The sequence below is a fragment of the Mixophyes fleayi genome, chromosome 2 (assembly GCF_038048845.1).
Source record: "Mixophyes fleayi isolate aMixFle1 chromosome 2, aMixFle1.hap1, whole genome shotgun sequence".
Taxonomy (NCBI): Eukaryota; Metazoa; Chordata; class Amphibia; order Anura; family Limnodynastidae; genus Mixophyes; species Mixophyes fleayi.
In genome coordinates this window covers 244,676,346-244,820,524 of record NC_134403.1, presented here as the reverse complement: position 1 = coordinate 244,820,524, position 144,179 = coordinate 244,676,346, and the positions used below count along the sequence as shown (strand labels likewise).

General features: G+C 41.9%; 1 protein-coding gene across 1 annotated transcript; it reads left to right on the top strand.

The window, feature by feature from the left end:
- The first annotated feature begins 36,058 nt into the window (after positions 1-36,058).
- BAK1 (BCL2 antagonist/killer 1) lies at positions 36,059-83,575 on the top strand. Its single transcript, XM_075195725.1, has 6 exons — positions 36,059-36,152; positions 52,339-52,447; positions 68,268-68,397; positions 71,310-71,453; positions 76,939-77,119; positions 82,941-83,575. The coding sequence occupies exons 2-6, from the start codon at positions 52,390-52,392 to the stop codon at positions 83,037-83,039; spliced, it is 612 nt and encodes a 203-aa protein (XP_075051826.1). The 5' UTR covers positions 36,059-36,152; positions 52,339-52,389; the 3' UTR covers positions 83,040-83,575.
- The last annotated feature ends 60,604 nt before the right edge of the window (positions 83,576-144,179 follow it).

The window sequence follows — 144,179 nt, the reverse complement described above, 5'->3', positions numbered from 1 at the left end:
GGGGGTGGTGGTGTGCATTGTTGAGCAGGAGGGACATTGTTGAGCAGGGTGGGGGTGATGTGCTGCGGGGGGGGGCAATGTTTAGCAGGGTGGGGGCTATGTGCTGCGGGGGGTATATTAAGTGGGGAGGGCAGGTGTGCTGCAAGGAGGGACATTGTTATGCAGGGGAGGGCTGGTGTGCTGCAAAGGAGTGGCATTGCTAACCAGGGGGGGCGGTGTGCTGAGGGGGGCATTGTTAACCAGTGGGGTGCTGTGGGGGCCACATTGTGATGTAGGGGGAGAAGTGTGATGAAGATACATGTCAGGGAATAATACATAGAAAAGAACTCAATTCATCACAAAAATTGTATTAATCGGCTTATTTTTTCAAGTTTTTTGTTCCGAAATCTAATACCTGTATACCTCTCCTCTAGAAATCGTGTGCTTACCACTGGGCAGCATAGGAGTCTGGACAGTGTTCTGTATGAAACATCACTGCATTTGGACCGTTGGTGGAGGTGAGGCTTATCATTTTTTTTTTTTTTTTTTTACAGAATCAAGTTTGTGAGGGTCTGGGAAGTGGGTATATGGTGTGTGTTGGGGGGGGTGGTAGTTTGAAACTTTGCCTAGGGCGCCGAGACACCTAGCACCGGCCCTGAGTAGAAGAGATCCTGGATGAAAAAGAGAAGGGAAGGAAATGTCAATAACCTGATAATTTGATTCTGACAACCACATTTGATTCTGACAACCACTATTTTTAAATCTTTTTTTTATTTTGAACAAGAAGAATAGTTCAGATGACAAATAAATTAAATCAGACATGACATTCCTGTTACACATTCTGATGTTTTCAAATACAATTGAGATATTCATGACAGTTGACAGTTAGGTATTAGTGTTCAGCATCAAATATTAACATTGACTGAAAAATTGCGTTGCTTAAAATTCACGAAAACATTGTATATATTCCTGTACACATATATTCATGAATGTAACTGTTTGTATGAACTATAATCAACAGATGAATACAACTGAAATGGGGGAAAAAAGACAAGGGGGGGGGGGAGGGTAGTTGTCTTTTAGCAAAATTCAAGTTAAAAGGTATTAGTGCGGCCTTCATCTAACTAATGGACCTCTGTGTCCTTAAGAGTATTAGAAGGGTCGTGCTGTCCACCCAAGGTTTTATTCACTCAGCATTCCTAGAATCAAAATAAATTTAGATTTTTTGGTTCCAGAGTTTTAGGTTCGGAATCCAATCAAGTTGGAGTCATCACTTTTTTTCAGACTAAGTTTTTCCTTAACTTAAGTCCCTAAGTAAATACCAGGTAGTGTATTCAAACAATTTAAAGATATTCTGCTGAATCGAGGGGTCCAGTGATTCGATATATATGCCCCATTTTTTCTGAAACCTCAGCCCACCTTTTTCTATATCTGGGAGAGTGGCTCTCCTGTCCAAACATATAATGTCTAAAATCTCAATTTTGAGCATACCCAGAGTCGGTGGAACTAGCGACGTCCAATATCGTAAAATCAATTTTTTTGAAATTGTAACAATTACAATCAGAGCTGCTAGGACATCAGAGGATGGCATGAAATCTTTCCAGTTGCCAAAATCAGCCAGCAGAAGAGGTTCTGCGGCTAATGTAACCTGTGTTTTTAAAGTGTAATTAATATAGTTCACCATCTTATACCAGAACCTCTTAATCTTCCTACAGCCCCAAAAGTTATGTAACCAATCCGCTCTTTGTGATTTGCATTTTGGATCCGACTCCCCTTCAACCATAAAGCAGCGCCTTGTTTGTGGGATGTACGCCCTATGAACTACCTTTAAATGTATTTCCTGCAGACGAGCGGTAGATAGTGACTTCCAAATGTATTTCGGATTTTATATTTAAAGACATCAAAAACGTGCTTTTATTACTTATGTTTTAACATCACCATCTTTAATTCCCATCAGGGTGTAAATGCTACTTCTAAGTATACTGCTTACTGTAAACATTTGAATATTGCAGGGAAATTTTGGATACAATGCTATGTACTCTTTTTGGTATGTTATTTGCTTACAGCTAAATATATGCGGCCTGTCAAAATGTATGTGATCTTTATGCTAATGAAACTACCTGCTATGTTTACCATATTCACAAAATCTGTTGTACATCTCAGTAAGATAAATACTGACTATATCTGCTAATGCACTTAGGGGTAAATTTACTAAACTGCAGTTGGTTCAAACCTCATGTTGTCATGAACTTTGATGTGTGATTTGTATACCATGCTGTTTTCTAACTGCCATTTGGAATACAAACAATCCCATTTATTAAGAGGTGGTTGGCCAAACCACATTGCAAACTGACACTTAATAGTTAAAAAAAACTAAGCAAAAATTTGAATCTAGCAGAAGAGATAGCTCGAACAGCATGTGGTTTGAGCTATCTGACCTATTTGAAAGGATTCAAATAATTTTTAAAAATGCACATGGACGCAAGCACTTGTAGTGCCACAACTGTGCTGGCACAAGAGCTTGCACTATATTTTGACACTTTTACCTAGGTACCTAATGACCAAGGGCACCAGGAAGTGCTCAGTGCTACTCAGCATTAGGCTTGTACTGTCTTGGTGAGAGAGGACTCCCAATACAGGACCAGGTCTGATACAGAGTAGGCTGGGCTGTTATTGAATGTAAGGGGTAAAATCATAAGTTTCATCTAGTTGTACTATGAAGTTTGGGCCAAACCGTATACAGTTTAGAGCTTTGCAAACCACCAAACATTGAATGCGGTTTGAGTTTTCACCCTGTTAACCACAGGAAAATAAATCGGATGGTTTGGATGCTGTCTGAAAACGTGCATTTTATCTAGAGATGAGCGCACTCGGATTTCTGAAATCCGAGCCCACCCGAACGTTGCCGATCCGAGTCGGATCCGAGACAGATCCGGGTATTGGCGCCAAATTCAAATCTGAAACTGAGGCTCTGACTCATAATCCCGTTGTCGGATCTCGCGATACTCGGATCCTATAAATTCCCCGCTAGTCGCCGCCATCTTCACTCGGGCATTGATCAGGGTAGAGGGAGGGTGTGTTAGGTGGTCCTCTGTCCTGGTAGATCTCGTGCTGTGCTGTTTAGTTCTGTGCTGTGCTGTTTAGTTCTGTGCTGTGCTGTGCTGTGTTCTGCAGTATCAGTCCAGTGGTGCTGTGTCCTGTGCTCTGTCCTGCTGAGTTCCGTAGTGCTGCTGGGTCCGGTGCCGTGTCCTGTTCAGTCCAGTGGTGCTGTGTCCTGTGCTCTGTGCTTCTAAGGGCATAGTTATTTCCCCATTATTCCCAAGTTTTTAAAAAATAAAAAAGTAAAAAAAAATTAAAAATTAAAAATTAAAAAAAAATATATAATTATAACCAAATTTGCAAAACCAATCCAGCAGTATAAGTCCATTGGTACTGCAATATTACTAAGTTCACACATTCAGCAGTATCTTGTGCTACATATAATGGAGACCAAAAATTTGGAGGATAAAGTAGGGAAAGATCAAGACCCACTTCCTCCTAATGCTGAAGCTGCTGCCACTAGTCATGACATAGACGATGAAATGCCATCAACGTCGTCTTCCAAGCCCGATGCCCAATCTCGTAGTACCGGGCATGTAAAATCCAAAAAGCCCAAGTTAAGAAAAAGTAGCAAAAAGAGAAACTTAAAATCATCTGAGTAGAAACGTAAAGTTGCCAATATGCCATTTACGACACGGAGTGGCAAGGAACGGCTTAGGCCCTGGCCCGTGTTCATGACTAGTGGTTCAGCTTCACCCACGGATCTTAGCCCTCCTCCTCCTCCCCCCCCTACAAAAAATTGAAGAGAGTTATGCTGTCAGCAACAAAACAGCAAACAACTCTGCCTTCTAAAGAGAAATTATCACAAATCCACAAGGCGAGTCCAAGGATGTTGGTGGTTGTCAAGCCTGACCTTCCCATCACTGTACGGGAAGAGGTGGCTCGGGAGGAGGCTATTGATGATGTAGCTGGCGCTGTTGAGGAACTTGATGATGAGGATGGTGATGTGGTTATTGTAAATGAGGCACCAGGGGGGGAAACAGCTGATGTCCATGGGATGAAAAAGCCCATCGTCATGCCTGGTCAGAAGACCACAAAATGCACCTCTTCGGTCTGGAGTTATTTTTATCCAAATCCAGACAACCAATGTATGGCCATATGTAGCTTATGTAAAGCTCAAATAAGCAGGGGTAAGGATCTTGCCCACCTAGGAACATCCTCCCTTATACGTCACCTGAATAACCTTTATAGTTCAGTGGTTAGTTCAGGAACTGGGGCTAGGACCCTCATCGGTACAGGGACACCTAAATCCCGTGGTCCAGTTGGATACACACCAGCAACACCCTCCTCGTCAACTTCCTCCACAATCTCCATCAGATTCAGTCCTGCAGCCCAAGTCAGCAGCCAGACTGAGTCCTGCTCAATACGGGATTCATCCGAGGAATCCTGCAGCGGTACGCCTACTACTGCCACTGCTGCCGTTGCTGCTGTTAGTCGCTCATCTTCCCAGAGGGGAAGTCGTAAGACCGCTAAGTCTTTCACAAAACAATTGACCGTCCAACAGTCGTTTGCCATGACCACAAAATACGATAGTAGTCACCCTATTGCAAAGCGTATAACTGCGGCTGTAACTGCAATGTTGGTGTTAGACGTGCGCCCGGTGTCCGCCATCAGTGGAGTGGGATTTAGAGGGTTGATGGAGGTGATGTGTCCTCGGTACCAAATCCCGTCGAGATTCCACTTCACTAGGCAGGCGATACCAAAAATGTACAGAGAAGTACGATCAAGTGTCCTCAGTGCTCTAAAAAATGCGGCTGTACCCACTGTCCACTTAACCACGGACATGTGGACAAGTGGTTCTGGGCAAACGAAGGACTATATGACTGTGACAGCCCACTGGGTAGATGCATCCCCTTCCGCAGCAACAGCAACAGCTGCATCAGTAGCAGCAACTACAAAATGGCTGCTCGTGCAAAGGCAGGCAACATTGTGTATTACAGGCTTTAATAAGAGGCACAACGCTGACAACATATTAGAGAAAATGAGGGAAATTATCTCCCAGTGGCTTACCCCACTTAGAGTCTCATGGGGATTTGTGGTGTCAGACAATGCCAGTAACATTGTGCGGGCATTAAATATGGGCAATTTCCAGCACGTCCCATGTTTTGCCCACACCATTAATTTGGTGGTGCAGCATTACCTCAAGAGTGACAGGGGTGTGCAGGAGATGCTTGCGGTGGCGCGCAAAATTGCTGGACACTTTCGGCATTCAGCCAGTGCCTACCGCAGACTAGAGGCACATCAAAAAAGCATGAACCTGCCCTGCCATCACCTCAAACAAGAGGTTGTGACGCGCTGGAACTCCACCCTCTATATGCTGCAGAGGATGGAGGAGCAGCAAAAGGCCATTCAGGCCTACACAGCCACCTACGACATAGGCAAAGGAGTGGGGATGCGCCTCAGTCAAGCGCAGTGGAGACTGATTTCCGTGTTGTGCAAGGTTCTGCAGCCATTTGAACTTGCCACACGAGAAGTCAGTTCCGACACTGCCAGCTTGAGTCAGGTCATTCCCCTGATCAGGCTGTTGCAGAAGCAGCTGGAGAAAGTGAGGGAGGAGCTGGTAAGCCATTGCGATTACACCAAGCATGTAGCTCTTGTGGATGTAGCCCTTCGTACGCTTTGCCAGGATCCGAGGGTGATCACTCTTTTAAAGTCAGAGGAATACATTCTGGCCACCGTGCTCGATCCTCGGTTTAAAGCGTATGTTGTGTCTCTGTTTCCGGCGGACACAAGTCTACAGCGGTGCAAAGACCTGCTGGTCAGGAGATTGTCCTCTGAAGAGGACCGTGACATGCCAACAGCTCCACCCTCATTTTCTTCCACATCTATGGCTGCGAGGAAAAAGCTCAGTTTTCCCAAAAGAGGCACTGGCGGGGATGCTGATAACATCTGGTCCGGACTGAAGGACCTGCCAACCATTGCAGACATGTCTACTCTCGCTGCATTGGATGCTGTCACAATAGAAAAAATTGTGGATGATTACTTTGCTGACACCATCCAAGTAGACATGTCAGACAGTCCATATTGTTACTGGCAGGAAAAAAAGGCAGTTTGGAAGCCCCTGTACAAACTGGCTCTATTTTACCTGAGTTGTCCCCCCTCCAGTGTGTACTCGGAAAGAGTTTTTAGTGCAGCGGGGAACCTGGTCAGTGAGCGGCGAAGGAGGTTGCTTCCTCATAACGTTGAAAAAATGATGTTTATAAAAATGAATAATCAATTCCTCAATGAAGTACAGCACTGCCCTCCAGATACTACAGAGGGACCTGTGGTTGTGGAGTCCAGCGGGGACGAATTGATAATGTGTGAGGATGAGGAAGTACACACTGTAGGGGGAGAGGAATCAGAGGTTGAGGATGAGGACGACATCTTGCCTCAGTAGAGCCTGTTTAGTCTGTACAGGGAGAGATGAATAGCTTTTTTGGTGTGGGGGCCCAAACAAACCAATCATTTCAGCCAAAGTTGTTTGGTAGGCCCTGTCGCTGAAATGATTGGTTTGTTAAAGTGTGCATGTCCTATTTCAACAACATAAGGGTGGGTGTGAGGGCCCAAGGACAATTCCATCTTGGAACTTTTTTTTTTGCATTATATGACCAATCAACAGTCGTTTGCCATGTTCAAAAAGTAAAACCAAATTTAAACAAATTCAAGAAATTAAACCAAAAGTAAAATGCCCTGTCATAATTTAAAACAAGAGGTATTGACGTGCTCTAAAACTACTGTATTGTTGTTTATATTTTATAAACACTACACTTGAAAGCTTGAGTCTTTCAATAAAAAAGTAACTGTCCATTGCACGAATATTTGCAACAGGGACAATTTTAGGGTTAAGAAAGTCAACTAATAACACTTCGACGCTGTCTGTCTTTATAAACACTACACTTGGAAGTTGGAGGAGGTATTGTGGCCCCGGCCCCAAATTTACTACCGGGGCCACTCCACTGTGCAGTCCATATTTAGGTGTATCAGATATTAAACAACGGTGACAGTTGATGCCCAATTTTTTAATTATATTGTGGCCTCGGTACCAAATTGTGTACCGGGGCCACCACACTACGCAGTCCATACCCTTTTTTGGTGGAATTCTGACCCGTGGAGGGTTTTTTAATTATATTGTGGCCTCGGTACCAAATTGTGTACCGGGGCCACCACACTACGCAGTCAAGATAGATAGATGCGTATTATAGATAAAGTACATTCAGTGGTGTGGGGCAAATTGAAAAATATTCAAAATGCACTGACATTATCAAAAAAAGAGGTTGTCACACGCTAAAACTCCAACATGTATATGATGGAGAGGATGGAGGAGCAGCCGTATGTGCAGTGTAATGCAGACCTGTTGAAGGTTTTTTATATATTTTATTGTGGTGCCCAGTGCCCACTCCTCTACGCAGTCCAGGTACATTTATTGGTGCGAATCATACAAGTTCAGGGTTTTTAATATATATTGTGGTGACCCACTCCTCTACGCAGTCCAGGTACATTTATTGGTGCGAATCATACAAGTTGATGGTTTTCTTATTATATATATTGTGGTGACCCACTCCTCTACGCAGTCCAGATACATTTATTGGTGCGAATCATAAAAGTTCAGGGTTTTAATATATATTGTGGTGACCCACTCCTCTACGCAGTCCAGGTACATTTATTGGTGCGAATCATACAAGTTCAGGGTTTTTAATATATATTGTGGTGACCCACTCCTCTACGCAGTCCAGGTACATTTATTGGTGCGAATCATACAAGTTGATGGTTTTCTTATTATATATATTGTGGTGACCCACTCCTCTACGCAGTCCAGAAAGATACCTCGTTGCAACGTTTTGGACTAATAACTATATTGTGAGGTGTTCAGAATACACTGTAAATTAGTGGAAATGCTTGTTATTGAGGTTACTAATAGCATAGGAGTGAAAATAAGCCCAAAAACTTGATTTTTAAACTTTTTATGTTTTTTCCAAAAAAAATCCGAATCCAAAACCTTAAATCCGAACAGAGACCTTTCGTCAAGTGTTTTGCGAGACAAATCCGTACCCCAAAAATAATGAAAATCCGGATCCAAAACACAAAACACGAGACCTCAAAAGTCGCCGGTGCACATCCCTAATTTTATCTTTGGTGGTTTGCAAACCACAAACAAATCCACACTTTAGAAAATTTCCACCTTAGACTCTATAGCAAAAATATGAGAGGATTAAGCTGGTGGATTGAAATATCATTAGTCCTAGGGGTATATTTATTAAACTGTGCGTTTGATAAAGAAAAACTCTTGTCTATAGACACCAATCAGATTCTAGCTGTCATTTTGTAAAATGTACTATATAAATCATAACTAGAATCTGATTGGTTGCTGCAGGCAACACAACCAATTTTTCAAATCTGCAGTTTAATAAATATACCCCCTAGCCTTTGTTAAGGGGCAATCAACAGCTATTATATGTTTTTATCTTATATTTAGAAAGTTCCAACATATTATGTAACTCTGTAGATAAGAACATACAAGAGCATGAAACAATAAGGAAAATATGGCCCTACCCAAATGAGTTTACAACCTAAAAGGTGTGGAACATAAGATCATGGAATAACAATTATAGCTGTTGGTGGTAAGAGTATGTGGCTATTGTAAGGCATTGTCAGCCATTGTAAAAATCTTAAGACTGCTGTCCATCATCCATTTTAACTAAACCTCCTTCCTATTCTAGTACTGAAGAAGGCTTTCACTTTTGACCTGGGTGGACTTGTGATCATCCGTCAGATTGGCGTAGCTGTGTGAATGGTATTTTTGTTTGGCATCATGCTCGTGGCTGGGCAAAGAGACAGGAGATTGTTCCACATGTACACAGAAGTTGTGGTGCAGCTGCAGCTATTAGGAGCTGTAGAGATCACCAGAGGAGAAAGAGATGGCAATAGTAATGACAGTTGAACTCACTGGGTCCAGCAGCTGAACTGAAATTGTATTCCAGTTGATCTCCGAAAACAAGCTATTGGTACTACTCTATATTTCCCACTGTCTTCACAAATTTTTAACAGTTAGATTTGTGAAACTATATGTGGGAGGAAGGCCACAAAGCGGACCTAATGTGTAGCCAACTGTAACTGCTGTCTACATGCCATGTCTTCAAAAGACACACATTTTCAGTAGTAAAGGCAATGCATTGCAACTGGGCTGCTTGGTATACGCTTACCATGCCCCCCTCTCACACTGTTCAAGAGAAGTGTCCATATCAATTAAAAGAAGTTAGTAGTTTGGATTCTGGTAGAAATACACAATCCATTGCTTTAAGGTGTATGATGTCTGGAGTCAAAAGCAGCATCGTTCACAGCTTACTTTGTGTCATTCTATCTATAAAACTCTTAAATAGATTTTGCTATTTTGCCAGATGCCTCCTTCCCCTGATTATTTATAAGAAGTTCTTTTCCAGGTCTGTTTCAGACCCTTACAGAAAAGACTGAATTTGCTGTGTTAAATCCAAAAGGACATTCAAACAAACTACATAAGGAATACAAGCCCCAAAAAGAACAGACTTATAAATAAAACAGACAGCTCACATTGTCATTATTGCAAACAAATTTATTTAATTCTTTTGGACAATAATGACAATTAGCGATGTCTTATTTTTTGTTTTATTAGCCACTAACGATTATCTTGATCTAGCCTTCTAATGTCCCAGTAATCTTCTGGAAACTAAACCTATTTTGGCTGACCTTCTTGACCACCGTGTCAACCCTGAGGACTTAGCTAAAAAACCATTCCACTGCACAAAACTTGGTGTTGTGGGTATTCTACAAATTAGATGGTTAATTTTGAGAGAGCAATACAATACAATAAAACCAGTGACAAAATAGAAAGAGAGAGCAAAGAAACATATTTGCAAAATCCACTATGTTTTAAACTACAGACATGGGACCTGATTCATTAAGGAAAGTTAAGCAAAAGTAAGTAAGTAAAGCAAAACATGTTACATTGGAGGGGGAGGTAAATTTAAAATGTGATGGCAGATTTATATTTGGGGTAGAACATGTCCTAGATTAACTTTAAATTTCAGTGTACAAATAAGCTATCAATTATGTGTGTGCTACATGAAAAAGCAGACAGTATTTTTTTTTTATGTGCAAAATAAAAAAACTCGTTTGCACCTCTTGCATTGCAACATGGTTTTGTCCAGAAAACTTGAGTAAGAAAACTTACTCAATATTTTGCTTAACATTCCTTAATGAATCAGGCCCATGGGGGTCAGCTCAGAGGGATTATTTAATTTTTTTATGCACAGCACTAAATATATATATTTTTCTTAAAAAACAGAGACTATTTCAGCAGAGGGGTTCCGTAGGCTCATTGCTAGCTTCTCTAGGTGAGTTCCCTCTAGCTATACCATCTATTAATTTAATGATGGATGAACTGATAAATACACCTGAAGCATTTGAGCAATATTATCAAATGCTGTATGCTTCAACTGCACATACATCCCAGTCATATTTAGAAATGTACTGCATCTAGCAGAGATAGTGCTGACATGATTGCTGTTCAACGTCATAGGCTTGAAACCTCACTTACATTTCAGGACTTTAATTCACCTATTTCATCATTTTCAAATAAGAACATCCCTGGTCCTAACAGCATTCTGAATATCAGGAGAGAATATCCAATGCTCCAGGACAATTTGACGAAAGGTTATTGTTTTATTTTAGATCTGGCTAAAGCATTTCACTATGTCGGATAACCAAACCTTAAAGCTACACTGACTGTGTTTGGATGTGTACAGGGCTTTATCCAATGGACAGGGCCGGACTGGGACTAAAAATCAGCCCTGGCATTTAAGGTACACAGGCCCACCTCAGTTCCAGCAGGAATGAAAATATGTGCCGCCGCGTAGCGGTGGCGCTGAACACGGCGTGACCTCATTGTGTTGTGGGTGTGGCCAACATGGGGCATTGATACATACATTATAATAATACATTACATTTAGCATTTTAGACAAATACACAGGCCCTACTGTTAGAAGCACACAGCGTTGCCTTCACAAGCAGTACGTTGTGAAGCGGGACATACCTCCCAACTGTCCTTGCAGTCGGACCAAATCCTGACTAAGGGAGACAGTCATCCAAATTCAGGACTGCCCTACCAGATTCAGGACAGTTGGCAGACTGTCCTGCTCTCTCCTACCTGTCTTGGTCACTTTCACCACTTGTAGCAGATGGTTTCTTTAGCTCAGTTCATTCTTGTCTCGAACCTGGAATATTGGATGCCCTATTTTGAAAAAAAAAATGGGTACATGAGATTTAGAAAACTCCAACCAGCCCCAATGTTAAAACAATAGCACTCACGTTTTATAATTAGGCCTCCCTCCAGTCCCCACAATAATAATATTCACATTAATTAAGTAGACCAATTTCCCTCCAACCAGCCCCAACATAAAATTAACAGTATACCCATTTACTCAAGACATATTTCCCTCCCTCCAAACAGTCCCAGCAATAAATTAAATAGCATTAAAATGTAATAAATATAGCCATTTTCCACAACCAATCCCGACAATAAATAATTTATATTCACATTCAATAAATAGCCCTTCTCCCCAAAATCAGCCCCATATTCAATTGATAGCCCTAAACCACCCCAGCATTAAATTAAAGGTTCTTTCACCTCACCTTAAATAATTAGCCCCCACCTACACTCCACCATTAAATAGCCTACCTCCCACACTATATTAAGATCCTCCCTTCTCTCACATATTATATTAAAATACTGCGCGCACGCACACACATGCTATATTTAAAATACTGCGCTCGCGCACACTATATGAACATGGCCAAACACGCACGTACACTATAGCAACATGGGGCCACACATGCACAAAATTAGCCCCACAGCCACACTGTTAGCCCCACTGGTTGTTAGCCCCACTGTCTGGTTGTTAGCCCCACTGTCTGGTTGTTAGCCCCACTGTCTGGTTGTTAGCCCCACTGTCTGGTTGTTAGCCCCACTGTTTTTCCTCCACTGTTTGTTAGCCCCACTGTTTATTTGTTAGCCCCACTGTTTGTTTGTTTGTTAGCCCCACTGTTTGTTTGTTAGCCCCACTGTTTTTCCTCCACTGTTTGTTTGTTAGCCCCACTGTTTTTCCTCCACTGCTTGTTTGTTAGCCCCACTGTTTGTTTGTTAGCCCCACTGTTTGCTTGTTAGCCCCACTGTTTGCTTGTTAGCCCCACTGTTTGCTTGTTTGTTAGCCCCACTGTTTGCTTGTTTGTTAGCCCCACTGTTTGCTTGTTTGTTAGCCCCACTGTTTTTCCTCCACTGCTTGTTTGTTAGCCCCACTGTTTGTTTGTTTGTTTGTTAGCCCCACTGTTTGTTTGTTTGTTAGCCCCACTGTTTGTTTGCTAGCCCCACTGTTTTTCCTCCACTGCTTGTTTGTTAGCCCCACTGTTTGTTTGTTTGTTTGTTAGCCCCACTGTTTGTTTGTTTGTTAGCCCCACTGTTTTTCCTCCACTGCTTGTTTGTTAGCCCCACTGTTTGTTTGTTTGTTAGCCCCACTGTTTGTTTGTTTGTTAGCCCCACTGTTTGTTTGTTTGTTAGCCCCACTGTTTGTTTGTTAGCCCCACTGTTTTTCCTCCACTGTTTGTTTGTCCCAGTTTGCCAGCCCCACTGTTTGCCACACTATTACTTACTTACACACACACAGACACTTACCTTTTTACATCCAGCAGCAGCAGCACCCTGCGCGCTGGTCAGCCAACGGAGAATCAATGACTGCCGACTATGCAGTAATCACATGGGACGGCGCCTGTGGCGTGGTGCCGTCCCATGTGATTACTCACATAGTCGCCAGTCACTGACTCTCCGTCCGCCGAGCAGCGCGCAGGGTGCTGCTGCTCGGCGGACATGCGGACCGGCCCTTCTGGCCATCGGCCCTTCTGGCATTTGCCAGAAGTGCCAGATGGCCAGTCCGGCCCTGCCAATAGATATGGATGTTGTGCAAGACGCCTAGAGCTAGAGTATGTATTATTTCAGATCACGGTCCTTCCAAGAGAGGCACTAGACTGGCATGTCCTATATTGTGCTTATTATATTGTTATTATTACTTATTTATAAGGCACTACAAATTCAGAAGCAAGTAACAAATAGATGAGGTAATAAATGTCAGTAGCAGAGATGAGTGTGAGTAATGCTATAGAGACTCAGACAGAGTGCAGCAAAAGACGTGATAGGACATATGAGGGACAGTAGACAGACGTGGGACAATAGGTAGAGAGGACCCTGCCCGTGAGGGCTTACGTTCTAAAGGGAGGGTTGGTGAGAGATAGTAGGACCAACTGGGAGAAACATTAAGATGGCAGACAAGGAAGAGGAGGTGATGGATAGAATGGTTGGGAGGGGGCAGGGTAGGCGAGCTTCAAAAGATGAGTGAGTGTTTGTCACGGGCACTAGGAGTCTTGCCCAGGAATTCACCAGATGACTGGGCTTACCAGAGTAGTGAAGCTCACACAACGGTCCTCTGGTAGCGGGGTGACTAGCGGAACAAATATCACAGCAGATGGAGAGAGAATGCCAATAAATAATAGGAAAGTCAGTGACTTGCAGCAATCTTTGGTCAATGAATCAGCGACTAGCTGATATAGTGGAAAGGCAGATTTGAACACGGAGATCAGGATGGACGTGAGTAGATGCAGAGAGGTAGCAGGGAAGTCAGTGGTCTGCGTACAGCAAGTTGTACCACTACTTATGGTGAAGAGACTTGTCCAGGTGCAGGTAGGTAGTGGGGAAGTCAGTGGTCTGCGTATAGCAAGTTGTACCACTGCTTATGGTGAGAAGACTTGTCCAGGTGCAGGTAGGTAGCGGGGAAGTCAGTGGTCTGCGTATAGCAAGTTGTACCACTGCTTATGGTGAGAAGACTTGTCCAGGTGCAGGTAGGTAGCGGGGAAGTCAGTGGTCTGCGTATAGCAAGTTGTACCACTGCTTAATAGGTGAGGATGTGTACAGGTGTTGATGAGTGGAAGCATACAAAGATAATAGGATGCAGACACTGAGAGCACAGAGGAACTTGATCCCCATAGGTATGCAGCGTATCCAACAAAGTCTATATAACAGTATGTGTGGCGCTGCTTGGTAGAGACTTGCTCAGCACAGATATGCAGGCCAATAATGGATAGTCAATCATAGTTATGCATATAACGACTGAGTAGTACGGTAAATTCCAAACAGGTATGCAGCGTAACAATAACAGTCTATAGCGGGTATGGATACCGCTGCTGAGCATGGAAACTTGTCCTAGCGGATATGCAGAGTAAACGTAGAAAGTCAATAACAGATAGGCATACCGCTATTCATTAGAACAGTCTGTCCACAGGGAGATGCAGGAACTGCAGAAACGCGTGTAGGAACCACAGGTGAGTAGATCCGGTAATCAGAGTCCAGCTAAAGACACTAGTAGTACACAGGAGATAGTAGCGGGTATGGAAACCAGCGATGAGTAGATCAGGAATCAGCAGGAAACTGAAGACACTAGTAGAACACAGGGGACACCTTCAGAGACTCACAGGGAATGAGACTCCAAGATCAGGCAATGAGGTAATGCACACAGGTGCCTTAAATAGGGAGTTGTCTGATCAACCAATTTGGATTAAAAGCAACAGTTACAAGAGTTCTTGGGAGCTGCGCATGCGCAGAACATCAGGATGGCGGACGGCTTGCGGTTCAGGATAGGTGCCGGCAGGAAGGCTAGGGAGCCACGCACCAGCGCAGAGGCACTCACGGTCCGCTGAGTGACAGTGTTTGAAGGACTGAAGGTTGGGAGAGAGTCGAGTGAGACGGGGTAGGGATTTCCAAAGATTAGTGGCAGCACAGCAGATGTCTTGGAGGTGAGCATGGGAGGAGGTAATGAGAGGTGAATTAATGCGGAGGTCAGAGGAGCAGCGCAGAGGCCAAGTAGGTATGTATCTCAAGACAGGGTCAGAGATGTAAGGGGGAAAAGTGTTGGTAAGGGCTTTGTAAGTGAGAGTAATGAGCTTGAACTGAATTCTGAAACGGACAGGAAGCCAATGAAGGGATTTGCACAGAGGAGAAGCAGAAGAGGTGTGGTGGGAGAGGAAGATGAGCCTAGCCGCAGCATTCTGTATGGATTAAAGGTCAAAAGTGCAAGAGCGAGGATGGCCAGTGAGAAGGTGGTTTCAATAGTGGAGATGAGAAATGATGAGTGAATGGACAAGGATTTTGGTTGCTTCCTGAGAGAGGAAGGAACGGATTTTTGCAATGTTACAGAGGCAGAAGTGGCAGGATTTGGTGAGAGGCTGGATATGACGGGTAAAGCTGAGTGCTGAGTCAAGGGTGCAGGATGGGTGACAGGAGAAACAGTGATGTTGTCAAACAAGAGGGAGATATTGGGAGAGATAGCAATATTGGCAGGAAGAACGATGATGAGCTCATATTTGGAGAAGTTGAGTTTCAGGAAGCACTGTGACATCCAGGTAGTTACAGTAAAGTGACAGCTAGATACCTGGTTAGGAAGGCGGGAGAGAGGTCAGGGAAGGAAAGATAGATTTATGTGTCAGCATAGAGGTGGTATTGGAGGCCAAATGATTGAATGAGTTCACCAAGAAAGATGGTGTAGAGAGAGAAGAGCAGAGGGCCAAGGACAGAGCCTTGTGGGACTCCGATAGATAGGGGAAGAGGGGGAGAGGAAGAGTCAGAAGCAGACACGCTAAAAGAGCGGCCAGAGAGGTAGGAGGCAAACCAGGAAAGAGCTGTTTTGCAAAGAGCTAGGGAGTAAAGGGTGGTGAGGAGAAGAGAATGATCGACGTTGTCAAAAGCAGCAGAGAGCTCAAGGAGTATGAGAAGGGCGAAGTGACCATTGAACTTAGCTGAAAGTAATTTGTTACTTTAGTGAGGGCAGTTTCAGTTGAGTGAAGGGAATGGAAGCCAGACAGGAGAGGGTCAACAAGAGAGTGGGAAAAGAGAAAATGGGTTTAGACGATTGAAGACAATTTGTTCGAGAATTTTAGAAGCAACGGAAAGTAGAGATATGGGGCGATGGTTGGACAAAAAGAATAGGTCAAGTAAAGGTTTATTGAGAATAGGAGAGATGAGAGCATGCTTGAAGGCAAAGGGGAAGATACCATTGGAGAGAGAGAGAGAGAGAGAGGTTTAAAAGGTGAGCAAGGTGACAACAGGCATTGGAAGAGAGGGAAAGGAGGAATTTGGAGGGGACAGGATCGAGAAGACAGGTTGTAGAAGAAGAGGAGGAGAGAGAGAGATCTCAGGCACAGTTACAGGTGGGTAGGAGCCAAGGGTGGCAGAGTGAGTGATAGAGAGTACAGGGGAGTAGACAAGTCTGACGAGAACAGATATTGTGGATAGAGTCAATTTTGTCTTTAAAGTAGGTGGCAAAGTCAAAAGTGGCGATGGTCAAGGGGGGAGGAGGTAGGGGAGGATACAGTAGAGATTTAAACAAACAAATTGAGTGGCTTATCTTTTACGCAACTCAACCGAAACAGAACTCATATTGCTTTCATTTAAATGGGGGAGAGGAGGGGTTATGACCCATGATTTTATGGGTATCAAAATCTAGTATATGTGATACTTAAAGTTAGTAAGTAACTTCCTGGACACTGTCCTACACCATGCCTTTAAAATATGGGTTCAGGCTAAATCCATGATAGTTGAGAAGGGTGTAATTGTGTTATAGTTTTATACTGATGTTAAGGAATGTAATAAGTGGTAATATTATAGACAGGTCAGTTATAATCAAAGTGATGTCTCAAATTTTCTGAGTATTTGAAAGCAGAGTTTCTTATCTTTGATTATTAGTTTCATAGATATCACCAACTTCACCATGTCCATTAGGTACAATGCCAAGAGGACCTGCCGTCACTTGCTTCTCACCAACATCTGAAGAGACACCATGCCAGAGTCCCCTAAAAGTCAAAATCCAACTGAAATCTTCTATCATATGATTTTGATATGTCTTGGGTTGTGGCCTTCTAGAGAACTTTAATTTACATAAATGATGTGATGGCTGCTCTGTCCCTTTTGGATACAGAGTCTGTCTGCTTGATTGCATAAACAAACTTAACCTATGTATGCAGCACTAAATCACTTCTTGAAGTACTGCCCCTGGTCATAAAAGCTGCTTCTCTTATCGCTCCTGCCCCAAATCTGTGAATGACAACCTCTCACATAAAAAAGGTAAACTATGACAAACCTGCATGAAAAAAATCTTATACTGTGTAACCCTCTTTATGAGTTGAGTACCTCCATTTGTATTCTTGGAAATATCAATATATCAGAAACCTTATTTAGAATTTTTCTGCTCATAAATAATACTTTATTTATGGTAGGGTTATGGTGAAACTTTGATTTGTTTGCTAAAACTAATAAGCATGCTGACATCATGCCACACAACCCTTACTATCTAAGTTATCAGAACCAAACTTGATGAGAGCTTCACTTATAGCAATTTCCATTCCAATGGAGCTAAATATGTTTGCCGGTACTTGCTCCTTCCCAGGATTAATCAGTTGTAGGTAGTCTGAGTAGGATTAAGTGCAAAGATAATAAACTGACCTGAGAGTATCACTTTGAGTACCTTAACAGCTGGGATGGATGATGCACCAATAAGATATTGATGTAGTAGGTACGAATGATGGAAAAGGAAGGAAGTAGTACTCAAGTTCTCCCAGTACTACTCTTGGCAGTAGAGAGTGTTAAGTATTATCGAGAGCCACAAAGTAATGTGCAATGCAGTGTGCAATGCAGTTCCAATATTTTTCCAGTACTGATCTGGTAGTGTGGAGCAGCACTAGTACTGATATAACCAAACAACCTAACAAAGACGGATTCACCGCCCTTTATTATAGGAAATTCAATCAGTCCCTGTTCCCCATGCTTCTAGGCCTGTTTAATGCCATGATTGCCAGGGAGAAATTCAATGGGGTTACAACTAGAGCAGGGATAGAGGTGATCCCTAAATCGGATTGGGACCCCACAGATCCTGGTTGTTATAGTCCGATCTCACTCAGTGGGATTTGTGTCCAATAGACAGGCCTCAGGTAACACCAGAAGGATTATTGATTTAATTCATTTTGCTTCTCATTCTGCTCTGATGGTGGCACTAGGCGAGTTTGACAGAGTGGCCTGGCCGTTCATGCAGCGCTCTTTGTAAGTATGGGGATACAGGATAGACTGAGCCTTCTTCAGAGGAATAACGGCTCTGTATCACAGTCCCTCTGCTGCTGTACTGGGTAACGGGTTCACTTCAGCCTCATTCACTATCTAAAATTACACCCACCAGGGTTTCCCCACTATCACCTCTGCTTTTCGCCTTAATAATGGAGCCCTTAGCAGCCTGCATTAGACTGAACGCAGATATCACAGGAAATAATACAGGTACCTGTAACCATAAAATCGCATTATATGCAGATATCATCTTAACTATCACAAACCCCCACATTGCCTTGCCAAACCTTTTCCAAGAAATCCAAAAGTATAGTGAATTGTCTAATTACAAAATAAAAGCAGATAAATAGGAAATTCTGGGCCTAAACATACCTCCCTCCCGCATACAGATTCTCAAGGTAGATTACACTTTTTAATGGCAAGCTCAGAAGCTTAAATGCCTAGGAATATACTTCACTAAATCCTACTCCCAGCTATATGCAGCCAATATCTCTCACCTCATAGACTCTATCAAAAGTAATTTAAACCACTGAACCAGGCATCACATCTCTTGGTTTGGGCACATAGCCAAAGTTTATTTGGGCAGGGCAAAGCCTCGCATACATATGTGGATCCTCTATAAACACCAGACAGCAGGGGGACTGGGAGCCCCTCATTTATGGAACTATTATCTGGCTACTCGCCATTCTCAATGTATGGTTTGGCTGTCCCCGCCACACGAAAGAGGGTGGATATATATGGAATCAGACTTGTTGGCTTACTACTCACCATTTTTCCTCCTGTGGACACCTCCAAACTAGAAACCTAAAGCAGTCAACCACATTCCCACAGTCAAATACCCCCTCTCTATATGGATGTAGCCACACGCACCTACCAATTGTGCTCCGGCTACACATTGCTCGCCCCACTCTGGTACACACCTGCGTTCCCCCCCGAGATGAGAGCACCAACTCTTCCATCACTGGCCACGACACAACCTGCTCTTTGTACGAGACCTGACCCTCAAGCGAGCCTTTCCTACTTTCACAGCCTTCAGCAATACACTGCAACTCCCCAAACAGGTAATTTACCAACATATCCAACTCCGACACTACTTTACTTCCCTCAAGCTCCCTTTAGTTTCAGAGACTCTATTGCAGTTCCTTTTTAACCAAGGGCATTATTTCCACCATATATCAGGTTTTGCTCCAACAAAATCAACCCCCAAAGGACACCCACGAACTGGCATGGGAGCGTGACACAGAAGAGGTTCTGGACCCCAAAAAATTGGCCAAAATCAAACTTAATCTGGCAAAATCATTAGTTTGAATCAAAGAGAACTATCACAAGATTTTTAACAGATGGTACTGGGTCCCCATCCGCATTCATTCAGTTTTCACCAATTCCTCGGATCTCTATTGGCAGGCCTGTGGTCAGAGAGGCACCCTGCTGCACATATGGTGGACCTGCCCAAAAATACGCCTTTACTGGCAGGAAATCCACCTGCACATATTAACTATGACTGACGTCAACATGTCGCCCTCGGCATTATACACACTATTGCCCAGGCCTATCCCTGATACCCCTCGCCACTCACAAACATTAATCCATCACATAATAAAAGCAGCAACATGCCTCATAGCAGTGGACTGGAAAAACAACTTCCCACCTTCTCTTTCCAGTACCATCCAGAACATGTGGGCCACTTATTGCATACATAGCATAGCAGCCAAGCTTCACAATACCCCACTACCTTCCAAGTGGTCTGGTCACCCTGGACCACTCACTACGGAGCTACCCCTCCTTTAACCAAAACATTCCCATTTGCTACGCTCTCCCCAACCGCCCTCACAATATTGGACACTCACTGCTGATCATCATTACTCCTCCACCCTCACATTTGTGAATTAACCACCCCCCTTTGTTCCCTTTCCCCCTCACCCCATTGTACATCTTATCCCTATAAACTTTGGTATAGAGCTATACCTTGATAAACAGTGATCCCTCTATTTTGATACTGTCTCATTGATAACCACTGTACCTCAACACCAAGTGACTTATTTTTGATTTTCCCAAGTGCATGGAAAAAAAAAACAAACTGACAAGGCTGGAGCAGTAAGAAAAACAGCAGCATCAGTAAAGTAATGTCCAGGCACAGTATACCTTGAAGTCTATTGACGAGGTGTGCAGAGTAATGTTGCACAGAATTCCAAGAACAGAACAGAGATAAACATGCAATAGGCTAAATCCAGTCCAGGAAGCAAACAGATTAACGAGGGCACAGACTAAGAATCAATCAGCAAGGGCCAGATACCAGGAAACAGCCACTCATGTGAACACTATAACCAGCAACTACTCACTGACATAGTTGGCTATTTAAGGTAACAAGAACCAATGAGGAACACCACTGATCAGCCTCCAGGTGATATACAGGTAAGTACATGAATGCTTGTTAACAGCACCAGCAAGGCAATTAACCACAGTGGTTGTCATTTGTGAAATTGAATGTGTGGTCTCTTTGCTACACTTTTTGGGGCATATTTACTAAACTGCGTGTTTGAAAAAGTGGAGATGTTGCCTATAGCAACCAATCAGATTCTAGCTATCATTTATTTAGTACATTCTACAAAATGACAGCTAGAATCCTATTGGTTGCAATAGGCAACATCTCCACTGTTTCAAACCTACAGTTTAGTAACTATACTCTTAGAATACATTAGTATAAAAAACTTTAGTGATGTGTTTGCCACAAACCCATCATAAGACTGGTATTCATACCACCAGCGATAGGATCTGGACTGTAGGAGGTGCTATCAGTATGATTACTAGTATCCAATAAGCTCATATGTTGTTAGTACTAGAGATGGGCGGGCTCGGTTCCCCGAGAATCGAACCCGCCTGAACTTCAGGTATTCGAGTACCGAGCCGTCTCCCGCCGATTCAGAATTCAAAACGACCAGTGTGGGACCACTGTGAATGAAGGGTGGTCATTGGTTGCAATTTGATGATTCATCCATTAGTTTTACTTGTCTTTCCCTGAAAAATTATTTTAATATTATGGTATACATCAATTTATACATAGCAAAGTGATTAGATGTAGTGCTCATTACTCAGGCAATGAGATATATACAGGTGGTTATCAAGAATAATAAGTAAAGACAAAATTGAAAAACAGTGATATTTTATTGACAATATAATAAAATGCACATAGCGAGGCTGGTGGGAACTCCTACATTTTAAGTCCTTTTTTCTTTCTTTATTTTGCACATTTCTTGTTTCTTGCTGCCTATTAATCTAGATAAAGTGGGAACTCCTTTTATTGAATTTAATAAAGTAGTGATTTTAACAGTATTAAGGACATGATTAAATATTCACAGATTGCCCTGTATAGAACATTCTTTTTTTCTTGTTTATATACATTATCTAATGTTCTAGGTGCACCACCACATGAATGGTAAAATAATTATTAAATGTTAAAGTGAATGAATCTGGGATGTCAATTCTTGGTGCGGTGATATCATCTTTTTTTGTTGACAAAAGCAGGGGAACATGCAGCAGGGGGTCTGTCAGCAATGATGTCCACCAGCCCTAGGCTGGTCAGCACGGCTCTGTATTCCCTAGGGAGTTGTGGTCTGCCCAAGAAATTGTGGGCCTGCTCCCTAGGGGTACCCAGCTACATGCTGACAGTACTAGGGCTCTTCCCTCACCCGTGGGTGTGGGTCAGGGGTAATGAATGGGTAAAAAAAATGAAATGCTATATTAGATTGGTGAACTACAGGCCCCAGCAAGCATAGGCTGCCATCAACAGTCTGGCCATGCTGGTGCTTGTATTGCTATAAGCACCAGAATACCCATGGCTGCCAGGGCATGCTGGCACTTGGGGAACCACAAGTACCAATTCTGTTCTTTTTCTGTACAATCTAAGCTTTTAATCCAAATTGCTGGACCAGCTGGGATTGCTGATTTAATGTCAGCATTGTGACTGTCTGCATTTTCACTGTCAACAATCACAATGTCTGTATTTTATTAGAGTTGGACAATTTGAAATACTGGCATTTAGCCTCTTGGCATTTTTTATGTAAGCAGGATAAATGTTGGTATTTCTTTTGTTGGGAATTCGTACCCAACCCAATTAGATGGAGTGTCCACATACATCTGGCTGTGTTGTGTATGGCATCCTGGGAGAGGAAGGTTCTGAAACGAGCGATGTTACGGAGCCAGAAGCGACAGGATTGGGCAGGATGTTGAATGTGGGGGGTAAAGAAGTGGGAGGAGTCAAGTATGACACCTGTCACACATCAGAGTCTTAGACACACTTACAATGTCCACCGCTGTTATATCACCGCTATCCGGGTTCCTCCTGGTCGCCTGCGGCAATCTTCAGCACCACTTCTTCATTTGTAAACAAACACTTTATGTTCTGCTGCATGGGCGTGGCCATCTTGAATGCTTACCTCAGTAAGAACGTTGCATTATCTAGTGCTTACGCTGTGCCTGGGGTTTTGCTGGTAACAGCGGTTCTTTAGTTAAGGCTGGTTCTGAGTCTCTAGGGCTCATTTCCAGTTCTGTGTATCTGTGTGTGGTTCTCTAGTCCTAGTCACAGTTCTGAGTTCCCGTCTCCAGTTCCAGCTCATTTCTGTTCTGAGTTTCGTGTGTTTCACATTCTGAGTTCCTAATAGTGGGTTCCACCTCCGTGTGCCTGGTTACTAGTGCTGGGGTTGAATTCCAATGAACAGTTCTAGAGTCTTGCTATTCCAGTTCTGTACTGTAGCGCAGTCTCTGGCCCTAGACTCCCATCCTGTTAGTGCTACTTGGTGTACTCCAGATGAGGAGAGGATTTATCAAGGCCTACAGTTTCTGTTACATTCCTGGGGTCCCAAATTGGATCAAGAAAAACAGACAACCGTGACAACAACCAGGCAGCAGAGATGGGGAACAGGGGAGATAGCGGTGTTGTCGACAGTGATAGAGAAGTCGGGAGGGGAGGAGACTCTTGGTGGAGGAAAGACAATGAGTTCAGTTTTGACCATGTTAAGTTTTAGAAAGCGTAAGGGCATCCATGAAGAGATGGCAGAGAGGCAACTGTACATCCGAGAAAGGAGGAAAAGGGAGAGATTAGGAGATGAGGTACAGTTGAGTGTGGTCAGCATAGAGTTGATACTGGATGCAGAAGGAACTGATGAATTCAGCCAGCTAGGAGGTGTACAGAGAAAAGAGTAGAGGACCAAGGACAGGGTCCTGTGGGACTCCCAGGGGAAGCAAGGAAGGGGTGGAAGAGGAACCAGAGGTAGAAACAGAGAAGAAGCGGTTGGCAAGGTAGGAGGTGAACCACAAAAGGACTGTGTCAGAAAGGTCAATGGTGTTAAGGATGTGGAGTATGAGAAGGTGATCAACTGAGTCAAAGCCGCAGAGAGGTCCAGGAGGATAAGCAAGGAGAAGTGGACCCTGGATTTGGCAGTGAAAAGTTCATTGGTGATATTGGTGAAGGCAGTTTCAGTGGAGTGGAGGGTGCAGAAGCCAAATTAGTGCCCTAGTTCTTATTATGCCACACAGCAGTGCCCCCAGCTTATATTAGGCCAAACAGAAGTGTTCCTCATTTCATATTATGCCAAACAGTAATGCCCCCAGGCCATATTATGCCACACAGTAGCGCCTCCAATTTCTATTATGCCACATAGTACTGCCCCCAATTTCATATATACCTACACATTATGATGTAACACATATATTAATAAAACATATGTAGGCAGTAGGCACTTTTTTCCTATTTGTGACTCACCTACGGAGTCTGCACACCACATTCAGATGTATTCAGTACTGCAAAGGAACATGGGAGAAGCAGCTGTGGCTGGGTGTGCGCAACAACTCCATTTCAGCCATTTTAATATTTATTGCGGCTGCTTGATAAAAACTGCTGCGGACAGCTTGTGACCCCAACTTAATCTGACTGTACATTAGGGTGTGCCTGGGCACACTTGGCACACCCTGTGCACAATGCTATGAATACTATAACAAGCTGGTGTAGCATAAATAAATGAAAATCAGAAGCATTAGGGAGACTTGCTTTGAAAAAAATAATACAAGGACATAATATCTAGAATAAAAGCAAATTGCCTAATTTGACATGTGTCTGTGCATTTATGTAATCATTCTATCTTATTTGACAATAAGCAGATTTTCTTGGTGCTGCTTATTTTTCTGAATATTTTCATGTAAAACAATATGGTAACAATATCTATTTTCCACCACCATTATACTAGTGCATAAGTAAACTTTTATATACACCTAGAGGGCCGCGAGTTTGACACGTCTGATGTATGACTTTGTATACTTAGCATGGACTCCAAAAATGCATATGTCCGTATATAGCTTTTTGCGTATCGGGAGTACCCAGGGATGGGCAGAGTTGTGCAGTATATAATATATTAGCGGTCATCTACTCACTTTATTTAATTGACATTTTCATTTGGACTAATGCAGGAAAGAAGATTCCCATTTGATTTTAAAGTGGGAAAAATGTTATTTGTATTTAATTTAATCTGTATCTAATATTTGTGCTTTGCATTTAATTACATTTTATACGTAACTTTTGTATTTATTAATAAGTGTGCAGACAACATTCTCTTTTGTGTTTATGGCACTTCCTTTATTTTATATTATTATATTGTGTACAAATAAAGTAATTTGACATTTTTATTTACTACTAACATCAAGACACATCTCTGCTGTTTCTATATAGGTTTGGAGCACAAATGCGTCCACTTCTAAATCTAGATACCTCCTAAGTTATCAGTGATTTTTATTATGCCCTTAAAAAAGCATTTATATAGCAATACAAATGCTTGCATGATGGAAAGTAAATCAGGGAAAGAAACAAAATGTTAGATGACTGGTTTACATATTAAAACAATAAGTAAAAATTAAACATTAAAAGGTGCTTGTGTTGGGGAAAAAGGAAGAGAAAGCACACAGTAAAATTTGCAGACAATTTCTTTGCTTTTTACTTTTTTGTTTCGAATTAAAAAATGGATCTAAACGTAATATAGCAGTTAGTATTAGAGCCTGTCGCTTCCAACTGCGCAACATCGCCCGCATCCGACCCTTCCTCTCACAAGATGCCACCAAAACCATCATCCATGCACTTATCATCTCCCGCCTTGACTACTGCAACCTTCTCCTCACTGGCCTCCCCCTCTCCCATCTCGCCCCCCTCCGATCTGTGCTTAATGCGGCTGCTAGACTCATCTTTCTCTCACGCCGCTCCTCCTCTGCCTCCCCTCTCTACCAGGCCTTACAGTGGCTCCCTATCCCCTACAGAATACTCTTTAAACTTCTCACTACCACTTACAAAGCTCTCTCCCAGTCTACTGCCCCCTACATCTCTATCCTCCTTACCATTCACACTCCTGCCCGCTCCCTACGCTCGGCTAATGACCGTCACCTCTCCTCCACTCTAATTACCTCTTCTCACTCCAGAATCCAAGACTTCTCCCGAGCTGCCCCCCTGCACTGGAATGACCTCCCTCGCTCCATCCATCTCGCTCCCATACTGTGCTCCTTCAAACGGGCTCTCAAAACTCACCTGTTCCTGAAAGCCTACCAACCATCCACTTAACCACCCATCCACTCTGCTTGTTCTCCCCCCTCTCCCCTGGTCTCTTCTTCTCCCTTGCATCACTGTCTCCCTCCGTGTCTGTTTTGTCCACCCTACCTTAGGATGTAAGCTCGCATGAGCAGGGCCCCTCTTCCCTCCTGTCTCCATACCTACTCTTCTGCTCCGCCCTCACTCCATATGTCTGCCCGGAGTTTCTGAAGCATTGGTACTTTGTGTTTATTGTTCTGTAATGTTTTACCCTGTATGGTCTACTGTTTGTACTATATAAGGCGCTGCGGAAACCTTGTGGCGCCTAACAAATAAATGATGATGATGATAATAATAATAATAGTAATGCCTTGTGTGGAATAGCTGATTATATAATTGCCCAAATCCCATAAGGGGCAGGAAGCAGAGAACATATGACTTTTCTTCTACATTTTATGAAAGAAAGGAGGAGATTGATGTCTTTATGCAAACATTTGAGAGGATCATAGAGTGCCTGAGCAAGAGTACACAAACATTATGGCATTGAAGATTTTAGGGAAAGTCAACATTACATTAGGAGCTCTGTCACAGATTCAAGAAGCCGATAACCAGGAAGTGAAACACTACGCCACAACATTGTGGTTATACTGACAGTGCTTCTGTTCATTGATCAACATTTCCCAGGATACTCACATGGAATTTGACACTAAATTATCCCATGCTTTCTTGGTTGTGGAGCAAGTGTGCCTCAAAGAGCAGTTGGATTTGTCTTGTGGCTAAGGAACGGGTTTTGGATCACAAGTCTCAGATTATCGAGAAGGCTACAGGCCGAGCTGATAACTTCCTGGAAATTTGGGGGCAACTAAGGAAGAATAGGGTTACCTGCACTGAACCGTTGGCTCCAAAAGGAGTGGAAACCCATCATGACCCTCAGTGTTGAGACTTGTGATCCTGTTTACAGTATTTGCTTTGAGTGCTATGGACATTTACAGATGAATTTCCCACAAAATTCATATCCAGCTGGTGCATAATTCCCACCATGCCAAAATAACAGTCAGAGTCAGCACTGGCTCATCATAAGATAATGGGTTGGCATTGTGAACTTTTTTTATCAGCCCCAATGTTGCAGGGTGGATAGCACCAATGAATTTTGTGGTCCTGGGAGTAAACTCAGTGGCCTGTCAAAGAGTCCTTAGCACGTAGCAGAAGTCAATAACCAGCATCCTTATAGGAATTTATGCATTCATCACCCTGGTGAAACCCTATGTCATTTCAATGATCATGTTGCCCTGGATTAGGGAGATAGGCCCTTTACACATATTGTTGGAGTCATGGACCAGTTCCATACTGACAAACTCCTTGCAATGATGTTCGTGACATCTGCTACGGGATCAAAAAAATAAGGGCTATGGCTGCTATTCATCAGTAATTCAACAGTGAAGCAGAGGCTAGATCAGAAGTAAAACTTATGGCCATTTCTCTCAACATACGCTGGAATCAGAATCCAAATGAGCAAGTCTCAGACCACACAGACACAGAAATCATAGAAAAATTTGTCGGTCTAAAAAGTTTGGTTTGCATTTATGGAGTCTGAAGAGCCCAACGATGTAGCAAATGCAGTTAAAAAAAGTAGATGTTCAAGCATAACATACGCTTAACTCAAATTCTGCAAACAAGTTGTTCCCATAGGCATTTTGACAATATTGATGAGTTACATTCTTATGCAGCTCAAATTCACTTATGTACATCAAGATCAGACACTGTGTTTTTATGAGATTTACAAACCGTTTACTATAAATCACATGATGTTTACTATTGTGAGAAGCTTTTTCTTACATTGCATTTCTCACATACGTGACAGATGCCTAAAGCTTGAATTGGACAGATGTGTGTGCGCTCAACCTTAGCACGCCATTACTGTAATTGCGTTCGTGCATATATATATATATATATCATATTTTAAATGAACTACAGCCCCCACCAATTCTCAACTAGCTCTAGCTTTTGGCTGTTTTCCACAACAATAAGGAGACATCTAGAGGTAAATTTATCAAGCTCTGAATTTTTTTTAGAGATTAAAAATCGCAGCAAATCACGGTTGATAACCCGTGATTTTAGTCCCCAAGTCGCAAAATGTATTAAGTTGCGTTTTTTACTCTGATCTTCAAAATCGCTGCTCATCTCTCGCGATTTGCTGGGATTTCAAACACACCCGTGTTTAGCCAACTCTCCTGTGTTTAGGTTAAAATTTCCACAGACAACACGCTGCTTCCTAGCTGCGAGATTAGTTAACACATCACTGTTACGCTGCCTGTCTATAGAACTGCAGTGTCAAAAGTTGAAAAATAGATAAATGTTGAGAAAAAAATATGTATGTGGTCCCCTTGTCCGACCAATATTAACCCTAGTGCTGCCGGCCTACTGCTGTCTGCTCGAAAATCGGGGGAAAATGTGAGTGGGGCCCCCCCGATTTTCAAGCAACCAGCACCAGGCAAACCAGCCGGGATGGTTGGCACAATAGCTCGCCATAATTACATATCAACCCCAGGCTGTTCAACACTGAGCTGGATTCGCTAGGTAGTGGGGTCCACAAAAAATTATCGTGCGGGTACCCCTCTCGGAATAACTAGTCCAGTGCTGAAAGCACTAGGACTCTTCCTACACCAGTGGGCGGTGGGTGTAGGGTAATAATGATGATTAAAGTAAGACAAAAAACAAACAAATGGCATTTTGTTTTGTGGAACTACAAGTCCCAGACATGCCAGGGTGCCATAAACAGTCTGGGCATGCGGATGCTTGTATAATTACATGGCAGCCAGGTCATACTGGCACTTGGAGAACCACAAGTGCCAACATGGCCTGACACCCATGGCTGGCTGCAACCTGTAGTTCCACAAAACAAAATGTTTAAAAAAACCACCACCCCCTCATTAATACCACACAAATTTAATAAAAGTATTAAAAAAAACAATAAAAACATAACACAACTACTTTATTACTACATAAATTTATCAAAAATCTTCAGTTACAATGACTCCCATATTTGTATATCCTAATCCGGAACATGCTTGTGAATAAAATAAACCCAGTACACAAACGAACAAACCTCTGCTTGTACAGTGTACAAGCAGCCTAACGCTAATAAGTATATTACAGCCGTGAACTATATTTATACTCTAAGGGGATTTCCCATGCTGTCATGGGTATTCCCCATAGAGTGTAAATATAGCTTGCTGCTGTATTATACTCATTAGCATCAAACTGCTTGTACACTGTACAAGCAGAAGTTGGTTCGTTTGTGTACTGGGTTTATTTTGTTCACAAGCATATTCATGATCTAGCGACTCGAGAGAGTTTGCTTAATTGCAGCTTCATACATTTGGAGACTTGTATTGCTAGAGTGGCAAACAGTTGGGACTTCAATCTGTAGCGATTTTTTAAATAGCGGTTTTGACAGAAACACATCTCTGGCTTTTTTACTTCAAATCTCAGGTTAATACATCGGCGAGTTTCAACTCTCCCAAGAAAATTGCGTGCTTGATACATTTACCCCCTAGTGTTGGTTCTCACTGCTATAGGGAAAACCAGCCGCAGCGTATATGGAAAGACTTCAAAAACTAGCACCTCCCTCTCAAAGGCTGGCTTCCTGGTTTCTTCCTTCTCTCTTGATACATTGCAGCCCAAATGTGTGTGAAAAAAAACTGCACATAATGTACAACCAATACAAAATGACTATACCCTTCACTGCTCAGCCAGTCTTAAGTGTTTTCCCACATGCCAGCGAAGGGGCTTCTGGGGTTCTTTAGATTTTTAACTTGCATTGCTGAAGAAAAGAAGAAATTATTTTGTATTTTGACTATGGCAATCCAGAAGAAAGAAAAACATTTCTATATTTAATGAAGTGGACAACAAGGGTTTTTTTAGTAGCATTTATTTATTTAAACTTTATTTTAAATTGTTTTGTTTATTTTTTTTATTCTTTTGGTATAATATGCAGGTGCCTTAAGGAGCAGACATTGTATGGGTCAGTTCAAAACACTGACCCAAGTCATTCTGGTAGAATTTTGGCTTGAACTCTTTAAGCCATCCAGTCTTCCATGCGATATATTGCCCCCTCCAGATTCTATTGAAGTTGATGGATAAGAAAAATGTATTGTAGAATTAAGTCTTTCTTTATTTCTATATTTCTTTATTTAGTAGCAGGGCTACCCTATAGATAACTCATGAGAATCAGATGACCATATTCTTACCGCAGTTATTAATGGAGTTTCACTGAAGTACCTTTCTAAACCCAGCCAAGCCCCATCCAGTAGAAATTGTTGAAAAGAAAGAATAATGTTAGAATATTTGATTTATTTTTTTTCTTGACATTTTTTACTTCCAACCACTGGAGGCCACTACCTTGGCCTTTAATTCTAGCCACATTAAACATGGTCAATGCTATATTGTTGTGTGATTGGCTATCTTGCTTCCTCTGTTCACTTCCTCTGGTGCTCAGTGTTATGACTGCCTATGTTGTGTATGTGGCAGCAGTACCTATAATCAGGGCCGCCATCAGGGGGGTACCGGGGGTACTGTTGTAACAGGCCCGGGCTCACCAGGGGGCCTGGTACAACAGCACAACATATACTTACCTGGGGGCCCGCCGCTGGTCTCAGCCAGGCTGAAGACACAGTAGCGGAGACCAGCGGTGGGCCCCCAGGTAAGTATATGTTGCTGTTGCTCATGGGGGGGTGCGCTCATAGGGGGTGGCCAGGTGACACGGGGGGCCTGTACTGGGCATGATTATTTCTGAAGGCGGCCCTGCCTATAATACACCAGAGGTGCTGCTGTTCTGCTCCTGAGCTTGCACCATGCCTGAAGGGGTTAACCTCCTTGCCTAATTAGAACTGCACCTGGCTCACAGCTTCTAATACCTGCCTCAACATGTGCTCGGTGCAGTTCATCCGTGTATACCTGGCTGCAGCTTGTGTCCCACTGTTCCAGTTTGGTTCTGCTGCTACTTGATCTCCCATTGTGACCTTGTCCTGTTTACCATTGATGCTTGTTTGCTCGTGACCCCGAACTCTGCCTGAATACTGGATACTGCTTGAACTCTCGTTGACCAAGACCTCGGCCTGACTATGCTAGTTTGCTTGTGACCCTGTACTCTGCCTGGACTCTGGTTTTGCTTGTTACCAGACCTCTGCCTGGTCATTGAACTCTACTCCTCTGTTTGCTCCCCTGGACAGACTCTTGCATCCTGGCATTGGGCAACTCACCATTCTTATCCCTGCATTAAAACTGTATTTGCATTCACTGGAACTTGTTATTTCTGTGAACATTTCCTGCCATTAATCATACCTGTTCATAAATCAGTTTGGAGTGTACTTGTTAATCCTGCTTTCCAAAATCTGCATATTCTCAGAACAGAATCCGTGTCCTATATATTGCCTGAATAAAGACATTTGATTTCATACTTCTATTGCTGCTTTGTGAATGCACTAGGAATCATAACACTCAGTGCTTTTGTGTAGTAAGGGTTTGTCCTACTCTGTGCTTTTACTAGATCTAGATTCAAGTGTAACAAGACCTGGCTTATGTCTAACTTTGCTTTGTCTGCACTCCGGTATACTGAACCCCATGAGGATACATGAGTAATGTTTAGCTCTGTTCACCCTGGCAGGCGCCTGGTCTACACATAGGTCAGCTCTAGGTATCGCCCCTGGCCTTTTCAGTACCTGCCTGGTAAGTGGGATGTGACACATTCGGATGCTTGCTACCCCTGTATCGACGTAATGGCCGATAGGCATATTATACAAAAAAAAATTACACACTAGTGCAGTGTGTGCAACCCCACTTGGCGACATTTTAGAATATACAAAAGACAAAAAAAAAAATACATATGTGATTGCCAAGGGGTGATGGTAAGTGTTTAGAATAAGGTGGTCGGTTCCTTTGGGTAGCGTGGACCTACGAAATCTTCTGTTTCTGATTCTCGTCTGGGTTGAATTTTTGCCAGACTCAATAGGACCCATACCACGGCAGTGAGGCAAGAGTTTCCCCAGTTGTACACTGACAAAGGGACAATGTGTCCCAAGGTCCTCTTTCTTAACCCAAAGGTTGATATTTAGTTTGCCACTGTTTCCAGCCCACCCACCATAGCACTCTCACTACCCACCCACCCTGGCTCCCTCTGTGGCCCCAGATGGTATTAATCTACCACTAATCTAATCTAACATTATCTCCAGGCCATCTGATTTTCGCTTCTCACCCATGATTCTCTCTTGAGCATACTTGCCCACTCTCCTAAAATGTCTGGGAGACTCCCGAATTCTGGGTAGGCCTCACGGATTCCTGGGAGAGCAAGCCATTCTTCCGCAACCTGCCAAATCCGAGTTAAATGGTCAGAGTGGGAGCCTCCTTGATGCGACTAGCGGTGAATCCTGTAATTTTGGCCCTGACACCCACGACAAAATTATTCTTTTGCGTCATTGTGACGAGGGAATGGGTCCAAAATGACGTGATTAGCCATGCCCTGCCCCCTCTGTCTTCATACTACCCCCCCTGGATCTCCTGGAGAGAAAGAGTAAATAGTTGGCAAGTATGCTCTTTTGCCTTCAGTTCTGGTTAAAGATTGAAAGAAAGTTTTCTTACTTTACAGGCAGTGACTTCACGTTCACAATGCTTAAAAGAAATATTGCTGTCTTTTGTTTTGCACTTAGGGCCTTTGTGATATTATGATAACACTTTAGGGGCATGGTAGGCTGAAGCAATTAAGTGCGGGTCTTGCTGAAGCATGGGGCTCTGGGAGGTGGCACCCCCAAACAGAGGCTGGCTGGTAAATTGTAGCCTGGGGATCAAGACTTGGCTTAGCAGCCTGTTAGGAACATTTTAAAGGTTAAAAAGCAGGTAGCCCAGTGACCCAGCCTAAGGTAGTCCACTATGGGACTGGCCCAGCCAGCCCGTGGACCAAAAGGTGGCCCTGGTTCAGGGGCGCACGGAGGATTGTCGGGGGGGGGGTTTCTCCCCGCCGACCCAAAACAAAAAACAAAACAAAAAAAACGAGAGAGAGCATGCGCAGCAGCTCCGTTTCGCCAGCGCTGTCCTATACAGCAGCCGCGGCGCTGTCTAAGAAGCGTCTGCGGCGGTGCTCACCGCTGCGGACGCTTCTTTGACAGCGCCGCGGCTGCTGTATAGGACAGTGGCCACTTAGTTAGCGCAGGGGGGGGGTTTCTAGAGACTCAGAAACCCCCCCTGCGTGCGCCACTGCTGGTTTGTAGGGAATGTTCCCAGGGTGCAATGATTTCTGCTTTTGCACTCCTGGGGCCTGATTTAGAGTCGAACGCAAGTCCAGCTACTCATTGCAAATAGCACTTTTAGTCAAGGCTCCATCTCGGTTTGCATTCTGACTGCATTCGGGCAGCACAGTGGCTTAGTGGTTTGTGCTTCTACCTCACAGCAGTATGGTCATGAGTTCAATGGCCTTATCTGTGTGGAGTTTGTATGTTCCCCCCGTGTTTGCGTGGGTTTCCTCCGGGTGCTCCAGTTTCCTCCCACACTCCAAAAACATACTGGTAGGTTAATTGGCTGCTATTAAATTGCCCTTAGTCTCTCTACTTCTGTGTGTATATTAGGGAATTTAAGCTGTAAGCTCCAATTGGGCAGGGACTGATGTGAGTGAGTTCTCTGTACAGCGCTGCGGAATTAGTGGCGCTATAAATAGATGATAATGACTGACACGGATCTTCCACTTGCACCTCCCTGCACTTAGAGAGGGATTTTTGGTGGGTGCTTTCTGCTTGTGCAACAGACATTGCTGTATTAAAAAAAGATTTTAAAAATTTATTACATTTAAAAAAAACAGCAACTTTATATCCCCTCCCGAGCAGCTTAACCAACCCTAGAACTGTTTGGGGGGGGGAGAAGCACAATTTTTTTTTTATTTTTACAATTTTTTTTCATTCATTAATTTGCTTTACAGGGCTGCTATGACTGATACATTTAAGTGTATAATGCACACCGGCCCATAAGGCAGATATGTAGGTCCGTTTGTGCACTTTGCATAGTATTCTGAGTTGCATTGATCTAAAGATCCGTGTGGCTTAGAATACTGTGTAAATTACAGGATGCAATTTACACTTATGAGTTAAGTGTAAATTCCGTCCGACTCTAAATCAGGCCCCTGACGTCAACCTCAAGTGACTGTTAGCATTATCCTGCATTCAATAATCTACTTAGCCCCCTGTTTCATCTTACCGATTAAAAAGAACACCTAAAATAACCAATAAAACATTTTTTGAAAAGTTAGGAATTCGAGATGGAAGTTTAGAGCAAGCAATTTTTGAAGAATAAAAGTTTGTGCCACATAGATCAAGGTGTTCAAAATAATACTAGTAGTGTCCAACACATTTACCCAACATGTATAACATATTTGTCAGCATTACCCATCATGTGCCAGTAGTACACATTTCCAGCATGTGCCTGTGATACACAAAATTATTTACAGCATGTGCTCAGAACGCATAGAAAAATTCACCTCTTATGCCACATATAGCACCCAGCAACTCTGCCCACCTCTATTGCCTGGATTGTGCCTGCACTGGTCTGCATACAAGCAGATGTCTAATCTTCTCTGCTTGCAGTGTCACCAGCCACTAACTGCAATTTCCATTTTCAGCAGCATGGGGGAGTTTTTGGACTAAAGATGCACTTGCTATTAGTGGCAGCTGCAGCACTTCGGGCACAGCAAGGGAGAATTGCTGAGCACTATGCTTTACGTTTACAAGTTATGCTGGTTTCACAAACGTTAGTCTTTATTTTTGCATTATAACTTAAGATAGGATGCAGAATTCAGTTCAAGTGAGCTACTTTTAGAAATCTGAAAATGTGCAGCAAATTATATTCACACTTAAGGAGTAATTTAAAGTTGTACGTAGCGTTGTAAATTTGCACCAGTGCAAGCAATATATACACAGGAAAGTTAAATATGTATGCCATATTTAAAGTTGCACTATGCTTAAGAGCATCAAATCTCTAAGAGGGGAATTCAACTGTCCATGCAGTTCTATGTAGTATGATAAGTCTGACACCTCTCAGCTGATCGTTATCCTTATCAGTTTATAATTTACACCAGAGATAGAGCAAAAGCAACAGATACGTTCACTGACAGGCGTATCTGTGTTTGCACCAAGGTCTATATAGGGCGCATTTCCTTGAACACACCCTTTTTGTGCTTATGTTTGCACTCCCCTCACCTTAACTGATCTACCTATATAAGTGCAAGGAGTCGTATACGCAAAATGTTACTGACTGCATACTGATTCAAACACAAGTCTTTTTTTGTGGGAATGTGCAGTTGTGGAATTTGTGTTTTTTACTCTACGCAGATGAACTTGTGTCTAACTCTACATGAGGCCCTAAATAAGTATCTAATAATGTTACTATTTCTATGGCAAACTTAGATTTTGCACCTACTTTGTGTAGGCACAAAAAATACAGCTACGAAACATGCCCATTTCAAAACTAATTCTGACCTGCAGCATGTGCGCAGCTCAGAGGCATTCATGTGCAAGTTCAGTTCATTGGGGGGCGTTGGGTTGCATTTTTTTAGATACAGTGGACCCGATTCATGAAGGAAAGTACACCAAAAAAATAAGTAAGTTTGCACCTTTGCAAAACCATGTTGTATTGGAGAGGGAGTTAATTTAAAATGTGGGGACAGATTTATAGTTGAGGTAGGGCATGTCCTAGATCAACTTAAAATTTCAGAGTAAAAATAAACCTGTCAAGTATTTGTGTGCTAGATGAAAAAACAGCCAATATTCTCCTTATGTGCAAAATAATATACTAATTTTCACACCTTGCATTGTAACATGGTTTTACTCAATTTTTGCCTTACTTTCCTTAATGAATCAGGGCCAGTATGTGCAGCTCATTATACTGGGACACACAAAATTATTATGTGCAAATACACTTTCGTCCACCTCTAAATTAGACGCTTTATGTGTAATTAGGCACCAATTCACAAGAATGAGGCCTAAAGTGAAATTTTTTTTTCTGTAATTTCAAACTTTGTTTCGCAGCTTCACAAACATGTTTGTTTTGGGTTTCTCTACTTCATAGCGTGTTTTTTAGCCGCAATGTTTTTCACACACTGTATTTCCTCTAAACCCTCTGCTTTTCTTGTCAAAGACACTCCTCTTCCTACAGACTGAGATACACAATGTGCTGTGAATCTCACTGAACATGAATTAGTTAAATCTCAGCCCAGCCCTTTTACCATCCTCCAGGAAGTCAGAGCAGGACTTTAGAATTCTGTTTTCCGTCTAAATTCAGATCCCCAGTTCATTGGAAGAAAGGATCCTTAGGGTGAGTGGGTGTGTGTGACTTTGTAGTGTGGGTGAGTGTCAGTTCTTGTGGTCAAAGTGGAATTTTAAGAACATACAGAGCATTTTACACTCAGTTTCTTCCAACAAATACAGAGCACTTCTAATCAGCACACTACACTGCTGAAGCATTGAAACAAATTCCAGTCTGTCTCTGGACAAAACTAAGTACAGCTGTTGCACCCGGGCATAATTCTTACATAAACTAACATGTGAAATAGTGTACAAAAGTAGTTTGCATTATTTATATTTGCTAGAAATTACCATTTTAACTGATAGATCAGAATGGATTGGCTTCTATGTTTTCATTGCAATGTTGAACAAATATTTTAACATTCTACAGTATGTTTAATCATTTGAAAATGGGGCCTGCTGCTGAGTTGAACTTTTGCCACACTGTATAGGGTAAATCTCTGTAAATTTGCACTGTACATGTCCACAATGAAAATGCATGCATACGCGCAAACGCAGTATTACTTTCAGACACAGCAGTGGAAGGAACGGGCATGCTAATGCGCCTCGTGTACAGTAACGGTGTATTCACGCAAATATGGACAGATTTAGACCTCCAGCGGCACGCATATGCCTGTTAGCAGGTGTACCTGTTGTGGGTGCCTGAGGGCGCGTGCAGAGATCCATGATGATGCACCTTTGCAGCAGTGTGTAAAAAATAAATAAATAAGAAAATAAAAAAAATAAGAAAAAATAATAGTTTAAAAAATTATGTGTGTCCCCAATCCCTCATATTTTGCCAGCACTCATAGCTTAGTCTGGTAGTGGAATAATTGGGGGGGGGGGAAGGGCAAACAGCATGAGATCTCCTGAAAAAGCCGCTACCAGCACTAGGCTGTGACAGGCTGGACTTGTGACAGTATAACAGAGCAAGCAGCAGTATGGGGTCCCCCTGTCATTATGTCAACCAGTCCTAGCTTGTACAACACGTGACTAAATTCCCTAGGGGAATCTGGCCTGCAAAAAATGTATAAATGTTTTGATAAAAGTACGAATGAACTGCATTGATACAATGTAGCTAATTTCCGTCAACCAACATACAGCGACTTTCCAATGCTCTGACTAATCAGAGTAAAGCTGCTCTGTATTGATGCAGTTCATTGATAAAATGTATCAATCAACTGCATTGATACAATGTAGGTCAGTGATGGGCAACCTAATACCCTTCAATGGCCAAATGGTGCCAAAAGGCTAGCCCATTACCCTTAATCGCAGTAGTAAATTAAAACAATACATTTAATCAAAGAAAGATACTCTTATCTGTAATATCATATCAGCAGGCATTTAAACCAGTGTTACAAATTATTACAAATAAATGTTCGAATGAAGCAAGTAGGTCCTGGGAGCCACGCTCGTGCCCATGAATGACCTAGGTAATTGCAGTTAGTAGTGAGACCCTGGTCTGATCTTACCACTAATCCAGTGTGGCTTTCTGATGGAAGAAAAAGGAGGATCATCACCCAGGATTTAGGTGAGAACTACAGTTTTGAACAAGTGTGTGTGGGAGAGTTGTTATTTTTAATAAAGTACTTGACACATGGTGCGTGTGTTTATTTTACTGTATTTGATTACCGGTGCACTACAAGTGCCAGTGTTCCCAAACACTTTAGGCATGCCAGAGCTTTCTGGGACCTGTAGTACTCCTGTAAAAACAAAATACAGTAAAAAAAAAAATACTAATATAACAATTTTAACTAATTCACACTAGGGATGTTCACAGACCCCCGTGTCCTAATTTTGGTTTTATATCTGTATTAACTTTGTGTTTTTGTTTTGCCAAAACCACCCTCATGTGTTTTGGTTTTGGATATGGATTTTTTTGCTAAAATTGCTAAAAAATGCTAAAATCACATAATTTGGCTTATTTTTTGCTCCTACATTATTATTAACCTAATTGACATTAATTTCCAGTACAGCTTTTTTGGGAGACTCTACACTGTTTTTCCACCTCTATTCATAATCAAGATGATGATGACTGGTGTATCAATAGCATGATGACACACTTTCACGCATCCTGATTCATTACTCCTACACAAGCAATTACGCATAAATGCTGAATTTTCAAGATTGGTGCGACTTCATTTGCTGCACTTGAAAATACTAGATAAAAGCCCAAGTGCTAATGATTATCATTTCCAATGATGCTATGGGCCAGGTAGTAACTGCAATTTTGCATCTTGGCAAAACGATGTTACAGTGCATGGGGGCCAAATTTAAAATGTCGGGTCTAGCTTAGAATTCAGAGGGGACAGTGTCGCAGCTTGACTAAATCACAGTGTGATGAGCTGCCAAGAATGTGTGTGCTACATGCAAAATTAGGCAGTATATCCCTGCATACAAAAAATGCATTTGCACCTCTTGCATCACAATTTGGTTTGGCCATTTAAAAAATGTGCATTTTAGGGGGATTACTTCCTATTTCTAAATCATGCCCTTTATGAGGTAATTTTTTTTATTTTACATTTTACTTGATCACAGGGAAGGTGTGACTTTAATATTTGATTTATTAAATATAAACAATAAACAACAAACATCAACTCAAAACATCTCTCAATACTCTGTTGTAAAATTATTTTTTTTATTTCCTTCCCTTTTTGTATTTTTCCACAACCCTCACTACAGAAATTGCTGTTCTGCCTCTTTCTGTTAGTGTAAGATCTGACAGTACTAGCTCAGGAGCTTCTCTTGTCTGCCTTATAAAATGAGTCCTCTCCCATGCCACTTTATTACATTTTTTTTTTCAATTACTGAGTAAGACCAACTTTGTCCCTAGAACAGCCTTAATGCTTTGTGGCATGAATTTAACAAGTTGCTGGAAACATGCCTTAGAAATTCTGGTCCATGTTGACATGATATCTTAAAGCAGTTCAATGCTGTGAATTTCCCTTTCCACTAAATACCAAAGTTACTCTATTGGATTGAGAACTGGTGACTGTGGAGGCCATTGGAGTACACTGAACTCATGTTTGTGGAACCTACCTAGGATGAGGTGGCACATTATCCTGCTGGAAGTAGTCATTAGAAAATGGGTAGACTGTGGCCACAAACTGATGCACATCATCATTAATTTAAATGGTACTCAGCTGGTATTAAGGAGCCTAAGTGTGGTAAGAAAACATTCCCCAATCAGCACACCACCAGCAGCCTGCATTGTTGACACAGGCAGTATGGAACCATGGATTCATGTTGTATACACCAAATTCTTACCATACCATCTGTATGTTGCAGCAGAAATCAAGATTCGAAAGACCAGGCATTGTTTTTTACAATCTTCAACTTTCCAGTTTTGGTGAGCCTATGACCACTGTAGCTGAGTTTCCAGTTCTTAGCTGATAGGAGTGAAACTTCTTCTGCTGTTGTAGCCCATCCTCTTCAAGCTTCAATGTGGTCTGCATTCCGATATGCTCTTCTGGATACCATTGTTGTTATGCATGATTATTAGAGATACTGTTACCTTCTTGTCCGCTTGCACCAGTCTGGTCATTCTCCTCTGACCTCTCTTATTAACAAGGCATGTTTGCCCACAGAACTCACTAGATGTTTGCGACTGTTGTGCCTGAAATCCTCTGGAGACCAGCAGTTTCTGAGATACTCAACCAGGGGAAGGCTGGCAGACTTTAGCCCGGGGAGCAAGCACACACAGCACTGGCCCATAAGTAGCGGCCCATCCTTAAAGGGTGGTTTTTGGTACAATATATATTTTTCTATATAAAAATAGACTATTTTAGTGTTGCTTAATCCATATATATATAGTTTTATGCCCAAAGCTGTATTAAGGCTCTGGGGGGCCTGGACACTTTAGACAGGACTCAACCCCCACTTCTGGCACCAATAATCACTCCAGTGTCTAATTCACACTTTCACATCTCTTCACCACTCTGGTGTTTGGTCTGAACAAAGATTGAACCTCTTGACCATGTTGTCATGCACCAAGTTGTTGTAGCATGTTTGGCATATATATATATACTAGCATAATACCCGGCGTTGCCCGGGATTTAAAGTATGTTTATTTACAAAAATCAATCTAAATATTAAACATACATGTAAATATCATGTTAAAATTGGACCAGTAGAAGGTGAAAAGTGAAAATGTCAAACTGTATATGATGGAACGAACCGATAAACAATTACTTCAAAACAGCTTGATAAACTATATTTCTCGTTTCTTCATTTGGGGCAAATACATACAAATTTCTTGGTGATCCAACTCTTGAGCACACAACGTAAAATTGTGCATGAGAAAAGCAAGGTGATTCCAAGTTGACTCCAGCTAAATGTAAAGATTGTCCTTGGGCCTTATTGATAGACATGGCAAAAGCTAAACGAACTGGAAATTGTAGACGCTTAAATTGAAATGGCATATCAGATGGAATGAGAGGTATGCGTGGAATGAAAGCATTGTCACCTTTTGCACAGCCTGTCAAAATAGTTGCTTCAATGAGAATTGAGCTTTTGGACTACTAATCTTGTACCGTTACAAAGTCTTGGAGGATTTAAATTTCTGAGAAGCATAATGGGTGATCCAATCTTCAGTACCAGGTTATGCGGTGGCATTCCGGGAGGTTGTAAAGAGCTTAAAAATTCAGTAGGATAGTGCACAGCCTCATTTTCTTCAACAACGGTATCTATTGATTTGTATAATATGGCTTCTCCAGGCAACTCTTCTTGAATCTTTAAGTTGATGTTGTTTACACAAATATTTTAGTTACTGGATGAAGCGGCATTAAACCATTCCCAATATTTAACAAATGATCAGCAAACTGACCGTCCATTGTGTTGCCATGCAGAGAAACTCTCATATTTGTGGTTAGTCGCAAAGTGCGAACATGCCTCCAAAGATGTGATGATATAAGGCATGCATTAATTTCATCCGCCATCGTTCCTTTTGGAATGACCGGCAATGTTTGTCGAAAATCTCTAGCCAATACAACAGTGACTCCACCCATTAGTAAATCATTGCCTCTTAAAAATTGAAGTGTTTGATTGAGGGCCTGTAAAGCATTTTTGTGTGACATGGTGCATTCATCCCATACAATGACCTGACATTCCTGCAGAATCTGAGCTTTTTCTGTTCGTTTAGTGATATTGCAGACGGGAGTTTCACTTCGGGCCAGATTAAGCGGTAACTTGAAAGCTGAATGTGCTGTTCTTCCACCAGGGAGCAAAGTTGCAGCAATTCCAGAAGAGGCCACAGCAATAGCTATCTTGGAATGTACTCGAATTTTAGCAAGTAACAACTTGATGAGAAACGTCTTACCTATTCTTCCGGGTGCATCCAGAAAAAATATATTTCCCCTTTTTTTTGGAACTTCTTCCAAGACATTGTTCCAGACATTCCAGAGTTATGGTCGTTTTCGATGATTTTTAGGTGTTACCCCCCTCGCCACCCCCACCCTTAGGAGTGCTAGGGGTGTCTTGCCCCCACAATATTTGTTGCCAGAAGTCATATGTGTACCAGGTTTGGTGTAAATTGTTCCAGACATTCCAGAGTTATGGTCGTTTTCGATGTTTTCTAGGTGTTACCCCCCTTGCCACCCCCACCCCGTAATGAATTTCAATTTTATTTTATTTTTAGTTGCCTCCGTCATGTTTTAATACACTCGTATGCAAAATTTCATGATCTTCGCTTGAAAAATGTGGATTTGTGGATTTGTATAGAAAGACAGACAGAAGGACAAATTTTCTCTTTTATATATTAGATATATATATATATATATATATATATATATATATATATATATATATATATATATATATATATATATATATATATTGAGTAGGATTGTTTTTATGTAGTCTAGTGACAAAACTTAGGACTTGTAGTTTATTTGTGTCTAATTCTATCAACACAATTGTGCAGCATTTGGTTGAGATGGCTTGACTCCAACTGGAAGAATGTATTGTAAGTACAAAGTTGTTGTTTGTGTGTGATTTTTAGCTAATTACATTATGGGTAGAGATATCCATTAATAGTCTGAGGTAATTTGTAACTCCCTGATCAGACCAATTTTTACATAAATGATTTTTTTGTTAAAACTGTGAATAATTTTGTATGTGTTTAAAAACTTAATATAATATTGTTGTTGTTTTTTTCAGTACAGTAGCTACAGATTAGCAAACCTTTAATTTGGGCTATTAGCAACTATAGTTCTGAAACCAAACCTTTTTTTATTGTATTTTGCTCTAGTGAAAATCTGAATCTGAAACGCTGAACACCAGTACGTAGCTAGTTAAGCAAGGTACACACTGGAGAATTTTCTGACCAATCTGTTATACCACTTTCATACTGCCGCCCCGGCAATATCCCGGGTTTTTCAAGCCGGGTTTTTGCCGGGGCTCTGAGCGTCCCAGCTCAGAAACACCATTCATACTGCACCTCGGACCCGGGAATTTCCCGGGTTGACCCCATTCATACTGCACAAGTCTGTGCCCTGGCAATTTGTGGGAGTCATCACCAGAGCAGTTTTCATTGGCTGAAAAAAGGTGATGTCATTGAAAGGTGACTGGTTTGTTGACGCATAAAGATGATGCAAAAGTGGGGGGTGATTGTTTACCACATTACTTTTCATCATGGCCGACGACTCACTTTTGTGTAGCCCAGAGTTCTTGTTTACTAGTGTGTTTTTGCTGTTTTATGCAGCAAATGAGAGTTTGCTGCAGCTGCTGACACTGTGCACTCTTGCACAGTCCCAGTTCAGGAGGAGGAAGGCGAAGTTTATGGCACAACAGAAGAAAACTCGGTGTCTGTATATGCGCAGGAGGAGAGCTTTTCTCAGGGCCAGCATTGCCTCAATTTTGAGATTCAGTGCTGCCAGTAACCGAACCATGCGTGCCAGAGAGCGTAGCCACGGAGAAGCTTTCTGGTCTACTGTGGAAGCGTTTGAGGAACAGCAGTGGATGCAACACTTCAGAATGTCACGTGGGACATTAAACTATGTGCTGGACCTTATTACCCCAGCACTTTCCAGGAAGGCCACTAACTTTGGGAAACCTATTCCACCATGTAGGCGCCTTTCTATTGTGTTGTGGTGGTATGCTACCCCTGGAGAATACCGGACAATCTCCTGCTTGTTTGGAGTGGGGATATCCACGGTGTGCACTCTAGTGCATGAAGTCACCACGGCATTGCTGGAAGCCCTGTATCATCGCTTCATCTCCTTACCGCAAGGTCAGCGCCTGGATGATACAATTGCAGGATTCCTGAAGCGTGGATTTCCACAGTGTGCTGGAGCCATAGACGGGACACACATCCCCATCATTGCCCCCACAGACAACCATGCGGATTACTACAACCGCAAAGGCTGGCATTCCATCATTCTGCAGGCTGTGGTTGACCACAACTATTGGTAAGCATTTTTTATGGGTTTTTTTTATGTGACTGTGCCATGTGTAATGCGTATTGTAAAACATTGCTATATGTATTTTTTTATGTCAGTTTCACAGATGTTTTCATCGGCTGGCCTGGACGTTCCCATGACGCCAGAGTTCTAGCAAATTCAGACCTTTACCAAATTGCTGAGGAAAGACAAGATGGCTGGCTGTTCCCTAGAGAGGTAAATATAGGTGTAATGTTGTATGATGTTTTTGTAACTGAAGTTTATGTACTATTGTTTGCTATCAATATTGTATGTATTTACTGCCCCTTTTTATATATAGATGTACCACTTGCAAAATGCATTTTCACCATATAGTACCAAGTGTACTGCATTATGTGACCAATATTTTTAACATGGTAACGTGAAACTGCATGTTTTTATTTACAGAAATCTACGTTTGTTGATGGTGTGGAGATACCGGTACACATCATTGGGGATGCTGCTTACCCTTTGAGGCGCTGGCTGATGAAGGGGTTCAGTCAGCAACATCACCTGTCTCCGGAACAGATCCGGTTTACACATACCCTCAGCTCGGCTCGGATGGTGGTGGAAAATGCTTTTGGGCGCTTGAAAGGACGTTGGCGCTGTCTATTGAAGCGCATTGACATTGACACCAAGCTTGTGCCCCACGTGGTTGCTGCTTGCTGTATTTTACATAACATTTGCGAAATACAAAAAGAGCAATTTCTACCTGAGTGGAATGTGCAGGAATCTGAAATGCAAGTGCTGTCAGTGGACTCCAGTACTTTTGAAGGAGAGCGCACCAAATAAATATATATATATACACAAGTAGAAACAGAAGACACAAATGTGCCCAAACAGTAAGTGCAAATTTGCTTTTCACGTAATATGTGAAGCTAACGGATGTGATTCCAGATCACACGTAACATACATGATAACAATTAACTGTTAAACATTTGTCCATAAAACATGATTATTACAATTGCCGATATTGTGGCATTTCTGGTTGTGGAGTGGTTTGGTTACCAGGTGGGTATTCTATGTTGGGGTTGCCCATAGGTTGAGCATTTTTGTGTATAATGTACCGGGTTTGGAGGGTTATTGTTGCCTATGGCTTGCCCCCGCTGGTACATAGGATAATATCCGTCATAATATATAAGGACTTGGAGGAGGTGCCTGCACCCGTGAGAGGAGTCTGTCCATGAATCCCATTATACACTCACGATTTTCGCGTAACACACGTTCCTGCATGTTCATGATTTGCATGAGGAAAGAGTCCTGGAGTTCCCGCTCATTGTCCATGAAACGCTGCAGTTGTGTATTCTCGTGTTCCCTCATGGTGCTGTCCATTTCCCGCAGTTGATCCATCATGACAGTTGTCATTGTTTTAGTTGCTTGCTCCATTTTGTTGGGCCTTTTGCGTTTTTTAGGAACGTTGTAAACTGTACGTAGAAAAAAACACAGTAAAACATACATTAGAATATATAATGTGGCAGAACAAAAAAAGCAGTGTTGTAAGCTGATATGTGCTTGAGGCCTCCTCCCTCTTGCCCAGTAGTTTTGCACTGCAACATATGCGTGTTAATGTTTTAATACTTTGGAGTGTATTATATTTGTCTTTTGGGCTTTTTGTTGATATACTTCTCTTTTTTTGCCAGTTATGTTTATACAGTTCATTTTTTTTTTTAATTATGTAGATATATTGGTATGTATATATAGTTGGTTATTATGTGAGATTATTAAAGATACTTACTGTTGGAGCGTAAACTGGGACCTGGCGTAGACTTTGACACCGGCACTGGTTCTGGCTGCGTTTCTTGCAAAGTATCTGTAACGACTTGTGCAGCAGGGAATGGCTGTGAATCGTTCAATACCTCCCAAGAAATGTTGGTGTCATCTGTTGTGGCAGAGCACTCCAGTTCTGGGGTGTCTTCAATAGAATCTTCTATTATTACCGTTGCGGCCTCGCTTGTCTGTGTGCTCTCTGGTGGTGTTGGTATAGCCACATCCACATTGCTAGAAGATGACAGTGCAATTGGATTTGTCAGAGGAGAATGTCCAAAGACCATATTGCACTGGTCATAAAAGGGCCAGTCTATTCTTTCAGCGCCACTTTTGTGCCTGTTGTGGTCATGGACTTTAGTGTACTGCTTCGTCAGGGACTTCAATTTGTTCAGGACTTGTTGCTGTGTCCTCTTTATGCCATGTTGTGTGAGTATTTTGGCGATGTTGTAGTATACTGTGGCATCCTTCACAGTCCCAGTCACTTGCCTTCTAATTTCTTCCTCCCCTCTGACATTCAGCAGCTCACGCACCTCTTCCTCCATCCAGTGTGTCATAATTGCTGTAAATAAACACTGTTTTTGTGAAATAATAAAAGCAATTTTCTCCCTAAAAAAACGTTTCTGCTTCAGCTTGATGTTGAGTACACCATCCACCATCTCTCCTAAAAAGCTTCTACAATCTCCCACCGGCTTCCACCGATGACATCATCCTCCAGAGACAGGCAGACAGCCAATCAGCATGTTTTCTGTGCAACCCGAGTTGAAAAACCCGGGTTGCACCATTCATAGTGCAGGCAACCCGGGTCCAACCCGGGAATTACCCCTCGAGAAATCCCGGGTTGAAGACCCGGGTTTTTAGACCCGGGATTTTGGACTTGTACCATTCATACTGCACCAAGACCCGGGTCGTTTGAGCTCGCCCCAGGAAAAACCCGGGATTTTGGTGCAGTATGAATGGGGTATTAGCTACAACGCCTATAACCAGTGCTGCATACAGAAATTGCGGGGCCCTTTCTTTCTTCTCTCACCCCACCCTCAATTATTCTCTACCCAACATTTGCCTTCCTCCCCCATTCTCTACAGTCATCTCTCATCCCCGGTTCCATCTAACTCTGGCAGTAGTTTACATCTCTGTGTCATCTTGCTGTATTTATTTGGCTCCTCTCTATTGACAGCACTGTGACGCGATTAATAACATGACATCAGCGACCCTGCAGGGTGACGGTCTGCCTTGACGCGGCTCTTTGTCCGGGAGAGAGGCACCTGTGAGGCTGGGACTGAAGCAAATGGCGGCAGCTCTGGGACCCCGACATTTTGGTAGTGGCGGAAGACATGCTGCCTACATGAGGGTCCGCTGCTGCATCCCTAATTACACACATAAGTCTCTCCCCACACCACCTCTAACATCTCAGGAGCAGCTGCTGCCTAGAAATGGCACCTGCTACCTCCCTTAATTTACTGTAGAGGCCCAGGGCTGGTTGGGCCCCACTCTGCTGTTGGGCCTGTACCCCACTGATGGCGGCTCTGCCTATGACTGAAGGTCTGATCTGTCGGGCAGTTCATGCATACACCCTACACACGATTTACCTTCAGATCTGTGCTCCTCATCTGGTCCTATAGTTGTTTAGAGAATGACAGCCCAATATGCATTCATTCATTCCTGTAACACTGATTAACCACCTTGTTATAGCTATCTACATGTCGTAATGAATTTTGTTCGCTTCTGTGACTCTGAAACAAAATATTCAGTCTCAGAGTGAACAAATTATTCCATCTACAGCACTCTCTACATTTAGTCACCAGGGCATGTTCATTGCTGGCATCGGCTGATAAGACCATGAATCTCTGTGGAGATCGTAAGCATGAGTTCATACACACTGTAGGATTGGAAGGTTATTGGAATGAGATTATCATCACACTGACCAACAAAATGAAATGACAATCGGTACTTTAGGAGGACTGTTGTTCATCATGTAAGTATACTTGCTAACACGATATCTAACCAAACGATTGACCCGATGATTGGCTGAAAAACGTCCAATGTGTACCTAGCCACAGTGATGGTCTGTAGAGTAATTCAAAGAACAATGGAAGTGCAATTTGTGACAAATTACAACTATTTGACTATGGAAATGGTTTTCATATGTTTTATCATTTGATCATGTCATCTTCTCTAATTAATTATATTGGGAACAAATTCCAAATGTCTCCAGCAAATTGTGTCACTAATCAAGCAACGGATCTTTTCATCTCTGTTTACATACCATGTAAAATAGGTTTTAAAGTTACTTTTTCTTGCCATTAGCTATGTTACATATTATTATCTAAATATCTTTATCAGTGGCATGCTGCCAACCATGGAATATGAGATTATAAGTGTTTGTTACCTTTTCTTCCTCTAATTACGTCCAAATTGCAGCATTATCACTTGACTAAAACTTAGCTTGACAAAACAGTATAATACATCAATTGTAGTCACAATTTATCAGTGAAAGGTCATTTTGTGATGATAGTTTAAAGTCTACATTTTTGACAATGTTGTATTGTTCAGTTTGTCAACATTAATGAACTTTTTTTTTTACTATATTGCTGAAATAATAAAAAGGTGTGCAGCTAAATGGGATACATAAAACATGTATCCATTTACTAGGAGAGCAGTAGAACTTGGTGAAGTATTCTCTATATTGTATGGTTAGTGCATACTACAGGCTATGTGGAATTATGTAACCAGCATAAATGGTGGCTTGTAAGTTGCAAGTCTCAAAATACTATATATGTTAAGCTGACCAACTCACACCACATTCTGACCAGCCTAACATGCTATGCTGTTTTTTGTTTATCTGGGCTACCTGCACACAGATTTTAAAGGCAAGTCTTTCCCAAGCACTAGCAGTCATGGGACACCTGGCACTCACTGGGCACAGGTTGGATTTAATTAATGTAAAGAACTAAAGAATAGGGTGCAAGAGAGATGGGATTTACATTGTGTAAACAAAAAAATAATGAATCCTATGCAGTCTCCACGTACAGACTGGGATACAAGGTGGGTTTAAGGGATTTTTTGATCACCAAAAAAAGTTCTACTTCTTTCCCAAGGAAGGGTCCTATTGATAAACAAGCCCTATTATGTCAGAATTTTATTATATGTTAAATAAGTGAATATTTTGAGTCCACGCAATTGCTGGACAACATTAGTGGTTTAACAGAAGTTTTAGTTTAACACCATTTTCCTATCTTTTATTCTCAGTATGTTTTTACAGATAAAATATGTCAGATCAGCATACAACAGTGTAACAGAACAGGATTATCTGCTTTAGAACAGCAGCAATAATTAGTGGTAACGTGCTTGTCAGTGCATGTCAATATATTTGTGTGTGGAACACTCATTTATATGAGCACTCCTGATACAATGAAATTATAACTTAAGTCATTATGCATTATTGCTGCCGGAAAACTATGAGGAATTACTAACAGAACTTTGTAATAGCAGATATCAGTTTGATTTCTACACACACTGAATTTTTGTAAATGTAAACATAGTTATTATTTAAATGTAGAGTTGAGTAAATTAGACCCCTTATCCACAGACGTCAAAATGCATGCTTTTATTAGCGTTTTTTAACCTCAGGCTCATTATTCATATGTTGTTTACTATTATAGTTCTGTACTCTAGATAACAAGTCATACTGTACTTTGTTAACAAAGGGAAACTATAGCTAAAAGTACATTTATCCAATCTGAAATGGCATCTAGTAAAGTTTAAAAACATATACCACATAGGTACAATGAGCAAACCCATATTAAGAATCTGAGTTGCTCTAGGTAAGCGGTTTTCAATATTTTGAAGCTCAAAGTGAAGTGAGAAAAAACATGTACAAGGCTCATGGCTTAGTAGGTGTGAACCGTATAAATAAAATGTCCATGTCACAGTTAACACAAATACAACACTGCTCAACCTCACTAACATATGATGTAGACCTGAATTCCAGTGACCAGAATACAGTGTAGCAGTGGTAGTAATTTTCTCTGCTGTGTAAAAGCCTACACACCTAACACCGAAGTTAAAATCGCAAAGACTGCAACAGCAACCAGCACAAAATGTAGACTTACCATCTAACTGACTGCCACTATGTCCGCCACACTTAATGACCCGCCGCCTGTTTAATGTAATCCAGGTTGCGGGTCTGGTCATTGCCGCTTTAAAACTGTCATTTTCAGTCTGGTCATTAGAAGTGATGACATTTTCATGGATAGATTTGTGAAAGTTGCTTGTTACATGTGCCAGTCATTAAGTTTGGCAGAAATAGCGGCAGTCTGTTAGATGGTAAGTCTACATTTTTTTACTTGTTGCTGTTATAGTCTTCGCTATTTTAATGTCAGTGTGTCGGCTTGTACACAGTCAAGAAAACCAACCACCCCCCAGTGTAGAGCCTTAGGACATGCACCGATGTGAATGATTATATATTCTCTGTAAAACATTGTGTATTATGTAGGTACTATAAAAATTAAGGTTAATAAATAAAGTGTGTCTGTATTCCATCTACAAGGGTAAGCACACAATTTTGAAAGGAGATATATATATATATATATATATATATATAATTAAATGTATTCGCCCCTTACAAATGCCCATTCAAGACATAGTAGATATTGATATCGTTTTAGCTATATCTGCACACACACACACACACACACACACACACACACACACACACACACAACCCTGCTGTCTCTGCTTTCACAACATTCTTTCATTACTTCCTTCTTTGGTCTTTCCCAGTGGACTTCATCTCCCACATTGAGAAGGACACTCCCTTGACCTTGTATTTTTCTGCTTCTGATTCTTCTCTATTTTCTCTAACTTGGCCTTCCTGCTCTCCAAACACAAACGGCTTTCCTTCAGCCTTAACTTGCGTTATGTGCCTCCCCTGCAGCCAAATCCACACACACAAAGGGACCACTTCATATTCTTGACCAAATCCACCTTTATCTTCACTATATCTACAACGATCACCTAAAACTACCCTGTCCTGTCATGATTTGGCTGCTACCTTCTACAAAAACAAACAGACTTTAGGCCTAGAAAAGTGGTGGGCAAACTCAGTCCTCAAGGGCTACCACCAGTTCATGTTTTTAGGATTTCTTTGATCATGCACAGCTGAGTTAATCTATTTGGCTGGGTCAGTAATTATCCCAGCTATTTCTACAGACAGAAATCCTAAAAACATGAACTGTTGGTAGCCCTTGAGGACTGAGTTTGCCCACCACTGGCCTAGACTATGCAGTCCAGCATCACATATAGTCTTTGATGATCTAACCTTCAACCGTAGCACCCCAAACAGACTCACCATCTGCAAAGGTGCTCCTGCACTGATGAGCAACTGGTGGAGGATGGAGGAAATCTTGCTCCAAAGTTGACTTCCAACACTATACATTAATCCTTTGCTCTTACAACAATACACTTGCCAAGCAAACCTATTTGTACGGTACCTGAGGTAATTGGATCCTGATCTGCCAGGTTTGATACTACTCCTTGCTGAGGAATGGAATCTAACATAGCAGATGGTCTTCGCCAGGGACCCCCGCAAGGAGGTTTGGACTGTCTCTACTACGCAGGTCGCAGGCCTCTTGGGGAGTATTTGGCGAGAAGTGCAGGGAGAAAACAATAGAAAGGAACACAAGAGATACTTGAGGTGACGGTCAGTGGATTGCAGGGTAGATACCACTGGAGGTGCGACAGCCTGCAGACTGCAGGATAGATACCACATGAGGTGCGATAACTTGCAAGCTGCAGAATAGATAAAGAAGGTTATAGTATTCACTTTTAAATAAGCATTTTTTTTATTGCTCAAAGACTTCATTTACTTATATCTCTCTCTATATTAGACAATGATTTTTTAATTCTGGAAACATTGGAAGCCTGACGGCCATCTCATTCCAAGGCAATAACTGAGTGGTCTGTTCAGAATTTTATCGTTAGACATTTTCTTTCTTTATTAGTAAGGATAAAGACAGGAACATGTTATGTACTAGACAAAACGTTTGTATAGGTAAGACTTATGTGTGTTAAGTCACTGTCTCCTACCTTTTATTTTTGGCCTTTCTTCTACCCTTTGAAGATGTTAGAAACATAGTAGTAGTAGAAGTTTTGTTTAGCGATAAAAGAGCCATAAACCGAAAAGTGTGATAGAGACAATTTATTTTTTTGTTTCAAACTAGAAAAATTACCCACTTTGTAGTGTTGCAATTTGCAGAACAAATATGTTAATATTATCAGGGGTATTTGGTAATTTGACAAGAAACCTAAGCAAATTAATCTTCAGATGAGTTTTGATTAACAACGGGTGTTTCGTTCATTCTTTCATGAGTCATTACTATATCAGCATGACCCTTATAATTCCCTTAATTGAGGTTTGTGTTTGAGAGCAAACATTACAAACTGTAAAAACTCTCAAATGCTTTATATGAGTGAGAACAATATTAAACAAAGTTGCCAACTATCCCTAATTTTTGACCCAGGAAATGCCCCTTTATTTCATCTCTATACAGCTGCCCAGTGAAATTCTGTGATTTATATGTTACTATTTATTCAAGATTTACAATGTAAAGCCAAGTACTATAGAGCCACATTTAGTAAACATGACATAACGGGTGATGTAAGTGCAGAAAGGTCAGGCGAGCCAGTGAAGAGCTCTGAGCTTAGATACACCTGCTCAGCAGCCACGTGTGCCTGGAAATTATTTTAAGATGTTGGCAAGAAAGTATTTCATCAATTGCAAGTTGATGTCACAGCTATAAGGTAATGGAAGTTAATTCAATGTATGCATGTGCTTAAAAAATATTATAGAAAGTAACAAATTAAATAATAACTATTTAGATGTTAAAATAAACTTGTTTTATTTTAGAAGCAAACATTTTCCCTTTTCGTATAAATAAAACATGCTGATGGGCATTTTATTTTATTTATGTCAAAATCAACAGTATGATCTTAAATCCAGTGTTTATTTTGGTGTCTTACATAAATTATGCATTTCAGGATCCTAGAACTACATTGAATCTATCGATCCCTTCGCTCCATCAAACGGTCATGGCGACAGGGGGCAGGAAAGACTCAACAGACAAGGGAGCTGCACTTCCAGTAGATGGTAAGTCCCAGGCAAATTCAAGAAATAACTGAAGATAGAGCACTGATTGTGAAGAGAAGTAGTGCTAGCAACAAATAATTGTGTATAACAAGTATGATATATTACACAAGAGCATATAAAGACATCTCTATTAGACAAAACATGAGATACAAAGCATGCATCAGCAATCAGATGTTGTCTTATACTTGTCAAATGTGCACCAGCTTATTTCATCTTCTACACATAGAGCCTCATATAGAGTTGACCACATTTTTTTGCATCCTGAAGTTACACTTAAAACAATTGTAGCCTTATGTGTGCGTTTTGAGTTGCACATATAGCAAGATACGTTCAACTCTAAATACAGTTGTATTTCAATGTCATGCGGACAAATGCTTTGGAGAGATGCGGTTAGCGTTAATTTGCATCTGAAGGCGATGTAGTGTGCCACGTATTTAAAGTACAGTGTAATTTGTATTTATTGCTAAGGACTGCTGACTGTAAATAAACGATTCTCCCTTGCGCAGGTAACACTTCATTACATTCTATTGTGTACTAATAGGGTGATGCAACTTGCTCATTCTTACCTAACACTGTAAATACAGTATACTTTGGTCTTTTCTATTAACACATTAACAGTGTGTTTTATTTGTGTATTGTGATTTTTCCTTAAATATCTAACACTATAAACACTATATTGTCTTTTGCCTGTTGGTGGAGGATGTTATATTAATATTGTGAACTACTATTATCATTTGAACTTACTATGTAAGGTAATCAGTAGAACACTTCTAGTAACACTTTATAGCGTATTGGCACAATAAATAAACAGATAGCTATAAATATCTGACCAAAGGTCATTTTTTAAAAGCTATCTTCAGAAATCATATTGCATTGAGAATCATGTCATGCTAAATTATACTATTAGAACATTATTTTTCTAAGTAAACAGCACTGATTTTTACAATCAGCTAACATGATTTTTACATTTATATACTGTCTTATATACCTCTCCCTATCCTTCTATGGATGCTTCTAACACTTGAAGATACAGCAGGCTCAGATCTCTCCGCCATCTCCTCTGGAGTTGACTGACGGAGCAATCGGTTCCTAGGGTTGTGGGGATTTTCCTCTGTACAATCCAGTAGGCCCTCCATTCCATGGTGTTTCAGACAGGTACTCTGCTTGCACAGTATCTATCCATATATTTTGTGAGCTGCTCTTGTGTGACTAGCCCTCATGCCTGCAGATTTCTGAGCTTTTTTTTTTTTTAAAAAAACCCCACTAAAACACTGATTGGGTGACATGTAACATGAGGGGTGTAACTGATTACATCATCTTGTAGATGAGCCAATGCGGAACTGCAAAGTGTCTTAATAAACTTAGTGTAAGACGTCATCTCTCTGTTATCCACCCACAATCTCAAACTCAAACTGCCATCCATGAAATTTGCACCTCAGTATATGGGTCCTTTCCGCTTCTCTGTTAAAATAAATACGGTTTCCTGCAGGCTTTAATTTCCCTCCACTCTCCGAGTACATAACACCTTTCATATCGCTTTACTTAAACCTTTGGTCCTTAAAGAGTTCTCTAACAACTCCCCTCTGCCTCCTCCTATTAAGTCTGTTCTGGGTGAGGAATGCAAGGTGGAACGTATATTGGGATCTCGAACAATCCAAGGAAAAATTCAATTCCTGGTCCACTGGAAGGGGTATGGCTCTGAAGAGATATCCTGGGTTGACAAGAAGGATCTGCATGGTCTTTGTTTCCTTACTAGTTTTTATGAAGAATCAAGAAGCCAATTCCAAGAGAAGGGAGGTGGGTACTGTCAGACGTTGACTCCGCAACGTCACTAGGTGCAGGAAAGAGCCACCTGTCTCCTCCGACAATCGAGTCCCGTTGCCTAGCAAAGGCACCGACCAATAGGTGCCAGAGTATTGGTTTCACTACCTGCTCCAGCACTTCCTTTTTGTCTCCTGCATTACATTTGGCTTGACTCAGCTTCTCCTTTGACTAAACTTCCAGATTGTGCTTTGGTACCTTATTGCTCCTCTGGATTTTGACTTTTGGCTTGACCTGACTATCCTCTGTGTTTTCTTCTGGCTGGTTCTGACCAGGATCTGTTTGACCACGTATGTCTACTCCTGTCACTTCGCTGGTGACTATGTCGGAAAACCGCGACCTGTGCCCCCTCTGCAGCGAAGCACATACTCCCTTGCGGGGGGCCCCTTGTGAATACAGGGGGTGTGTTAGACTCTGCGTCTTCAATTGTGCAAATACCTGCTAGTTTGCTTGTTACGTGACACATAGAAGTCATCTGTACGAATACAATTTTTTTAGAATGTGTTTACAAACATTTAAAATACTACTTAATAATGTGAAAATTAGCCACATAAAATAATTCCTCTTATACTATACTATAAATGCAGTGAGAATCTTCTTTCCTGCAGTGGTCCAAATCGAAGTCACAAATAAGAACTAACAATAGTCTGCTGCAACATCACAGAATATAGACATGATAGAAGGGTGTGAAGTTTTATCAGCTGTCAATAAGCAAACAACCAATCACAATCACCTAGAAACATGCTGCTGGTGTCATCATCATCATCAGCAGCACTATCTTTACATCAGGCTGAAGGAAGCTGCAAAAGTTATCCCTCTTGAGAAACAAATCTGGAGATCGTTCAGCATACAGGTCTAATTAGGTCTCATCTCCAGAGATTGTGCTACACTTATATGTCCTTACAACACTTAAGTTACATTTGCCGGAACAGTCCGCGAAGACCTATCGTGCCTGAGATTTTACAAAAATTTCTGCAAATTTTTCCTTGTGTCCCATAGAGGTTGTTAAGTGCGTATTGTCGCTAACCAATAACGATTGTCGAATCTCGATTTGTGTTTCCAACGCACAAAGATTTATTCTCAAAAAGTAGCAGTAGATATTCAAGCGAAAATTATAATAAGTACAGCCGTTACTTATCGCAGGCGCTCTGGATCCAGTGTACAGTCATTCAATCCTGAAGTCTTGGGACGAGATGTCTGCACACTAGATGAGGAGCTGCTGTTTATATGCACACAGAAATACAGTAAAACAATGCAGAATGGTATAGCTTGCTTCTATTGGTCCAGGTTTCAGGAAGGTCCAAGGGGTTGTCAATCATTGGCTAGTTCAACCTAAAGAACCCAAAGGAGGGGGTCATCTCCTCAGGGGGTATGCTCCGATCTTCCCGCCAAGATTCCTTAGTCTTAAATAGTTCATAATTCCCTATCATTCATAACTTGCGTAGGCACTCTGCGATTCTTTCGCAGAGTGGCCCGGACAGTTGCAAATGTTAAGAGGAGTATTATGATACCACACATGATATGATTCCTTCAACCTGTACCATATGTTTTACTGATATGCATATAACTTGTGATATTACACATAAATACTACTATATTTTGACATAAATGACTATGTGTTGCAACTACCATTAATGTGTACTATTTTACAAGTGTGCGTGTGTGTGCGAATGTATGTAAAAGACTAAATACTGTTGTTGCCACGTGTTGCAGCGGCGTACGCCCTTTTACGCCGTAGCGTGCCCTTTTACTCCGTAGCGTGCCGTACGCATCTTTTCAGACAAAGACAACCAAGTTTGCTCGATTTTAATTGAAATTACTTTATCCAATATGCTGACTTCGACAGCTCCACCCTTTGATAGTGTAATAAACTATCACCTAATCACCGTTTCAAGTTCAGGGTTATACAACACTTCTTCACAGACCATGATCTCGGTATCTGGTACCACCCTTTCAGTTTCAATCTCAGTGTTTCTCCTAGGAGACCATTTTCCACACTTCAACACAGTAGGAACACATTTGACTCATAAACCAATCGCTAAGATGACACCCGGTATAAGGAGAAGGAGCTTACCTACACTAGCAACCATTTCCTGTACCCACTCCCCCAGACCGGAGAAACATTTCACAGGGTTCAACCACGAGAACCAACCTGCCACCTTTTCCCCGACCTCATATAACAAAGAATTATGGTTCCTTCGAAATTCCCATTTCAGTTGCAGAATTTCATCCATCTTCCGGTCTATAACCTCCTTAGGGTCATCTGTATTATTGGCGATGTACATGCAACATTTGACACCGAACTGGGTGGCCAGTGTTACACAGTACCCACCAGTAATAGAGGTGAGATAATTTAGTACCAGTTTATGTTGCACCAACTCCTTCTTGTACGCTTGTAGCTCCCTTCCAGTATACCTGGAAGTGTCATCATACATCTCGGTGATATTATCTATTAATTTAGCTAGGTGTTGGATATATTTAAAGTTTAATGTTCCCCGAGCAGTCCTGGTGAGCTCTAGAGCAACCATAACTTGAAAACCAGCGGTTTCACTAATCAATTTTGTAACTATGGGTTCCTCATCAGGAATCATATTTCTCTTGCCACGGTGTTCATACTGTGTGTGTATGTATGGTGGTGATGTAGTCTTGTGAATATCAACCATTTCTTCATGAGTAACAGTCATGATTTCAGGAACCAGTTTAGCTAAGAAACACAAGCCCTTGGAAGTCGGAGTTACCCAGGAATAAGCTTTCCTCCCACAAAGTACACATCATCAGGGAGTACAAAAGGAACAGTATGCCCATTAATTATATCGCACAGAGTTTTGACGAAGCTACCCATGCCTAGAGTCTTCATTTGCTCAAAACACGTGTCAACATGAATGACATTCTCACAATTCTCTATAGAGACTTTACCAATGGACATTTTCTTATGTTTGGTTAAACGCCCTAATTTATAACTTCCATCAACATTCCTGCCTATGGGTGATTTTGTAAGTCTCCCTCCAACATGAGCGTGGCGAGCCATTGTCTGATCTGATAGGTCAGCCTCCCAATTCTCCAGACGCTTTGCATGAGCTATATTTAGGCACAGCAAAGATCTGTCTACGGAGTATTGTCGAAGCGTCAGACTAGGGGACCTAGTGTTATTGTAACTCCCATCGATGGGCCTCCCTCCCCTCAATTCGAGTACTTCGGAAATGTTTAGAGGGAATGGCACTAGTCCTATGTTATGCTGCCCCTGCGGCACGTGAGCACACCCAGCACTCGGTTTGGTCTAGCACCTTACCCACCAGGGAGTGATAATCCTCCAAAAGATGCCCGCCCACATTCAGATTACTGGTGGACTGACATCGCTGGATGCATCACTCTTCAACTAGGAAGTCACAGAACTTGCAGATGCAATACTCATCAGACAATAGCCCCTCACACTGTCTCTGAGTTCCTGAGCTAGCAGACCTTTTCATAACCCTCGGCCCAAGCTTGATAATGGGCTGCTCTGAGTATCCTAATAACTTTTCCTCTGCCTCCATCTCATCTGCATCACTACCAGAACCCTCCTCCTTCCTCCATCCTCCTTCACCAAAATAGAATGTCCTAGAAAAAGTAAAAACAAGGAAAATCCTGGAACAAAAGAAAAACAAAAACCGCCACTCCATCGCTGGACAGATAGTTCTGAGGCAACGTCTCTGGTTCAGGTGTCTCGACTGCAGGCTTTAGGTCTCCCGGAACAGACTCACAAGTGACAGATCTATGTCGTCGGTCTCAGTTTTATCTTGCACTTTCTCCGGGTTACGGACTCTCTTGCAGTGGGTGGAATGGACCCAAGTGTGTGTCTCTGCAACTTTCAGTGATGTAGTACTGGTCAGCAGCACTTGGTACGGGCCTTCCCAACGGTCTGTTAAACAACCTGAACATAAGAAATTGCGGATCATAACATAGTCTCCAGGTTCAACATCATGACAGTTTGTTTCTGGCATACCAGGTGACAGCATTTTTAGTTTTTGTTGTTGTTGCTTTAGCTGTCTACTCATTCTTATAAGATATTGTACAGTCACTTCATTATTACACTTCAAGTCGTCTTGTGGACTCACGATCAAATGAGGTTGTCGTCTGAACAGTATCTCAAAGGGGGACAGATTAAGAGGAGGTCTAGGAGTGGTCCGAATGCTATGGAAGACCAATGGCAAAGCCTCAGGCCATGCCAACCCAGTTTCAGCCATTACCTTACCAAGCTTGTTCTTTATAGTACCATTTACTCTCTCCACCTTACCACTGGCTTGTGGTCAGTAAGGGGTGTGAAGTCTGCTACCGATTCCCATGAGTTTACACATATTTTGGAAGATATCACCAGTAAAGTTGGTACCCCTATCACTTTTAATGATTCTAGGGATACCGAACCTACATACAAAATCTTGTACAATTTTCTTTGCAGTGAACACAGCAGTATTAGTGGCTGCTGGATATGCTTCTACCCACCTGGAAAACACATCAATACACACTAACACATACTTTAGATTCCTGCACGGTGGTAGTTGGATATAGTCAATTTGTATTACCTGAAATGGTCCTTCTGTAGGAGGGATGTGGGATGGCTCAGTTGGAATAGTTTTCCCAACATTTTTCCTCAAACAAGTAAGACTGTCACTCACCGGACTGTGAGTGCTACTTCTAAGGTAGCTAGGAACCGTGTCCGTCCATTATAATGGTTACTGCGCATGTGCAGCCCCTTTTAACCTTCAGTTCTGTTCCTTTAACTTAATTGGCTGATCAGGCAACACTCCCTATATTAAGCACCTGTGGTCAATACCACGTTGCCTGATCTTGGAGTATCATTCCTCATGAGTCTCTGAAGGTGTTCCAGTGCCTGCTCGTGTGTTCAGCTGATGCTGATTCCTGTTTGCCGTTTGTGGTTTCCAGACCACTTCTACTCCTTGTGTTCCTAGTGTCTTCAGCAGCTGATTCCTATCCGCTGCCTCCGTATATCTACAGTTACAGATTACTGCAAACTCTCCTGTGTTTCGTCGTGACTCCAGCAGCTGATTCCTATCTGCTGTCTCCGTATATCTACAGTTACAGATTACTTCAAACTCTCCTGTGTTTCATCGTGACTCCAGCAGCTGATTCCTACCCGCTGCCTCCGTGTGTCTAACAAGTTACAGATCTCTCCAACTCTCCTGTGATACATCGAACTGTTCCAGCTGATTCCTGTTAGCTACTTCAGCGTGTCTACAGAGTCCTGCTCGTCTCAGCGCTCCAGTCTGCATTCTACCTGCCGTCAGCTGACCCGCTGCCTACTGCTTCTACAGTGTGTCCATTTGTGTCAACTTGCCTGTTAGCATTGAGTCTACGATCCTCGGCTTCCAGCTCTGCTACATCGCTTCAGCTCTCCCGTGGTCTCCTGCTGTTCAATTCGATATACTACTGCTTCCTGAGTATTTGTCGTCCTTGCTGGCCTACCTACAGTGCGCTGCACCTACCTGCCGCTTCCATTCTGCAAAGACTTCTCATCTCGTCAGTTCCCTGCCGCTCAGGTATCCCTGCAGCTATCTCTAACAGCCTGCTCATCTGAACCACGGTATGCATACTTCCCATTGACTGTGCTGGTGTATTGCATATCTATCTGGACTGAGTTGTTCTCCTCCGGAGTTTCCATCCTCTGAGACTATTGCTATTATTGACTGTGTTTCCTTTTGCTGGACTATTCTAGTGACTTTGTTTATCTGTGCAGTGCTGTTCATTCATTATTATTATTGTGTGCAGTTCAATGTGGGATCAAGTTCAGTGTACCCGTGTAAGACTCTGCATAGCATTTATCTCCTCGTGTCCTTCCTCACATATATATTCAGTGGTACAACTTGCTAGAGGCAGACCACTGATTCCTGTTTCCCTGTGTCACCAGTTGCATATATCCTCTTACATAAGCAGTGGTACAACTTGCTACACGCAGACCACTGACTTCCCCGTTACCTTCACCTGGATTCCATTCCTTCACTACAGACAGCAGTACAACTTGCTATACGCAGACCGCTGACTTCCACCTCCTTATTACTCCTGCACTTACCTTCTTTACCCAGGTGAGTCAGACCGTGTGCTGCTTCAGCCAGGCTTGGATAGTACGTTCGGGGAGCTACAGGCTTACCTTGTCCATCCCTCCAGAGTCCTGAGGACTCTTGACCACATCCCTTCACCTTCCAGACCGCCTTTTAATGCAGGGAACACAAATCTTGCATTTAAATTAATTTCTGCATGTCTAATGTCTGAAAAACCATCATAGTCTCGGTCAATACAGTCATAGGTTGCCCTGCTGCCCATTTAGCAGCTTCGTCCGCCCTGTTATTGCCCATTGACACTGGGTCTTCTTCAAAGGTATGGGCTTTACACTTTATGACGGCTACTGTTCTGGGTAACTGTATCGCTGTCAGAAGTCCTTTTATGTGTTGTGAGTGTGCCACTGGCGTACCTGCTGCTGTCGTAAAGTTTCTAAGACACCAAAGGGCCCCAAAATCGTGCACTACCCCAAAGGCGTACCTAGTGTCAGTATATATATTGGCTGATTTATCCTCTGCCAATTCACACGCTCTCCTTAATGCTACTAGTTCCGCCACCTGGGCTGAGTGAGGTGGGCCAAGGGGTTCAGCTTCTACCACATCCTGATCGTCTACAACAGCGTAACCAGTACATAGCTCTCCCGTCTGTCTGTCTATGACAACTCCCGTCTGTATAAAACGTAAAATCTACATTTTCTAAGGGGGTGTCACGTATGTCGGGCCTTGCAGTAAAGGTCTGATTTAGGTGTTCCATACAGTCATGCGTGTCAGTACTCTTGCCTAACTCATCATCGACCAGGGTCTCCTCACCTCCCACCCTTTGTGTCTCTAGAGACACATATGGAAGGTATGTAGCTGGATTTAAGGTGCTACATCATTTGATGGTGATGTTTGAGGGTGCCATCAGGGCTAGTTCCCACTTTGTGAATCTAGCTGAAGAAACATGTCTGGTTTGGGCTGAATTTAACAAAGCTGATACAGCATGGGGTGTATAGACAGTTGAATTATGTCCTAATACTACGTCCTCGCTCTTACTTACCAGAAGAGCAGTTGCTGCTACACTTCTGAGACATGTTGGGAGTGATCTTGCCACATTGTCCAATTGTGCACTGTAGTATGCTACCGGTCTGCTAGCGTCACCATGTTTCTGTGCGAGGACACCTGCTGCACAACCATCAGCTTCTGTACAGTATAGCTCAAAAGGCTTTTCGTAATCAGGTATTCCCAATGCAGGTGCTTTAGTCAGACTATCTTTAAGGTTAAAGAATGCTTACTCTGACTCTTTTGTGTGTACAACACGTTCTGGTTTTGACGAAGAGACTAGCTCCTGCAATGGTAATGCCAGAATAGAAAAACCTGGGATCCAGGATCTACAGTATCCACACATCCCCAGGAAGGTACGAATCTGCTTCTGGCTCTGCGGCAGAGTCATGTGTTGTATAGCCTCAATCCTGTCGGTTGTCAGGTGTCTTAGCCCCTTAGTGAGGCAGTGTCCTAAGTATTTGATCTTAGTTTGACATGGCTGTAATTTGTCCTTTGCCACCTTGTGTCCTGTTTGTGAGAGATGGAGCAACAACAATTTAGTATCATGTAAACATGACATAAAAGAATCAGAGCACAGCAACAAATCGTCCACATATTGAATTAGAACAGACCCATTGTGGGGTTGAAAGGATTGCAAACAGTCATGTAAGGCTTGGGAGAAAATACTGGGGCTGTCAATGAACCCCTGGGGAAGTCTGGTCCATGTGTATTGCACTTCCCGGTAGGAGAATGCAAAAAGGTATTGGCAGTCAGGGTGAAGAGGGACTGAGAAGAAAGCAGAACATAGATCAATGACAGTAAAGTGACTAGCAGACGGTGGAATCTGCATGAGGATGACAACTGGATTCGGCACTACGGGGAATTGGCTCTCAACAACTTTATTAATTCCCCTTAAGTCCTGGACTAATCTATAGCCCCTCCCCCCACTCTTCTTCACAGGGAAAATGGGACTATTTGCTGTACTGGATGTATGAATTAAAATCCCTTGTTGTAACAGCCTCTCAATAACAGGATATACCCCTAGTTCCACCTCCGGTTTTAATGGATACTGTGGGATTTTTGGAGCTATCCTACCACTTTTTAGATTGACCATGACAGGGGCTACGTTTGCCATTAGTCCAATGTCCTGTCCATCTCTGGTCCATAGTGAACCTGGTATTTCCAGCAACATCCCCTTTACTTGAGATGGACTTTGTTCTATAACAGGAGAGTGTAACATTAACCTTTGAGGGGTGTCCAATATATCCTGTACCTCATGTGCGACTTTCTCCGGTATATCTAAGAACACACCATCTGGAGTACAGTATATGACACATCCCATTTTAGATAACAAGTCTCCTCCCAGCAAGTTAGTAGGAGCCGCCACAGCCAAGAGAAATTAATGCTTGGTATGCAGGGGCCCGATAGTAACTTCAGCATGTTTAGTTAGTGGATAATGCAACACTCTTCCTGTTACCCCCATAGCTGGAACAGTTTTACTGGTCACCTGTAGATTGAAAGGAGAGGTTATCACAGATCGGGCCGCCCCTGTATCTACAAGAAAAGTTTGCTTCCTACCAGCTATGTCAACTATCATTGTTGGTTCTTCTATCTGACTCTCAGTTAACCCCACTGGCTGTAGACCTGACCCCTAGCGCTGACTATCTTTTTCCCGCGCAGAATTTGCTGCTATAATATGCGTGGGTAGATGTGAGTCTTCTAATCTATGAAATTTCCCCTTTGGAGGATATCTACGTGACCCACCCGTATGTGTATACTGTCTTTCTTTTTTACAATCTCTTGCGAAATGGCCTTCTTCGTTACACTTGAAACACCTGATTATTCTATATTTCTTATTATGTGGGTTGTATGCTGTTGGTCGTGTATGCACTCCCTCTAAAGCCTGTATACTTACCGTCATTAACCTATCACTTTTCTCTTCCTTTTTTCTAAAGAGGTTTTTGTCATGCTCCACAGCAGACTCCCTAAGAGAATCTACTGTGATGCCTCTCCAATTGGGTAATGTGGTCTGTACTCTTGTCTTTAAATTTTCTCTAAGGCCATCCATTAATACAGCTACCTCTCTGTGATGTGGGTCCTCACCTATGTTGGATATCCCAGTGAAACGTGTTATCGCTGCTATAGCTCTAGCAAAGTAATCTGAGGGTTTCACTATCCTTTTGTTTTATGGTGAAAATCTTACTCCAATTTACCACTACTGGAAAATAGATGGCTAAATGTTTGACAATTTGTTCTATATTCTCTTGGTTAATCTCATCAGTCAAGGTGTCATCTTCATCCAACAAACAATCTTTAATAAATTTTTGTATGTCAGTATTGGGAGGAAGACACGCCCTCAACACTACACGCCAATCCTTATTGGTTGGTTCGTGTCACAGATTTGGGGTATTTGCTTACTGATTTTTGCACTACTCACCCAAGAGGTGCGGAGTCTAACGTGTTCCTGGTTTTCACCAGGGACCCCCGCAAGGAAGTGTGGTCTTAGCTGCGGGAACACGCAGGTCGCGGTCCTCTAAGGGAGTAATCAGTGAAGCAGTAGATGAAAGCGGTGTCGTACAGGCCCAGTCCAAACCGTGAATTCAGGAGATGTCCAAGGGATAGTTCAAAGCCGTAGTCAGGGAAGCCGGGTCGAGGTCAGAAGCACAGGAGGAAGAGTCAAATATCAAGCCGAGGTCAAGTTCACAGGGAGCACAGAACAGGGGTAGTCAGTAACAAGCCGGGTAATACACAGGAAGCGCTGGAAACGGTACACAGGAACGCTGGAGCTAGGATGAGACCTAATACTCTGGCACTCTCCATGTGCCAGAGTGAGGTTTTTATACAGGTGCAGACCAATCACTGGCGGTGGTGACGCTAAACACCACCGCCGGAGTTACTAGGAAGCGTTCCGTTGCCTAGCAACGGAACGCGCGACCGCTGACCCGGAAGTACGCTCGGTTGCCTGGCAACCGAGCGCTCAATCACAGAAGCAGACGTCCGTCTCTGTGCGGCAGGCATAGCACGGAGACGGCGTCTGACAGTTCGTGTGCATTTCCTAAGTCTTTAACAAATTTCTGACACTTTGCCAACTCTTTTCTAGGATCTGGGAATTCAGTCATAATGGAACGTAATTCTGATCTAGTCCAGGGACAATGCATTGTAACATTCTTTAAAGAAACTACACCATCCTTGTCCACCTTCCCATTGGGAACTGATATTGTGCGGACTGGATACGCACCCACTGGTTCACTGTCTTCAGGAGACACTACAGGATTTGCTGTTTCAATATTTAGACTGCTATCACTCCTAGTGATCACACTACTCTCACCTATCTCAGCCATTGCTCCTTTCCCATACTTACGCTGAACCTCTAGCATATTAACAGCATGAGCAATGGCTGAAATCACAGTGGGTTCATCTTCATCTTCTGATACACTGGTTTTAAACTGGCTTAAGACAGGATATAACTTAGCAATTTCTCTTTTTTCAGTTTTAATAAAGGCTGTACTTACCCCTCCCGCCACATAAGGTGGCGGGGGCGCGCTTGCGCTGAGTTCGCTACGCTTCTCAACGGCTACTTCCGCCGTGCGCGCGTTTTTCGCCACACCTACTTCCGCTGTGCATTCGCTGCTCTGCCACGTGTTACCTTCCATTTGCCACAATTTTAAACAATCATTATGTTTATTCCTCACTTTCGTTGACTTAATCAACCATACTTATATTATCTTTTACAGTATTTAGTACCTCTGCATTAAAACTCCCTATTGTTGGGAAAGGCCTATCACAATCTTTGGTCATCTTGACCCATGTGTCACAATACACAGTTGCGTATGCACCATATTTCTTACACATGAGAAACCTCGCTGAACCAATAGGCCCTTCCTTAGGCAGTACACTGGCCATCTCTAGCATATGCTTAGCACCCATGTCGAACAATACCTTCTACACGGAACACAGACACACCGCAATGCTCTGTTCTTTCCACCCAACAAGTTGCTACAATCATAGCTAGAGATCTCTAATGCCCCGGTGGACGTATTTCCAAATAGCCGCGTCCACTCGCTTACTCTTGTTCCGAACAAGAATCCTTAACACAGAAATACTTCCTCGATAGCCCGGCTATCTCAAATTTCTGTTGAGTTTATTATAACTGGTAGCACCAAGTCGATACAATCAACCAGCCTTTCCAATATAATTCCTCCACGCACTTCCAATTTTACCCTCGCGGTTGAGTTTACCGTGCGGTTAGATCGCACCGCCTACTAATACTAATTATCAGTAAACCTTGCGATCTATTGGTGGCGATTCGCGAAAACCGGGTTTTTGCACTAGGTATACCTGCCCTGTATACCGGCCTTCAGTTGGGCAACCTGCCTCTTCAGACAGCAACTAAGCACAATCTACAATAAAACAGTGTATCTACGTTACAACATCACACACTATACACCTTTTCTGCTCAGAAAATCAAAAGTTCCCAACAATAGTAATAATGTCTCAGAGGCTTTCACAAGTAATTATACTATACACATATAATAACTATCAAAACGATTGTTTAACCACGTGGCAAATCTACCGGAAGTCCGCGTACGCACAGCAGGAAATACACATACGCTAAGCAATGCAATACAGTTAAAACGCACAATGACAATAAAAATAAACAGTTTTCTCTTTTGTCCCTAGGTTCTAGTTAGCGTGCCCTAGACAATGCAAAACGGACATTCGGTTTCACAACACAGAGTAAAATTCAGGTTTTGAACACATTGCGTTCTTTCCCGTATATGACGCGTCTCCACCCTTTGTTGCGGAACCGAAATCCGTTGGTGTTGCGTATCGTCCGGCAACGAAACCTCCAAAACTCACGAGCCCCCAAATTGTTAAGTGCGTATTGTCGCTAACCAATAACGATTGTCGAATCTCGATTTGTGTTTCCAATGCACAAAGATTTATTCTCAAAAAGTAGCAGTAGATATTCAAGCGAAAATTATAATAAGTACAGCCGTAACTTATCGCAGGCGCTCTGGATCCAGTGTACAGTCATTCAATCCTGAAGTCTGGGGACGAGATGTCTGCACACTAGATGAGGAGCTGCTGTTTATATGCACACAGAAATACAGTAAAACAATGCAGAATGGTATAGCTTGCTTCTATTGGTCCAGGTTTCAGGAAGGTCCAAGGGGTTGTCAATCATTGGCTAGTTCAACCTAAAGAACCCAAAGGAGGGGGTCATCTCCTCAGGGGGTATGCTCCGATCTTCCCGCCAAGATTCCTTAGTCTTAAATAGTTCATAATTCCCTATCATTCATAACTTGCGTATGCACTCTGCGATTCTTTCGCAGAGTGGCCCGGACAGTTGCAAATGTTAAGAGGAGTATTATGATACCACACATGATATGATTCCTTCAACCTGTACCATATGTTTTACTGATATGCATATAACTTATGATATTACACATAAATACTACTATATTTCGACATAAATGACTATGTGTTGCAACTACCATTAATGTGTATTATTTTAGAAGTGTGCGTGTGTGTGCGAATGTATGTAAAAGACTAAATACTGTTGTTGCCACGTGTTGCAGCTGCGTACGCCCTTTTACGCCGTAGCGTGCCCTTTTACGCCATAGCGTGCCGTACGCATCTTTTCAGACAAAGACAACCAAGTTTGCTCGATTTTAATTGAAATGACTTTATCCAATATGCTGACTTCGACAAGGTGCGCAGAAAAATTAGCAAAATTTTGTTAATGTAGAAGCCAGTAACAGACGCATCAAAACATTGAGCTAATGTTCAGCAGCACCTCACTCCAAGCTGAATCTGCCTCTATATGAAGCCCAAAAACTTTGCTATAGGTGTACACTAAGCAATCATGCTGGTGGCTAAGTGGTTAGTACTTCTGCCTCACAGCGCTGGGGTCATGAGTTCACTATGGCCTTATCTGTGTGGAGTTTGTATGTTCTCCCCATGTTTGCATGGGTTTCCTCCGGGTGCTCCGATTTCCTCCCACACTCCAAAAAAAACCATATTAGTAGGTTAATTGGCTGCTATCAAAAATTGACCCTAGTCTCTCTCTCTCTCTGTCTGTGTGTGCTTGTTAGGGAATTTAGACTGTAAGATCCAATGGGGCAGGGACTGATGTGAATGAGTTCTCTGTAAAGCGTTGTGGAATCAGTGGCGCTATTATTATTATTATTATTATTATTATCATTTATTTGTTAGTTGTCCCTAGGTTATAAATGATGATGATAAAAAATACTGTATGTTGTGTGCAATTATTTTATTATACTTCAAATAGGCTGCAAGTTAGTTTTATTTATTTCACATAAGAGTATTAACCAGTGAGCCTGCACAATGCAAACCTTTATAGTTTAACCGAGCAGCATCCAACAAAACCATTTCCAATTTGGTCACACACAGAGATGGATAAATTGGACAGGTCTGGCAATTCAGACCAAGGTGCTGAATTATATGGTTTTTTCATGTGCTATGCAGATGATTGCACAAACAGTATAACAGAGATCAGCCAACTTAAAGGTTTTGAATAGATTGCTCTCAGACATTCAACTCCTTGTGGGGCTGTGTGCAGCAATATAGGGCCAATGTGCTGATATAAGCACTACTATCAATGTATATATTGACAGTGTAATGATGATGATGAATACATTTACTATATTTAATAGTAATTTATAGGAAATTTCTATTCTAACCTTCCATGACTTTAATGACTTTCCAACACAAGTATTCAGCAACAAAGCATACATTTAGCAGTCTTCCAAATTGTTGAATATTAGTTGTAGAAAAATATGGAATAGGAAATATTCAGCATTCGCTGTTTTTCTTGATAATTCACAATTGTAACACTGTGGTGCTAAATCCTGAACTTCAAGGACAACATATTTTCATTAACACATTTTCTTGTCTTACAGAGGAGCAGGTGAGTCAACAGACAGAAGCCATATTTCTGAGCTATGCCTTTCACACAACTCGGCTAAGGACAGAAGATGAGGATTCTAGACCGCTCGGTGGTGAAATAGAGGATGCAAGACAAAGAGACGGGTACAAATCTGAATTAATATAGGGGACAATTAGGTTGGGTAATAAAATACAAGATTACTTAGGTGTTCATTGCATATTGGGTAAGTCCTGAAGGGAAAAGAGCTAGGAGTCCAGGGGTACAATGGGAAATTCAGAAGTCTTCCGGATAATCCGGGAGAGCAGGCAAGTATACCCTCAATGTGTTAGTGCATACTAGATACAACAGCAAACAACAACACAAGTCAAGAGGAATCGACCAGATTCCATTTGGCTATCAGACAGACACAGACATATTTTTGGGAGAAGTATGTAAGTCTGATTGTTATGGTATTATTAAAAGGTTCATGCAACAAATAAGTTTATTTCCCCTAAAGGCACAATCCAGTCCACAGCAGTTTTCATTATAATATGATGGTGAAATGAGATGTTTAAAAACATTACTTTGGGGAAAGTTGCTATTCTAAATGGAAGATTACATGAGGACACTGGTTAGCAGACATACTACACATTTGCACAGTCACACAGAGGTAGTACTTGTAATGAGGACATAATTCCATATAACAGCAGTGGTCCAAGTAGAAATTTAGAAGTGGAGAATAAACATTAAGAAGTGGCGGTATGGAAAAGTAAGTGAATGGAATTTGATAGTTTTACAATAAAGACAATAGGAGAAGAGGTGGTATGGCATACCACCGTATACCAGGCACTTCAACCACTGTATAACAGAACAGATTATCTTGGACAACTATGTGTACTTTAAGCCTAATTTAAAGTCAGGTGCGACTTTTGCCTGGATGCAGCCCAAAAAAACATGGTGCTGTGCATAGGGAGCAAAGGAAGATATTATTTTGCATGATGAACAAATATTGCGCTCTCTTTTATAATGTACAAACATACTGGTCAGCTCTATTTTTAATGCTGCTTTTTAAAGTTGGGCCAGACCGCGCATCAGTAACACCTCTAAATCAGGCTGTGTATTTTACATTCCCTTCCCCCATACACACCCACCCCCCACACACAGAGCACTAAACGGCTTTATTAGTAGCTGGATTTGCTCCTAATTCTAAACCTGCTCTTTTGGGATTATATGTGCGTACATGGTGCGCAACAGGTGCATGAGTGAAAAATAGATGCACATTTTTGCTCATCTAATGTAACCCCATTACATTATGATAACTAATCCTTAATGATTTTTAGTGTGAAGCACCACATTGGTAATAAACAGGATCTCATTTACAATGAGTATTTGGTGTCCAGAAAACAATATCTTGGTATTGGTCAGTGTTTCTATATAGTCCACCCTCTGCACCAGTGGCATATTGAGAACTTAAAAGGACTCAAATGATAGTTGTTCAGTCTGACTGCATCCTAGTGAGCGCAATACAATACAGAGAGCATGCTACTGTACAATAGAGAACACATCCCAGTGAATACAATACAATGCAAAGTGTATCGAAGTGATATCCATATAATGCAGAGACCAGTGCACATTCACATACCCAGCCTATGCTGAGGCTGCACTTTACACAGTTTACCTCCACCCCCTGCACCGTGGGAGGGACACACACCATAGGCATCTGAGAGTGGTTTACATATCTAAACAGATAGTTAAATGCTCAAGGTACCTGAATCTACGCACCTTTTCTCTTTTCTTCAACTACATACATCACCTCCACCTTCCCACTACAATGGACCGGACCACAATCCTATTTGTGGGAACTGAGAGCCAGGTAATGGAGTTATCTTCCTCCTTCTTCTTCCGACTTCTTTTTCTTTATTCTCCTTCTTCTTCATTCTCCTACATCCTCCTCCTCCTTTCTCCTCTTCTTCATCCTCCTCTTTCTTCTTCTACCCTCCTCCTTTCTCCAGCGGACCGCGCAGGATTACCATTATTACGGTAATCCTGCGCGGAAAAAATGTTAATACGGCAATTTACTCGCTGGATTTCAGCTCGCAGCTCAGGGAGCTGCGAGCTGAAATCCAGCGAGAGATTACCGTATTAACATTAATATTTTTTCTGCGCTCGAACTTTGGAACAATTGAATATGCCCCATAATGTTTTAAAAAAAAATAGGTGCATGACTTTTCTCGATTGTTGGGAGATGCCTCGGTAAGATAGAAGTTTGCCTAGGTATGCAGAGAATCAGTGAACTGAATAGATGAAATGTGCAAAACTCCTACTACTTTACAACCACCACCTTCATTAAATAAAATGTTTCAGTATTTCTCCTAAAATACTGCTTTATTTAGTCTTTATCAAAATTCCCATGGGCCCTAAAAATGCTCTTTCTCCACCCCATATCCTCATTTCCATAATCTTGCTCCACATAATGAGAACTTATTTTTTACACAGCACCGTAAAATTAGGGGAAAAATTATGTTCCTACTCTGTACTTTGCAAGGTACGCCCTCACTCCTCCCAACTTCTTCCATTGGTCGATGCAGACCTATGCTCCTCCTCAAAGCTACCATCTTGCCCCATAAACAAAAGCACTTTGTCAGAAACCTAGGTGCAGGATGCTACCACATAGGATTTGCAGACTGTAAGCTACAATGGGGCAGGGACTGATGTGAATGAGTTCTCTGTACAGCGCTGTGGAATTAGTGGTGCTATATAAATAATTGATGATGATGAACTGATGATGATGTAATCTGCTCATCAGCTGTTTTGTGCTCCAAAAATGAGGTATACAGCAATAATAAATGAATGAATTAAATTGGTTATTTGCATTGACTTGGGGCTCGGGTTGTGTAAACTATGATTTAGCAGTTAATGTGTCTGACTGCTTCTAAGAATATGCATGTGTAGAAGCAAAACACCAAAAGAATATTATAAGGGGCAAAAAAGTATATGTAGATTGCTGAAAGTGACAAATGAAGACGTCTTTACATGTATGCAAAAGATGAACTTAACTTTTTTTCTTCTTCTACAGCAATATAGATAAAGTGGGACAAAAACTTGCATTGATTGGTGATGACTTGAATAAACGCTATGCAGAAGAATTTGATAACATGCTTACAAACCTGAATCCCAACCTAGAGAATTCTTACGAATACTTCAAAAAAATTGCTTCCAGGTACTACAGAGAAAGAGAAAAGAAATATGTATGCCAAAACTTTGTGTTTTCCAATAGCATATCAGTCATAATTTTATACAATAAGTCATGCTCACTTCTTACTTATTCCATCTATTCTAATAGTGGTCAGGAAAGTGTTGGTCTTTGCTGAGCCTCTCGGATGTGACAGGCAGGAAATATGGTTGAGGGAATCACATGAATTTAGAGGACATAAAAATACCAAGGAAGTACTTAAAAGTTCATCAAGTTCAAAATATGTTACATTTGCATTGATCCAAAGCAATGCAAACTTACCATAGTTCAGTGATGATGGTCAGGGGGCCATGCAGTTATGACAACCTGCCAACATTTCACAAAAATGCAGAAAAGATTGGTGTCAAGATTATTAATTGTGAACAGGCACTCTGTTTCATATCATGCCAGTTTAACCTTGTAGGCAAGGATTTTCCAAAGTCTTGTTTTAACAAATGGCATTTTCATGCTTTATGTGTGATTTGCAAACTGTGCAATGCATCAAAGGCAACACCTCATAGATTAAAACTGCCTAAGAGCAAACCATATTGTTTTGAGAAATTAGACAAATAAGTGAGCGCCAAGCTGTTTGAATGTAATTAGTAATAAATCAGTGATACACACCCCTCCAGGGCCTGACCTGTGGCTCCCATCTCTTTTTATTTTCAGATTTGTTCTTATAGCTTATTACACTTGTTTATCTTACATTAAAATACCTGCTGATATGTTGTTAAGTACAGGTGTCTCCTTCTTTGATTAAATATATTGTTTTAACTTGTTCCTTGATCCTTTTACCAGCACCAGTACTACTAAAGTGGAAACCAGCGCCAGGCTAGATGAAGCCAGCTGTTTTACACTATGACAGATAGATAAATGAGCATGGGGTCCCCTGGTCAGAGTGGAAAGCTGCCACAGTGGAAATCTACCTAGGGCTTAGAAAATCCGACCAATGAAAAATATACCTTTCTGACAGCAACCTACTGTAAAAGGCTATTAGTCCAATTCCCACATAAACTCAATTATTGTGTTTTTTCGATTTATAATCACATCCTTTCATATCCTCCAATAATTTTACATTTTTAAAGAGCTAGGAGCCACCTCCAAGACCCGGGCCAGAGTGGAGCTGGTGCTGATATACTTGAGTTAGAGCTCAACATCTATTTTTGCTCCTCGTTGTGCTAGCATAAAATCTAGAAATTCAAATGTATAATTAGAGTAATTTTAATATGCAATAAAGAATGGTTTGACAGCTCCATCAAATACATATTTACTTAAAATGGACACTAAACCTAAAAAGAAATTACAATTATCAACAGATCTGGAGCCGAGTTGTGAAAAATAGCTGTAATTATACTGGAGCAACTCCAGAGCTGGAACAAGGGTTGCTGGTGATCCAGAAGCTGGAGCTGAGTGTATCTTGGCTCTAGAGCCAACACAAAACTGAAGCAAGGCTAATGAAGTCAACTAGAGCTGGCAAACGTATAGCATTATTATTATTTATTATTATTATTAATAATAATTTTTATTTATAAGGCGCCACTAGGTATCCGTAGCGCCGTACAGGGACAGACAGAAATACGGTACAGGGTGAGACAGCACGGTACAGTTAACAAGAAGCACAGTAACTCAGAGCTCAAAGTACAGCTAGATGAAAGGTGAGGGCCCCCATCGGGGTAGCGAGAGAAGAAGAGGAGCACAAGGACCTCACGGAAGAGACAAGGAGCTGGAGAGCAGAGTTAAGGTGGTGGAGAACAGGAGGAGAGGAGGCCCTGCTCGAGGGAGCGTACAATCTAACGGGAGGGAGGGACAGACAGAGACGCGAGGGTGGGAGGAGGAAAGGGGGAGAGCGGAGGCAGGGACGGAGGGGGGGGAGAAGAACGATGAGGAGGGAGGTAGGAGAGGGACCAGAAGGGAAAACACTGTTCCAGAGCCTGACTATCCTTACAATAAAATATTATTATCTATACTGATCATAATCAACGTCAACATTTATTTATATAGTGCCAGCAAATTATGTAGCAAATTGTGTGGGAACAAACATTGTAATATAACAACACTGGGTAATACAGACACACAGAGGTAAGAGGATCCTGCTCACAAGCTTACTTTGCTGTGAAAAATGACTGCAAAAATGGAAACACCATTGCTCCTAGACCCACAAACCTAGCTAACATACAAAATAAATTGATCATATTAATCATAGTGGCAATAGATGTGATTGCACAGATCACAGAACTTGAAGGCAAGTCATAATACACAGGACATTGGCAAAACAATGATTTGTAGGACAAACAGGTCACTTGTTCTTGGTTCTAAAAATACATTACAGACATTGGTGCAGTAAAAGAAAATAAAAAAAGTAGAAAGAAGAACATATAAAAATAATCCGATGATGGGACCATTTTTTCAGTCCTAGCTTTCATGTGATGTGCATGGTATAGTTTATTTTTTGTCTATATAAAATCAGGGATAAGGTGTTTTTTTTTTATAACCTGTCCAATTCTCTCTCATGCTTCCCAGCCCTCTTTACGGGCTAATGTTCCCACTTCAGCATCAGGTACGTTCTTACAGAACAGTTTTTCTTTTTGTCTACTTTACTATCTATTTAGCATATTCCTACCCATCATTTTTGTTTATTTTTCCTTGCCATTGTGTCTAACTGTACGTTTGCAGATTCTGAGTTTAAATTTTAAATCTAGAAATAAATGTTTTCTAATAAATATTGCACTGGTATGTGACATCCCTTAAGAGATAAAACATATTTTCTTACATTCTTTAATAGCATGCACTATACTGTTTTTCATACTGGATTTGTAACTAGCTGCAGGTATTAGGTGTAATGTCAATTGAGATTTCTGATAGGTAGAATTACAAATACTATGTAATCAGCAGGAGGTATCAGTGAGCATCACATCAGAAATAAAATGAGATCACAGTGGTACAACATTTCATTTGATTTTCATGCTGCACAAAGAGTTTAATCGTGACAGGACTGAAGTTGATTTGCATGGAACCCAGAGGGGTCTTTTGCTGTAATTACTGTTTGAAGGAAAAAAAAGATAATAGCAAACGAAATGTGTTGATTAAACAGCACAAATAAAAATAATTATTACTTTTTCATTAGTAATTAAGTCCACACAGGAGAACTAACCGTGAATAAGGAAAGGCTTTTTAAAAAAAATTCAGATAAAATATAAGTTAAGAGTGATACTTCTACACTATGTGTTCATTCACTCTTTCATAGACCTTAAATGAAGAAGATACAAATATCTAAGAGCGCCTATCCTCTAGAACAGTGGATCCCAAACTTTCTTAGTCAAAGGCACCCTTAGGGTCTCCATAATTTTTTCAAGGCACCCCTAAGCCAAAATAATTACCAAGTAGTCACCCGCCTTGCCGTGGCCACAGCACCCCAGGGAGGTCGCAAAGGCACCGCAGGGTGCCACAGCACCCAGTTTGGGAACCACTGCTCTAGAATGTTATATTGTGAAATTTAGTCACGGGAGCTTAAGAAGCACCATACATATATACATTTCTCATTTAAGGGCCTAAGCAATAAATATAACTAAATATCAATAAAATATCACTGTGGCATCTGAATGATACTCAGCTACCTCAGAGATACTGGCCAGGAGCCGTCGGCTTTAATTAATACTTGCTCTGATTATAACAGACTAGTTAAAAGCCTGTCAAAATGACGGAAAAAAATACGAGTAAGATCATGTTTGACCATCTTGAACCCAATTTGACTTTACCTTTGTGGCAGAATTGATTGAATAGTTTGTCAGATGACTGCTCAGCCGCAAAATACTTAGCGTGGCAAAATTCCCAAATACTGTTCATGGAACCACAGTTGTGCATTAATAATAATTGTCTCATCAAAGTTACCGACATCAAGAATAACGTAGCATCTTGTTTGCTGACTTTGTAGGCGTTGATGTGATATTACCTCTGTCCTGTTCGCTCTTCATTTGTTTTCTCTGCGACAGGCAAATTGCTGAGGGGTCAGATTTGCATGGCAGTGATGATTACGTTCTTGTTCTGTTTGGTCATCATAGTTTGTAGTCGGCCGCTCTGCCCTTTGTCTTTTTGCTGCTTCTTGCTGTGCAGTTACTCCCGCAATAGACATTTACCTTTTAGGTGGCATCACTGTTACAGTTTGTTGCTTAAATTAATTAGTATATTCCTATTATTTTAACACTAAGTCATACTTTACTTTCCATACTTTCCAACATGAGCAAGATGATTCCCGGGAGGTCCGGGGTGCAGGTGGGTGTGTGGGGACGGGGCTCGAAGAATCGTGTCATTAGCCCCGCCCCCAAAATGGACATCACTAGTCTGAACATATAAAAATGGGGCGTGGCCACAATGCTGGATCCATGACATCACTAGGCCCTACCCCCTTCATTTAGATTACACAGTCGCCAGGATCAGGGGGAATTGCTTCGGGAGAAGTCCCAGGGCTAGATTTACTAAGCTGCGGGTTTGAAAAAGTGGGGATGTTGCCTATAGCAACCAATCAGATTCTAGCTTTCATTTATTTAGTACCTTTTACAAAATGACAGCTAGAATCTGATTGGTTGCTATAGGCAACATCCCCACTTTTTCAAACCCGCAGCTTAGTAAATCTAGCCCCCAGAGTCTCCTGGACATTCCGGGAGAGTAGGCAACTATGCACTAAGTGCAAATAAAATGAATGGCTAGAAAATCGAGTCAATTTGGAATAGCAAAGGTTGTTATAAATTGCCACCCAAAAATCTTAAATAAACCAAACAAAATAAGCCCAAGAAATGTGGAAAATCTAGTCAGTACAAAGTGCAAACATCTTACCAAATTTGGCTGTGTGTTTTGTGTGTGTAATTATAAAGGTGAGGATCAGTGCTTTTATATATATATATATATATATATATATATAATATATATATATATATATATATATATATTATATAAATAAATAATATGTGTGTGCAGTAGATGAATAGATATGGTACTTTTGCCCGGCAGCAGTGATCATCAGAGATAGCAGTACTATTCATTGGCTGTGACCCCTTGATAAATAGAGTGAAAACCTATCTCTGGCTTTCGCCGGACATAGGGCTTTTCATCGTTTAATAAATAGAACCCTTAACGGCTGCACACAGATCCTGAAATGTGTTTGTAATTATGAAAAGTTGGTTAGTTCATTTGTATTCTTGCTCTGTGGCATTTGATACCTTAGTGGACTTCACTTTATTTTTTACGCATATAATCTTTCATTATTTTTTTTGTTAATACTACTACATTAAGGCTCACTCCCACCTTGAACAGGATTTAAAAATGTAAAATTACTTTTTCGCTTATTTCGTTTATATATGTTTTATCTTGAACATCATGCATTTTCCTGTCTTGTTTTTTTTTGTTTTTTTTTTATACTGTACGCTGCATGAGACGTTAAAAAAGATTTAAATGTAGTATTATCTCCTGTCTTTTGTAGTGTTTTTGAGACCGGAATGAACTGGGGACGCGTTTTAACACTTCTTGGCTTTGGGTATCGGATGGCTGTCTACATTTGGAAAAATGGACAGCGTGGATTTTTAAGGACAATTGCTCAATGGCTTGCTAGATATCTAGTGGAAAGTAGCATAGCACGATGGATAAGCAGACAAGGAGGCTGGGTAAGTGAGTTAAAAATGGTGCGTTCAGAAAAATGGGGTGTAAAATGGATTATATCGTTTTTAGAATTTATTTCAGATTGAGGGAGAATTAATATAAAAACAATACAACAAAGGTAGCTTAAAGCTGCATTAAGATCAGGTCATTCATTCTGCTTGCATTGTATGTGGGCACCATATCCATTTGTACTAGACAACCAGATTATATGGGCCCCCACTACTGCACTTGGTGTTGATCACAATAACTATTGTGGTCACCAACCCATTGCTTTTTCCAAAACCAATGTTTAAAATTTGAATAATTTAAAATCTTTCTTGGTCATTATTAGAAGTCAGAGGGGGCCACTTGCAATCTAGCTATATTGGCCCAAATCACCCAGAATAGCTAACAAAATCAACCTAGTTTTGGTCTCATTTCCACTGGTAGTTTTAAATGCATTTATATGCATTTGCAAATGTATGTAAAACACATGTAACCAGGTATGACACTAGAAACCATTGTTTCTAGTGTACCATACCTATTGTTATTTACTTGCATTTTATTGGTGTAGCATTATTTGGAACACTACTTGTTTCACTTTTTGCATATATGCATCAGGAAAACTACAGGGAGCTCTAAAATGCATAACATAAATGTTATTGGGCATAAATACTATTAAAATATTTTCAAACATGTCCGTCTTCTCTTTTAACATATTCCAAGTGAGTTGATTAGCCAAGGTGATCCTAGAATCTCCTTGGTGATAATTAAAAAAATAATAAAACTAAACATTACTACTTATTTTTAGAGATGCTCAGGCTCGGTTCCCCGAAAACCAAACACACCCGAACCTAGCAGATCAGAGTACCAAGCCGGGTAGTTTTGTGCGCCCTCTGAATTTAAAACGAGGCAAAACGTCATTGTTACGTCGTCGGATCTCGAGAGTTTTGGATTCTATAAGTACCGCCCTTCACGGCGATCCAGCGCCATTTCACAGAGGGACACAGAAGGAATCGCACAGTTCTTGGCAGTCTGTAGAGCAGTTGGGCAGGGTCATAGGTAGAATAGAAAGAGGAGGGGTAGCAGTGTTCTTCAAAGTCTCCAGTGACATTCAGGAGAGCTCCATTGTTAATTGTCATTGCTGAAATAGAATTAATAGGTCTGGCAGGCTTGGTCTAATAAATCTGCAGTCACATAATGTACAGTGTTATATAGGTAACACACAAAGAGGAGAGCTCCATTGCTAATTGTCATTGCTGAAATAGAAATACTAGGTCTGGCAAGCTTGGTGTAAATTGCAGTCACATTGTACTGTGTTATATAGGTAACACAAAGAGGAGAGCTCCATTGCTCCTTTGCTAATTGTCATTGCTGAAATACAAATACTAGGGCTGGCAGGCTTGGTTTTCTGAATTTGCAGTCAAATTGTATGGTGTTATCAAAATGGATTCACTGCAGTGCACAGAAGAGCAGGAACACCAAGCAGCTGCTGGCACCAGTCATGATGATAGTAATCCCTCTACATCATCTGGTAAAGCCTATGTAAAAGTGCATAGCGTTTGTAAGTCAGGGCAAGCAAAATGTAAAAAAAACACCTTTCACCTTGGTCAAGAAAAAAAGGCTTGTAATCGAGGCAAAGTTATCTGCAGAAAGAAAAAAATGCCAACATGCCATTCTACACACGCAGTTTTTTCCTTTCTCTATGAGTGCTAGTTCTGCAACTGTCACTGAGGCATCTTCTTGTAAGGTCAGTTGTGACTAAGCAAGACCTTGTCATTCGGACTCCAAAAGTGGTTTCCAAATACTTTTGGATGTAAAAGCTGAGCTGGAAGAAAACAGTAAGGCATTAGATAAAATGTATGTTCAGATTCAGAAATGACCCAAGTCTATTTATGAGTGCTATGTGTATTCCTGACCATTCTGATAGTGTACTCATAAAGAAGGCCCCTTTCAGCATTTCTGCAGATGTGTGTCTGAACAGCTCAAGTGTAGCCGGTGATACACAAATTGAGGATGCCACTTTGGAATTGCAACAGGATGAGGGGGATATTTGTGTAGCCGACGAGGACACTAATGAGGATGTTGATGAGAATGATGTTGTTTGTGTAAGTCCTGCACCAGTGGAAGCAGTTCTGGCATGTGATAAGAAGAAGGCAATTGTCATGCCTGGACATAAGACCAAAAATTCCACTTCTTATGTGTGGAATTATTTTTACCAAAATCTTGACAACAGTTGTCTAGCCATTTGTAGCATTTGTAAAGCCACAGTCAGTAGAGGTAGGGACCTTAACCATCTAGGAACCTCATACATGTTATGCCATTTGAAGCGAGTTCATGGCAAGCTGTTGGGAAAATCAGAAACTAAAAAAATAATAACAAGCGATCCATCCTCAGCTAGGTTCCTTCTCTCATCACCATTCCGACGCCTGCAATCTACACCCACAACACCATCCTCAGTAGCGATCGGAATTAGTCCTGCATCCAAGTTGGTAAGGCTAGATGACTCCTCCCCTATCCTGATTTCCTCAGAATAATTCTTGAGCGTTAGTCCCACTGCTGCTGCTGCTGCTGGGGGTAAATCTTCATCCCAGAAGCAGACCAAGAAGAAGACTACTAGTAGTTTACAACAATTGGCTGTTAAACAATCCTTTCCAAGAGGAAGCATATATGAAAGCTGTCACCCAGTCGCAAAGCGGATAACAGACGCCATGGCGACTATGCTAGTATTAGATCTGCGTCCAATATCCACTATTAATGTAGCTGGTTTTAGACAGTTAATTGAGGTCTTGTGTCCTCGTTACCAAATTTCATCACAACACCATTTTACTAGAAAAGCTATTCCTCACCTCTAACAGAAGGTTCATAAAAATGTAATTATTGGGCTACAAAATGCCATTCTACCCACTGTACACTTAACCTGTTAGGCTGCCTAGTCAGATAATAAACCTGCAGAACTGACAGACGGAGGTCTACACCTATAGCAGCCTCCTTTCCCGTAGAGCTATATGCACTCACAGATACTCAGATGCCCCAGGACTTCACTCCAATGTAGTGTAGGTTCGTTATACAGCACCGCAGCGGCAGGCCAGGAGGCAGCAGAGATGGTAATGGATGGTCAGACGTAAGCCGAGGTCGGGGGTCACTAGCAGGGTAGAATGGTCAGATAGCACGCCAAAGGTCAGGGTCACAGGCAAACAGGCAAGGTCCAAGAAACAGGCAGGGGGTCACAACAGGTAATCAGCAATTCAGGAATCCAGTGCAGGTCAGCAACAGTGCAGTACTGGAACGCTATAACCGTCAGGGAGGCTAAGCCCTCCCTGCCTTAAATACAGAAATCAGCCAATCGGAGCCTAGCTCTGAAAACACCCTCAGTGCCTGCTTAATTAATAAAAAGGTACTAATTATCCCGCAGGCTTGCTGAACCTACTGCGCATGCGCCTGTACTGCCGGGACATGGCGCTGGAGTGTTTTAGCCGTCTCCTTGACGACCGGAACATCTCTTCCGGGTCCGGGCAATGGTCGGCCCAGACCCGGAAGTGACGTCCCGGTCGTCAAGGAGACGGAAGTGTCTGAAGTGAGTTCAGACACTGCTAGCTTGAGTCAAATGATTCCCTTAATTAGACACTTGGAAAAGCAGCTTGAGAAACTGAAGGAGGAGATGAAACAAAGCAATTACGCCAAGTATGTCGCACTTGTAGCTCAAGTACTTTATTCACATCGCCAGGATCCAAGAGTTATCAAAATCTTGAAATTGGATCACTACATTTTGGCGACAGTGATTGATCCTCGGTTTAAGAGCTATGTCTCCTCTTTGTTTCCAACTGACCCAGATCTGAAGAGATGCAAGGAGCTCCTGGTGAGCAAGATTACAGCTCAAGTGTTATGTGACATGACGGCATCTCCTCCTTCAGTTTCTCACTCAACTGCTGCTAGCAAAAAACTTTGCTTTCCCAAGAGACCCAGGGATGATGCAGATGACTCGGCACAATGTTTTGGCATCTGGTCTGATCTAAAAGAATTGACCAAAAAACATGACACCTCTGCCGTAACTCCACCTGATCCTACTACCAACATCCAAAAGATGGTGGAGGATTATTTACACGACAGCATAGAAATAGACACATCAGACAGTCCCTTTACATACTGGGAGAAAAAAAGGGAATTTGGAGACCCATGTATCAGCTCGCCCACCCTCCAGTGTGTACTCGGAAAGAGTTTTCAGCACAGCCGGGAACCTTGTCAGCGATCTGCGTAGGAGGCTACTTCCTCAAAATGTGGAAAAGGTGATGTTCATAAAAATGAACTTCAATTTCCACAAGGAAGGCCTTTCCCACCAATTACATCAAAATACTGAGACTTCTGTAACGGTGGATTCCAGCGGTGATGAATTAATAATGTGTGCGGATGATGTACAAACTGATGAGGATGAGGCTGACACATCTTGCCACAGTAGAGTTCATTAACAGCACTGTTACCTTAGGTGCCTTAAGCCCATTGTCAGCTTGTTTTGTGAGGGCCCAAAGAAACCAAGCACTTCAGCAAGGAGTGGCACTTTTGTGGCTAAAGTGCTTGGTTTGTTAAAGTGTGCATGTCCTTTTTAAGATCCAACATCAATTTCAGCTACTGCTGTGTGACAATGTTGCCTACATGTGCTATATACTGTTGTGTGCAAAAATCTTAGACACCCATTGATGATGCAGATGACTCAGCACAACATTTTGACATCTGGTCTTGTCTACTGTAAAAGAATTGACCAGAATAAGTGACACCTCTGCTGTAACTTCACCTGATCCTACTATCAACTGTCAACATCCAAAGTATGGTGGAGGATTATTTTTAATATTTTTGAACGGTATAAAGACAACAGTTTTGTTAACAAAGAACAACGTTGCTTGCAGAAGTAATGTAAGCATGGATGTCTAAATAGACATGTATATGTATTACCTTCCACTTTGCTGCTGTTTCATCAAGTGTTTGTAATCTGCACTTTACATCAAAGGTTCCTAACTATATTATAATTTTGTGGGAATTAGGGCTGATTCGAAGCTCAGTGATGACCTGGCTTTTTGCTGGAAATTACAATGGCTCATTTTAGAGCATTGTCTGGCACCCTGGATTGGTATGGGTCTGAATAAAGCACGCATCCCGGGGGGGTCAGCGCACGTTGCCATGTATTAGCTGTAGAATTATCACAGTTATCCAAGAAACGGGTGTAGCGATCAAATGAACCATAACTGGTTTCATGATCTAAGGACAATTCCATTTTGCACCACTTTTCTTTTCTGCCACTGCTGTGTGCCAATGTTTCCTAGATGTGCTAGGAACTGCCATGTGTTTGAGTCATTGCTCTGTTGCTTAGCATCCAGCCAGGCCACTGCAGTATTTGTCCGAAAGTGTATGAAAATAATATTGTGACCTGTGAGGTGGTCAAAATTGACTGCAAATTACTTGAAATTAGTGTTATTGTGGTTAATAGTGTAGGAACAAAAAAGAGCAAAATTATGGGGTTTTTTTTGCATATTTTATCAATTTTTCTAAAAAATACAGATCCAAAACCAAAACACACGAGGGCGGTTTTGCCAAAACCAAAACCAAAACATGAAGTTAATCCAGATCCAAAACCAAAACCAGAACACGGGGGTTAGTGAACATCTCTACTTATTTTGTAATGGGAAATGTGGGATTTGTATTGTGATATTTGCTAGTACACTAATGTAATAATGAGGTCCTGAACACTAGTTAAATTCGAAAGGATTAATGGAATATTACACAATCCAAATGAGATAATGTTTATATTGTCTTGTATCTAATCTGTTTTATATATTCTGTTTTTATTCTATCCAGGCTGCTGTTCTTAAACTGACAGATGACAGCGTAAAAAAAGTACTCATGGCGTTGGGTGTTGTCCTTATTCTGCAGTTTGTGATTAAACGTTTGTCCTGACTATAGCATAGCACCCTGAAAAGTTCAAATTGGAGTATGTTACTCCATCATTGGCGAGTGAGGTGAATGAATTCTGAGACCATAGCAAACGTGAGTCCAGTTCTTATACAGCCTGTGAAGAATTTATCACCAAAGATCACATAAGGTCTGTTATTTACTCCTAAAAGACTTTCTGTTTTATACCTGAGCTGTATGGGCATTTCACATGTTGTAAAATCAGAACATGTCCTCGGTATGATCCAAACTGAAATATTGTATTTCCTGTTTACCTTTAAATATTGTAAATTAGTATTCATGTGAACCAGACATCTATATTGCTATATATTTGGTCAGCAGGAATGCATCACCACTTTAGTATATAAAATGCCAATCATCGACTTTCAAGGTCTACTTGATTTGTAGCTCTTCCATTATTAATGCAAATTTCCGTTACCGTCTCAGGGAATAAAGAGATAACTGTTATGGGATATCTTGGAGCTTTTCAAGGAAAAGTCCTTTTGTGCAATCATTGATAATAAATGCCCCTTTTTACAAAACTATGTGCTCTGGTGCCTTTTTGTTTAATTCTCTGTTGTTAAACAGTATTATAACAGTGAATGGTTAACTAACCGTTACACAATGTGTCAGTGAGCCCTCTACTATTAGGAATACAAATAACTAAATACAGTAGATTCATTGTGTTTATAAAAACATGTAAATTCTCCCTGGTGCTGGTATATATTACCGTATCCTATGATGTCTTATGCCATATACACTGTTCTTTACAATATAATATTATTATATAATAATAATATAATTTACTACATGTTAAGATTCTCTGAAAACATTTTAACTGCTCTGTGCTACCATATATACCAGCTGATGTGGATCCAATAACAAATTATGTACTGGAGTCTTGAAAGTTATGACTACAACGGTGAAAATTATGCCAAACCTAAAAGTAAATGCAGTGTTTTTTGTTATGTACTGTTTTCCCTGTATGGTCCACTGTCCGTGCTCTGTACGGCGCTGCGGAAAACTTATGGCACCTTATAAATAAAGATTATTAATAATTTTTATTGGCTTAAAGCCAGTAAAGAAGATTAAATATGGGAAATTAAATAAAAAGCATTTAATAGTAGGACTGGTCATCTAAGTGAAATACTTTTCACAAATGTAGGTAAAGTGATCTTAAAATTGAAATAATTTTCGGCTACAGCTTATGCTAATCGCACTCATTAAGACTCACTTATCAACATGCATTTTAGGTGCAAGCAAACAGTTTCTATCTGTCTGGTGCAAGTTAAACAATGAACACAAGTGCTTGAGTGGTTGCTATGATTTTACTGCAATTTTATTAAATGATACAGATTTAGAGGCCATCATCATAGGACTTCTAAAGTTATAATGTGAATAAACAGCATACTTGGGGATCTATGTGCTAAATATAGAGGAACGAATGGTGTGCTATGGTCCAAAAATGGAGCACTGCGACTCTGTGTTTCTGGGATTTTTATCTGTCAGCCAGAATATGTTTTTGCAATATAGTCTTTGGCGGCATCACAAATGGTCTTACAGGAACAAAAGCAATCTTACAAATTTTCTCAACATTTTAATACCTGCTTAACAAAAACAATGTTTAAATAGCTGAATATTTAAAGAGCTGGAAAGCAAATTTTCAGACTTCCATTCTTCCTGGTGGAGGCGCAGGGAACATATGCTTGGCAGGAAAACTGCTGCTTTAGTGCTCATACCCTACATGCATTTGCTGTAACATTTTCATTACATGGATAATTATGTATATGTGAATGTGCATATTCACATAATATGCAGCTGCATGGCAGAAAAAGGCATCACCTTGAAAGTATATTACAGAAGTGCTTTTGCAGGAAAAAGAGGATGTGCAGCCACCCACAAACCAGAGCAAAAGCTCTCTTTTCACTTCTTGAATCTGATCTAAATATGTCATCCCACCCAAAACACAAAATCTCAGTTTTGTATGTGGGCACAATTCAAGGCTCTTTCATGTACCCAGCCCACACTTGGCTAATAATGCCCCTATCTGTCCAACTCCCCTGACAGTTCTTGGAATGGGAAGTACATTTTCTTTACCTTTTTATTAATTGCAGTTAAAGCAGTTCCCTGCTCTCAGGGTTGTAGAGCTGCCTATGGTGAATGATTCTGTGCTCATTCATCAGAAGATGAACAGATCTTAGAAAAATAATCAAGAGCATCCAGGGCTTGTTTGAAGTTTGAAATAAGTACCATGAGTTTTGTCAGTGCAGTCCTCATAGTGATCTATTGATGATTATTCAGAAGACAATGAGTTCTAATTTACACAACACAGAGAATGTGCGGTAATCAGTAAAATGCCCATCATCTGTCTTTCCGGCCCTTTAGCCTTCTAAAATTCAGTTAAATTCTATTATTTTCATACAATGATGAGAGCTAAAAAAAATGGACTAGACTGTAACCTCCTTATCACTGGCCTCTCCGCACCCTCCTTTTCCCTCCACAATCCATTCTGAATTATGTTGCTAGACTAATCTTCCTCTCTCCCTGCTCCTCATCTGCTTCTCCTCTATATAATTCCTTTCACTTGCACTCCACCTCTGACCTTTTGCTTTTCTTCCCCTCTCATAACCTTCTCGTTCCCTTCTCAAAGACTTCCCCATGCTGCTCCCCAACTATGGATTTATTGCTTTGCAAAACCCCATGCCAGCACCATTGAGTGAGTGACCTGCCCTCCCTTTCCAATCACACCTCACAGAGACAGAGTGGCCAGGCAGTGTGGGAAAGGACTACAACATAATTGGTCACTAGCGGGCCACAGACTGGTTTATCCACCCAACAGCAATTGCGATCAATCAGCTTAAGGGATAAAGTTGGTGCAAACCCAAGGTTTAACATTAGACACCTAGGCACCTTCTCCCACCTATCACAATCTGGCTACTGCTCTTAATCTGCCCACCATTAGCTCCAGCACCGTGTCGATATTGAAGGTGGTATAACATGTGTTTGGGAATACTGAAATGTGTTCATGGATTGGTGACTAGTAACTGGGCTAATGTCACATGTGTATGCTGTACGTGCAAAGAATTGCATCTGTCTGGTGATTCTATATCTGCATGTCTGTATTTCCATCCATGGAATAAACTGCATTTTGGTTGCAACAATTTGCCTAGGTGATTTTGAAGAACCCACAAGTATGTGCGGTCCTCACAGGGGGAATCCAGGCACAAAAACTACCTTGATCGAGCATGCCTAGCATTTCAAACAGCAGTTCAATGGTGTGCAGCTATGGCCTAGTGCAGTCCGGTCTAATCATGCACCACAGTTATTTACTGATGCAGAGTGAGCCACAGGGTTTGGGACATATTTGTATGGGAAATGATAAGCACAACCACGCCCAGCAAGGTTGGTCACCTAGGGACTGACTGGGAAGTTAGCAGCATTAACTGACGCTTGCTAGCGGTGGAGATCTTGGGCACAGGTTGGCCAATAAGCACATCCACTTGCGTTACTACAGGTAAGTAGGGTTGAGAGGAAGACTACGCTATTTAGTATGGCTCTTGTTATGGCCTGAAGCGTGGCATTTCAGGTCAGCGAGCTGGTGACAGTATACAGTGAGTCCGTGGGCACAGGTTTCTAACAAAGAAACGGGATATTGTTAGACAATGCAAGATGCACACATCCAAGGTGGGGGAGGTAAGTACAGCTGTGGAGGCACTCAGACACAGTGGTCTGAATGGTAGCATTGGTCAAGTCATCAAGTCATTGGTCATGGGTTCTAGACCAAAAGGGGTGAGGTCTTCACATACACATTGACATGACCGCGCTAAGTTTCAGGGTTGGGACAAGGCACAATTCAGGACTCATTCCTTTATAATAGGTGCAGCAACATCAGCCACAGTTAGCGGACTAATTAAGGCAAGTATGGATCAATTGCCAAACCTACATCTATTGGGCAGGAAAGTGGACAGCTCCTAAATCATACAGGCACCACATGGGTTTTCCACAGGTTGCATTAAATGTGATGTGGCTGTATAATAGGTATGTATTGAGGGGACATTAAAGGGCCTTTTTCAAAGGCTGAGCAGAAGGCAGATCAGCCTGATTTAATAGTGGTTCTCCTCGGTGGGAACAACCTAGTCAGGCACATATCCAGAGGGTTATAGTTTGGATGAGAGACTGTTAGCGCTCTATGACCCCAATATGGTGTGATATCATACCAAGGGTGCAGCTTTTGACTGGGGGAGGAAAACAGACAACTCACCCATTAGCTAATTTATTGCCTCCTGTGGAAGCAGCAACATACACACAAGTACATTAGTGTTATGTGTGTGGGACTATACAGGACTGATAGTACACATCTGTTGGACATTGCCCTAGATCATTTTAAGAATGCTGTGCAGGAGGCTCTGGAAGGAGTCTTTAGGGTAGATTGGCGAAATATGTGCGGGCTCTGGTTCTCATGGGCATGGTTATAAGGACCTCATGTGGAGGAGAAAGTGGTAATAGGGTGGGAGCCAGCAGGAGGCTTGCAGAATCACTTTTGGGAGGACAGACACATGCCTGACTTCAGCTTTATGCCAGGTGTGAATGAAAGGTTGATGGGGATGGGGATGGTCTCCAGGGGTTGTTTTGCTGTGCCTCCATGCACAACACGCTCAGCAGTTGGGTGTGGTAAATATAAATTGGCCTTGGACACCGTTTTCTTTTCTGCTATTTTTTAATTGGTAAATCAAAGCTGTGGCGAATTTTGCCAAATAGTCATCACTGAGGAATTTTTTATGTTAGTGCATGGCTGTAGGGGGTCAGCTGCTTGGCCTATTTACCTTACTGGACAGAAAATTAGACGTCACAGTCGGCCTTGTATTCTGTTATGGACTCCATTAAGTGAAACCAGCTAGACAGATGAAACTATGGAACATAATTAGGAAAAATGTCTGTATATATAATTCAAACTAATGTGCCAGATTACGAATAATAAAAAAGTATTCAGCCATATTGAGTACTCACTGGTGATTTAGCATACATTGTGATGGGTTTAACTTTAGACTTTAGACAATGCCTAGGGATGGATCTTCAGAAATAATGATAATATATCTGCTGCCCATTTGCTTAGTAATCGGCAGCTCTACAGAGTAATAATACTAATAGAAGAGCAGATGGGCAGCACATTCATTTAATGTAATTTAATCCATGCTATTTCTCATCTGAGTGCTGCAGCACCAGGGCCACTCAAACTTCATTGCCTCAGCCTAAAGAAAATCAATTGTAGTCACAAGTATTTAATATATAATGTAATAAAATATTTCTTTATTTGTGTCGGTTTTGTGCTTTGACTGTAATGTCGCGTAATGTAAAATTTTGGATCTGTGTGATATTGAAAATACAGTAAATAATGCACTACATTGTATAGTTCAAAATTAAGGAAATAAAACTAAACAAGAACGATCCTTCAAAGAGATACAGTTTCCATGTCTGGGGTGCTTGATTTCTTTAGCGTAATAAGGTAGTGTAATGTATTTTTGCCATTGTTTTATCCGAAGGTGTGAATTCAGAGGATGCCATGAATAAGCCACAGCATTCATATTTATTGCATCCATCCGTGATCATAGTTGATGCTGACTGGGAGTATGGGCTTATAGTCAAGTGTTGGATAAGTCACAGTACTTTTTTACTTAACCCATTCTGAATGGCTGAGCTTTTATATTGAATAGTAGTGGAGCTGTTTATACAAGGATCACTTTGCAGTTTGTCATCAAGCAGGTAAGGAAGAGGTGGGCATTTACTGGGTCAATTTATTATTGTATGGTACCTATTCATATATGTTTTCTGGTATACACTGAACTTACTTATAGTGCAACAAAACTTTTGGTGCATCCATCCATACATAAAAACCGGTGTGAAGTAGATAAACTAGTGCAATATTGTAAAGTAACAAAATAGAGCAGATGACAAAACAGAGAAAAAGTTCAAGCAAGCTGTTTTTGATTCCATGTGTGCAGATTTACCGCTCCAGTTGAATTCATTAGCATTGCAGCTATATTGTATCAATTTGAAGCTGCATTTTCTCATTACATATTTGTCATTTCCATTTAAACTTGGAAACACAATGGTGGTGGTGCTGTTTAATTTTATATGAAAAATGCAATTTTCACACTTCTTAATAAATGTAAAAACACACTATAAACACTTGTGTATATAACACTCCATAACATTATTATATTATATACAAACTTCAGCATTTTCTACTAAACTACCGTCTTTACCTCCTCATGGCGGGGGCGGTTTACATCAGGGGTGCTCCAGTGGAAACAGAGTTCTGCGTCCTGGGTCCAATTCACGCATGCACGATAGGTTCTCGCCGGCTTCCAGCTGTTATGATGTGCTCCGACATTTCAAAGTAGTCACATAAGCTGTGGTGTTCAAACAAAGAAATATAACGGTGTAGCAAACATATGGCAGTATAAACCTACGTGTTTCACCCATCCTGGGCTTCTTCAGGGATACTTGTATAAATCAGTGATTATAGGCTAATTAGACTAATTAGGAACATAAAATATTAATGTGGTATAACCAATTCTAAAATCTGAAGTAGCTTTAGATAACAAGGTTTCCAACTGTAAACAATAAAGGGCTAATGTATTTTGATGTATGTGTCAGTGACCTGCTTTATAACACCTTGCTTTGATTGCTCATTCTAAATGCCTATTGTCAAAGACAGTTAGTCAACCCTATGTTTACTGCAACAAAACGGTAGTCAGTGTTTTTTTTTTTATTGCACAGTCCACAGATCCTAAAAGCTTGAAATTCCTTTTGCTATAAAGGACCATATTTGGGTTCAAGTTCAATGTATATTCCTTATGGGAAATAATGGATAAAATAAATACTTTCCATAACCTATGTTTGAAAATACATATGCATAAATTTATGACCACTGAAATAAGCCAGCTAAATTGTGTTAATGACATTCCCTAAGGAACCTATAATGATAGTGCATCTCTCCAAGGAATCAATAATTAGTTATGTTTGATATGCTTATGTGTAGAAACTCATACCATGTTTAGTGGACTTAATGCCATATCTATGCTATTTTCCAGAACAGAGTTCCAATATATTTGTGGTATCCATAACAAGTAGTTTCTTGAACAAAAGGCAAGAAAACTGTTGTAAAACTAGCATTCAACACAACTCATGATATGGTATCACAGAGAAAGGTGGTTTGAGCAAGAAAGAACAAGGTTTACAAAAGTGATGAAATGCTTTTAAAAGTAATCATTGTCTGGGGATCAGTCTGCTACAGAGAATTGTCCAAACCTTCCAGCTTTTCCCCCAGGAGCAGATTAAATAAAAAGTGTAGTTTTTCTGTTTTGGCAAGTTTTTTTTTCAGTTTTATGTTAAACAAACTGTTTTGCATCTATATTTGTATTCCTAATTGTTAATCTGTTGTTACCATTTTTGTTCAATAACTATGTAATTTTTGGGCATATTAAATCACGTTGGTAGCATTCTCCAACAACTCCCTCCTTAATCCTCTCCAATCTGGTTTTTGCCCTCTCCCCTCCACAAAATCCACCCTAGCTAATGTCACTAATGACCTCTGCCAAATCTAAAAGTCAGTACTGCCTTCTCATCCTCTTGGACCTTTCTGCAACCTTGGATACAGTTGATTACCCTCTCCTGCTGCAAACCCTTAGCTCCATTGGGCTTTTTGACACTGACCTTTCTTGGTTCAACTCCTATCTCTCTAACCATTCATTCTTTGCCTTTACCTTTGGCTTCTCCTCCACCCCTTCCCCACGTCATGTAAGAGACCCTCAGACCCTCTGCTCTTTTCTTTGTACAGCTCTTCACTGATCTTATCAGCTCCTTTAGCCTCCAGTACTACCTCTATGCTGATAACACCCAAATCTACCCCTCTTCTCCCATCCTCTCCCCTTCCATCCTCAATAAGGTGTCCTGCTGTCTCTCTGCCATTTCCTCATGGATGTTCCAACATTTCCTCAAACTCAATATGGTCAAATCTTAACTAATCTCCCCTCCCTCAAGAGACTCCTCCCCTCCCACCCTCTCCATCACTATTGGCTATACCATCATCTCCTAGTCACTCCAAGTTCAATGCTTGGGGGGTCACCCTTCACTCCCCCCTCTCCTTCGTCCCTCACATACAATCCCTTGCCCAATCCTGCCACTTCTAGCTCCGCAATATAGCGGAGATAAAAGTGGCAGGATCCCTGATCATCTCCCTCCTTGATTACTGCAATCTCCTCCTCACTAGCCTCTCCTGTACCCATCTCACTCTTCTTGAGTCCATACTAAACTCTGCAGCCCGACTTATCTTCCTTTCCTGCCAGTCCTCATATGCCTTACCTCTTTGTCAAGCACTATACTGGCTCCCCCTCTGTTTCAGAATACTCTTCATCCTCGCCATCTCCTACAAAGCTCTCTCTAACTCTACTGCTCCTTATCTCTCCAAACTCCACTCACACTCCTCCTCGCCCTCTACGGTCTTCCAATGACTGCCACTTCAATTCTCATCTGGTCACAACCTCTAACTCCCGCATTCAATATTTCTCCCATGCTGCCCCCCTTCTCTGGAATGATTTTCATGGTTCTATCAGGCTTTTCCCTAGCCTACTAAACTTCAAACTCTCCCTCAAAACTCCTCTTTTTGAGGTTAGCCCACCCTTCCTCCACTTAACTCTTCCTTCCTCTAACCCTCTTCACTATTCTTCTATACTAACCATATTATACGGCGCCCTCACTCTTCTTTCCCTCCTACTTACATTTGTTCATCTCTCCCCTTAGAGTTCGTATCCCCTCACCCTATATTCCTGTGACAAGCTGCTAGTGTACCCACTTGCTGGGCAGCTGGTCTGGTAGCCCTGACCTCTTCCTTTTTAGATCAGGGTTGCTGTGTATGGATCCCCCTGGCCTATCACACTGACCAGAGCTTCAAGGTAGCAGATAGCGGTGGTACTGGATGCTGGGTACCAACCTGAGAACAGCCGGATAATGGGTTAGATTGGTCTAATCTGTAGGTCACAGTAATTGCTGCAGGTAAGTAGGCATCAAAGCAGGATCTTGAAGCAGTGATGTTTTATTAGCTCAAGTAGCCCTAATACGGACAGTTACACGGCAGTTTATGGTACTGCGATCTTTCCAGAAGTGTACAGATAGAATAAAACATTACATGGAGCAATAGTGCTCTTTTTAAACAGTTTCTGACACATGTTGGCAGGGTGTAGCCCAGCCCACTGATACTAGCTGCCTCCAAATCATCTGAGATATTACATCAGATAATTTAACAGCAATATGTGATATTTCTCTAGAATGGGAGTTAACGCAATTTTAGGCTTTAAAAAACTTTACATCAATCTGTGGGTTCCCACTTTGCTTTATACATTGTTCAGACAGGTTCTAACACACAGGACATAAGGCCACACAGGAAAGAAAGGTAACTCCCCCCATGCTGTATTTTCAGGCTAACCAAGTGTGGCCACTTCACATGAAAAAGGTTTTTGTACTGCCCTGTATGCCGTGTACTGTTACCCTGTACTGTACTGTTGTCCCTTTGTGGTGGTTCATAAATAAATGATAATAATAATATTAAAAATAATAATTCCGACTTTGTGATTTAAAAGATTTTATATGTCAAATAGGCTTAGTTTTTATAATGCTTCATCAATGCAGGGGATTATGTGGTTTACAGCACTTCTGATTAATATAGGTTATGGTTGTATTTTGGGGGTAAGTCAGGGAGTAACTAAAGACTTCATAAGAGTGTTAGCCCTTGAACTAAATCTTAGTGATTACAGGTATGTATGTTCAATAGTGAGTGTGAGATACATTTGGGGGATTTAAGTCATTTTTCTACGGACCATGTGGTTTGTTTTAATTATCCTTTTAACACCCACCTGTCATGCATGCCCAGTCGGGTTAAGCAAAATCCAGATTAATATCATATACAAGAAAAGCAGAAATTCCAGCAGGATCTATAAAAACATAGCTTTTATAGGTAGAACATTAGACATGGCAGCAAGCAAGTTATCTAATCAAAAAAAAATTCTGACCAGTTATGAGGAGTATAATTGATTCATTGGTGGAATATTGGCTTAATCACCATCATCATTGTTTATTTGTAAAGTGCCACAAATTCTGTAGTGCCAGTCCATAAACAAATCACACAGCTACCAGTTAAACATAATAATGAGTCATACAAATGCAAATTACAAGTATGAATCATTCAAATTCAATTATAAGCAGCAAATATACAGATACAAGTACAAAGTAAACATAAATATCATATAAATACAAGTTAAACGTAATGGGCCTGAGTCATTAAAGAGAGTAAAGCAAAAAAAGGAGTAAGTTGCTACTGGACAAACCATGTTACAATGCAAGGGGCACAAATTAGTTTATTATTTTTTTCATGTAGCACACAAATACTTGATAGCTTTATTTTTACACTAAAATTTAAAGTTGATCTAGGACATGCCCTAACCCAACTCTAAACTTATCCCCACATTTTCAAATGAACTCCCCCTCCAATGCAACATGGGTTTGCCCAGTTGCAAAGTTACTCCTTTTTTATGCTTTGCTCACCTTAATGACTCAGGCACAACAAATACATTCAGAGTAGACAAAGGAGAAGCAGACATGAGCATAGGATAGAGAGGGCCTTACTTGTGAGAGCATACAACCTAAAGGGAGGGGTAAAGTAGAGAAAGTAGGAGCTAATGGGACATAAGTGGAAGCGGCAGGTAGAACATGTAGTGGGAGTATTCTAGGAGCATGTAGGGTAGGTTGTAGTAGAGGTGGTATAGAAGAGAGCACTTTGAAAGATTGGGATTTAGGGGTGTCTAGTCAGAATTATCACGGAGCTCAGTAAGTGGCAAACTCCTTGGGAGATGTCTAGGAGACCAGAATGAGAGGTGGTTATTAGATGGAAGGAGAAGCTTATGTCAGAGATAGAACAGAGAGCTTGAGGTGGGGATTCTCGTGACCAGGTCAGAAATGTATTCTGGAAATGCACTGATGATGGCTTATATAGATGAGGGTGAACTGCTAGAATTGAATTCTGGAGTCGGTGGAGTGATTTGAAAAGTGATGCAGCAGATGAGGAGCAGCGGGAGAGGAAGATTAGCCAAACTGCTACATTCAAGTTGCATTTGATAAGGTAGGAGATGAGAGAATGAGCAACAGTTTTGGATGCATCCTAAGAGACGAAGGGGAATTTTCTATCAATGTTTCAAAGGAAGAGGTGACAACTGCGTGAGGGATCGGATGTGTTGGGTGAAGCTGAGGATGGTTTTGATGCGGACACCAAGGCAGCAGGAATTGGGAACAGAGGAGAGCATGATGTTGTCAACTGTCAGGGAGACACAGTTAGAAATAGTGTGGTAAGAACAGGGGTCTGGACAGTGCAACTAAATGTCATATCCCACTGGACACCCTCTCTACCACCCTAGGCTTGTAGAGGAATGATGCATTGTATGTTCAAAGCACCACAACCATTACTGTTTATATTTAATTGTAACATATAAGGCTTTGTTATTGACTATGCATTAATGTACACAGGTGGGTTCTGGGTAATTATCAGGAGGGTCCGTGTAACATGTCCCACAGATGGGCTGTCGTACCCTTTCAAAACACTGCATGGCCAGTGTCAACAAACTCAGCCTGTCCAGGTTGCCACTGCTTGAATGAGGTGCCCCCAGTGTGTCAGATGTGAACACAGTCATCCTGACAAAGAGGCAGAGAGACGAGAAGAGAATATATTGCAGCGGGTGGACCTAACTTCTCTTATATTGTTGGTATTTTCACAAATAGAGGATTAGTAACCATTAATATATCAATAATCATTACAGAGATGAAAATGGGAGAAACAATGTGCATATATCGGGGCACTCTGAGGACCAGAAAGAATTTTTAAAACATTTTTCAAACGTTATCAGTATACATTAAAACTCATTAAGTATCTTAAGTACAATGCCTTTAAACAATTAGCGAAATAATAAAAAATTAACGTAGTATGGAAAACCTGGTAGATAACTGCTAAAACTAGCAGATAAACACTGCTGCACGCGCCATAGGCTCTTGTAATACACTGATAAATGTTGTAGTAAGTATAATTTTACACTACAGACAATAAGTCAGGGATAAACACCATCTAGGTATTAGCGGTTAGATCCTGCCATAAAATGAACTGAGAAATCGTACATGTCACATATCAAGGGGGTATAATGTTACACTGCTCCTCCCCTTTTCCCCACAGCGAAAAAGCTGTGTTTCGAACTGTCTCAGCAATTATCTAAGCCAACACAGAGGAATTAAGCCTGTAAGGGGAATGTAATTTCAGATATATTCCACCCGGATCCTTATAAGTAGCTTGGGTACCCATAGTATATATTCCTGCACTGTGTGACAAATCGGAGGTATTGATCTTATTAAATTTTGATTAGTATGTGGTCAATTGCTATCCTTAAATTAAGATAATCTATTGTGGTTATCTAAAATATTTGTTAATAATTTGTCTGCATTGATTCTGGCATAGTGTCTAATACAGCCTGTGACGCGTGTAACGCCAACGCACATTTCGCTAATCTAAGCTTTATCAAGGTAACCCGATATAGCCTTTCTATTGGATATCTATAGCGGAAACACCGCCTATTTAATTATGTAATTCTTAGTAACATTGTTAGATAGGAGAATGAATGCTCGTTGATTGTCATTCCCAACCGCCAATGGGAGCAGAAAGAGGAAGGGAGAATCCTTTTATAGTGATTCAGTTCAGTGACAGGTAGGCATACGTAGAATCAAATAACAGTAGATCTCTCAACATATGGGTAGATTATATGTAACTTCATGTTAGAAACATAGTTCAAGTGCATGGGTCTAGGAAAGATGTTACTGTTATCAGGTAATTATATCAATTACTGGGTCAGTTGTAATATTTTAGAGATAATCTATAACCCTATGGGTATCTCTATCTACTTTATGGGTACCAAGGAATCCCGGAAATAGTGAAACATCTTGTGGTTTAGTTAGAGTTATGTGTCTGCCCTAATATTGGTTATCATAATTAATGAGGTTATTCAATGTCCCCTAAAAGGGCATCAAAATAGGGCATTGGTAGATCCTAAGTAAGGTATTTGTGACATCCAGGTAAGTACATACAGGGATCATACTATTTGCTGCACCTGTCTCTCCTGTGTTGCTGTTCCATGGGCTATACTGCTCAAGCTGCACCTGTCTCGGCTGTGTTGCTGTTCCATGGGTTACACTACTCAAGCTGCACCTGCCTTCGTTGTATTGCTGTTCCACGGGCTGGATCGCTTAAGCTACACTTATCTTCATTGTGCTGCTACTACACGGGCCGTGCTGCTCAAGTTACATCTAACTTTACTGTGTTACCCCTCCATGGACTGCACCACTCAAGATCATCTACTCCACATTTGTCTCGGTGGCTCAGTGGTTATTACAGGACATATCATCTAAGCTGCTTGTTCTTACCCACTACTTGCTGGCTGGACTGCTACTTGTACCTCCTGTATTGTGCTGCCTCATTGTGGTCTCATATACCTGCTGCATTACCATCTCCACTTTGTTGCTGGACTGTTCCTGCTATTGCTATATTTGAATACACTGATTATACCGCTATATTGTATTCACATTTATACTACATTGCCGGGGGTACTGCTCACCCTGTTTCTATGTTCCTTGTGCCTATTTACCAAGACTTTCTGTGATCATTCAAGCATCATTAAATCGCTGATTGTACTTTATCCTGCATCTGTTGTCTATTCGCTGTCTGGGTATAGAACTGACATTACCAGTGTGCCTACTTCACACCAGTAACTATCACTCCCCCAGGACTCTGCCCAACACCCCTGTAGGGACCGCGACCTGCGGGCGAACGCCGCTAAACCCAAGTCACCTTGCGGTGACCGCTGGTGAAAACCATTCGCCCGTTAGTCTCCGCGCCCTGCTAGGGGTAACATCTCTTGGGTAGATCCAAGAGTCCAGAATACCAAACCGTGACAGTATCAACAGGCCACAATGGACTCCCCTGGGAAACCGTCAGCTAAACAGACTCTGCGGCTGTTACTCCATAGGGTAAAACAACAGGATGAACTTCAACGCCAAGTCCTTCAATGCTTCCGGGCATTGGCCTCCAGAGTGGACTCTATTCAATCCGCTATATCCACACCTCTGCTGCTTGTTCCTGCACCAGAACCTCCTGTACCTGAGTTATCTAGTAATTCTAATGTCACCCTCCGTATTCCCTCCCCTGCTAAGTTTGATGGCAATTCGAAAGTCTGTAGGGGTTTCCTTAATCAGTGTTCGATCCAATTCGAATTACAACCTCAGAATTTCCCCACTCAAAGGGCAAAAGTTGCTTATTTAATATCTTTATTGTCTGGCCAAGCCTTGGCCTGGGCCTCTTCTCTCTGGGAGTGTGATGATCCTCTCCTGTCTGATAGTACTGCCTTCATAGCCACCATCCGGAAAATTTTGGATGAACTCGGTCGAGTTACCTCTGCAGCCTCAAGTATCCTTAGGCTCCGCCAGGGGTCACGTTCGGTGGCCCAATATGTTATCTCATTTCACACCTTATCATCTGAATTACGTTGGAATAATGATGCTTTGGTGTCTACCTTTTGCCACGGCTGATCGGATAAGATCAAGAACGCCCTTGCCTCCCAGGAACTACCCTCTACTTTAGATGCTTTAATTTCTTTGTGTAACAGAGTGAATTTACATTTCAGAGAAAGAGCTGCTGAAAAGGATAATCCTCATCGTTCTTTACCTAGGACATTGGCTCGCTATCCTCCCCCAACTCTTGAGGAAGAACCGATGCAATTGGGACGGTCACGTTTAACTCCGGAGGAGCGCGACCGAAGATTTAAAAATAAGTTGTGTATATACTGTGCCGACCCAGAGCATATCCTTAACAAGTGTCCCAAGAAATCAGGAAAATGCCAAAGCCTAATTTGTTCTGGGGAAGTCAAATTAGGCAATATTAAATCTTCTCCTCAATCATCATTGCCTACAGTATATTCATTTCCAGTCATATTACATGGTCCTTCAGGTCTTATTCATTCTCATGCCTTATTGGATTCTGGAGCTGCTGGGAATTTTACCTCCTCTTCTCTTGTGTCTCAGGGGCCCTTGCCCACATCCTTCCTAGAGCATCTTGTATCTATTTCTGCAATTGATGGATCTCGTATCTCCAATGGTCTCGTTAAAAAATGCACTCAGCCTATTCTTCTACAAATAGGAGCATTACATCAGGAGATGATATCCTTTCATGTTTTACCCTCTTCAACTAGTCCTATCATTCTGGGACTACCATGGCTCCAACAACACTCTCTTCAGATGGATTGGACCACTTCTCCAGTTCTATCTTGGAGTTCAAACTTTTTTAAAAATTGTCTTTCTCGTGTTCATCCCCTGGCCTCTACTAGCACCGTGGAGAGGTGGGTGGCTTAAACATAGATTTGCAAATGTGTGTAACTGAGACTTTTGCATTTTTATCTACAGTAGAAATAGCAGATCTGTTGCTGGCTATAGCAGTGTGCTGGGGGAACTCTTTTCGTGTGTTTGTTCTTTTTAGGATAACCCCACCCTTTCACGCACCTGCTATAGCCTATAAATTGATTGAGCAACTTTCATTTCTTTATTTGTCTGAGAGGCATGTTGGTGTCAGTAGCTGAGGGGGAGTGCTGACATTGGACTGCTATTTGGAGGTTTCTGGGGTACCTCTTTGGTAAGTTGGCTCTCAATTTAAAAACACATATGTATGGCCCAAATATATGGGACTCTCATTGTTTAGAGTTAGGACCACCCTATTAGCAAAATCACCGTGGAGAGGTGGGTGGCTTAAACATACATTTGCAAATGTGTGTAACTAAGACTTTTGCATTTTTATCTACAGTAGAAATAGCAGATCTGTTGCTGGCTATAGCAGTGTGCTGGGGGAACTCTTTTCGTCTCTACTAGCATCTCGTCTGAATTTCAACCCAGCTGCCTTCCAAGTCAGTATTTGTCATTTCGGGATGTCTTTGACAAAGCCAGATCGGAACATCTTCCTCCTCATCGGGCATGGGATTGTCCTGTTGATCTTCTACCTGACCAAATCCCTCCGCGAGGTCATGTATATCCTCTATCACTGCCAGAGACTCAAGCCATGTCTGAGTATGTCCAAAGAGAATCTTCAACGTGGATTTATTAGACCTTCGTTCTCTCCTGCTGGGGCCGGTTTATTTTTTGTTAAAAAGAAGGATGGGTCTATTCGCCCATGTATTGACTACAGAGGTCTTAACGCTATTACAATTAAGAACCGATACCCCATTCCTCTCATCACTGAATTGTTCGATCGTATAAAGGGGGGCCAAGATCTTCACAAAGCTAGACCTTAGGGGAGCTTATATTCTCATCAGAATTAAAGCTGGCGATGAATGGAAAACTGCTTTTAACACTCGTGACGGCCACTACGAATACCTAGTGATGCTCTTCGGTTTATGTAATGCCCCTGCAGTGTTCCAAAGCTTTGTTAACGAGATTTTCAGAGACCTCCTCTATGATTGTGTCGTGGTATATCTGGATGACATCTTGATCTTCTCCCAGGACCTTCACTCATATCGCCTTCACGTGGCAGAAGTCCTCTCACGACTCCTTAAGAACCAACTTTTTTGCAAGTTAGAGAAATGCTTGTTTAAACAACCTCAAATGTCATTCCTTGGCTATATAGTCTCAGGCACAGGATTAAAGATGGATCCAGAGAAGGTACGAGCTATACTTGAGTGGCCTCTCCCTTTGGGGTTGAAGCTTGTACAACGCTTCCTAGGATTCTCTAATTATTACAGATGTTTTATTAAAGGATATTCCACCATTGTGGCACCCATTGTGTCTCTCACCCGGAAGGGTGCCAACCCCAAATCTTGGCCACCAGAGGCCTTAAAGGCTTTCGATTTCCTCAAAGAAGCATTCTCTTCGGCACCAATTCTTCAACAACCTGATACGTCTCAGCCATTCTTCCTCGAAATTGATGCCTCAAGTGTTGGAGTATGGGCTGTCCTTTCTCATCTTAATCAGTTCCATCCTTGTGCGTTTTTCTCCAGGAAGTTTTTGCCAGCAGAGAAGAATTACGCCATTGGTGATAAAGAGTTACTTGCCATTAAAATAGCTTTGGAAGAATGGCGTTATCTTCTAGAAGGAGCTAGATACCATGTCACAATCTTCATGGATCACAAAAACCTTTTGTATCTACAATCCCCTCAATGCCTAAATTCTTAGGAAGCTAGGTGGTCTCTCTTCTTCTCTCGCTTTGACATTCGAATTACATTTAAACCTGGAGAAAAGAACAAACGTGCAGATGCTCTATCTCGAGCATTTTCCTATGATACCAAGACCGAAGAGGTAAAACCTCGTCCTATATTAGATTCCAAGTGTATATTAACATCTACTCTGTCTCCAGCCAGTACACCAGGGAAGACTTTTGTGCCATCTGATTTACGAAAGAAGCTCTGACCTGGTTCCATTTTACTCGTTTTGCTGGTCATACTGGGGTACGTAAAACCATTTGATTTGGTCTCTTGCAATTATCGCATCGTGATGTTAAAGACTTTGTTGCTTCTTGTGAGATCTGTAACCAACATAAGTCATCTCATCAATCACCTACAGGACAATTAATCCCGCTGCCCATTCCGGACAAACCATGGACCCATCTGAGCATGGACTTTATTACCGACCTACCCCCTAGTAAAAAGTATAATACCATTTGGGTAGTGGTAGATCGGTTTTCGAAAATGGCTCATTTCGTTCCACTTATTGGCCTTCCATCTTCACCTGTCCTTGCCATACACTTCATCAAAGAGATATTCCGGTTGCATGGTTGTCCCGCAGAGATCGTCTCAGATAGTGGAGTTCAGTTTGTGTCTAAATTTTTGCTAGCACTATGTAAAGTGTCGAAGTCAGCAAATTGGATAAAGTCATTTCAATTAAAGTCTAGCAAACTTGGTTGTCTTTGTCTGAAAAGATGCGTACGGTACGCTATGTCGTACAAGGGCACGCTACGGCGTGAAAGGGCGTACGCATCCACTACACGTGGCAGCAACAGTAATTGGTCTTTTACCATACATTTGCACAAACACGCATACTTATAAAATAGTACACATTATTGGTAGTTGCAACACATAGTCAGTTATGTCGAAATATAGTAGTATTTATATGTTATATCAGAGTTACATGCATATTAGTGAAATACACAGAACGGGTTAAAGGAATAACATCATGAGTGGTATCATAATGAACCTTGTTACATATCCTACTGTTTGGTGCGCTCTGCGAGGGAATCGCAGAGTGCATACGCAAGTTATGAATGATAGGGAATTATGAACTACTTAAGAGTAAGGAATTCTGGCGGGAAGAGCAGAGCATACCCCCTGCAGAGATGACCCCCTCCTTTGGATTCCTTAGGATGAACCAGCCAATGATTGATGACCCCTTGGACATTCCTGAGACCCGGACCAATAGATGCAAGCCATACCATCTTCATTGTATTACTGTACTTGATTGTGTATATAAGCAGCAGCTTGTGATCCAGAGTGCAGACTTCTTGTCCCCAGACTTCAGGATTGAATGACTGCACTGGATCCAGAGCGCCTGCGTTAAGTAACGGCTGTATTTACTATTACATCGCTTGAGCATATTTTTTCAACTTATTGCGAATAAATAATTGTGCGTTGGAAACACAAATCGAGGTTCGACAATCGTTATTGGTTAGCGACAATACGCACATTACAATTTGGGGGCTCGTGAGCTTTGGAGGTTTCGTTGCCGATGATACGCAAGACCAACGGATTTCGGTTCCTCAACAAAGGGTGGAGACGCGTCATAAACGGGTAAGAACGCATGGTGTTCAAAACCTGAATTTTACTCTGTGTTGCGAAACCGAATGTCCGTTTTGCATTATCTAGGGCACGCTAACTAGAACCTAGGGACAAAAGAGAAAACTGTTTCTTTTTTCTGTCATTGTGCGTTTTAACTGTATTGCATTGTTTAGCGTATGTGTACTTCCTGCTGTGCGTACGCGAACTTCCGGTAAACTTGCCACGTGGTTAAACAATCGTGTTGATAGTTATTATACATGCATAGTATAATTACTTGTGAAAGCCTCTGAGACATTATTACTATTGTTGGGAACTTTTGATTTTCTGCGCAGAAAAGGTGTATAGTGTGTGATGTTGTAACGTAGATACACTGTTTTATTGTTGAGGTGCTCAGTTGCTGTCTGACGAGGCGGATTGCCCAACTGAAGGACGGTATACAGGGCAGGTATACCGAATGCGAAAACTGGGTTTTCGCAAAGCGCTACCAATAGATCGCAAGGTTTGCTAATAATTAGTATTGGTAGGCAGTGCGATCCGGTCGCACCGTTAGTGCGAATTGGTGAAGCAGCTAGGAGGAATTATACTGGAAAGGCAGGTTGATTGTATCGACTTTGCGCTCCCAGCGATAATAAACTCAGCAGATTTTGTGGTTTAGCCAGGGTATCGAGGAGCTGATAGCCCTTGGGGCCCACATTGATATTTCTGTATTAGGGAAAAGCGAGTGAGCGCGGCTAAAGGAAATACGTTCACCGAGGATTATAGATCTCTAGCGGTGAGTATAGCAACAGAGTTGAAATTATTAGGTGGAAAGAACAGAGCATTGCGGTGTGTCTGTATTTCACATTTGGCCGGAAGGAACAGAGCATTGCGGTGTGTCTGTGTTCCCGGTAGAAGGTATATTGTTCAACATGGGTGCTAAGCATACGCTAGAGATGGTCAGTGTACTGCCTAAGGAAGGCCCTATTGGTTCAGCGAGGTTTCTCATGTGTAAGAAGTATGGTGCATATGCAACTGTGTATTGTGACACGTGGGTCGGGATGACCAAAGCTTGTGATAGGCCTTTCCCAACAATAGGGAGTTTTAATGCAGAGGTACTGAATACTGTAAAAGATAGAATATGGTTGATCAAGTCAACGAAAAAGAGAAATAGACATAATGATTGTTTAAAATTGTGGCAAATGGAAGGTAACACGTTGCAGAGCAGCGAATGCAAACCGGAAATAGGCGTGGCGAAAAGCGCGCGCAAGGCGGATGTAACCATTGAGAAGCGTGACGAACTCAGCGCAAGCGCGCCCCCGCCACCTTATGTGGCGGGAGGGGTAAGTACAGCCGTTGTTAAAACTGAAAATAGAAAAATTACTAAGTTGTACCCTGTTTTAAATCAGTTTCAATCAAGTGTATCTGAAAACGAAGATGAACCCACTGTGATTTCGGCCATTGCCCATGCTGTTAATGTACTAGAGGCTCAGCGCAAGTATGAGAAAATGGCTGAGATAGGTGAGAGTAGCGTGATCACTAGGAGTGAAAGTGTTCTAAATCTAGGGCCTGTAAATCCTGTAGCGTCCCCTGAAGTTAGTGTACCAGAGGGTGTGTTCCCGGTCCGCACAATATCAGTTCCCAATGGGAAACCAGATAAGGATGGTATAGTTCCTTATAACAGCGATTGCACGATTTACTGGGATATCCAACATAAGTGAGGACCCACATCACAGAGAGGTAGCTGTAGGGGTACTGATGGATGGCCTTAGGGAAAATTTAAAGACGAGAGTACAAACCACATTACCTAATTGGAGAGGCGTCACGGTAGACTTCCTTAGGGAGTCTGCTGTGGAGCATGTCAAGAACCTTTTTAGAAAAAGGGAAGAGAAAAGTGATAGGTTAATGACGGTAAGTATACAGGCTCTAGAAGGGGTGCATACACGACCACCAGCATACAACCCATATAACAGGAAACCTAAAGTGATCAGGTGTTTCAACTGTAACGAGGAAGGACATTACAAGAGAGATTGTAATAAAGAAAGACCCAATACACATAGGGGTGGGTCACATAGATATCCTCCAAGAAAGGATTCACATAGACTAGAAGACTCACATCTACCCGCGCATATTACGGCAGCAAATGCTGCGCGGGAAATCAATAGTCAGCGCTAGGGGTCAGGTCATACCTGTAGTCTACAGCCAGTGAGGTTAACTGAGAGTCAGAGTGAAGAACCAACAATGATAGTTGACATAGCTGGCAGGAAACAAACTTTTCTTGAGGATACAGGGGCGGCCCGATCTGTGATAACCTCTCCTTTCAATCTACAGGTGACCAGCAAAACTATTCCAGCTATGGGGGTGACGGGAAAAGTGTTACATTATCCTCTAACTAAACCCGCCGAAGTTACTATCGGGCCTCTGCATACTAAGCATTCGTTTCTCTTGGCTGCAGCGGCTCCTACTAACTTGCTAGGGAGAGACTTGTTATGTAAAATGGGATGTGTCATATACTGTACTTCAGATGGTGTGTTCCTAGATATACCCGAGAAGGTTGCACATGAGGTACAGGACATATTGGACACCCCTCCAAGGTTAATGTTACACTCTCCTGTTATAGAACAAAGTCCATCTCAAGTAAAGGGGATGTTGCTGGAAATACCAGGTTCCCTATGGACCAGAGATGGACAGGACACTGGACTGATGGCAAACGTAGCCCCTGTCATGGTCAATCTAAAAAGTGGTAGGATAGCCCCAAAAATCCCACAGTATCCATTAAAACCGGAGGTGGAACTAGGGGTATATCCTGTTATTGAGAGGCTGTTACAACAAGGGATTTTAATTCGTACAGCCAGTACAGCAAATAGTCCCATTTTCCCTGTGAAGAAGAGTGGGGGGAGGGGCTATAGATTAGTCCAGGACTTAAGGGGAATTAACAAAGTTGTTGAGAGCCAATTCCCCGTAGTGCCGAATCCAGCTGTCATCCTCATGCAGATTCCACCGTCTGCCAGTCATTTTACTGTCATTGATCTATGTTCTGCTTTCTTTTCAGTCCCTCTTCACCCTGACTGCCAATACCTTTTTGCATTCTCCTACAGGGGAGTGCAATACACATGGACCAGACTACCCCAGGGGTTCATTGACAGCCCCAGTATTTTCTCCCAAGCCTTACATGACTGTTTGCAATCCTTTCAACCCCACAATGGGTCTGTTCTAATTCAATATGTGGACGATTTGTTGTTGTGCTCTGATTCTTTTATGTCATGTTTACATGATACTAAATTGTTGTTGCTTCATCTTTCACAAACAGGGCACAAGGTGGCAAAGGATAAATTACAGCCATGTCAGACTAAGGTCAAATACTTAGGACACTGCCTCACTAAGGGGCTAAGACACCTGACAACCGACAGAATTGAGGCCATACAACACATGACCCTGCCGCAGAGCCAGAAGCAGATTCGTACTTTCTTGGGGATGTGTGGATACTGTAGGTCCTGGATCCCAGGTTTTTCTATTCTGGCATTACCATTGCAGGAGCTAGTCTCTTCCGCAAAACCAGAACGTGTCATACACACAGAAGAGTCGGAGCAAGCGTTCTTTAATCTTAAAGATAGTCTGACAAGAGCACCTGCATTGGGAATACCTGATTATGAAAAGCCTTTTGAGCTATTTTGTACAGAAGCTGATGGCTGTGCAGCAGGTGTCCTCACACAGAAACATGGTGACGCTAGCAGACCGGTAGCATACTACAGTGCACAATTAGACAAAGTGGCAAGGTCACTCCCAACATGTCTCAGAAGTGTAGCAGCAACGGCCCTTCTAGTAAGTAAGAGCGAGGATGTAGTATTAGGACATAATTCAACCATCTATACACCCCATGCTGTATCAGCTCTGTTAAATTCAGCCCAAACCAGACATGTTTCTTCAGCTAGATTCACAAAGTGGGAACTAGCCCTGATGGCACCCTCAAACATCACCATCAAACGATGTAGCACCCTAAATCCAGCTACATACCTTCCGTATGTGTCTCAAGAGACACAAAGGGTGGGAGGTGAGGAGACCCTGGTTGATGATGAGTTAGGCAAGAATACTGACACGCATGACTGTATGGAACACCTGAATCAGACCTTTACTGCAAGGCCCGACATATGTGACACCCCCTTAGAAAATGTAGATTTTACGTTTTATACAGACGGAAGTTGCCATAGACAGACAGAGACAGGAGAGCTATGTACTGGTTACGCTGTTGTAGACGATCAGGATGTGGTAGAAGCTGAACCCCTTGGTCCACCTCACTCAGCCCAGGTGGCGGAACTAGTAGCACTAAGGAGAGCGTGTGAATTGGCAGAGGGTAAATCAGCCAACATATATACTGACTCTAGGTACGCCTTCGGGGTAGTGCATGATTTTGGGGCCCTTTGGCGTCTTAGAAACTTTACGACAGCAGCAGGTACACCAGTGGCACACTCACAACACATAAAAGGACTTCTGACAGCGATACAGTTACCCAGAACAGTAGCCGTCATAAAGTGCAAAGCCCATACCTTTGAAGAAGACCCAGTGTCATTGGGCAACAACAGGGCAGACGAAGCTGCTAAATGGGCAGCAGGGCAACCTATGACTGTATCGACCGAGACTATGATGGTTTTTCAGACATTAGACACGCAGAAATTAATTGAAATGCAAGATTTGTGTTCCCTGCAGGAGAAGGCGGTCTGGAAGGCGAAGGGATGTGGTCAAGAGTCCTCAGGACTCTGGAGGGATGGACAAGGTAAGCCTGTAGCTCCCCGAACATACTATCCAAGCCTGGCTGAAGCAGCACACGGCCTGACTCACCTGGGTAAAGAAGGTATGTGCAAACTGGTGAGAGCATACTGGTGTGCTCCCGGATTTTCCTCTCAAGCTGGTAAGAAAGCAATGTCATGTCTTACTTGTTTGAGGAAAAATGTTGGGAAAACTATTCCAACTGAGCCATCCCACATCCCTCCTACAGACGGACCTTTTCAGGTAATACAAATTGACTATATCCAACTACCACCGTGCAGGAATCTGAAGTATGTGTTAGTGTGTATTGATGTGTTTTCCGGTTGGGTAGAAGCATATCCGGCAGCCACTAATACTGCTGTGTTCACTGCAAAGAAAATTGTACAAGACTTTGTGTGTAGGTTCGGTATCCCTAGAATCATTGAAAGTGATAGGGGTACCCATTTTACTGGTGATGTCTTCCAAAATATGTGTAAACTCATGGGAATCAGTAGCAGACTTCACACCCCTTACCGACCACAAGCCAGTGGTAAGGTGGAGAGAGTAAACGGTACTATCAAGAACAAACTAGGTAAGATAATGGCTGAAACTGGGTTGGCATGGCCTGAGGCTTTGCCGTTGGTCCTCCACAGCATTCGAACCACTCCTAGACCTCCTCTTAATCTGTCCCCCTTTGAGATACTGTTCGGATGACAACCTCATTTGATCGTGAGTCCACAAGACGACTTAAAGTGTAATAATGAAGTGACTGTACAATATCTTATAAGAATGAGTAGACAGCTGAAACAACAACAACAAAAACTAAAAATGCTGTCACCTGGTATGCCAGAAACGAACTGTCATGATGTTGAACCTGGAGACTATGTTATGATCCGCAATTTCTTACGTTCAGGTTGTTTAACAGACCGTTGGGAAGGCCCGTACCAAGTGCTGCTGACCAGTACTACATCACTGAAGGTTGCAGAGAGAGACACTTGGGTCCATTCCACCCACTGCAGGAGAGTCCATAATCCGGAGAAAGTGCAAGACAAGACTCAGACCGACGACATAGAGCTGTCACTTGTGAGCCTGTTCCGGGAGACCTAAAGCCTGCAGTTAAGACACCTGAACCAGAGACGTTGCCTCAGAACTATCTTTCCAGCGATGGAGTGGCGGTTTTTGTTTTTCTTTTGTTCCAAGATTTTCCTTGTTTTTACTTTTTCTAGGACATTCTATTTTTGTGAAGGAGAATGGAGGATGGAGGAGAGTTCTGGGAGTGATACGGATGAAATGGAGGCCGAAGAAAAGTTAATAGGATATCCTGAGCAGCCCATTATCAAACTTGGTCCAGGGGTTATGAAAAGGTCTGCTAGCTCAGGAACTCGGAGGCAGTGTGAGGGGCTATTGTCTGATGAGTATTGTATCTGCAAGTTCTGCAACTCCCTAGTTGACGAGAGATGCATCCAACGATGCCAGTCCCCCAGTACTCTGAATATAGGCGGGCATCCATTGGAGGATTATCACTCCCTGGTGGGTAAGGTGCTAAACCAAACTGAGTGTTGGGTGTGCTCTCACGTGCCTCAAGGGCAGCATAACATAGGACTAGTGCCATTCCCGCTAAACATATCCGAAGTACTCGAATTAAGGGGTGGGAGGCCCATAGAAGGGAGGTACAATAACACTAGGTCCCCTAGTCTGACGCTTCGACAATACTCCATAGGCAGATCGTTGCTGTGCCTAAACATATCTCATGCAAAGCGCCTGGAGAATTGGGAGGCTGACCTATCAGATCAGACAATGGCTCGCCACACTCATTTTAGAGAGAGACCTACAAGGTCACTACTAGGCAGGAATGCTGATGGAAGTCACAAGTTAGGGCGTATAACCAAACATAAGAAGGTATCTATTGGAAAAGTCTCTACAGATAAATGTGAAAATATCATTAATGCCGACACGTGTCTAGAGCAGATGGAGACACTAGGCATGGGTAGTTTTATCAAAACTCTGTGTGATATAATTCATGGGCATACTGTTCCTTATGTTCTCCCTGATGATGTGTATTTTGTTTGTGGGAGGAAAGCTTATTCCTGGGTGACTCCGAGTTCCAAGGGCTTGTGTTTCTTAGCTAAACTGGTTCCTGAAATCATGACTATTACTCATGAAGAAATGGTAGATATTCACAAGACTACATCACCACCATACATACACACACAGTATGAACACCGTGGCAAGAGAAATATGATTCCTGGTGAGGAACCCATAGCTACAAAATTGATTAGTGAAACTGCTGGTTTCCAAGTTATGGTTGCTCTAGATCTCACCAGGACCGCTCGGGGAACATTAAACTTTAAGTATATCCAAGACCTAGCTAAATTAATAGATAATATCACCGAGATGTATGATGACACTTTCAGGTATACTGGAAGGGAGCTACAAGCGTACAAGAAGGAGTTGGTGCAACATAGACTGGTACTAAATTATCTCACCTCTATTACTGGTGGGTACTGTGTGACACTGGCCACCCAGTTCGGTGTCAAATGTTGCACGTACATTACTAATAATACGGAAGACCCTAAAGAGGTTATAGACCGGAAGATGGATGAAATTTTGCAGCTGAAATGGGAATTTCGAAAGAGCCATAATTCTTCGTTATATGAGGTCGGGGAAAAGGTGGCGGGTTGGTTCTCATGGTTGAACCCAGCAAAATGGTTCTCTGGTCTGGGGGAGTGGGTACAGGAAATGATTGCGAGTGTAGGTAAGCTCCTTCTCCTTATACTGGGTGTCATCTTAGCAATTGGTTTAGTTGTCAAATGTGTTCCTACTGTGTTGAAGTGTGGAAAACGGTCTCATAAGAGTAACACTGAGAAAGAGACTGAAAGGGTGGTACCAGATACCGAGATCATGGTCTGTGAAGAAGTATGGTATAATCCTGAACTTGAAACGGTGATTGGGTGATAGTTTATTACACTATCAAAGGGTGGAACTGTCGAAGTCAGCAAATTGGATAAAGTCATTTCAATTAAAGTCTAGCAAACTTGGTTGTCTTTGTCTGAAAAGATGCGTACGGTACGCTATGTCGTACAAGGGCACGCTACGGCGTGAAAGGGCGTACGCATCCACTACACGTGGCAGCAACAGTAATTGGTCTTTTACCATACATTTGCACAAACACGCATACTTATAAAATAGTACACATTATTGGTAGTTGCAACACATAGTCAGTTATGTCGAAATATAGTAGTATTTATATGTTATATCAGAGTTACATGCATATTAGTGAAATACACAGAACGGGTTAAAGGAATAACATCATGAGTGGTATCATAATGAACCTTGTTACATATCCTACTGTTTGGTGCGCTCTGCGAGGGAATCGCAGAGTGCATACGCAAGTTATGAATGATAGGGAATTATGAACTACTTAAGAGTAAGGAATTCTGGCGGGAAGAGCAGAGCATACCCCCTGCAGAGATGACCCCCTCCTTTGGATTCCTTAGGATGAACCAGCCAATGATTGACGACCCCTTGGACATTCCTGAGACCCGGACCAATAGATGCAAGCCATACCATCTTCATTGTATTACTGTACTTGATTGTGTATATAAGCAGCAGCTTGTGATCCAGAGTGCAGACTTCTTGTCCCCAGACTTCAGGATTGAATGACTGCACTGGATCCAGAGCGCCTGCGTTAAGTAACGGCTGTATTTACTATTACATCGCTTGAGCATATTTTTTCAACTTATTGCGAATAAATAATTGTGCGTTGGAAACACAAATCGAGGTTCGACAATCGTTATTGGTTAGCGACAATACGCACATTACAAAAGTTCTTGGCATCCAGTTAAATTTTTCCTCATCCTACCATCCTCAGTCTAATGGACAGACGGAACGTGTAAATCAAGACTTGGAAACTTTCCTCAGAATGTATCTAATGCCAATCAAGATGACTGGGTAGACCTTCTACCTTGGGCAGAATTTGTGCATAATAATGCCCTTCATGAGTCAACTTCTGCATCCCCTTTTTCTCCTGTGTATGGGACTCATCCATCATTTCCCAGGATGAATGTCTAGAAAGCCATATAGAGATCCACCACCAAATATAATGATCACGGGAGCACTAGGATTATTAAGGTGCCCCTCATAGATAAACAGAAAGATCCTGTTACACGGCGCTCATTTGGCTTCCATAAACAACTAAGACACTCACCTGTGCCTCATTAGCAGCTCTCAAAACTTTAGTCTTGATCTGCACATGTGCAGACTGAGTACCTGTCTGTTGCTGGCAAGATTCCTATTGGTTCCTGGTTCTGGCTCTAAACTTGAAAAGGCACCTCCTCCCATTCCTCTGGGCCTGTTGATCAAGTTACCTCTCTGATTAGGTTCCTACCTATTCTGTGTGCTCTCACCTGGATCGTCAGTGCCTCTGCTGTGCTGCTGTTCAAAGGCTATACTGCTCAAGCTGCACCTGTCTCTGCTGTGTTGCTGTTTTAAAGGCTATACTGCTCAAGCTGCACCTGTCTCTCCTGTGTTGCTGTTTCACGGGCTATACTGCTCAAGCTGCACCTGTCTCGGCTGTGTTGCTGTTCCATGGCTTACACTACTCAAGCTGCACCTGCCTTCGTTGTATTGCTGTTCCATGGGCTGGATCGCTTAAGCTACACTTATCTTCATTGTGCTGCTACTACACGGGCCGTGCTGCTTAAGTTACATCTAACTCTACTGTGTTACCCCTCCATGGACTGCACCACTCAAGATCATCTACTCCACATTTGTCTCGGTGGCTCAGTGGTTATTGCAGGTCATATCATCTAAGCTGCTTGTTCTTACCCACTCCTTGCTGGCTGGACTGTTACTTGTACCTCCTGTATCGTGCTGCCTCATTGTGGTCTCATATACCTGCTGCATTACCATCTCCACTTTGTTGCTGGACTGTTCCTGCTATTGCTATATTTGAATACAATGATTATACCGCTATATTGTATTCACTCATACTACATTGCCGGTGGTACTGCTCACCCTGTTTCTCTGTTCCTTGTTCCTATTTACCAAGACTTTCTGTGATCATTCAAGCATCATTAAATCGCTGATTGTACTTTATCCTGCATCTGTTGTCTATTCGCTGTCTGGGTATAGAACTGACATTACCAGTGTGCCTACTTCACACCAGTAACTATCACTCCCCCAGGACTCTGCCCAACACCCCTGGTAGTGTCCGCGACCTGCGGGCGAATGCCGCTAAACCCAAGTCACCTTGCGGTGACCGCTGGTGAAAACCATTCGCCCGTTAGACTCCGCACCCTGCTAGGGGTAACATCTCTTGGGTAGATCCAAGAGTCCAGAATACCAAACCGTGACAGCTCCACATATAAAAAAATCGATAAACAGATATAATCATTCACTAGAGACGAGTAATCTATATCATCTAAAAAGGATAAGCCAGAATAATATCCAACGTGTTGATAATATGGTTCAGATCATTTGTCACACCAAAAAGGTGCAACAGACAAGGTGCCAAAATAATGCGTACGAAAAAATGATGAGTGCATTAAAGTCCTATTGCATGAATATTAGCCCTTACAAAGGTAAAGTATAAGGTGTTCTTAATCAGAAAGTATATCTAGTCATAAATCATAAACTTGTTGTGGTCATTGAGACCTCGTGGAGCCAGACCGTCCATAAGGAAAATCCTCCCTGATTGTCTCTTCAAAAGTTCCTGATTAAGGTTTCCTCCTCTTAGACCTAATTTAATCTGCTCCATAGCAAAGGCTTGGAGACCACAGGGGTTACCATCATGGCATTTCATAAAGTGCCTAGCCACTGTCGTTAGTACTTTAAAATTCTCTGCATCCCTTTTAGCTCGTTTGATATTTCCCACATGCTCCAAAATTCTTTTTTTGAGCGGTGTACTTGTCATGCCCACATAGTGTAAGCCGCAAGGACAGGTCAAACAATTAATGATGTTCGGAGATTTACAATTCAGAAAGCCCTTAATTTTCCATGTTTTAAGAGAGTGATCCCTATGCTCCTTAGTTTGGGCCATATATTCACACTCCCGGCAATTGCCACATTTGTAGAAGCCCGAAGGTCTCCCAGAAATTCCGATCCTGGAGGGTAAGGCACTATGCACAATCTGGTCCCTAAGATTCATAGACCTGCGCCAGATCATAGAGATCCTGTCAAGATCATCATCAGATTTAAGTACACCCCAATGTTTCTGGAAGATATTGGTTATCTGTCGACACTCATAGCAGAAAGTACCAATCATCTGAATCTTGGGGTTACTGTTCTCAGTCTTGGGAGGTGGATAAATAAGGGTTTCCCTATTCCTTTTGTTTACAGAGACTTTGGCCTTTCGGATAATTCGTTTACTGTAGTCGTTCTTTCCAGTCTGTTTTTAATTTCAATAGCCCTTTGAAAATAGACATGCTCATCCAAGCAATTCCGTTTCATCCGAAGTAATTCTCCTTTGGGTATACCCTGGATTACAGCCTGAAAATGTGAGCTGGTAGAGTGCAGTAAGCTACTAGCAGCTGTTTTTTACGGTATATATCCGTGCTCAAATGACCTTCCAATGTTTTGTAGATTGTTAAATCCAGATAATGATTTTTATTATCATGGATCTCAGAGGTCAATCTCAAATTGAGATCGTTGGTATTAAGGACTTTGGTGAATTCATGAAAAAAAGCCTCAAAACTGAAATCATTTTTTGATATTACAATCTTTAATAACATTATGATAAAACTACCCAGTTCATCCCTTTGTTCCATGTTGAGTAAGTATTTCACCGCGTGTAGGCCTAGTTCATGTATTATGTTTGAATATAGGGATTCCACATGAAAGGATGCTAGTTTGGTGGTTTCATTAACCATGATGTTATCAAGTTTTGCTAGCACATCTGATGTGTCCCTAACATATGAATAAAGGCTGGTAACATAATGGTGAAGATGTTAATCGATGAATCTGCTAACCTGTTCTGTCAGGCGACCAATTCCCAAAACTATAGGTCTTCCAGGTGGGTTGTTCTCATCCGTATGCACCTTAGGTAAGATGTAAAACTTTGCTATTCTTGGATGTCTAACATGAAGAAAGTCAAGATCTGTCTGAGAAACGACCCTCATAGAGAAAGCTTTCCGTATCATGTTCTCATATTGTGACTTGTAGTTGGCTGTTTGGTTGAAGATGAGGCATTTATAACATTTATTATTGTTGAGTTGACAACACACCTCATTAAGATATTTTATGCGTGGCCATAACACCACATTACCGCCCTTATCCGACGGTTTTTACTATAATGTCATCCCAACTTTCGATCTCTTTAAGAGCCTTAACTTTCTCTTTAGAAGATTCATTTTTTTTTTGAAACAAAGTTTTTTATTTTTTATTTAAACAGGATTTTACATATATAATATCAGCCAAGAGTTGTATGAATGGAGAAGAACATAAATACATGAGGATAACATGTTGACAACATTTGCAGGCATATAACAAATGAAGTGGTGTAAAATCTAGATGTAAATTTGGTGTATTGAATACAGAGAGAAATAGTTTGTAGGTGAGGGTAGACATACAGGGGGTTTGGGGGGAAGAGGAGGGAGGTATCTGATGAGGGAGAGAAAAAATAAATAAATAATAAAAATAAAAAAAAAAAAAAAAAAAAAAAAAAAAAAAAAAAAAAAGATTTGAGGATGAGAGAGTTTGTCTATGGTAGCTAGAGCAAGAGAATGGCGTATTTAGTCAGTCGTCTCCAATCAAAATTAAGCAAATAGATAATAAGTTAAAATTAGTGAATAAATGTCAAACGGTAGATAGGGGCGGTTCTGCTTCATAAAAGGATGTCCAGGGGTTCCACACAGCTTTGAATTGAATAGGGGTATCGTTGAGGGTGGCGGTTATACTTTCCAATCTGTATGTTGACCAGATAAAATTTATGGTCATAGTAAGTGAGGGAGGGATCGGGCTCTTCCAGTGCGAAGCGATCAGGCAGTTAGCTGCATTAAGAATATGTCTAATTAGTTTTTGGGTTGGGCGGGATATATTAGGAAGGGGTCTAGGGAGCAAAGAAAAGAGCGGTGAGTCAGGAATTTGAATATGAGTAATGGAGAATATTAACTTGTGGACTTGCTGCCAGAATGAGATTATCTTGGGGCATGACCACCAAACGTGCAGCAGGGAGCCTCTACAACCACACCCTCTCCAACATCTGTCCGAAGAGGCTGGGAATATCGTATGAAGACGCGATGGGACCAAGTACCATCTACTATATATTTTGAATGAATTTTCTTTGATTCGAACAGAGATAGAGGTTTTAGCCAGATTGGTTCTGATCTTGGTCCACTCTTTAGGATCTATAGCCTCTCCTGTGTCTTTTTCCCAAGCGACTTCATGTGGTTCTTTAGTTGGAAGGCCGTAGTTATTTAAAAGTTGGTATAATGTGGATATGAGGCCTCTCGTTGAGTTTGGGTGCTTGCAAAATGATTCTAGGGGGGAGCACTGGGCTGCGAGGGCTGGTTTAGGTAGGGAGTTGTAGAAGTGTCTAATTTGTAGGTACTGATAAAATATTGAATTGGGAAAATTGTATCTTTTTTTAAGCTCCGCAAATGTAGGGAAGATGTTCATTGGGGCAATGTCCCATGGAAATAGAAGATGGTGGCGAGTCCAGTAATGGAAGGCTTTATGATTTATCCCTGGAGGGAAATCAGGAGAGTTCCATAATGGGACGAGCAGCGGGTATTGGGAACGAAGTTCATAGATACGTGTCACTCGGTCCCAAATAGATAATGAGAATTTAGCTGTGGGGATATGGTTTAAGAGTTTGGTTCTGTGCTGGGGCTTGGTCCAAAGCAGTGAGGAGGGTGAGTATATGTTGAGTAAATCAGCTTCTATATGTGTCCAGACCCGCCGATTTGGGGGAGAGTGCCAAAGTACGCATTGCACTAAGTGAGTGGCTTGATAATATTTTATTAAATTTGGTAAGCCCAGGCCTCCTATACTTTGGTGTTTGAATGAAAGCTGGAGTCGAATTCTTGGTTTACGACCGGCCCATATGAATTTTGACAGGGATTGCTGTAAGTTTTTAAGAACATGTGTGGGAACATGTATGGGAAGGGTCTGCCATAAATAGAGGAGGCGGGGTAATATATTCATTTTTATAGTGGCTATACGACCAAACCATGAGACCGTAAGTTTAGACCACTGTGTGAGGTCAGTTTTTATTGTATTAATGAGTTTTGGAAAGTTAGCAGCGTAAAGTTGGGAGTAAGATTTAGTTAGGTATACGCCCAGATATTTGAGTTGTTTAGATTGCCACCTAAATTTGAAGTTAGTTTTGAGTGTCTGAGTTTCCCCGGGTGCAATATTTAAACTCAAAATCTCGGATTTGTCAGCGTTAATCTTATAGTTGGAAAGGGAGCTGTATGTGTCAATTTCTTTTATAAGATTCGGGAGCGTAATATGAGGATTAGTCAGTGATAAAATGACATCATCAGCGTATAAAGCTATTTTATGGTCCCTAGTGGAGGTTGGTATACCCGTGATATCGGGGTTGTTTCGTATGCGTGCTGCAAGGGGCTCCATAATGAGGGCAAATATAAGGGGGGAAAGTGGGCATCCCTGTCTGGTGCCATTGTGTATAGAAAAGGGAGTAGAGGTGAAGCCATTGGCTAATACTGAGGCTGTTGGGTTATGGTATAATGCTGAGATACCACGACAGAAGTCTCCCTGAATTCCCATAGAAACTAATGTTTGTTGCATGAAGGGCCAAGCGACTCTATCAAAGGCCTTTTCGGCATCTAAGGCGACCACCAGAGCCGGGAGAGCGTCCGTATTAGCTATGTGAATCAGATTAATCAGTCTTCTGGTGTTGTCCGAAGGTTGTCTACCCGGGATGAAGCCCACCTGGTCTGGGTGAACTATTGAGGGTAGTACTGGGCTCAATCTATTGGCAAGAACCTTAGCAAAGATTTTTAGATCAACATTTAAAAGTGAGATGGGGCGGTAACTGCCTGCCTCTGTAGGATCTCTCCCAGGTTTAGGAATGACTACGATCCCTGCTCCAGTGGTCGCCCCGTCGAACTTGCACCCCGATAGTATAGAGTTAAATAAACCAGATAGCATGGGTGCCAGGGGTTTGATGAATTTCTTATAATAAAGTGATGTGAATCCATCTGGTCCGGGCACAGATTGCCGTTTCAAAGATTTAATAACATCAATGATTTCTTCAGTCGTGATCTCAGCGTTGAGGGTGGCAAGCTGCGCAGGGGTTATTTTAGGGAGATGGCACGATTGGAGGTATTTTTTTATGCTGGATTTTAGAAGGAGGGGGTCTGCAATGTCTGGGGCGATATTATATAAGGATTCGTAATATTCTCGGAATCTATGAGCTATATGTTTTGGGTTATATATTAATGAGCCTGTAGAAGATTTTATAGAAGAGATTCTATTTTTCGTTCGCTTAGCTTTTAATTTGCGCGCTAGGATAGAATCTGCCTTATCACCCTTCTCATAATATTTCTGTTTTAACCATAGCAGGGTTTTGGCCGCTTTTTTTGAAAGAATTTGATTCAATTGGCCTTTAAGTGCTAACAATTTTAGATAAATACGTCTTTTAGGGTGTTGCTGATGGAGAAGTGTGGTACGGTGAATTTCTAATTCTAAGGATTTTATACGATCAATTTCCTCTTTTTTTTGCTTTGATGACATGCTAATTATAGTACCACGTATTGTGGCCTTATGTGCCTCCCATAGAATAGCTTGAGATATATCTGGAGAAGAATTAAGGGAAACATATTCTGTAATTGCTTGTGTTATTTCTAAGATATGGTCTTGTTTAAGGAGTAGGGTTTCATTGAGTCTCCATTTAGGGCGAGTGTCATTTTGTTGAGGTAAACGAAGTGTCAATTCTACCGCGTCGTGGTCAGACCAGGAAACAGGGAGTACTTGGACCGCATCTATTTTCTGTGTAGTCAGATGGTCAACAAAAAAGTAGTCAATTCTTGTGTACAAGTCATGAGGAGGTGAGTAGTGTGTATATGATCTAGATGAGGGATATGTCAGACGCCACGCGTCGTACAGATTATGTAAATGAAGTTGTGTTTTCAATCTTGTCGAATCTTTGGATTGTGTGGAATGAATTTGTTTGGGTCGAGAACGGTCTAGTGAATTGTCGAGGATGGTATTAAAGTCTCCCCCAACAATGGAAATCGTACTCATAGCTGATGAGAGCTGCTGAAAGAAACTGGAATAAAAGGCTCCCTGCCGCACGTTCGGGGCATAAACTGAGGCTATTGTTATAGTAGTTTGATTGAGCAAGCCTTTCAAGATAAGAAATCTACCATGTGGGTCTGAGATCGTGGATTCTATGGTTAGGGGTACTCTATGATGTATTAAAATGGCAGTACCACGGCGCTTCGCACTGGAAGAGGAGTAGAAAGCATGTGGGTAGAGTTTAGATGCAAGGGAAGGGTGTGGATCTTTAAAATGGGTCTCTTGAAGAAAGACTATATCTGGGTTTTGCCTCTTAATAAATTGGTGAGCTATTGTCCTTTTTGTGGGGGAATTGAGCCCGTTGACATTCAGTGTGAGAAGTCTAAACTTCACGGTGGTCTAAAAGGTGTAGGTCGCTGAGAAGATAATTGGAGACGAGTGACTTGTGGCACCAGATACCGCAGGACAGATGGGTTAAGGGGCGAACATAGAGGGGTGAAAGTAAAAGGGATTAAGGTTCTAAACTCAACTCGAGTTTTGGGAACCGGGGTGGAAAGAGGCGGAGAAGAGAAAGACTCCGTCTCTGTGTTTGGGGGGTGTATGAGGCAAATTTTGAGTAGCTGTAAATGCATAAACATTACAATTCTATTATTTTCGAACATGGAAGGACAATTGCATAAGAGGGTAGTGGTATCGGGGAGGAGGACTATGGTGTGCTAAGCAGTGAGTGTGTGTCTATTGTAGAAGACATACTGTTATAGTGCCACTTTTAGAGATAAAAGAAAATATCATAAGAAAGGCAATAAACTGCAGAGGGAACATACATTTTGTAAATAGTTGAATATATAACATAGAATTGTCGTCAGGGGGGGGGGGGGACGAGAGCGAGAAGGGGCATCAGATTTCATGAAAACTCCATGACTTATCTCGGTATCAGATTAAGGACCAAAATGTAAACTCTCATAGGAGTTCAGCGAGATTAAGAAGAACATAGTTTAAGAAAACGCTCTTCCCCATCCCCCCATCAAACAGGTCAATTATAACATTAAGTAACAGCAATTAAATCAATAATGTTGTAGGATATAATAAGCAAGTATGCCTAATTAAAAACAGGTAACATGAAATATAACTATGGTATTTGAATTGGTGTAAGCAGTAAAACAGAACTGACAAGACTACAGGCAATGGTCTCCAGAAGGGATCCAGTGATCAATATTTATAAACGTGATGATAAGATGAGTGGTTGAACAATGGATTTAGCAATCCAGGGGAGGGACCAACAATGAAATAGGTATTTAGAACCTGTGAGAGGCTATCGTGTGAATAGTGTAACAGTACATGGAGTCATAGTGAGGCAAAGTACATGAGTGGAACCTGAACCTGGTGGAAGTGTTGTAGACGAGATCTGGAGACCATTATTCGGAAAATTCTACGACCGTTGCCAGACTGGTGTCGGGGCAGGCGATCTCTGTGTGGTTGGTGAAGGTGTTGCCATCGGTTCAGCATCTTGAAGAATACCGAAGCGCTTGAGCAGGTCGATGCCTTGGTCGGGCGTTTTTACTGAGTGGGTGCGACCATCCTTTGAGACTATCAATTGAAAGGGGAAACCCCATTTATATCTAATGGAATGGTTGCGTAGTGCTTTTGTAACGTTGATCAAGTCCCTTCTTTTCTTGAGAGTAGAGGGGGCTAGATCTTGGTACAGTTGAAGGTTTGACTCCACATAGGAGATCGATTGAACATTTCTTACGGAAGACATTATTCTTTCTTTGGTTTTAAAGTAATGAAATCTGATAATTACATCCCGGGGAGGTTGATCTGAAGAAGGTTTAGCCCGGAGGGCCCTGTGGGCTCTATCTAGGTGAAGCATATCTGAAGACAGTTCGGGAATCAGTTGTAAGAAAAGTCCATTGAGGTAGTCAGGGAGGGCGTCCGTGGTAACGGATTCAGGAACATTTTTAATGCGGATGTTGTTCCGTCTATTGCGATTTTCCAGATCCTCAAGGTGATCTTTGTAGGTGTTAAATTCAGCCTTGAGGTCGACGATTTCTTTGTCAGTTGATTGTTGATGTTGCGTAACTGCATCCAGTTGTTGTTCAATCTGATCTGTGCGGGTACCCAGTTCAGCGATTTCTGAACGAATCTCAGCAACTATAGAACGCATTTCAGATTGGATGGTTTTTGTGACAATATTTATTATCTCCTGTGGAGATAGGGGTAAATCTGCAACGGATGTGTCATCGGAGTCTGAATCCGGGTCCGTTTGGTGAGTATTTGTTTTAGGACGACCGTTGGCTTTTTCCAGCGCTTTCATAATGGTATTTTTTGGAGTATTAATTGCTTTTTTTTGTTTGTGAGACATGTTTGAGGATGTAGTAAAGCGTATGACAAATCACCACCAAGGGAAACACCAGTAAATATATACAGAGATAAGAAAGTCAGCCACTGGTGCAGAATGTAAATCAGAATATTTACTGTATTTATAGCAGGGTCACTGCTTAGCAGGTAGTGAATACTCGCTCATGTGAATACTTCCTCCCCCACCATCAGTTTTATTAGTAGGATATCATTTTTTGGATTAAAGATGAGCTCAGAATGAAATTAGTGAGGGTTTGCTGTGTTGTTCCAGAGCAATACCAAAAACCGTCACTAGATGGCAGACTTTGCTTATTGTTGCTTAATCCAGTGAGTCACGTCAATAGAATGTAGTGGAAACTAAGTGACAGAGATCAGATTACAGTCATACGGAGATTTATGAGCAGAGGCAGAAAGGAGTAATTTAGCTAATCTCCCTTGATCTCGGGTACAGAAGATTGCAGCCGTACAGTGTGTAAAGCCTGAGACAGAGGTGCTGGGACCAGATGAGAATGAGTTAATAGAGGAATGTTTCTCCTTACCAACGGCTGGACTCCTCCCTCTCCTGACTCACTGAAGGAATCCCAGCAGACACTGCCAAGCTCAGCTCACCGGAAAAGAAGGAGATAATGGTGCCTGAGGACTTCAGAACTTCCGGTTTCACTTCTCTAAGTCCCCTCAAGTCACAGAGAGCAGTAGAGGGACTCAAATAGGTGGATTAGACCCTGGTTGATCTAGGAGGTAAGTGAGACACTCACTACAGGAACTTCTGATCGTGGGATACAGCGTGTCTCAAGCGTGGTATTTCTTAGTTTCTCCTGGCGATTGTGAAGATCTGCTGTGCAGGGAGGGTAGGGGATAGATAGCCCGTTTCTTGCTTGCCTGAAAAACCACGGGGGTCTTCAGTAACCACCGGTAGTCTCCTGCTAGAAGCCCACAGTGTTTAACACAGATGCCTGTTATAGTCAGTGGGACACTGAGCAGGTGGGCAATCTCTTCCAGGGAGAGTATAGTGCTTTTCTGTGTGGTAGAATCGATCCTATGTTGTCAATAGATGGTATAAATTGGCTTTTTTAGACAGAGCTCAGGATATGTGCAGCTATCTCGAATGGCTGCCAGGCCACGCCCCCAGAAGAAGATTCATTTTTATCCTATACCTATACTGGTTCCGATGGAAAAGGCGGTCCAAGTGCTTGGAAACCAGATCCCTATAGATCTTAACCTGGGGACAGCAGGTGTGAAAATTGATTTTTTGGTGGGGTCTCCATGAGTTCCACATCAGGTGTAGTGGAACAGTTCTCTGTATCCAATTCCTCCAAAATCTGTAATGCCAAAGACTGATCTGTAGAGTCAAGTTTTAGGTTTTCTGAATTTAGATATAAATCAGTAGTGGTCCCTTATTATATTTGGGACAGACATTTGTCCCATTGATGTCATAAATTATTCAATTTCCTTTTTGTATTCTGGTCGAAAATCACAATTTTAAAGCACACATATGATATGGTTATATAGTTACATTCTTATTATTATTAGGGTAAATCATATCATTCATTAGTGCCTGTGCATAACATGAAACAGGGAAAGAAGACTCTGCACTAAGTTATGACCTGCCTCACTATTAGTATTATATGGGGTGAGGGGGTGTTTGATTCAACATATAGTAATGATAAAGAGGTAAAAGGAGCGATAGTTAAATCTTAAAGCACTCCAGGTCTAGGGGGGTTACCATCAAAAATATAAAACAAAAACTTTATTAGATACTATTAAAATATTATCAACCAGAAAGTAATAGGCGAATGTATATAAAATATCAAGATGGGAAAAAAGTAAGAAAAAGGTGATTAAAATATTGACCCTTTTCAAATTGTTTACTCGCCCTTTATTATCTCTATTTACTCTTTACAAATTATTCAATAATATCTCATACTCTTGATACAGTCAATCTATTCACTTTCCACACATACATCACTTGTTTAATAATGTTACTTATATGAGAATTCATATTTATTGCAAATAGCACATGGTCAATGACCTGGAACATAACAGCACAATTACTTTAAACCATATACTTACCTGAGATATGGTCATTTTTCAAGCTCTTTCTCATTTTCACCTTTTGATGTGGTGGCCCGCTGTGTGGAATTTAATAAATTTATAAATGACTTATTACTATTTGACTTATAATAAAGAATAAAAAATAATAAAAAGGGACACTAAGAATAATTGCAATACAAAAATTATCAGTTAACAATAATCTAAATACTATAAACATCTAAAAATTAAAAAATATATAAAAATATAAAAGTATCAAAATATCAAAAGTAACAATAAAAATCAGAATAAAAAAATATAAATAAAAATATAAAATAAAAATAAAAATAAGAATAAAATAATAATAAAACAAGTCAAAAATCTAAATGGAAATAGTAAAAATAAACAGTATAAAATAATAAATATAATAAAAACAAAAAATGAACAAATAAAAAAATAAATATAATATAAATAAAAAAATTATGGCTAAGACAAGTATCAACTCAATTTAATAAAATATAACTAAATTTAAAAAGAATAAAAAGAGGATTGGATAATAAAACCTTGGTAACATTTTTTAAATAATCACTAAATACATGAACAATAAAAGCGATACTAGAAGATAGTATTTTGAACATAATAGACACCATTCATGTGTACCTCAAATAGACACCATTGATACCAACAATATATATGACACTGTATAAGAGAGATTTGGTAAGATCAAACAGTTATATTTATTTTCACCTTATGGAATTATAATTTACAGCATATCAAGCTGCTCACTCCACAATGTGCCATAGAATCACCAATATAATTTTGGATTATGAGCTAACATAACAGTTCAATTAATATGATAAATCTTTTACTTCCTAGATATAGTATTAATGAGGCGTGACTGGCTGAGCAACATGTCAGTCCAATACAAGGACACTGATTGGCCTCCTGCAGCATAAAACCAACACCCCATTTACAGCCGAGTAATTTCCCATGACTAAGCCGTCAGCGGCAAAACATAAGTCGGGCTAGACGGCACGTCATGTGACATCAGACCTTGAAGTGGTAGAGGCTGTTTGCGGCGATTAGCCGCTAGTTAGCGTTTCGCTACCTACTTAGATTTTCATTTCAATTATGTCCTATTATTTATAAACCTTAGACGTGTAGACTATAATGTATTGGCTAATCTAGTATGTGTGTTTAACAGACATTCGGCCGGCAATCTGCATGATACTATCCACTTAATATATAGGAGGACAGGATTAACACATTAACGATATAGCTACTCTCTGCAAATCTCTTAGGGAGTATACAACTAATGAAGACATAGCCAATATGATCAGAATAACTGAGAATATTGAAGAACATATGGTTTACACTTATATCATATAGTACAATAAAATTACCATAGGTAGTCTATGAGACCAATTCGAGATACAAGGCTGTCTTTAACAACTCAATATATAACAGACATAACTGTTTGGACGCAAGCATGAACAATATTAGGTATAATACCTAACATATAATATTTATACTTGCCCTATGTATATGAATGTTTTCATAGGACCACAAAGTAATAAGGACAATTCCAATATAAGAAATACTCCTATTGGTCCAAGTTATATGAAGCCCAAATTCTGGGACATATATGAACTACTATTTACATAGGACCACAGGTTAATAATTCCAAAATAATATTTCAGCTGGTCAAACCTATGTGAATTCCAATTTCTGAGACATATATAGAGCAAGAATAGTCCCACCACTATTTTAACCAATTTTTTCCTACTATTTTTCACATATTGAAATTGTATATACATTTGCCTATTTCTTTCTGGTCGATAATATTTTAATAGTATCTAATAAAGTTTTTGTTTTATTTATTGATGGTAATTCCCCCTAGATCTGGAGTGCTTTAATATTCAACTCTTGCTATTTTTTCCTCTTTTATTGAATAAAGCACACCCTCACCCCATATAATACTAATAGTGAGGCAGGTCATAGATTAGGGCAGAGTCTCCTTTGCCCCTTTTAACTGTTTCATGTTATTAGCTTACTGCACTCTACCGGCTCACATTTTCTGTCTGTAATCTAGGGTATACCTAAAGGAGAATTACTTCGGATGAAACGGAATTGCTGGGATGAGCATGTCTATTTTCAAAGGACTAATGAACTTAAAAAACAGACTGAAAAGTAGGGGCTACAGTAAACAAACTATCCGAAAGGCCGAAGTCTCTGTGAACAAAAGGAATAGAGAAACTCTTATTTATCCACCTCCCAAGACTGAGAACAGTTTCCCCAAGATTCGGATTATTGGTACTTTCTGCTATAAGTGGCGACAGATGACCAATATCTTCCAGAAACATTGGGGTGTACTTAAATCTGATGATGATCTTGACAAAATTTTGCAGGAGAGGATCTCTATGATCTGGCGCAGGTCTAGGAATCTTAGGGATCGGATTGTGCATAGTGCCTTACCCTCCAGGATCGGAATCTCTGGGAGACCTTCGGGCTTCTACAAATTTAAGGGCTTCCTTAATTGTAACTATACAAACATCATTTATTGTTTGACCTGTCCTTGCGGCTTACACTATGTGGGCATGACAAGTAGATCGCTCAAGAAAATAATTTTGGAGCACGTGGGAAATATCAAACGAGCCAAAAGGGATGCAGACAATTCTAAAATACTGATCACAGTGGCTAGGTACTTTATGAAATGCCATGATGGTAACCCATATGGTCTCCAAGCCTTTGCTATGGAGCAAATTAAATTGGTCTAAGAGGGGGAAACCTTAATCAGAAACTTTTGAAGAGAGAATCAAGAAGGATTTTCCTTATGGACTGTCTGGCTCCACGAGGTCTCAATGACCACAACAAGTTTATGATTTATGACTAGATATACTTTCCAATTAAGAACACCTTATACTTCAATTTTGTAAGGATGAATAATCATGCAAAAGGACTTTAATGCACTCATCATTTTTTCGAACACATTATTTTGGCACGTCTGTTACACCTTTTTGGTTTGACAGATGACCTGAACCATATTATCAACACGTTGGATATTATTCTGGCTTATCCTTTTTAGATAATATAGATTACTCGTCTCTAGTGGATGATTATATCTATTTATTGATTTTTTTATATGTGGAGCTTTCTGTTTATCTATGAGGGGAACCTAAATAATCCTAGTGCTCCCATGATCATTATATTTGGTGGTTGATCTCAATATAGCTTTCTAGACATCCACTTTATTTCACTGGTAGTTAGTATATAATTGATGGCTATTTTTACTTTTATATTATATTTCACTGTTTTCTTTTTACTCAATAGGGTGTATCTTCAATTAGGACTTATGATTGGTGGATATTTCACAATGTTTACTGATTTTATTAAAGTACATAATCTTTGATCAACCTCACAAATTATCCATGGAGGATTCTATTGAAAAAGTGCTCTTTTTTGATTTTTTCTGACTAACTGGCACATTTGACATAGACGATTAGTATGATCCCTGTATGTACTTACCTGGATGTCACGCATACTCTACAAATAGTATGATCTGTATGTACTTACCTGGACATCACATATACCTTACTAAGGATCTAATACCAGTGCCCTATTTTGATTCCCTTTTAGGGGACATTGAATAACCTCATTAATTATGATAACCAATGTTAGGGCAGACACATAACTCTAACTAAACCACAAGATGTTTCACTCTTTCTGGGATTCTTTGTTACCCATGAAGTAGATAGAGATACATATAGGGTTATAGATTCTCTCTAAAAATTTATAAAGGTTAATGCTCTCCCTCTCGGTCCTACTGACCCAGCAATTGATATAATTACCTGATAAAAGTAACATCTAGACCCATGCACTTGTGCTATGTTTCTCTCTTAAAGTTACATTTAATCTACGCATATGTTGAGAAATCTACTGTTATTTGATTCTACGTATGCCTACCTGTCACTGAACTGAATCGCTATAAAAGGATTCTCCCCTCTTCTTTCTGCTCCCAGTGGCGGTTGGGAGTGTCAATCAACGAGCATTCATTCTCGCCTCTAATAATATTACTAATAATTACGTCATTAAATGGGTGGTGCTTATGCTATAAATGTCCACTAGAAAGGCTATATCGGGTTACCTTGATAAAGCTTAGGTTAGCGAAATCTGCGTTGGCGTTACACGCTGCAGGCTCTGTTAGACACTGTTCCAGAATCAATGCAGATGAATTATTAACAAATTCTTTAGATAGCCACTATACTTAAGGATAGCAATTGACCACATACTAATCAAATCTTGATAAGACTAATGTCTCCGATTTGTCACACTGAATGACACTATACAGTCAGTGTCGGAGGTGGAGAACAGGAATATATAATAAGCGTACCAGTGCTACTTATAAGGAACCGGGTGTAATATATCTGAAATTACATTCCCCTTACAGGCTTACTTCCGTTGTATTGGCTTGGATATAATTACTGAGACAGTTTGTAACATAGCTATTTTGCTGTGGGGGAAAGGGGAGGAGCAGTGTTACATTATACCCCCTTGATATGTGACATGTGCGATTTCTCAGTTCATTTTATGGCAGGATGTAATCGCTTTTACATAGATGGCGTTAATCCCTGACTCATTATCAGTAGTGTAAGACTATACTTACTAGAACATTTATCAGTATACAGGAGCCTATGGCGCATGCAGCAGTGTTTAACTGCTAGTTTTAGCAGTTATTTACCTGGTTTTCATACTACATTTATTTTTTATTATTGCGCTAATTGTTTAAAGACATTACACTTAAGATACTTATTGAGTTTTAATGTATACTAATAAAGTTTTAAATATATTTTAAAAATTCTTTCTGGTCCTCAGAGTGCCCCGATATATACACATTATTTTTCCCTCTTTCATGTTTATGCTTTTGGTCTATGATCCAAATGTGTGGGTGCGCCAACTCTGTAATGATTATTGATATATTGATTGTGTGGCAAAAGCCCGCTACTGCAGAAGCACACGCAAAAACAACTTCTTCCTTTTTATGTAGTTTTATTGTCAGGATGGTAAATGTTTTGACACTGTACAGATTTCACAGCTATTCTTGGAGACCCTATACGCTAGCTAGACATAGCTCAGCTCTCTCAAGACCAGCCAGCTTCCCCAGCGTTGGTCTCAGTGCACAAATGATACAAACAAGCTTTTATACCTGATACTCCTCCCCCAGCCTTAGCTTGATGGACAGGTGACACACCCACCTTCTCTTTAAAAGGAAACGCCCATCCCTGGCTCTGCTTGCACTAACAGACACACCCTGTCTGTTTGCTGAGAGAAAGGATTTCAAATCATGTAAGTTTAACCAAACTTAAACTATTGCTTTTCATACATAAGTCTTCACATTCAATCTAGGTGCATTACTGCACAAATGTTTTACTCTACTTCCCTGCTTTCTCTGCACATTGCCAGTTAAATGCCTCCTTTTGTTACATATCCCTCCCTCTAGCGTCTCCAAGTAGGGGACGCATCACGCATATTTTCGTGACAATGCATCTGCATTTTTGTGTAGAATTCCAGGTCTATGTTCTACTGAGAACTTGAAAGGTTGCAGTGCCAAGAACCAGCGGGTTACCTTGGCATTTACCTCCCGGTTGTTCTGCATCCATCTTAATGGTGCATGGTCTGTTATTAAGGTGAACTCTCTGCCTAGGAGATAATAGCGCAGAGCTTCTGTAGCCCATTTTATGGCAAGACATTCTTTTTCCACAGTGGCTTATTTTTGTTCCCTTGGAAGCAACTTACGGCTTAGGTACAGGACAGGATTTTCTACTCCATTCTTCTCCTGTGACAAGACTGCACTTAAGCCAACACCAGAAGCATCAGTTTGGAGGAAGAACCTCCGGGTAAAATCTGGTGCTTGTAGAACTGGAGAGGAACAAAGAGCTAACCGAAGATCAGACCAGGCGGTTTTTGCAGAGTCAGACCAGGTTAATCTATCTGGACAACTTGTTTTTAACATGTCCGTAAGTGGAGCAGCTCTAGTGGCGAAGTGGCTCAGAAACCACCTGTAGTAACTACTAAGCCTAAAAAGGTTCTTAACTGCGACTTTTTTTCTGGTCTTGCCCAATTTTTGACTGCCTCCACTTTGTCTAGCTGGGGTTTTACATGCCCTCGACCAACAATGTACCCCAAATATTTGGCTTCTATCATGGCTATGGCACATTTCTCTGGGTTAGCTGTTAACCCTGCTGACCTTAATGAAGCTAAGACCGCCTCAACTTTGGCTAAATGTGATCCCCAGTCTGGGGTATAAATCACTATATCGTCCAAGTAAGCGGCTGCATAAGCTGTGTGAGGTCGTAGCAATTTATTCATGGCCCTTTGGAAGGTGGCAGGTGCCCCATGCAACCCAAAGTGTAGAACTTTATATTGATAGAGACTAGAGATGAGCGGGCTCGGATATCTGAAATCCGAGCCCACCCGAACGTTGCCGATCCGAGTCGGATCCGAGACAGATCCGGGTATTCCCGCAAATTGCAAGACTGAAACCGAGGCTCTGAGTCATAATCCCGCTGTCGGATCTCGCGATACTCTGATCCTATAAATTCCCCGCTAGTCGCCACCATCTTCACTCGGGCATTGATCAGGGTAGAGGGAGGTTGTGTTAGGTGGTCCTCTGTCCTGCTATATCTCGTGCTGTGCTGTGCTGTGCTGTTCAGTTCTGTGCTGTGCTGTGTCCTGTTCAGTCCAGTGGTGCTGTGTCCTGTGCTCTGTCCTTCTGAGTTCAGTGGTGCTGCTGGGTCCTAAGCTGTGTCCTGTTCAGTCCAGTGGTGCTGTGTCCTGTGCTCTGTCCTTCTAAGGGCATTGTTATTTCCCCATTATTCCCAAATTATAAAAAATTTCAAAAAAGTAATTATAAAAAAAATAAAAAAAATATCCCAAAACAATCCTGCAGTATAAGTCCATTGGTATACTGCTATATTACAAAGTTCACTTATTCAGCAGTATAAGTCCAGTGGTACTGCTATATTACAAAGTTCACTGATTCAGCAGTATAAGTCAAGTGGTACTGATATATTACAAAGTTCACTGATTCTGCAGTATAAGTCCAGTGGTACTGCTATTACAAAGTTCACTGATTCTGCAGTATAAGTCAAGTGGTACTGATATATTACAAAGTTCACTGATTCTGCAGTATAAGTCCAGTGGTACTGCTATTACAAAGTTCACTGATTCTGCAGTATAAGTCCATTGGTACTTCTATATTACAAAGTTCACTGATTCTGCAGTATAAGTCCAGTGGTACTGCTATATTACAAAGTTCACTGATTCAGCAGTATAAGTCCAGTGGTACTGATATATTACAAAGTTCATTGATTCTGCAGTATAAGTCCAGTGGTACTGCTATTACAAAGTTCACTGATTCAGCAGTATAAGTCAAGTGGTACTGCTATATTACAAAGTTAACTAATTCAGCAGTATAAGTCAAGTGGTACTGCTATATTACAAAGTTCACTGATTCTGCAGTATAAGTCCAGTGGTACTCTCCTGTGCCGCATATAATTTTTAAAGGCTTTGCCGAGTGTGTGTGGTTTAAGGGTACGCTCTCTTGTGCTACATATAATGGAAAACAAAAATTTGGAGGATAAAGTAGGGAAAGATCAAGACCCACTTCCTCCTAATGTTGAAGCTGCTGCCACTAGTCATGACATAGACGATGAAATGCCATCAACGTCATCTGGCAAGCCCGATGCCCAATCTCCTAGTACAGGGCATGTAAAATCCAAAAAGCCCAAGTTCTCAAAAAGTACCAAAAAGAGAAACTTAAAATCATCTGAGGAGAAACGTAAAGTTGGCAATATGCCATTTACGACACGTAGTGGCAAGGAACGGCTTAGTCCCTGGCCCGTGTTCATGACTAGTGGTCCAGCTTCACCCAAGGATCTAAGCCCTCCTCCTCCCCCCCCTACAAAAAAATTAAGAGAGTTATGCTGTCAGCAACAACAACAAAACAGCAAAGAACTCTGCCTTCTAAACAGATGACATCACAAATCCCCAAGGCGAGTCCAAGGGTGTTGGTGGTTGTGGAGCCTGACCTTCCCATCACTCTACAGGAAGAGGTGACTCCATCCAGCATTTGCAGCACACCCTCTGCATATGTTGGAAGGATCACCCACAGTGTAGATCCAGATTTGGATAAACAAGGTGTGAATGTTGTACACCGGGAGGAGGCTATTGATGTAGCTGGCGCTGTGGAGGAACTTGATGATGAGGGTGGTGATGTGGTTATTGTAAATGAGGCACCAGGGGGGGAAACAGCTGATGTCCATGGGATGAGAAAGCCCATCGTCATGCCTGGTCAGAAGACCAAAAAATGCACCTCTTCGGTCTGGAGTTATTTTTATCCAAATCCGGACAACCAATGTATGGCCATATGTAGCTTATGTAAAGCTCAAATAAGCAGGGGTAAGGATCTTGCCCACCTAGGGACATCCTCCCTTATACGTCACCTGAATAACCTTCATAGTTCAGTGGTTAGTTCAGGAACTGGGCCTAGGACCATCATCAGTACAGGGACACCTAAATCCAATGGTCCTGTTGGATACACACCACCAACACCCTCCCCGTCAACTTCCTATACGATCTCCATCAGATTTAGAACTGCAGGCCATGTCACCAGCCAGACTGAGTTCTCCTCTATACGGGATTCATCCGAGGAATCCTGCAGTGGTACGCCTACTACTGCCACTGCTGCTGTTGCTGCTGTTAGTCGCTCATCTTCCCAGAGGGGAAGTCGTAAGACCGCTACGTCTTTCAAAAAACAATTGACCGTCCAACAGTCATTTGCCATGACCACAAAATACGATAATAGTCACCCTATTGCAAAGCGTATAAGTGCGGCTGTAACTGCTATGTTGGTGTTAGACGTGCGCCCGGTGTCCGCCATCAGTGGAGTGGGATTTAGAGGGTTGATGGAGGTATTGTGTCCCCGGTACCAAATCCCGTCGAGATTCCACTTCACTAGGCAGGCGATACCAAAAATGTACAGAGAAGTACGAGCAAGTGTCCTCAGTGCTCTTAAAAATGCGGTTGTACCCACTGTCCACTTAACCACGGACATGTGGACAAGTGGTTCTGGGCATACGAAGGACTATATGACTAAGACAGCCCACTGGGTAGATGCATCCCCTTCCGCAGCAACAGCAGCAGCTGCATCAGTAGCAGCATCTACACAACGGCTGCTCGTGCCAAGGCAGGCAACATTGTGTATTACAGGTTTTAATAAGAGGCACAACGCTGGCAACCTATTAGAGAAAATGAGGGAAATTATTTCGCAGTGGCTTACCCCACTTAGACTGTCCTGGGGATTTGTGGTGTCAGACAACGCCAGTAACATTGTGCGGGTATTGCATATGGGCAATTTCCAGCACGTCCCATGTTTTGCCCACACCGTTAATTTGGTGGTGCAGCATTACCTCAAGAGTGACAGGGGTGTGCAGGAGATGCTTGCGGTGGCCCGCAAAATTGCTGGACACTTTCGGCATTCTGCCAGTGCCTACCGCAGGCTCGAGGCACATCAAAAAAGCATGAACCTGTCCTGCCATCACCTGAAACAAGAGGTTGTGACGCGCTGGAACTCCACCCTCTATATGCTGCAGAGGATGGAGGAGCAGCAAAAGGCCATTCAGGCCTACACCACCACCTACGACATAGGCAAAGGAGTGGGGATGCGCCTGAGTCAAGCACAGTGGAGATTGATTTCCGTGTTGTGCAAGGTTCTCCAGCCGTTTGAACTTGCCACACGAGAAGTCACTTCCGACACTGCCAGCTTGAGTCAGGTGATTCCCCTGATCAGGCTGTTGCAGAAGCAGCTGGAGAAAGTGAGGGAGGAGCTGGTAAACCATTGCGATTCCACCAAGCATGTAGCTCTTGTGGATGAAGCCCTTCGTACGCTTTGCCAGAATCCGCGGGTGGTCACTATTTTAAAGGCAGAGGAATACATTCTGGCTACCGTTCTCGATCCTCGGTTTAAAGCGTATGTTTTGTCTCTGTTTCCGGTGGACACAAGTCTGCAGTGGTGCAAAGACCTGCTGGTCAGGAGATTGTCCTCTGAAGAGGACCGTGACATGCCAACAGCTCCACCCTCATTTTCTTCCACATCTGTGGCTGCGAGGAAAAAGCTCAGTTTTCCTAAAAGAGCCGCTGGCAGGGATGCTGATAACATCTGGGCCGGACTGAAGGACCTGCCAACCATTGCAGACATGTCTACTGTTGCTGCATTGGATGCTGTCACAATAGAAAAAATGGTGGAGGATTATTTTGCTGACACCATCCAAATAGACATGTCAGACAGTCCATATTGTTACTGGCAGGAAAAAAAGGCAGTTTGGAAGCCCCTGTACAAACTGGCTCTATTTTACCTGAGTTGTCCCCCCTCCAGTGTGTACTCGGAAAGAGTTTTTAGTGCAGCGGGGAACCTGGTCAGTGAGCGGCGAAGGAGGTTGCTTCCTCAGAACTGTTAGGAACTCCCAAGCCAGTACAGTGAAACTCGGGGACTACTCTGAAGGCCCGGTGTTTGCTGGAGCCCCTAGTGGTAGGGACAGACTTGGCTGCGGGCCGACCGAGGGTCGAGTAACGTGTACTGACTTAAAGGAGTACCCAGGAGTGGAGTGATTGGCGGGCTGTAGTGAAGAGGTATCCAAGGTCACAGGTCAAAAGCACAGATACAAAATCCAGGGACAAGCGAAGGGTCAGACACACAGGCAAAGAAGCAAAATCCGGAATCCAGGCAAAAAGGTCAAGGTCAGAAGAGAAGGTTCTCAGGTCCAGGAACAAGCAGGGGTCAAAACACGGGTAGTCAATCCAAGGTAGCAATAACCAAATAAATAGAACAAGCAGGCAGCAGGACTGAGGGCAGAACGCTATAACCGGCAGTGAGACCTCACTGCCCTAAATACCACAAGCCACCAATCAGAGCCTAGCTCTGAGCCTCACACAGCCCCCATACAAATTACATTAATCAGCCCACAGGCTGTGTTAAATTGCGCGCATGCGCCCGGCCACTAGTACCGCCGGGACGCAGCGCCAGATTATAAGCGTCGGACCGTTGCCTTGGCAAACGTCCGACCAGGAACTGGAAATGACGTCCCGGTCGTCAAGGTGACGGCCGGGACGCTAGAGGACCCAGGAAGCGAGCCACGGCGGCTCGTAACAAGAACGTTGAAAAAATGATGTTCATAAAAATGAATTATCAATTCCTCAATCAAGTACAGCACTGCCCTCCAGATAGTACAGAGGGACCTGTGGTTGTGGAGTCCAGCAGGGACGAATTTATAATGTGTGAGGAGGAGGAAGTACACACTGTAGGGGGAGAGGAATCAGAGGTTGAGGATGAGTACGACATCTTGCCTGTTTAGTTTGTTTTTGTACAGGGAGAGATGAATATCTTTTTTGTTGTGGGGGTCCAAACAAACCAATCATTTTAGCCACAGTTGTTTGGTAGGCCCTGTCGCTGAAATGATTGGTTTGTTAAAGTATGCATGTCCTATTTCAACAACATAAGGGTGGGTGGGAGGGCCCAAGGACAATTCCATCTTGCAACTCTTTTATTGCCATTATGTGACCATTCAACAGTCGTTTGCCATGAGCACAAAGTAAAACAAAATTAAAACAAATTCAACAAATTAAACCAAAAGTAAAATGCCCTGTCATAATCAAAAACAAGAGGTATTGACGTGCTTGAACTACTGTAGTGTTTATAAGTTAGAAACAGTACACTTGAAAGCTTGAGCCTTTAATAGAAAAAGTCACTCTTCATTGCACGAATATTTGCAACAGCGACAATTTTTGGGTTAACAAAGTCAACAAATAACACTTCGACCCTGTCTGTCTTTCACATACTTGATGGGATCTCAATGATGAATGCTCTGTACCATGGTCGTCTAAAACAAGAGTTATTGACGTGCTATAACTACTGTAGTTTTTATAAATTATAAACACTACATTTGAAAGTTGGAGCAGGTATTGTGGCCCCGGTACCAAATTGGGTACCGGGGCCACTCCACTATGCAGTCCAGATAGAGGCGTATCAGATATTAAACAACGTTGACTGTTGCTGCCAAATCATAAATTAATGAAAATGACCTGTCATCGTCAAAAACAAGAGGTATTGACACGCTCGAACTACACCCTGTATATGCTGCAGAGGATGTAGGAGCAGGCAGCTGTGCAGTGGAATTCAGACCATTTGAAGGCAGAGGTATTGTGGCCCCGGTACCAAATTGCGTACCGGGACCACTGCACTATGCAGTCCAGAAAGCTACCTCGGTGAAACGTTTTGGACTAAAAACAATATTGTGAGGTGTGAGGTGTTCAGAATAGACTGGGAATTAGTGGAAATGATTGTTATTGAATGTTATTGAGGTTAATAATAGCGTAGGAGTGAAAATAAACCAAAAAACTTGTTTTTAACTTTTTTTATTTTTTTTTTTAAAAAAAAAATCCGAATCCAAAACCTTAAATCCGAACCAAAACCTTTCGTCAAGTGTTTTGCGAAACAAATCCGAACCCAAAACCTCAAGCAAATCCGAATCCAAAACACAAAACACGGGACACCAAAAGTGGCCAGTGCACATCCCTAATAGAGACCATCAGGGGTGGAAAATGCAGTCTTTGGCTTGGCCGTGGAAGTCAGGGGATCTTGCCAATAACCCTTTGTTAGATCAATGGTTGTTAAATAATTGCCACCAGCAAGATTTTCCGCTAGTTCATCCACACGTGGCATCGGATAGGCATCAAACTGCGATATACTGTTTAGGCGCCTAAAGTCATTGCAGAACCTAATTGTCCCATTGGGTTTCAGGACAAGCACAATGGGACTATTCCACTTACTAGTGGACTCTTCAATCACATCTAACTGGAGCATCTTCTCGACCTCCTTTCTCACGTCCATCCGTCTGGCTTCTGGAATACCATACGGCTTCTGCTTTACAATGACTCCTGGCGCAGTGAATATGCCGTGTTCAATTAAGGTAGTGCACCCAGGAATGGAAGAGAAGACATCCCTGTTCCGGCGAATCATTTCTTCAGTCTGTTGTCTCTGCTGAATGGACAAAGCTGGCTCCATGGGCACTTCAGACTTTACAATGGCAGTACTCACTACCTGAGGAGAGGTTTCCTCATCATGCCAAGGTTTAAGGAGGTTAACATGATATATTTGCTCCTCCCTTCTCCTACCTAACTGGCGGACTCTGGAATTGACAGGACCGACAGCCTCTAGAACTTTATATGGACCCTGCCAATAGGCGAAAAGTTTGCTTTCCTGGGTGGGAACCAGGACTAGGACCTTGTCCCCAGGCTTGAAAGATCGAACAACAGCACTTTTATCATAACTTTTTCTCTGTCGTTCTTGAGCCTCTTTTACATGCTGCTGCACAATGGGCCCTATTTTTCCTAGCCTCTCATACATTTGGGACACAAATTGTACCAGATTTGACTCCCTGGGACCTTGCTGCTCCCACCCTTCTTTTAACATATCCAAGATACCCTTGGGCTGTCTCCCAAGCAATAACTCAAAGGGACTAAACCCTGTTGAAGTTTGAGGTACCTCACGGATGGCAAACATCAAATAGGGAATAAGAGTGTCACAATCTTTTTTCTCTTGAGCCACTGCTTTCCTGAGCATGTGCTTTAATGTGCGGTTAAAGCGTTCCACCAAGCCATCTGTTTGTGGATGGTATACAGAGGTGTGAAGTGCCATAACCCCTAGCAACTGGCACATGTCCTTCATCAGTTTAAACATGAATGGAGTACCCTGATCTGTGAGAATTTCTTTGGATATTCCCAAACGTGTAAACATCAATACAAGTTCGTTAGCTATGGTGCTGGACTTTATGTTTCGTAGGGGAATTGCCTCTGAATACCTGGTTGCATAGTCAAGCACCACTAGTATATATTGGTGCCCACGTGCGGATTTTTCCAGTGGCCCCACAAGGTCCATAGCTATCCGTTCAAAGGGAACGTGTACTATTGGTATTGGAATGAGAGGTGCCCTGTACATGGGTTTGGGACAGGCTCTCTGACAAATGGGACAGGACTGGCAATACTTTTTCACTGCCATGTGTACACCTGGCCAGTAAAACCTAAGCAGAACTTGTTCCAGTGTTTTATCCTCCCCTAGGTGTCCCCCACAGACATGTGTATGTGCTGCTTTTAACACTAGGGGTACATGGACCTGAGGAACCATTAGTTGTTCTACTTTTTCCCCCTGTACAGTAGCAACTCTATACAGGAAATTATTTTTAACAATAAAATATGGTATACCTTCTGCAGGCTGGGCGGCTTTCGCTACCCCATTTACCTTAGTCACACTTTTAAAGGCACGTTCCAAAGTGGCATCATTAAGTTGATCTCAAGCAAAGTCCTGCAGAGGAAACAAAATTGGTATTGCGGACCAGTCCGTATCCTCACTGACAGACGGGGTGGGCTCATCTGCAACATCACCGACCAATGCTAGTTTGGACTGTCCATGATTCCCCGCAGGTGGATGCTTTTGTGGAACGCCTGCCTTAACTCCCAGGATGGCATTCCAGTTTGGCGGTTCCCAAAGATCGATGTCCAGATATTGTGGATTCTTAGGAGGTTCCTTTAAGACCAGGCTTCCGACCGTTGCATCAGTTGCCGGCATGTCCGGCCGGATCCGCTCACAGAGGACATCATTAAACAGTGGGAACTCTCGCCCCAAAATGAGTGGATATGGGAGTTTAGGTGCTATGGCAGCTACCACCATAACAGTTTTGTCTTTGAGTGTGACTGGTAGTATTGTTCTTTCATACTCCTCTGTCGTGCCATGTATGCAAAGAACCTTCACCTTGGGCAACCGAGAAGTTATGGTTTAGCACAGTCACCCGGAACAAACAAGGACTTCCTGATGTGGGACTCATGGTAAAACAGCTTGGAAATGTAGGCCCAGTATGTGCCACCGAACAGTCCATGGGTTCCTGTAGTTTAGGACACTGCCTTAAAGTGGCCTGGCTCACCACATTCAAAATACTTCAGATTAGACAGCTTTGCACCTGGCCCTCTGTCCGTAACAGTTTTGCCATTGGGCCCTGTAGCAAAGAGTGTTAAACCTGGCTTTTGGCGTGGCAGCGGCTTTGGCACAAATGCAGGTTCTTTAGTCATTTGCTGTAGCGCACAAAACCTTTCTACCACGGTGGCAAGCTCTTCATAAGTTTGTGGGTCTGATTGCAACACCCACCTTTGCAAATCGCGGTTCAGCCCCCGGATGCAGTGATCTATCGCCAGAACTTCAATAATCCGAGAAGGCAAATTCTCCTCAGGCTGCAGCCATTTCTTTAAAATTTTAGAAAGCTCAGCCACTTGCGCTCTGACCGGTTTTTCTTTATCATAGCGCCATTGGTGATAATGCTGGGCTTGGCCTGGCCTGGAAACTCCAATGCGAGCCAATATCTCAGACTTTAGGCACAAATAATCAGAGGCCCGGTCCTCATCTAGATCCATATAAGCTCGCTGAGCTTCACCAGTCAGATATGGCGGCAGCCTCTCAGCCCAATTTTTAGGAGGCCATTTTGCCCTTTTTGCATGTCTCTCAAAGGACACCAGATATGCCTCTATGTCATCACCTGGCGACATATTCTGGAGAACCGGACCAGGTGGTTCATTTCTGCCATGCCTCACCTGGCTTAACTCTACCCTTAAGAGCCTTGTGTTTTCCACCTGTGCCTCAGCAACTTGTAGCATCTGAGCTTGCTGCTGTTGCTGCGCAGTGGCCACATTCACGAGGGTTCTCAGTACTTCCTCCATGTTGATGTCTGCGCGGTTGGGTAGCGGAAACTTGCTTACCGGAGTATCCCACTCCTGACACCACTTGTGGCAAGAGCCCTCTACTGCAGAAGCACACGCGAACAACTTCTTCCTTTTTATGTAGTTTTATTGTCAGGATGGTAAATGTTTTGACACCGTACAGATTTCACAGCAATTCTTAGAGACCCTAAACGCTAGCTAGACATAGCTCAGCTCTCTCAAGACCAGCCAGCTTCCCCAGCGTTGGTCTCAGTGCACAAATGATACAAACAAGCTTTTATACCTGATACTCCTCCCCCAGCCTTAGCTTGATGGGCAGGTGACACACCCACCTTCTCTTTAAAAAGGAAACGCCCATCCCTGGCTCTGCTTGCACTAACAGATACACCCTGTCTGTTTGCTGAGAGGAAGGATTTCAAATCATGTAAGTTTAACCAAAATTAAACTATTGCTTTTCATACATAAGTCTTCACATTCAATCTAGGTGCATTACTGCACAAATGTTTTACTCTACTTCCCTGCTTTCTCTGCACATTGCCAGCTAAATGCCTCCTTTTGTTACAATTGATACTAATCCTCTATTTGTGAAAATACCAACAATATAAGAGAAGTTAGGTCCACCCGATGCGATATACTCTCTTCTCAATACACTCTGGTTGTTTCCTCTCAACTCTATTCAATATATCAGCACAGTTTTTTCTCTCTTTGAAATATTCAATCGATATTACTGGAAATTTAATAATTTCAATAATCAGACCCATGAGAGCCTTCAGTAAAAGTAACGATATTATTTAAAGACAAGAGAAATGGCAGGGAGATGTCGATTCAGAATTCTGTTTTGATTCAATTGAGTCAAGTAATTCAGTAAAAGAATGGTCTCAATTTTTATATGAATTAAAGAACCTTATGTTTAAATAAACTAATGTGTTTTGGAACAAAACAATGTTCAAAAATTATTTGAAACAACAGATGATCCCAAGAGGTCTGAGGCCAAAACTTTATCCAGCATTTGAACTGGTCACTGAAGAACTTAAAAAAAAATGGGAGGCAGCTCTAACCAAATGTTCGAATGAACTAATGAATATTTTGAATCATGATAGCCATCTATTGAATAAATATCCCCATGAGACAACGGTAGTAGGAGAGAAACTTAAACAATATGGGAACTTATATCAATTTCAAAGATCTTACGATATGTTCAAGCAAGAACTAGATCAGTTTGAAAGAACAATCATTGATAAAAAGCGAAATAAGTTTTCAAGGGACAAGAATGATTATTCTAATAACAAAGTATTTAAATGGAGTGTGCAGAGAGTCAAAAAATCTGTTTTGGGCTATAGCACATCAGAAATAGAATCATGAGAGAAAACAAAAAAATGCAGCTAAGGACGTTGCAACATGAATGTGGACAGGCATATGGACTCCATATGATAGCATATGTAAGAGATATTACAAATGAAAGGGATGTAAGAAACATGAACTTCAAGTGTCTCATTCACAGGAAGAATTCTTTTCATTTTTTTGCTGATATTTTGGAGTTCCCGGCAATTTGCCATGTCTTGTCTTCCTGGCGATGTAGGTGTGGGAAATGACTCTGACACTCCGAGAGATACATTTTCTGTATATCAAGGGCTGAGTTTAAGGGAGCTAGATCTCATGGATCACAAAGAGTCTCCATTTCCCATTCTGTGTTATTTGGAGGTTAAACGTGTCTCGCCATCTGTACTTGATGTTATGTTTGCGAAGGATATCCGTCATATTGTCCTTATTTTGAATCAGGCCTGCAGTACCAGAGATATTTCTGCTACACTCAGACATTTCCTTCTCACCTGCAGGTGTTAATCTGTCTCCCCTGTTTAATCACCTGCAACTGCCTCATTGACTATTTATTACTGCCCCTCACCATGAACCAGGGCCGTCTTAACAGCATTATAGGTTTGGTATACTAGGATTTGACTTGGGACTAATACATAGAAGAGCCCTATTTATGTACATATACCGTTACGCATATAAATAAATACCTTGTTGTATTGGGTTATACCTACTACATTTTCAGGCACCCTGTTCCTTCTTTTCATTTTGTATAGATAAATTACTCCCAATTTGCGATGTACTCTATATCAGGCCCATGGCTTTATGTTTATAGAATTTGAGATAAGACTTAAATATTCAAGGTTGAAAGTTATGTTTCCTCTTCAATCCTCAATGGCAGTCTTTACTACGAGTTTGCTTTTCTTTTGTTCAGATACAGTCAGATTGAAAAAAACAAAAAACCTCAACATAAATACAATAAATACTGTCGGGGTACCAAGGCTTGGCGCCCCCATTATTGATCTCTGATAACCTGATTTCCTATTAGCATAATTCTGAGACAGGAGAGGAAGTGAAACACAAACAAGTTGTTGCAGTTTCAAAATCACCTCTGAGGGTCTTCTCAGACTGGCCCTTTATTTATACCTAACGTCCAGCATTAACTGGTTAACAACAAGTACATATAAGGAAATGTTTCTTTGCAGCAGTAAGTACATATAAGGAAATTTCTTTAGCTCAATGTTACGCTGTCAGCCAGTACACAAACTCACAGAACTAGTTGGCGGATGTCTTCACCTTTAGCAGCCGTCTTTCCAGGACTTATCTCCAGATATAGTGTGAGTTTGTGATACTAAACCATAGCGGCAGGCCAGGAGGCAGCGTAGATGGCAGCGGATGGTCAAACGAAATCCAAGATCAGGGGTCACTTGCAAGCAGGAATAGTTGGGAAACACGCCAAAGGTCAGGGAAACAAGCAATATAGCTGGGTCCAAGCCACAGACAAGATGAATCAGGGTCACAGGCAAAGAGGCAAATCCAAGGTACAGGCAGGGGTCATACACGGCAAAGACAATCCAAAAAGGTGTACACCAACAGCACAGGAGCAGGTAGCAGACAGAAAACTGGAAGCTATAACCGGCAGGGAGGCTAAGCCTTAAATACTAAATGTGACCAATCAGAACCTAGCTCTGAAATCATCCTCAGCCTATGCGTAATTAAATAATTCCACAATTAGCCCACAGGCTAGTTCATTTAGTTGCGCACGCGCCCGGCTCTTCTCTGTTGCCGGGACGCGGCGCTATCTCCTTCAGCATCCCGACAGTTGCCTAGGCAACGGCCAGGATGAGCCCCGGAAGTGACGTCCCGGTCGTCATAGCGACGGCCGTGACGCAGGTGAGAGAGTCGCGGCGGCTGGGCACCGCCGCGGCGCGTAACAGTACCCCCCCTTGAGGAGTGGTCAAGGAACCCCGACATCCAGGTTTTCCAGGGAATTGCTTGAAATTTTTTTAATGAGTTTGCGAGCGTGCAAACGTCTCCACGGAATCCAGGATCGTTCCTCCAGGCCACGATCTTTCCACTGAACTAGGAAATGGATTTGGCCCTGGACTTTTTTGGAGTCCAGAATCTTCTCCACCACAAATTCCCGAAGACCTTCTGAGTTGACAGACTGAGGTTTCCGTAAGTAACAGCGCCTAGACTTGCATGCCGGAATAGCAGGCTTCAGGAGAGAACAGTGGAAGGTGTTCAGCATCCTAAGTGAACGAGGAAGCTTTAGCCTGAAGGCAACAGAATTGACCTGTTTGATGATCAAGAATGGGCCAATAAATCTAGGGCCCGGTTTTTTGCAGGGCTGTTTGAGCTTGATATTGCAGGTGGATTACCAGACTTTTTGCCCCACCTTAAATGAACAGTCCTTCCGATGACGGTCTGCAAATTTTTTAGACTGGAAAGAGGCCCGTACTAGTGCAGTGTGAACTTTTTTCCAAACAGATTTGAGGTATAAACCCGTGGAACGGATCTCCGGAAGGCCAGAAAAGTTGAGCAAGGACAAGGAATTGGATCTTGGATGGAAGCCAATATTACAGAACAATGGAGAGGTTTGGGTGGAGGAATGAGATGCGTTATTATATGCCTTGAAACTCTGTGGTGTAGAAACGAAGAAATTGTTCCAACGACTGGTTCACTCTTTCAGTCTGTCCATTGGATTGAGGATGATAGGCTGAGGAGAGACTGATGTTAATCCCCAGTAGGCTACAGAAGGACTTCCAGAACTGGGCAACAAATTGGGAACCCCGGTCGAAAACGATATCAATGGGTAAGCCATGAAGACGAAAAACATGCTGTACAAATAGCACAGCCAGATCCTGAGCGCTAGGGAGCTTGGTCAGTAGAACAAAATGGGACATTTTACTGAAACGGTCCACTATCACCCAAATAGTGTTGTTTCCTGAAGAATATGGCAGATCCACAATAAAATCCATTGAGATGTGTCCAGTGTTTCATAGGCGTAGACAAAGGCATAAGTGGACCTGAAGGAGAGATTCTGGAGGTTTTGTTTTTTGCGCAATCTTCACAGGTGCGGACAAAGCTCTCAACATCCGAGGACAGGGAAGGCCACCATACAGAACGTGCAAGGATTTCAAGGGTTTTGGAGATACCCGGATGCCCGGCCGATTTGTTCTCATGAGCCTCAGAGAGGACAGCTCTACGTAGATGTACCGGAACAAAAAGGCGCCCCGCAGGTGTTTCAGAAGGGGCTATCTTCTGAAATTGACGTACGGTGTTTCCTAAGTCTTGGGTCATCCCAGCGTGAATGATAGAAGCCGGAATAATAGGTGGTGGTTCACCAGTAGGTAGTTGAGAGGTAGAAAGCTCCTGGACAAAGCACCCGCCTTTGTAATCTTAGAACCAGGTCTGTAGGTTAGGACAAAGTTGAAACTGGTAAAGAATAACGCCCATCGAGCTTGTGAGCTGAAAATGTATAAACTGCTCCCTCAAGCCAGTGCCGCCACTCCTCGAAAGCCAATTTGATTGCCAGAAGTTCCCAATTGCCCACATCGTAGTTGACTTCGGCTACAGAAAACTTACGTGAAAAGAAGGCACATGGATGCACTTTATGATCACCGGGGTCCCTCTGGGATAAGAGAGCACCAGCGCCTACTTCAGAGGCATCCACCTCCAGAATAAATTTGAAACTGCGGATAAGGATGCTTGAGGATCGGAGCAGTAGTGAATGCATTCTTAAGGGCTTCCAATGAAGCAATGGCCTCCGGTGACCAATTACCGGGATTCGCCCCTATGCGGGTGAGAGCAGTGATGGGAGCCACTAAATCAGAAAAGGCCTGAATGAATATCTGATAGTAATTCGCGAAGCCCAGAAATCTTTGGATTGCTTTTAGATTCGTGGGACGTACCCACTCCAGGATGGCTTGGATTTTGCTAGGATCCGTAGAGAATCCATCAAGGAAGATTACATATCCGAGGAAGGACACTCTTTGGACATCGAATTCGCACTTTTCCAGTTTGACGAATAGATGATGCTCCCTGAGTTTAAGCAGAATTTGTTTGACATGGTTACGATGTTGAGGAAGAGACTGAGAATATATCAGAATGTCATCCAGATATACTACCACGAAATGTCCCAGGAAATCACGGAGAACCTCGTTGATGAGATCCTGGAAGACTGCAGGCGCATTACACAGGCTGAAGGGCATGACCAAGTACTCATAATGGCCAGATTGAGTGTTAAAGGCCGTCTTCCACTCATCGCCCTTCCTGATGCGTATGAGATTGTAGGCACCACGTAGATCAATCTTGGTGTATATGGTAGCATCCCTCAGCTGGTCAAACAGGACAAAAATGAGCGGGAGCGGATATGTGTTTTTGATGGTGATTTTGATCAGACCACGAAAGTCGATGCACGGGCGTAGACTACCGTCCTTTTTGGACACGAAAAAACACCCCGCTCCTACTGGAGATTTTGAAGGTCTGATGAACCCTTTCTGCAAATTTTCCTCCACATAATCTTGCATTGCCTTATTCTCAGGACTAGAGAGGGAGTATAATCTTCCTTTGGGCAATTTGGATCCTGGAAGTAGATCAATGGCACAATCGAAGTCTCTGTGCGGAGGTAGAGAATCAGCCGCCTTCTTAGAAAACACGTCCTGGAATTCGCGATAAGCAGAAGGCAGTTGTTCCGGTAGAGATATGGGCCAAACAGTTTTGAGAACAGTGGTTACGCCAGCGAATAATTTCTCCAAGATTCCAGTCGATTACTGGGTTATGGAGGTTGAGCCAGGGATGACCCAGAATTAGCGGAACG

What these genes read in the sequence shown, in the direction of transcription:
- BAK1 (XM_075195725.1), top strand. Translation starts at nt 52,390, where the DNA reads ATGGCGACAGGGGGCAGGAAAGACTCAACAGACAAGGGAGCTGCACTT. An exon ending in AGCTGCACTTCCAGTAGATG is followed by an intron (nt 52,448 to 68,267) that starts GTAAGTCCCAGG and finishes CTTGTCTTACAG; the next exon opens with AGGAGCAGGTGAGTCAACAG. An exon ending in GATGCAAGACAAAGAGACGG is followed by an intron (nt 68,398 to 71,309) that starts GTACAAATCTGA and finishes CTTCTTCTACAG; the next exon opens with CAATATAGATAAAGTGGGAC.